The 144,179-nt window shown below is 46.1% G+C and overlaps 2 protein-coding genes across 2 annotated transcripts; both read right to left on the bottom strand.

Moving 5' to 3' along the window:
- Nucleotides 1-24,893: 24,893 nt before the first annotated feature.
- CD101 (CD101 molecule) lies at nt 24,894-50,702 on the bottom strand. The gene is made up of 9 exons (XM_065420906.1): nt 50,657-50,702; nt 48,205-48,582; nt 46,535-46,948; nt 43,659-44,042; nt 41,160-41,540; nt 38,675-39,091; nt 28,230-28,643; nt 27,234-27,626; nt 24,894-25,162 (listed from the first exon to the last, which is right to left on the bottom strand). The coding sequence occupies exons 1-9, from the start codon at nt 50,700-50,702 to the stop codon at nt 24,894-24,896; spliced, it is 3,096 nt and encodes a 1,031-aa protein (XP_065276978.1).
- An 18,720-nt stretch (nt 50,703-69,422) lies between these two features.
- On the bottom strand, nt 69,423-133,230 carry PTGFRN (prostaglandin F2 receptor inhibitor). The gene is made up of 9 exons (XM_065420600.1): nt 133,176-133,230; nt 127,965-128,330; nt 126,623-127,042; nt 119,645-120,028; nt 113,405-113,830; nt 95,985-96,404; nt 83,867-83,974; nt 75,472-75,777; nt 69,423-69,589 (listed from the first exon to the last, which is right to left on the bottom strand). Exons 1-9 carry the CDS (start codon nt 133,228-133,230, stop codon nt 69,423-69,425), a joined length of 2,652 nt encoding a protein of 883 aa, XP_065276672.1.
- Nucleotides 133,231-144,179: the final 10,949 nt, after the last annotated feature.

The following is a 144,179-nucleotide window of genomic DNA, read 5'->3' as shown; positions in this document are numbered from 1 at the left end:
CTGGCAGGGACAACACCATGGTTAGAAGCTAAGCCCCCTTTCCCATCCCTGGCTGTGGGGAGTCGGACCCCTGAGCCTTGTTTGAGGACTCCATCTTTATCACCCTCCTGTGGCTAGTTGGTGTCTGATCCTCTGAAACCTCCACCCCCTCTATCTGCTGGAAAAGAGAAGGTGCTTCAGTCTCTTCTCTCCCCTCCACAACCCACTGGCTGCTACAAGATGGATGGAGTCTCCTTTCCATTACTCTAGCCCTCCCCCTTGCCTCAATTTTCTGGGTTCTTCTCCGCAGTAGATAGATCCAGTGCCAGATGTTGCTCAGCTTCCTGAGTCTGCAGCCAAACAGCTCTAGTGCCTGACTTTGCTGGTGCTCAGAGTTTTCACAAAAAAAGTGCTGAAATTGACATCGTTTTTGGCGTTGTCCCAGCTGCCCACAAGGATCTAGGTAGTGGCTAGTGAAACTGACCAGGCTCTTGTTAATTTCAGGCTTCTGTGGTTGGAAAGGTAATAAGCAACTGGAAAGGCAGACCCTGGACTGGACTCAAGAAGATGACACTGTAAGGCTTGCTATGCACTCATAAGGGATACAGAATTGAGGGGGGGGAATTAAATGAAAGCTTAGATTTTGAGGAAATGGATGGTTTAGGATCACACACATTCTGTAGGGGAAACTTCTCAGATGCCACTGCCACTTGGACAAATAATATTTTCCACCCCAGTTCTAAACTTGAATAACACTGATGCATGCTAGTGAACCATTCCTATGTTTCCATCTAAAAGGTGGTTGCATTTCACAGAAGGGTGACGCAATTCTTGTTTATACTTGCATGTCAGATTCTCAGCTGCTGTAAACAAGCATAGTTCTGCTGCCTTCAACAGAGCTAGGTCAATTTACACAAGCTGAGGATCTGGCCTACAATCTGTAACATAATGTGCTTTGAGCGCCTTTAGGTTGAAAAGTGCAATATAAAATGCATATTTCAGTGGGCAGGGGTCTGCACCATCTCAGCACAGGCCTGTCACAACAGCTAGTGGCAACCCCGTGTCCTGTGCCACAAAAGTGAAACACCATTTTGTCACACACAGTGTTTCACACCAGGCACGCTTCTGCCAGTATTAAATATATGGGGGTCTGGATTTAAGATTCCTGAGCCCATTCCCCATAGCTGATGCACCCTGATACTGGAGGGAGAGCCCACAATGAGAGAATGACTCAGTGTGGACAAGAAACCACTTCGGCATGAAAGCAGTACAGTTCCACTGATTGTTACCCCAGAATTCAGGGTGGGTGGGAGCAACAGCACTGACAACAAGCTCCAGAAGTGGTAAGCCACAGCCAGGCCAATGTTGCAGCATGAGGCCTGGGGCTCAGTCTAATCAACAAGCCAGTTCCTCAGTGCTGGAGCCAGGGAGCCAGCTGCTGTCTGCTGTCCTGACCACAAGCTTATGATACTTCCCTAAAAGTTGAAGGAACTTTCCAGTAACGGTAGATTCACATATCTTGATTCCCCCCCCCCCCCCCACTCCCCAGTGTCTGGGTCAGCCAAGATTTTCCTGACCGATAGTGCGACTTACCTCATCCGCTGTCTGAGTACAGCTGTGCCTCTGATTCCCTTCCCTGGTCACTGGCTGATTTAGCGCTCCAGCCAAACCAAAAACTCCTTGTGTTCAGCAAACAGATGTCCAACTACACCTCAAGGGCTTTTCACAACGAAATTAATCACCCTCCTTGGGCTACAACCCACTAGTCATGGCCCCCGCATGACCTTTCTCTCAAACAGTTCCTTGCTGCGTGACCATTGCCCCTCCAAGTCCTTGCCCTTGGTTGTGGGGGTTTCCATGCCACCCGTCAGTGGTTCTATAGGGAAGCCCATTCCTTCCCTCTGCTACAGGCCCAGGGACCCAAAACAGCGAAGCAGCTGCCCAGCCCAAACTCTAAGCCACTTTGCTTCCCTTTTCCCCCAGGGCCACTTCTTCTGCCGTACAGCCAAGCCCCTGCCAGACTCCTTCCCCAGCCCCTAATCAGTAGGGAACGAGGGCGGCCTTGGTACAGACCCCTGGTCATAGCCATTGAGAAAGTGGCTTGGCTTTTATCCTGGTTCTCACTTCCCAACAGGCCTGGCTTTCAGCCTACCAAGGGGAAATCAGGCACAGGTGAGAGCTGGGGCCTGAGCTCATCTCAAAGGCCCAGTTCACGCTGCAACACTGACCCTTGTCACATGTGGGCAAAACTCCCTCTGTATGTTGTTATCGTCTATCAAAACCCCGTTCAACTGCCACATTTCTAAATCTCATGTCTCTCATCGTTCCTCATGGATGATCACCAAGATTACAGGTCTGTAGAGAGATGCTGTCTCCTTTAGAACTGTCCTTTGCCTGTCTGATCCATTCTGTGGGAGACAGATCAGAGACGGAAAAGATCTCTCAGGACAACTGGCTCATTGGCTCCATTCAAAAAGAAAATTTCATTTTTGTATGGTCCCTTTCCTGTTTCACAAGAGCTTTGCACACCATATGCACATCATCTCTGATGTGGAGGGTAGCACCTAGCTGGTGCACGCACGGCACAATGCGGAAAAAGAAATTTTGACCAAGGACACTGGATATTCTTCCAACAGGGGCTGGGGAACCTCAGGCTATGGTTACACTGTTCTGCAGTCCGCACTATGGGGGTGTTAACGGCAGAGTGCCCCAAAGTATTGTGCTGTCACTGCCCGATATGGGTGTTGCTGGCACGAAGTAAAAGGTAACTAGTTAAGATTAGTTACAAAGTAGCAGCCGTGTTAGTCTGTATCCGCAAAAAGAACAGGAGTACTTGTGGCACCTTAGAGACTAACAAATTTATTTCAGCATAAGCTTTCGTGGGCTACAGCTCACTTCTTCAGATGCATAGAGTGGAACACACAGACTGAAGATATTTATACATACAGAGAACATGAAAAGGTGGAAGTACGCATACCAATTGTAAGAGGCCAATCAACTGAGATGAGCTATCAGTAGCAGCAGAAGAAAAAACTTTGAAGTGATAATCGAGATGACCCATAGAAGGTGTGAGGAGAACTTAACATGAGGGGGAAAAAATTCAATTAGTGTAATGACCCAACCATTCCCAGTCTCTGTTTAGGCCTAAGTTAATTGTGTCTAATTTGCATATTAATTCGAGTTCAGCAGTCTCTCTTTCGAGTCTGTTTTTGAAGTTTTTTTGTTGCAAAACTGACACCTTCAAGTCTGTCACTGAGTGATTAGAGAGGTTGAAGTGTTCTCCTACTGGTTTTTGAATGTTATGATTCCTGATGTCAGATTTGTGTCCATTTATTCTTTTGCATAGAGACTGTCCAGTTTGGCCAATGTACATGGCAGAGGGGCATTGCTGGCACATGATGGCATATATCACGTTGGTAGATGTGCAGGTGAACGAGCCCCTGATGGTGTGGCTGACGTGGTTAGGTCCTATGATGGTGTCACTTGAATAGATATGTGGACAGAGCTGGCATCGGGCTTTGTTGCAAGGATAGGTTCCTGGGTTAGTGTTTTTGTTGTATGGTGTGCGGTTGCTGGTGAGTATTTGCTTAAGGTTGGGAGGCTGTCTGTAAGCGAGGACTGGTCTGTCTCCCAAGATCTGTGAGAGTGAGGGATCATCTTTCAGGATAGGTTGTAGATCTTTGATGATGCGCTGGAGAGGTTTCAGTTGGGGGCTGAAGGTGGCGGCTAGTGGCGTTCTGTTATTTTCTTTGTTGGGCCTGTCCTGTAGTAGGTGGCTTCTGGGTACTCTTCTGGCTCTGTCAATCTGTTTTTTCACTTCAGCAGGTGGGTATTGTAGTTTTAAGAATGCTTGATAGAGATCTTGTAAGTGTTTGTCTCTGTCTGAGGGATTGGAGCAAATTCGGTTGCTGTATCTTAAGGCTTGGCTGTAGACAATGGATCGTGTGGTGTGTCCTGGATGGAAGCTGGAGGCATGTAGGTAAGTATAGCGGTCAGTGGGTTTCCGGTATAGGGTGGTGTTTATGTGACCATCGCTTATTAGCAAGGTCGTGTCTAGGAAATGGACCGCTTGTGTGGATTGGTCTAGGCTGAGGTTGATGGTGGGATGGAAATTGTTAAAATCATGATGGAATTCATCGAGGGCTTCTTTTCCATGGGTCCAGATGATGAAGATATCATCAATGTAGCGCAAGTAGAGTAGGGGCGTTAGGGAATGAGAGCTAAGGAAGCGTTGTTCTAAGTCAGCCATAAAGATGTTGGCATACTGTGGGGCCATGCTGGTACCCATAGCAGTGCCACTGACTTGAAGGTATATATTGTCCCCAAATGTGAAATAGTTGTGGGTGAGGACAAAGTCACAAAGTTCAGTCACCAGGTTTGCCGTGATGCTATTCCTGATGGCTTGTAGTCCATCTTTGTGTGGAATGTTGGTGTAGAGGGATTCTACATCCATAGTGGCCAGGATGGTGTTTTCTGGAAGATCACCGATGGATTGTAGTTTCCTCAGGAAGTCAGTGGTGTCTCGAAGATAGCTGGGAGTGCTGGTAGCGTAGGGCCTGAGGAGAGAGTCCACATAGCCCGACAATCCTGCTGTTAAGGTGCCAATGCTTGAGATGATGGGGTATCCAGGATTTCCAGGTTTATGGTGTGACGGTGTACCCCATAAGGCTTTATGGGGAGGGGGTGCTTATAAATGTATGTATGACATAACTGGAATATGTTTTGTGCTGCCTGTGCCAGGTAACATATCTCCGTAAAGGTTATGGTCTACTATATCTATTCATCCTATTTGTACATATATATATCATTTTCTACTTGAGGTTAAGAATATGGGCTGTATGCCTGCTTGGTTTCTAAGTAAGCTTTGGAAGGAATTCGCCAGGTTAAGTACCTGATCAGGAAACACTTGGGGAACAATGCATCTTGGAATGCTCCAATCCACATAAGAAGTCTTCCTGGAGACATGCAAGATACCATGTGGACAATGGCGTCGGCCTGTAAAGACTGAGTCATGCAGGGGCATGTGACTTGCCCAGGTGTCTCCAAAACTCCATCTTGGAGCTGGACTTTGCATAGGAGGGAGGAGGGGGGTCTCCTCCCACAAGAGAGAGCCTATTTATACCTGGGGGAGACCCCTCCATTTGGGTCTTCAGCTGGCTAAAGAAGGAGCCTCTCCACCCCCCCAGGATACATGAACAGAGGCTACAGGGGTTGTGAGAGATTGCTGGACCCAGGCTAAAGGGAGAGTAGCCTGTAAAAGGGAGCATTCTGGAACTGGTGAGGAACTTATCTGTATTTAGTTTGATTAGGCATAGATTTGCGCATTTTATTTTATTTTGCTTGTGACTTACTTTGTTCTGTCTGTTACTACTTTGAACCACTTAAATCCTACTGTCTGTATTTAATAAAATCACTTTTTATTTAGTAATTTACTCAGAGTATGTATTAATACCTGGGGGAGCAAACAGCTGTGCATATCTCTCTATCAGTGTTATAGAGGGCGAACAATTTATGAGTTTGCCTTGCATAAGCTTTATGCAGGGTAAAACGGATTTATCTGGGTTTAGACCCCATTGGGAGTTGGGCATCTGAGTGCTAAAGACAAGCACACTACTGTACGCTGTTTTTGGGTAAACTTGCAGCTTTGGGACGGGTGATTCAGACCCTGAGTCTTTGTTAGAGCAGACTGGAGTGTCTGGCTCAGCAAAACAGGGTGCTGGAGTCCTGAGCTGGCAGGGAAAACAGGAGCAGGGGTAGTCTTTGCACATTAGGTGGCAGCTCCCAAGGGGGTTTCTGTGATCCAACCCGTCACATATGGATCTTGGGTGGCAAATAGAATACACCTGGTCGGGGTTCTAGGCATGTGTCTGTACAGATCTGTTCCTGTGCTTTCTCTGGGAGTTTCTTGAGCAGATGGTGTAGTTTCTTTTGGTAATCATCAGTGGGATCAGAGGATAATGGCTTGTAGAATGTGGAGTTAAGATTAGTGTAGACCTCTTTCGTTCAGGACTACATTATAGGAACTAGCTACCTTGTAGTTCGCACCAGCAACATCCACAGAGGGCAGTTGCAACACAACACTTTGGTGCGCTCTGCACGTCACACCCCCGTAGTCTGCAGTGCAGTATAGACACACCCCTAGTATCCACCCAGAGCAAACAAGAACTTGCCCTATAGTATAATAATCCCCAGTGATTCAGTGCAAATGTAAATGTCTCAACTGATGGGATTTGACATTTCCAGCCATGACAGCTGAAATTCCTGCTGCTCCCACTCACCAGCTCCATTATTAGTGTCCTGTGATCATGTATGACCCTCAAGCCCATGTGGCTTTGATGCCCACAAGAATGGCTGCATTTTGGCAGTGGGTACAGTGGTCATTCTGGTGGAGTTGAGGGTGGTCAGCACTTTCCAGGATTAAAAACATGAAATCCAGGCTCGATATTTCCATAGAGACCTGAGCTTTGGTAGCAGTCCAACAAATTAGAGGTGCTGCTTGCTCAATGAGCTCAAAATGCCTTGGAACTTCCCAGCAAAGTAGACATGCTGAGCTGTTGACCTCACAGAGCCCTGCCCTTTGACATCAGCCCAGCACCTAGATTTGCTCAATATTTGTTATCAGTTGTTGGTGGTAAAGCAGAGGGAGACCCATCCTCTCCTTGGCCCCTCTCCCAGAGCTCCCCCTCTACCTGCCTCTGTTGGCTGCAGAAGTCAGGGCCCATCACACAGGAGCAGCAGGAGATGGTACCTGGCTGGGGAATTTATGGCACTCCATTGTCTTCTCACAGGTCAGTGGAGCTGCACCAGCACCTGATGAGAGAAGAGTTATCCAAGCTCGGAGGCCCCCTTCTACTGTTTTTCCTTTGTGGGAAGATTTGCCCGCCTGCTGATTCGCCTCTTCTTCAGAGAGGGAAAGCAGAACCTGCCTCTTTCCCTCCCCAGAATGGCCCAGTCAGTTCCCTTTCTCCTCTTGGCACACCACTGAATGGGGAGGGTGTTTGGGAGCACAGAGGATATTCCCTTCCACAGCACCTCATTCTACATAGGCACATGCACTTACTTGTGCTTGGTTGGCTATGGGCCCGATTGTGGATCTGGACTCCTATGAGATACAGGGGACAGATTGGGAGGGAGGGAATGAATGTGCCATGTTGCATTGTCCTGCATGAAGGGATGTCCTATCACCACATGACTTCACTGACCATGACAGCATCCCACCGCTGGACTTGGTGTGCGCCCTGGCCTGTTTCAGCCTACATAAACCACTGCTGAACTACCCAGGGTGCAGGAGTAGACAATAAGTCATCCTCCACCCCAGCACAGCCAGTGCACAGAGGAAGTGGCAGCAAAACAGCCCCACCAGCCAGCATTAGCAAAGGTGCAGTAAACAGCCCCCATATAGCAAAAATAGAGGCTTAAGCAACCAGGGAACTCAGAACGTTTGGGGGTTAGTTCTGAAAAGTATCCGAAAGTTTAGGGCTGATCCAAACTGTCCCAATCTACAGGCCCTACAACCCTCCAGCAGGTCTGTGTGGCCCATGATTGGGCTTCACCAGGAAGTGATGCGCTGTGCAGCATTTTCTGGAGACAGGGCTGTCCTAAGCACATTTGGAAATAGCCTCCATCTGCTGTTTTGCATCCAACCCAAACCAGAGAGCACTTCAAGGACTCTCCAATCCAAACTCCCTGAAAATTCAAGGGGTTCAGATCTGAAGGTTTTTTCTTCCAGGGCCAAATCTCCCCTTAGTGTTTGTACAGGGACAAATCACACTGACAGCCCTCAGCAAATTATAACAATTGACATGGAGCTGGGAAGGTCTGATCCAGATCTCACTTGCCCCAACGGTTGGGGGAGTTTCAAAATCAGGTTTTTGGTGGAGATCCATCTCTAAATACTAACAAAAAAAGACCAGAGTGTCTTATCAGCTTGCTAGCAAGGCACAACGGAGATGCTATATGGATAAAATACGAATCCCCTTCATTGCCAGAAGTAAATTCAATTCTGGAAAGAAATGATGTATTTAATACTTAACATCCCATACTTGCTTGGTTACAGACTGCTGTTTTCCTCATTTCATAGGATTTTACCAGTGCTACCTACCTCATCAATATTTCACTCCATTTAAGCTGGGATTCCTAGACAATCCGTCCCACTTCCACATACGGTAAGTCATTTTATCACAAACAACTCTGCATTTTCCCTCATGCCCTCCAGCGCGAACAACACTTTTAATCTTATCCCATAATACCAATTATCAAAGCAACACTTTGCGGCAGGAATAGATGCCGCATTTCAAACAATTAGCGGGAAACAGAACTAATTACAGAAAAATGGCTAAAAATAAGAGATCTCAGACTGTTAAAAATAGTTTTCCCTTACAGTGACTTAAATTTCTTATGCAAATAATAGGCCCCGTAAATTCAGGATGGAAATCTACCTGGCTAGGAAACCATAAACGATATCTTGAGAATGTATAGCCTACATAAAATCTTACACACAATCTCTTGAATCATGCCTACTTAGAAAGGAGTCTGGCCCCCCAGAATTTCAGAGTACAGGTTGTTTCTTGCAGATGTGGCTAAGGCTCTAAATCTAGATTACAATGATGGGCACTAATCTCTGCCAGATATTTGGGGCCAGATTTTTATCCCCGTATTCGTACTGAGTAGCAGATTTGGAAATAGCCTCCATCTGCCATTTTGGATCCCACCCAAAACCACAGAGAGCACTTCTGCTCTGTGCCCTCCAATCTGAACACCCTGAAAATTCCAAATCTCATATCTTTTTTCATGTCGATTAGTGCTATATGAATAGTGCCCCTGATTTTAGTTGATCCACTTGTGGGGTAAAGGTGCTACTCTAACTCAGCATGAGTAAGGGGATGAGAAACTGGCCTTTGTCGAGTACTGTAATACCCGCTGATAGAACTCTAAGGATTTATTGGGACACTGCAAGTAACAACTCCAGCACACACCAGTAAGATTTAGACTTACTACAAAAAACCCTTCTCCGATCATACAACATACAAGACAACACCACTAAAATAAAGATATAGCACCACCTGTTGGTGGAGTTGCTGCCTACACTGATCATTACAACTTCCCCCCTCTAGTTAAATAAGAATTTAAAACAATAATGAAAGTTTTAATATTGTTGCAACTCCTAGGAATCGAGGTAATCTGCCGTCCACACAGGTTTCCATGTTGGTCTGCTTACTTGAGTCCTATATTCAGTCATGGAGCTATCATTCATAGTTGGATCTAGAGTATCAGTATATACAGGTTTCTTGTCCTCCAGGTTAGGCTTATCCAAATGTGGACAGACTTTCCTTTGAAGACTGCAGTGGGTTGAGGTGCCAACGACACCCCAGCAATTCTTCATCCACAACTGGTCTCCCACCATGAGCCAGAGGATTCTGCTGGGGTACCTCCAAATCCTCTTCTGCATCCCTCTGGGATGGCTGTTGAGCATGCTCAGTGATTGCCCTCACGTTTCTTTCAGTGGATCTGGGCACTAGTTCTCAATGCACCAGAAAGGGAGGAGCTCTTGCTTTTTATATCAGCAAGGATACATTGTTTGTTTTCTTAACTCTTTTGTAAGGTCCCCTCCAAAAAGGAGTAAGTTTGGGATTTATTTTTTTTTAACCAGGCTGCTTTTTCCAGTTACGTAGCCACATCTTATTTCCTTCCTGGATGGGCACATAATTCTTGTTTTTCCTGGCATCCTATGCCTGGCATACTTGCTTCCAGCTCACTCTTGCTCCACCCTTTGGAATGCTCTCCTCAGGTCACTGGTGTAAGACTCCACTGCATTACCCACCTATGTAGGTCCAGGAGGCCTAGTTGGTTCTTGCTTCCTGAAGATCAAGTCACAGGGAAGCATGGGTTTGCAGAGTCCAAAAATAATCTCACAGGGAAAGTAATGGAAGGCTGAGTGCCAGCTGGTGTATATGCAAAAATTACAACAAAAGATGTATTCATAGCTGTGACGTTCCCCTCTGGTGTTATCCGGACCGGTGATCTGCTAGGTCACTCCAATCCTTGACTCTGGGAGCCAGTCTTACCCTGCTCTGCTGTGAGAACCCCCATGCCCGGGCTGTTCACGCACAACCTCTAGCATGTAAGCTGCTCCCAGTTATTTGCAAGCGAATGACACTAGCCAATATCTCCAGTCCCAGACACAACCCTAGTAACCTCCGTCTTGCAGTGTCCAGTTATGCTGCAAGCTTATAGGAGTTCATCAATTTAACAAAGAAATTGATATGCACCAGGCTTTTTCTCCCAAGGGGAGCCTCTGACATGCTTCAAACCAAATGCACTGCTTCACATAGAATAAACAAACAAATGTATTAACTATAAAGATGGATTTTAAGTGATTATAAATCAAAGCATAACAAGTCAGAGTTAGTTACCAAAAGAAAAGAAAATATAAGCACGCAGTCTAAACTCTCAACTCTATTAGACTGGGCAGCAACTAGATTAAGCAGTTTTTCTCACCCCACTGGATATTGCAGTCCTTAATATACAGATTTGTTCCATAAATCTGGGCCAATCTCCTGTGTTGGAGTCTTGTTTTCTTCTCAGTGTCTTGGTTGCTTGCAGCATAGGTGGGGGCAGGAGAAGGTACCAGTATGTCTCCACTCTGCCTGTTTTATACTCTCAGTCCATGTGCTTGGGGAGCACAAGTCAGGCATGTCTGGAAGGCATTGCTGAGTCAAGGTTGAGCAATTCCCCTGGTGTGGCCTCATGCAGGTGAGTCATTGCATTGTAGCTCCCTTGCTGGACAATGGCTGTTGATGGATTGTTTGACACCCCACCCAGGCGTTGGTTACTTTCGTTGCTGTTGCCTCTGGGGAGCTAATATCTGGCTGATTCCCCAACTTACAGCATGCTTTAGTGACCACCATACAACACAATTCTCATAACTTCATATGCATTAATGATATACATATAGGATAGAGAAATCACTTTAAGCAGATCATAACCTTTCCCCTGATTCCTTACTAGGCCTGCTTTATATGTAAGATCACGATTATATGAAAACGAGGAATATGGGGGTTACAGTACGCTCCCCCAAGGGATAGAATGTCCCAATAGCACAGTTTTGTTGGCCTTTGCTGACTAAGGGCTTATCTACACTTGCAGCGCTCCACCAGTGCGGCTCCGCCACTGTAGCACTGACTTGTCTCCACTACACAGTTTTGTTGACAAAAGTCAGCTTTTGTCAACAGAAGAGTGGAGGTGTACACACTGCAATGCTCCTCCCGCCCATGCAACTCCCCTGCTACACTGACATCATAAAACCACCTCAACGAGAGACATAAGGCTTATGTCGGCGTAGTTAACGCCTTACATCGGCTGTTGGCTGTCATTCTTGTCAATTTCATGGCTCCAGTGAAGCTGGCTCCTGAGCTGGGCTGCTGCCCAGTCTCTGCTCCAGGCCGGGCTGCTGCCCAGGCTCCCTGCTGGGAGCCCTGCCCCCCTGCCCCCGGGGTCACGGCTCCCCACTTCCCACCGGGGGCACGGCAGCCAACCGGACTCTGGGCTCAGATCTCACCTCTGAAGGTGAGAAGCCCTGGGTGGCTGCCCCCTGCTGGGAGCGTGGAGGCAAGAAACCCCGGGGGGCAGTAGAGCTCCCAGTGGGGAGTTGCGTGGAGTTGAGAGCCCTGGCTCTCAGCCCCCATACTGCCCCTCTTCTTATTAAGTTTGCGGATGATACCAAACTGGGAGGGATTGCAACTGCTTTGGAGGACAGGGCCATAATTCAAAATGATCTGGACAAATTGGAGAAATGGTCTGAGTTAAACAGGATGAAGTTTAACAAAGACAAATGCAAAGTGCTCCACTTAGGAAGAAAAAATCAGTTTCACACATACAGAATGGGAAGAGACTGTCTAGGAAGGAGAACGGCAGAAAGGGATGTAGGGGTTATAGTGGACCACAAGCTAAATATGAGTCAACAGTGTGATGCTGTTGCAAAAAAAGCAAACATGATTCTGGGATGTATTAACAGGTGTGTTGTGAGCAAGACACGAGAAGTCATTCTTCTGCTCTACTCTGCTCTGGTTAGGCCTCAGCTGGAGTATTGTGTCCAGTTCTGGGCACCGCATTTCAAGAAAGATGTGGAGAAATTGGAAAGGGTCCAGAGAAGAGCAACAAGAATGATTAAAGGTCTTGAGAACATGACCTATGAAGGAAGGCTGAAAGAATTGGGTTTGTTTAGTTTGGAAAAGAGAAGACTGAGAGGGGACATGATAGCAGTTTTCAGGTATCTAAAAGGGTGTCATAAGGAGGAGGGAGAAAACTTGTTCACCTTAGCCTCTGAGGATAGAACAAGAAGCAATGGGCTTAAACTGCAGCAAGGGAGGTCTAGGTTGGACATTAGGAAAAAGTTCCTAACTGTCAGGGTGGTTAAACACTGGAATAAATTGCCTAGGGAGGTTGTGGAATCTCCATCTCTGGAGATATTTAAGAGTAGGTTAGATAAATGTCTATCAGGGATGGTCTAGACAGTATTTGGTCCTGCCATGCGGGCAGGGGACTGGACTCGATGACCTCTCGAGGTCCCTTCCAGTCCTAGAATCTATGAATCTATGAATTGGTGGAAGTGCTCCTGGTGAGTAGTGTGGACATCAGCCACCGCAGTAATTAATGTGGTGGCTGTAAGTCGACCTAACGTAGACATAGCCTGAGTGAAGACGCTACCTATGCCGATGGCTGTATGCTGATGTAAGTTAGGTTGACATAAATTTGTAGTGTAGACATGGTCTTGGACTCTAAACATGGAACCCCGGCCCTTTTAAAACCCTAGCTACCAATAACTGACACTATTTACATCTATTCATTCCAAAAGTGAGAGTCCAGGGGATGGGAGCGAGATGGTGCTGAAGTATTTTGAAGGCAGGAAAACAGGAATCTAGGGACTGCTGTAGAGCAGGATCTTTTATAAGCTTGGGTCCCGGAACACTGAAATCCTAACTAGGCCCACGCTGTACTACTGGTCATGGCTCTGTGGCTCCCGTGCCTGGTATGAGACTGCTACAATGGAGATCTGCAGAGGCAATTCAGGATGGAGAAGGAGTGTGCTAAGTGCCCGTCTGCAGGGTTGCTGAGCAGATGTGTCAGTTTATTAGGGTAAATTACTCTTATAAACCAAACAGCAAGTTAATAGCAATCTCATTTTAAAAGATGATACAGCTTAAGTGCACTGTTTTACTGTCCTGAGATTTAATACGGGCCTCTAGACAATGTCACAGTTTCTGTAAGCGTCATGCATAAAAAAGATGGTCTAGGAGACAAAGGAACTCAGAGGAAGGAAATCGCTGGGATCAGGTGTAGCTGGATCCTGCGTACATATAACCTTTTTCTACTCTTAGTATATCAAATGAAAATAAAACTCTGAGTCAGACCTTATTTGCCCTATTCATTCAGCTTGATATAAACCACAACAGAGGGAAAAAACAGGTCCAACTAGCTGAAACAAAACAATTATTTACAGGCACATAGTCATAATAAAAGCAATTAGCATGCAAGATATTAAGAACCTATCCCGTCTTAAAAAGTCTGTGGGCCATAAATAGAGATGCACGAAGGATAGATTAGGAGCAAATCTCAACCTCTTCTGCCATCAATTCTCAAGTTAATTATCTGATAATCACCACAGCTTACATTTGCAAAATAAACACCCCGTGTAAATTTAAATCTGCATGTAAATAGAGTAAGAGTTAATTAACGCAACGATCAAATACCCAGTGATGTGAGCACTCCAGTGACTCTACTCCCCATTAAAGGGGAGAGTCTATTAGAACTTTGTGCTCAACTCCCTGATTGAACTACTCAGGCCTGTAGGGTTAGCAGCAAAGCAGCAAGTAGCACCACAATGAACAGGGCAGCAAGTTGATCAGGATTCTCAAGCAATTTTAGGCCCGGATTCAGCAAAGCATTTAAAATCAGGCTTGGGTCTAGCCCTATTCAGCAAAGCACTTTACACATATAGAAGTCACATGCTTAAGTACTTTGTTGAATAGGTGTAGACATAAGCACGTGCTTAGGTATTTTGCAGAAATGGGGGCCATAGACTCCTGATTGTATATTAAAGCAATTAGTTACCAGGATAAGCCACTTCTTCCTAAATTCATTTTAGATGCAGCAGAGAGAGAGAGATTCCATTTGGTTCTCCCTGCTATGGCAAAGCTTTTCTTCCTGCATCTTTCTTTCAAGGTCTTCTGTAGAGAGGGGGAGGGATTCCTAGGTTCTTTGTCTAATTCTGCCACTGACTCATGGGTCTTTGGCAAGTCATGGTGTCTCAATTTCCCCATCTGAAAAATGGGGATAATATTCATCTGCCCCATCAGTGTACTGGGAAACTAAATAGCAGGTTGCAAAGCACCTTGAGATCCTTAAATGGAAGGTACTATAGAAAAGCGAAATATAATTCTCTCAGACCTTAATCTCGCCTAGTGACCCTAGACTAGGATTCCTTACTTTATGCAAATAGGATTCATATTCAAATGAAGCCTTTTAGAAAGGGAGACGGAGGGAGCTGATACACCATTGCCTTACACCGTGTGTAGTTATTTATTCCAGTACAAATCCAGTGCAAAGTAGATGTAAAACGCTACCCCGACCTTGCACAACAGCTCACAGGTCTATTCAAGACATTGTGTACTGCTGTAAAAAGGAACTGTAGCCTGGTTCTAGCTGAGCACCCCTAACAATGCAGAGTGTGATGTAAATACCTAGCTAGGCTGTCTAATACCCTACAGTTCTGTCTTCAAACAACTTGCACCTTTGCCTAAACAAACATCTCCAAAAGGTTTTACCAACCTACCCTCCGAAACTTATCATGCCCTCAGAGCCCTGCATTTAGGTCTCTGTCTGGCTAGACATGCCAAACCCAGTCTGATGCGGCAGCAAAAATGACCCAGTAGCCACTGAATACCCCCTGAAGCCTGGGTAATCTGCAGTAATGCACACAGGCTTCCAGCAACCAGACACAGCTGCTTTCACCTTGTTCACATTTGAGTCCTAAGCCCCCGTTACCCTGCAGAAGTCTAATGAAATGATCTAATTATAGTAAGACTGCACCAGCTGGCCTTTGCTGCCCTCCACCTAGACTTTGACATTTGGGATCTCCTAGTATTGGGACAATTTCAATCAAAATAGTATAAATTGAACAGAAGGCACAAGGCTGCTGCTTGGTGAATCCCCTACTGTTGAGGGCAAGGGACAAGGCAGCACCCAACCTGCCCACTTTCACCGCCACCGGAGCGTTACTCTGCACCTTTTTCTTAATCCGCTTAACAATTGAAGATCCATCCATTGGCAGAAGCTGACTCCACAGCATGTCCCTACTAATACTAGGAAAAACATCTTGAAGGTTTATGAAAAACCAATCCTACGTCCCAGGTGCCCAGTGTCCTTATCAGCTAGAAACAGAAGGTGAAAGTGTTCTTGGCGGGTGAACAACACATCCGGCAGGCATGGCATCTCAGTCTCAGGAGAGGCAGCGCTGAGTGCTCAGTGCCATAGGGCATGTGTCTTTGGGGAGAATCAGGGGCAGCCCTGAGTACCAGAACTATGGAGGCAGGGGCCTGGTTCACGAGGTGCCCGGCATCGCCTGCAATCCCCACGATTGTTCCCTGAAACAAGGGGAAAATCTTGTTCCTCAGCCAGGACTGAATCCCCAGCCAGTCCCCATGAGCTTTGTGTGCGACACAGCCCACGTTGATGCCAATGAGAGCTACGCTGCAGAGTTACCATCATTTCAGATCTTCAGTCGTTCCTCTCTGGATTTCCTGCCTCTCATAACGTTATCTGACTGAAGTGTACATCCCACTTCATAAGCCAGTGGCTGGATGGTATCTGACTGACAGCCGTTTGCAATTTAAAATGGGCATTTGCCTCAGATCAAAGCAGCAGAAGCGGGAACAGCAATTAGAATCTCTCAGTCTCGCTCGCTCCAGTTTCATTGCCACAGAGTGTCTCATTCATTGCCGGAGAAATGAGAAGTCTTACAGTTCAGCCTGGTGCGGCCTTTTATCCCGTGGCCACTGCGTGAGGCATTCTTGCCACGTTTCACACTGATTGGTCATGGCCCTTCTCTTTGAAATTCGACAGCATGCCTCTTGTTGGCATTACCACCACATAAGGAGGACACAAAGAGTTGGTGCCCCTGGTATCTTTCCATACCGCTCTTGGTATTCACGGATTCGTTCCCATGAGCTTTTAAAGAAATAATACGTTTCCCCCCCGCCTGTCAGTTTTCATGCTCTGTTGGCACCCGTGGAAACGGCAGTGCTCACTCTATCTGCGGAACTGGTACAGAAAAGACAGTGCTGGCCCCAGTCATCCACAGGACTCAATCCTGACCTGTGAATTCAGGCTACCTCGTCCATTCAGTCTCCCTGGGCCTGCGGAGAGAGTGTTGACAAGAGTTATAGATTAGCCTCAGATATGGTGCTGGTGTATTTTCTTCTTATAAGAAATTCTGCCCACTAAGAATTGCACCGAGCCCCACCAAATTCATTTCACAGGCCACTGAACAGCCATTAGATAATTACTTTTGGTCACTCACTACCACCCTGGGCCACATCCAAAACTCTGAATATTTGGCGTTCTCTTCTCCCCTCCAGGCCTGTGTACATTTGTGTTGAGCAAAATGGAAGCAGAGAAGCATTATTTTCCTTCATAGTTTACAATTGATATGGGATTGCTGTTTTCCTTTTGTATAATTCTGAACTGAATTTGGTGTTCATGAAATTGAGGGGCTAACAAAACTCTGGCTAGATCAGGGCCTCACACACACAGCTCCATCAATGCACCACAACACATGCTGCTAGAAGCTGGGAATGGGCCACAGTTGCTGATTGCCTGGTTCTGTTCATTCCTTCTGAAGCACCTGGACAGGATACTGGGCTAGATGGACCACTGGTCTGACCCAGTATGGCCACTCTTATGTTCTTATGCGATCCCAGGCCTTGGCCCTCACTCAGCTGTGCCAGTGCCTCTCAGTAACTCCCACTAATCCTGGCCTGAGAATAATCACCCAGCTTTGTCAAATGGACATCAGTCCAACCTCACAGTATTCTCTGCCGTTCGAGTTCTATCAAATTGTGCCAGCCAAAATACTGGGTTAGCTGGGCAATATTTGCAAATAAAGAGATTAGGGCACGAGCACTAAACTCACTTCATGTGAGCTGAGGTCTCCAAGGGTGAAAGGAGAATATATAAGGCCCTTTGTGCCAGGAGCCCCTCCCCAAAACACGTTTCCTTTCGGAGCGTCTCTGGCACAAAACCTGCTCCTGTCAAGTTACAGAAGTAACAAGCACATTGCCAATAATGAACAAACACTTGCATTATTTTCAATGAGATTGCAAATGGAGGTGAATGTTTTGTAATTGTTTGTACTGCTTGCCAGCACTCTCATTCCAGGGCTTTTGGGAAGAAGCTGGTTTTATCTGGAAAAGGACCTTTCCCTGCTGCAGTCATTTATAAATGTGTACATCTCCCTCGCAATGTAAATGACAAGGTGTAAAGCAACCATCTAAGTTGTGCAAAGTATAAATAGATGCTCGTCCTCAAACTTCTCATTTGTGGTTTTGAGTTCCCTGTTTGGATTGCAGAAGCTTGTGCTGCGTGGCCTCAGGGTGGCTTTCCTGTTTGCATTTCTAGCTGGGAACCTTGGGGAGACTGACCTACTTGTGACACCTGTGAAGTGGTGGATTTTAGAATGTATTCAGCTAGAGCAGGGGTGGGCAAACTTTTTGGCCTGAGGGCCACATCTGGCTATGGAAATTGCATGGCGGGCCATGAATTCTCACAAAGTTAAGGGATGTTACCGAGGTGAGGGGAGGGGGACTCATGGGGTGTGGCCCGGGGGGAGGGGAGCTCTATAGGGGTGGTACCGGGGACTCCTAGGGGCCCTGCTGGCAGTGACACCAAGGCAGCCGTACCATGCACCGCCACAGAAGGAGGCACCCTAGCTGGGACGCGTATGTCCCCTGGGCAGTTTCGAGAGTCTTGAGAGCCGTAGGAGACCTGGAGGGTCCAGGCCACGGTGATTGGCTGATGAGGAATGAGGTGAGTCTCTCGGAGGAGTGGTGCCTCAGGGATTGGTTGATGAAGCTCGCGGTTTCTAATTGGACTCGATTAGGGGTGGTATCCTGCGATGATGCTGCCTTGATCATTGGTTCGTTTGGGCGGAGGCTGGCTCTTCGGGGATTGGGCGCGGTGCCGGGTAGGGGCGGGGTTCCGATCCCGGAAACAGCGCGGTGAAGTCTTGGTAAGTGGTGTGGCTCTGCGTGTGGGAAGATGGTGCTCATCCAGGAAGTGTGAGTCGGGGGCTAGGGAGCACCGGGCAGGCGGTGCGGGGCAAGCCCCCAACCCCGCTTCCCGGCGGGAGTTTGAGGGCTGCATTAAAAAGTGTGATGGGCTGGATGCGCACCCCTGAGTTTGCCCACTCCTGAGTTAGAGGGCATAGTCTAGAGATGCGGGGAGGCGCCCTAGGGTAGAGCAGAGTGAGAGCTCCACCCCTTTCCAATGGCAGACATCTTCCCAACCACAACTAGTGGCAATGGCCCCTAACTTTGTCTACTTAAGAATCTGAACACTCCTCATGACAACTTTAAGTCATCTGCCCAGCCCAGCTGCTGCCGAACCAATGTCTGGTTGTTCAATAGGCCATGTCCTGATCTCACCAAGGCCAATGAGAGTTTTGCTACTGAATTCAGTGAGACCAGCTAATGCAGTGCCACCAGCTACCACAGGGAGAGAGGCAAACAGAAATGAAAACATTACTGCACAAGTGAGCTAAACCAGTGTTTCTCAACGGCCAGTCCATGAACCGGGGCCAGTCCCTGAGATCTCCCTGCCACAGTTTAGGAAAGCAGCAAGCCAGTCTCTGGTATCAAAAAGGTTGAGACCTATTGTGCTAACCCACTCACACTGCTGCTTGCTGGTACTCAGGATGGTGCAAGGCAGGACAAAGGTCATTGGAACACTGTCATTACCAAGCTGGCATGTAAGGAAAGATCAAATCATGTTCTCACCCTGGACGGACATGAATGTCAAACATCAGAAACACATCACTTCTTTGACTCTGCCAATGTGCTTGCCCTAATCTATTGGGAACATAGGAGACTAGCAGCTGATCAAAATGCACCCGGTTATTTGGGCATAGCGTGACCAGACAGCAAATGTGAAAAATCGGGACAGGGGGTGGGGGGTAATAGGAGCCTATATAAGAAAAAGACCCAAAAATCGGGACTGTCCCTATAAAATTGGGACATCTGGTCACCCTATTTGGGCACTTCCAAACCCTGTTTTTGCCACCGGTGAACCAGGAGAGCAACTAGTACCACCAGCAGCAGCATTTCCTGTTGGACCAATAGGAGCCGGTATACCTGCACCAGGGCTGCTTTCAGGGAGGGTCTGGAGAACTAGCAGCTGGAAAGGAGCCTAGGTCTTTGGTCAAGAGGGGGCACTCAGCAGCCTCAGAGGGGAAGCTAGGAGAGCTTGCTGTGGGGAGGGAGGATAAGGAGCTGTAGATTCATATTCTCAGGGCTGTAACAGAAAATCAACCGAAGGGGTAGGAAACAAAAATGCCCCTTTCCTTCAGTTTTCCAGAGACCAATGCCAAGATGTATTGAAGCATCACAACGCTCCCATCAGGATTTCTTTGCCATGTACACCTGCCTTTTAGTCAACACAGAGAGACAGGTTTGCAGGGAGTGATCCAGAGCTCTAGGTTACCAGCTTCCAGAAATAACTTCTCTCTGCTCAGGAGCACTTCTCAGCCCTCTCTGCTGAGGTGCAACACTATCACCACCTCAGCTGTTCGCAGGCATTTCTAGCCACTAGGAATAATGTGCCTGGGCTCCAGTTAGCCCCCTGTGCACTATGTGAGATTATTTATTGGAATAAGACACACTGCCAACAACATCACGGACGGCTTGGGAGCCTGAGCACAGCCACGAGGCAGTTATTTGCAGCTCACCTAGCCCTGTTAGGCTCTCACACTTGTGGCTGTGGCCTGTTCATTACTAGAAAGTGTTCCTTGAGCCCCACCGGCATGGTGTCCTGACCTCCATATTGTTGATGCTTCACCTGACCAGCAGCCTGAAAACCAGCAGCGGGAGGTGAGCCAGGAAATAATTGACAATGGATAGGTGGGTGGTGAGCTAGGACCTCCTGCGTGTTGTGCAAACACTAGGGTACTTTCCTGTCACTGCATCTTCTCCCCTCCTACCCTGTTTGTGTCCACCGGTTACATCTTGTCATAACCTAGATTGTGAGCTCGCAGGAGCAGGGACTGTCCTGTTACTGCATGTGCATAGAGTGCCCAGTGCAATGGTGCCCTGATCGGAGGAAAAACAAGAACATCAGCCGGGTTTGTAGGGGGAAGTGACAGAGAGTTGAAATACGTTCTTTCCAATTCTCCTCCAGCAGCAGGGAGGAAGGGATCAGCCCTTGCGAGGGGTTGAGGCACTTGCTTGGTGGCCGAGAAAGTGTTGGAGTCTCAGGAAAGAATCTACTTGCCTTGGTGCTCCAAGGTCTAATAAACGGAACGTCTCCCTGAACGAGAGACCAGCGGGGGCTGAGGAAACCAAGCCCAGGATGTTGAAAGTCTGAGTAAGACCAAAGCAGACTCCAAACCATGCCCTTGTTTGTGACACTTTATTGGCAGTTTAAAACATTTCATCACAGGAACGAAAACAAACCCTATTTCAAAATACCCGGAGAGCTGATGGGAAGGAACCAAGAGACCATACTTGGCCTAGGAGCTGAGACAGGCCCAGAGGGACACACTACAAGGTGGGCAATAGGAAAACCCCTGGGCCGTTTCTGAGAAGTACCTGAAGGTTCAGCAGCTTTTCCAACAGCCCTGGGTCTGGCACTATCATGGAAGCATGCTGGTGATGTTTTCACTGGTTCCTGAATATGGCAGCAGTTCTGGTGCTAGCCCATTGGGGGCCCTAAGCAGGAATATTTTGCCCCCCCCCCCATACTAAAACAGGGAAGTTCTTATAATAAAAAGTGAATGGGGGGTGAGCCTTGAGCTGCTGAGGGCCCTAAGCAATTGCTTAGAAATTATGCCTAGTGCCAGCTCTGTATGGCAGGGAAGCAAATACTGATCTATCAGCTCCAGGATGCACTACCTGCCGCTACCCACTCACCAACATGGCAAACTGCACCCAGCGCTGCCCCGCCGAGTGCAAGACCCTGCTCACCTACCGCCTCAGCTTTGCAGTCCAGGGCACCCAGTGCCCCACAGCTCCTTTCTAACCCTCCGTGATCATCTGCCCCACCCTGAGAAAGATCCATTGGGGTGGCAGCATGTAAAACTGATCTCCATTGTGGCATTTCTGCTTCTCTCCAAAGGCAGCTTGCCACTAACAACGGCAACAAGGGAACGCAGCTTGCAAATCGCTAGCTGAACTTCAGGGCTGACCGCTGAAGGGCTGGGTCTGTTTGTTTGATCCGAGCTGGCTCTCTCCTTCCCACTACCATTTCCACCTCGCTTCCTCGGACGTCCAAGCCTGATTCCCTCTTCCTCACACCCCACGAAAGAGAGCTTGGAAAACAGGGAATCGCTCACTGAAGAAAACCTTCCCTTGATTTCTTTCTTTTTGTACCGACAGGCAAGTCTAGAGACACAGGCTCACTTCCCATCTTGCTCTGATGAGCTTATTTCTATGGCAGCTTTCACGAACCTGACTAACAGCTGACTGATTTCTTTTGGCCGCACTCTCCATTGCCCTCTAACCTCCCCACCGTTATGCTGCTTTATGGTGTCAAAGGGCCATAAAGGCAGTAGATCGGCCCACCGTGTTACATCCCTAGCCCAGGGAATTCCCAAGGTGGGACAGAAAGCATGGAGGGGCAGAAGCACTGTTACACTCTCGGATTATTCTTAGTTGCTGCAACGCTCCCTATGGGGCAGGTGCAGCTAAACGTAAGGTAGAGAAGCCTGGAGGCTAGTCTAAGTTACACCAGGGGGATGCACAAAGTTGGCTCCTCCCCCATTTCCATTCCTGTGCTAAGTAGGGTTCTGGCAGCCCTCTGTCTCTTTCCTTCTCACACAGTGCTGGGCAAAATGGTCGCTTTAAAACCAGGAACGTTTTGGAGTTTTTTAGGAGCGATAAGTCAGTTCACTCGCGGAAGAAAATCAAATTTGTTAAAATAAAGTCAAAGGTTTGGCTGAAACTCAGCAAAGCCAGGAAATTCAAAACAACAAGGTGTTGTGCTTCTCTAGCCCCACCTATTCAAGGCTCTCAGAGCACTTTACAAGCTTTAATTAAGCCTCCCAACCCAGGGATGAAGGAAGTGCTGTAAGGGTTGGCCTGTAGCTAGTCAGGCAAAGTTGGGGTGGCAATAGGAAGGGAATAACCCCACACCCCCCTCTGGAATAAACACTGATATACCAGGTGCAATCGGTTTTATTTTAGCAGATTTCAAAACATTTTCAACAAACATCCGGATGACAGCAAAGAAGCCCACCCGGCCTGGCTGTGGAATTCTCCAGGAGGCTACTGTGCCAATGGGATGTTAGGATCTGCTATTTAAACACCAGTAAGAATGCAACAAGCCCAGCGGTCACTGGGCCTCTAACGCCCTCACGTCTCTCCCATCAGAAACTGGAGACTGGCACCTATTTGTCTATAAAAAAGGTATTAGCATGTGTAGCAGCAGGGCAAGCCGCCCCCAGTACAATCCCCTGCTAATGTGCCTCACCCACTGGGACTGTGGCCCAATGCCAACCAAAGTTACTGCAAATTGTGATGAGGGGTTTGGGAAGCGGACGCACTTCTCCACTAACGACTGGGCTGAAATCTCTCTCTCACACACACAATTCATAGCACAACTCAGATGGCAGAGACTTTCAATCGAGACCAGATGGATCTGGATTGGAGCCAGCAACCTAGAGAAAAAAGGCTCCATTAGTACCAGTCCCCTGAGCCAACCAATCCTTATTTGGTTTTAATGCTTATTTGAGTGTATGGTTTGAAAAATGCAATTGTAAGGCAGATATAATAAAACCCCTGTTTGTTTAGTTTTAATAAGAATTAACACTAACTGCGGGGAATCAGGGCACAGGTGATATTGCAGGAGAAGAGAAATCAGTGATCACATACACGTGGGTAGTGTTCCAAGACCGTAGTTCTGTCGGTCCATCTGTCCATTCAGTGTAAAGAGCAGACAGACATTCTCTATATTTAGGTTAGAACCTCTGGGATCTCTCTCTTTCTTGTGCTGCCGGGCTCTGAGGCATGCCTGACTGGCTCTGAATGCTGCTGTCCAAAGAACCAGTGTAGCCTGGTGGGAGTAGCCATGTGGTAGCAGAATCACAGTTGAAACTCTGCCAGACAGCTCCAGGATCTCCCGATTTCCCACTTATGTATTAGTTATGTGCTCAGCCCCTGCCCTAAGCAGCTTACAGGCTAGTCTGGACACATACAGTGCATTGCACTGAAAGAACTGGAGATTCATTTTGCCGAAGTCATTGCTGAAAGATGATGCATCATCCAGCCATCCTGCCAGCCATGGGGGGTGAGATGCAGCTTTCTCCAGAGTCAACCAATAAAAGGATGGAAATAGAAAGACTGGCACATCAAAGTGATTACATGAGTGACACTGAGCTAGCCTGGCAGCTGCTGTTTGTTTCTGTGATCCCCAGCTCCATATAACTCCCTTGCTGGGACAATAAGACCTTTTCTCGGACACCTTTCCAAGGTGCATGGTGTTTTCCATACGGACATCTTTTCGGTCTCAGCCAGCCCTCACCTAATATAGCTCTGTTCCAGGCCATAGCTGGTGCAACTGGGGTTTTAATTAGCAGATGGAGCAGGGCCCTCAGGTCGTTTTGCACTGAGCGGCTAGCAGAAAGAAGGGTATTCATAGCATGCATTGGACAGAGGTGTTCCACTACAGTTGAGGGTGGGATGGGCTGGGAAATAGAGGGGCTTTTTACATTTACGTTTTTGGAGTGAATTTAATGCTGGTGAAATACACTAGATGGACAGCGTTGGAGGGTGAAGGCCTCTATTTATGCACTTCAGAGGCCCAGAAATAGGAACTACTCTAGATTCCCCTCCCTCCCACCCCCACCGGTCTGCCACTGTGCCTCCCTCCTGACCTGGAGGGACCACTCTCTGAAAGGGGAGGGGAGTCCAGTCTCCAGGGCCCACTCAGATACAATTGCCAACAAGGAGGCCAACTGGTGCCGGCTGGAGTTGTGATTATTGATGTGAGGACTCCTTTCCCCTGAGAACTGGATTAAGATCCACCAATTCATCTCTCATAGACCATTCAAGAGGAAGTAGTTGGTAATGACTTTTAGCCACTAGCCACTGACCGCTGCACCAGAGCCAGCCGATGTAAGATGAAAGTTGGTCTGGTGGCTAAGGCACTGGACTAGGACTTGGGAGATGTGGGTTCAGGTCGCAGCTCTACCACAGCCCTCCTGTTGGACCTTGGTCAAGTCCCTTAGGCTGAGATTTTCAAAGTCACAGCTTGAATTTAGATGCCTTATTCCCATTAAAGTTAACAGGAATTAGATGTCCAAATCCCTTTGAAATCTCAGCCTTGATCTCTCAGTGTCTCAACGCTCCATCTGTAAAATGGGCATAGTACTTTCCTTTTTCACAGGGCTTTTGTAAGGATAAATTGATTAATATTATGAAGGCCTCGGAAACTACCGTTGTGGGAGGAGAGCCACATAGGCACCTGTGCAAGTAGAGAGGCAAGAAAGCTCCAGTCCCAATTACCTTAGCCATCCAATCTGTCTCCTATCACTTTCTTACTTTGCCGCATTAAGGTGACTGAAGGAAAATGCACATTTTCAAGGTTCAGAGCATATGATGCTGAACAGCAGCACATAGTGCTGTTCCCCCGCCCCCATGCCGCCCGAGCATTCAGTCCATCTTTTCCTCCTTCAGATTATTCATCTCTTCCTCCAGATTATTATGGTCAGAATAAGTGGGCTCAACATCTCCAGCCCCTTTCAAATCCACCCACAGCTCTTTTTCTTTCCTTTGATAGATCGATTCCTTGTGGGTTTGCCTGTTCTTGACATACAAGTAGAGGAGAGCAGCTATCAGGCCAAGGAACAGAATCAGGGGGTAGATTAGGATGAAGTGGAGCAGTGATGGAGACGAACAGATCCTGGAAGAAATTGTTGACTCTGCAAAAAACAGAAAACAATTGAACACCGCAGCTAATTGTACTTACTCCTCCTGCTGTTCAATATTCACAGCACTAATGGGGGATTATAGCTAATAGCCCAGTGGTTATGGCACTCACCTGGGATGCACAAGACATGGGAGAACTACATTCATGTCCCTGTTTTTCCTTGTTCAGAGCAGGGGTTTGAATGTAGGTCTCCCACATCCCAGCTCAACCAATCGGGTGAGTCTCTCTTTCCCTCTCACACCCTTCACAATAAACTTTCAGGTTTGGCAAATCAGCAGTTTCCAATGACCTGCATAACGCAGGCCACAGAAATGTCATCTCTGGCCTGCTTTAGCACAGATGATCAGAATGGTCCCTTTGGTGTATTCTAAGTATCTTTGTTTGTTGCCTTTAATTTTCCCCTTTATCCCATAAACACCCAGGCATGCTGCTATAGGGTTGTTCATGAGTTTGGGGCTGTATATGTTGGTTTTTTGATCTAGGATTGTTCAGAAAGTGACTAGTCTGGAAGCCCATGTGGTCTAGTGAGTTAGGCAGGACCTAGGAGTCAAGCAACCTGATGTCTAGTCTTGGTTCTGACACTGACTTTCCGTGTTTCACTGGGAAAGTCACTTCATCACTCTGAGGCTCAATTCTTCCATCTGTAAAATGGGAGGAATTTACCCCATCTCATAAAAGTAAAAGTACTATGTAAGAATTCTTCAGGCCAGGGAGTGTTAGCAGAGGGTCTAAAATTTAAGATATCCTGGCTCATTCCTCTCGATCACATGTCCTGTGGGATGCATCCTCACCAGGACACACACATTTTTCAAGTGAGTGGCACTTCCAAGTTTGTGTGCTTCGCAGTGAAAAATATCCAGCCTCTTGGAATTTTGTGGAAATTAAAACACTGAGGATGCAAAACTACTTGGCAAAAATACATATGCAAATTCCATGGCAATTTTTCAGCAATTACTATATTTCACTCAGCAACAACGAGGGTTAATAAATAATACACACAAAGGAACAGCTAGTGAAAGAAACATCCCGGTACCACAGAAAGCTAGCATCCAGTTACAAGGATGACTGAGATCCTAACCCCAGATGGGTGATGCATTTTACAAATCTTCAGCACCTCCCTAAACAAGTTTGAAATCTTTGGTTCTGTTTATTCAGTTTCATTGCTGCAGAATCCCTCTGCGTTTCTGAATTTTGTCCAGGCCTTGAACACACCCCAGTTTACTCCCCAAAGAAAGGTTGTTCACATAGTTGGCCCCACTGAAAACAGACAGGACTGGAGGCATCACCAAGAAAGCCTGTTCCCATGGGATTTCCAGGGGCTTTTTGCAATCTCTAGAGATTTGGATGACCACCCAAGAGTTTATCCAAACGGAATGAAAGCCCTGGTTTTTCTGAGTTTTTCCAAAAAAACGGAGCCTAATGAGAACACAGGTTCAAGCTCCAAGATTCAGGTTAGGACTGCGAGGGCTTGATCTCACAAGGCATTGAGCACTCGGTCCCAATCCAGCAAAGCACTTAAGCACAAGAATAGTCCCTTGGAAGTCAGTGGGGTTGTTCACATGCTTAAAGCTCAGCATGTGCTTAAGTGTTTTGCTGGATCGGAGTCAGTGCTCAGCACCTTGCTGGCCAAACCCCAAAACCCCCTCCCCGCCAGAGTTTGCGGTACCCAGCTATCACCACAAGGAGAGAGAAGAGAGGCTTCAGGGAACTGGGTGATTGCTGAACAAAAGCATCGTGAAGTATATTTTCTGCTGGCGGGCCCTCCTCCCTCCTTTTCTGTTCCCTATGTACCAGCCAGCAGTACTCCACGCACTTCTGAGCTACCTCCCCAACATAGCTCTGCCTCCCTTCCCTGCAGCAGGCTATTCCTGCAACCAACAGTGCAACTGAACCCTAACTTGCAGTCATCTCTGCTATTCCAGTTGTGCTCCCCTTTCCGGACCCTGCAGCAACCCTTGACCTTGGCTGCACGGGAACGTTGCAGAGACGCAGCAGAGGTTAGCTGGAGATGGGGAACGTCGTATGCAGGGGAACTGGAAATGTCCCGGGGGGGGGAGCGTTACCTGGAGGCAGCGCAGTGAGCCTCGTGTACCCTGACAGTTCTGACGCCCGTTGAACCCAAGCGCCACCGCTGTCCTGCTGCCACTCCTGCACCTGGCAGCAGTACACCCCAGCGTCGCCCGGCTCCACGCTCCGCAGCGTCAGGCTGAAGTCACCGAAGGATGGGCGACGAAGGTGCAGCCTCTCCACCATCTCCTCCTCAGCATAGTCCACCATGCCACTGGTGTGCACTTTCACCAGGGTTTTCATCCCAGAGTGCTCCATACCATGGAACCAGATGGCAGAGAAGAGAGAGGCTGGTTGGGAGGGGCCCTGCAGGAGGCAGCTCATGGTCACGTCCTCATTCTCAGTGGCTGTGATGCTGTGGTTTGTTTTTTCAACATGGAGCTTGTTTTCTGGTGTGGGAGGCAAGCGGAAAAGGCCTTCATTTAGGGACTGTGTTCCACAGCTCAAAGAGACACACTCAGGCTTGTTCGAGGCTGATCTGGGTCTCCATACAGTGTGTGTGTGTGTGGGGGGGGGGGGGGGGGTCAGTGTGGATGCCTGTTAAAGGGCCCCCGTTTAAGAACTGGAATCACATTCTTTTCAGGGTTGAATTGAAGTCATGTGACCTGCTCCTGTGTGAGGCGCTCGGGGCTCCTCCTACCGCAAGTCCTAACTCCCACCCTTAGTGCTCAGCCAGGGCTCCAGCCCCTGCCTCCATAGCCCCACCTGCTCACTTGGGCAGGTGACTCCTGCACCACAGTGTTCACAGGGTTCCTAATCGCTGGCTCAAGGCTCCAGCCTGCAGGACGCACCAGGCCAGGGAGAGGACATGATGGAGGTTGGAAGAAGCAATCCCTGCATAATTGATCAAGGAAGGCCTCCCACCGCAGCTGTATCAAGCGTGAGCTCAGTGCAGCTGGGGATCCAGCCTTTGCTTCTTCTGGCCATACATGCTGTGATAAAGGAAAGCTGAGCTCATGCTTCAGGGATCCCTTCTGGGACAGCATATTTACCTGAAACCTTGAACTCCAACATGGTCTTTCCCGATTCCTTCTTTCCAAGTGTGTACCAGCCACGGTCTGCTGACCACAGCCACTCCTCTACCAGGCAGTAATACCTGCCACGGTCACCATGATTCACAGACAGAATACGCAGCCAGAACAGGTCGCTGGAGACCCTCTCACTGTGGAATTTAGATTTCTGCATAGCAGAGCTGAACTCTGCCCCGTAGTCCAGGATGTTGCTGTAGTTGGTCCTCACGATTTGCAGTGGGGCTGCATCAGCTGGAGAAAGCGGTAGGAAGTACCAGGTAATGGCTAACTGAGAATCCCTCTGGGTCAGTGATGTGACACTGCATTCGATTTCTGTGTCTGCGCTACCAGAGATCTCCAGGGATCTATCTTCTGTGTTTACTCTTAGCTTGCTCTCTAAATCAAGAGGGGGAAAAAAAAGAAGTTACTATGGTAGCTACCAGGACTAGAACACCAGCAGGAAAGGGATCTATTTCCTGAAATGATGGCTTACGAAGCCAGCACTGGGGCCTTAGGAGAGAAGCTAGAGGGAACAAGTCTGAAATTACACATAAAAGGCTCTGTTCAGGTGTTAGAAATCCCACATTCTGAAAGACGCCCGGCCCCAATTCCAATCTCCTTTCTTTTAGAGTCCTTGCAATGTTTCGGTAATTTTTTTAAAAAAATCTTTGAACATGCTTTTTCTTTGCAAAGCCCCCATAAGCAACCTTACAATAACAAAGCTGTGTGTCCAACTCAGCCTTCACAAGCAACCCTACAAGAACAAGCCTGTGCACACACGTTCAAGCACTCAGGAGCAATCCTACAGCAAACCAATCTGCACAGACCTACCCATCCAACCACCAGGGATGAAGGAATGCACCAGTGAGAATCACAGAAGTCAGAGATAGAAGAGCTCCATGGTCACTGTCAAAGGGCTTGCCTGACTCACAGCACCTCCTGCTGGCCAAGTGTGGCTCTGTAGCACCCTGCCTCTGTTCTTTCAGACCAGATCAGTCAGTTACCCAGACCAGAGGAGTTCAAACATATACCACCTTTGTGGAGGCTAGTTTATTAACTCATTCTACAGGGGGTAACTTCTTTAGTCGCTTAAGTTCACACCCACTCTGGGCTCACGTAAGTGTCCTGGGGGCAGTTTTTTCCCTGCTCAGAAGGCCCTCGCCCCGGAGCAGGCTTGTACTTCAAACTCTCTCTCGCTCTCTCTCCTTAAGACAGGAGCTGGAGTTATAATTTAGGCCAGCTGCAGAGCCACAGCCAGCTTCTCCTCCAGCTGGCCCTATCCCCAGTCAGTCCCTTCACCCGCCGGCTAGGAGAGTTCATCAGGCACTCCCTTCTGCCCTTGGTAGAAACCGAACATACACAGTCCTCTTCCAAGAGCGCGTCCCAATTCACTGGGGAAGAGCAGAGCCCTGCCTCGCCCACTCTGTAAGGCTCCTGGTCCGAGGCCCTTAAAGAAACGACAACCTGGGTTTTCCCCAAGCCTTAACTATTGTCCCGGGATCATCTTCCTTCTCCCAACAGCTCGCTCTGTAGAGTGGATGAAGATCTAGGGAAGACAAAGTCCCAGAACGTAAGGGTCACACCACCGAAGAGGTGTTGACTGACCACTACAGTCCTTACTACCCTTAAAGGGACAGTCACCCTGTTACAGTCACCCAGCCATCTCCCTGCCCAGGCAGGATGGTTCCTTTCCAGGCATATTTCCCATATTTTAAGAACGCCAATTTTCTCAAGCGACTGGGCTTCCAGTCCTTCCCTTGAGAGACTGTTCTGCTATCTCACTGTCTGGAAATTTCCCCAGCCAGTCAATCCCATTACTTCTAGTCAGACCCCTGTGTACCATCCCAAACAATTCATCTGCCTTCTTGATATTTACAGTGGTAGGTGGGCCCTCCAGGCGGCATTGCTGGCATGGGACTGATGCCACGAGCCGATAATGGAGGGGAACAAACAGGGAATGAAGAGCCCACTAGTGCCCGTCCTCTTTGGTGGAGCAGTGGGGCAGGGAGGAGAAGATAAATTAACACAAAAGTGCAGCTTTGGAAACTGAACAATGAGGGCCTTTCATCTCAGACAAACTAAAGAGCCGGCATGGGTTTCACTAACACTTCCTGCCTCATCTGTCTGCCTTGGTTAATAACTAGAAATGTGGTAATATGTTTCTGAATGTCCCTAGTCATTATACCTGGTAATTGTTCAATTAAGTGCTGAATGGCTCGAATGCCAACAAAAGAAACATCCTAATCCCTCTTCAATTCTGCAACCGTCTCCCATTGGAATGATACTGAGGTGTATCCTGCTAATGCCGTCTCTGTTTATGGGGCTTAGTTCCGATTGCATCACCTGTTGCTAAATCAATTGGGAAAGCAATAAAATGCAGTCTCTCATGTAGTCCCCCCCATCCCCCATGCAACATACCCCACACACCCACACCCTGCTTTCTAAAGGACTGTTTATTTGAGATGGGGAGACTAGCCACAAAGCAGGGAGATCACGTCTTTGGGGACTTTTCTCCTTCCCTTCTTTCCCTTTTCAGGCTCTCATTCACCCTCGTAGACAGCGGGTGCTGAGCATATAGAGAAACTATCCCATCCCAGAAGCTGCAGGGCTGGATGGGTTGCACTGGGGAGTTGTTGCCTTACGGTTGGGATCTGATAGTCATTTTAGGGTGGGATAGAGGAGCTGGCAAGGGAGAATCTGTTGTCCATATAGATGGTTCCTGCATCCTGTCCTAGAGCCCCCCCCGCCCCCCCCCCAGATAGCAAGGATGAAAAATCAGGACAGGGGGTGGGGGGTAATTAGCACCTATATAAGACAAAGCCCCAAATATCGGGACTGTCCCTATAGAATTGGAACATCTGGTCACCCTACCCCCCCATACATTCAACTGGGACAGCTGTACTCTTTGCTGGCCACCATGGCAGAGAAAGCTGAATGGCATTGCCATATATTGAACATACAGAGGACTGGGGAGGATGGAAATCAGCTCTGTGATCTTTAATCCCAGCTATGATGGTCAGGGGAAGCTCAGGTAGGCAGAAGCATTTGCCTGTGAAGATGTAGATTCAACATCCTGCCACCCTGGGAACAGGACAATTTTACAAACACACATGCACGCACTTCAGTGTGAGTCAGGAATGGGTGCATCAAGGAACTATTAATTCATTGGGTAAGAATTATGGCTCTGATCATGTGAGGTACTGTGTGTCCTCAGCTCCCACTGATGTTATTGGGAGATGTGGGAGCTTGGCACCTTCCCCTATTCCTCAGGAGCAAGGCCTTTGGCCTCAAGGCCTGCTCCCGCATCCTCCCTTCCTTCCCCACTGCCCTGAAGGCTCCTCTAACATCCCTCTCTACATCTGGTGTCCCCCACAGCCTATCCTCTCCCAGAAGTCCCTCACTATTCAGAGCCCCCGCCATTTCCTCTTTCCTTTGGGGATCCCCTCAGCACCTCTATTCCTTCTCAGAACCTCAAGGACATTCCCTGTCTCCAGAGGTCCCCTCACATATGCCAGCACCTCATGTTTCCCCTCCTCCTCCCCTTCCCTCCCAGAGTTCCTCTGAATGACGCCAGTGCCCCAAAGAGCCTCCCATTCCCCCCAGCCCCACTGTGTGCCTCCCCCTTCTAAACCTAGGTGCTACAGCCCCTCAATTCTCCAGCCAAAGAGGAATGTCTCCCTTCAGAGCTCACTGTTGCCGCTCCTCGACTCAGATATCCTCCCTAACCCCTCTTGGGGCTTGGGTGGTGCCTCTGCCTCCCTCTCACATCTGCTAGCCAAGTCTCTCTCTCCTTTATCCCTGTCTTCCTTTCCCTATTCAATGCATCTACATCCCCCCTACCCCCCAACTCTATGTATTATTCCAGGGGTAGGCAACCTATGGCACGTGTGCAGAAGGCGGCATGCGAGCTGATTTTCAGTGGCACTCACACTGCCCGGGTCCTGGCCACCGGTCCGGGGGGCTCTGCATAAGAACAGCCATACTGGGTCAGACCAAAGGTCCATCTAGCCCAGTATCCTGTCTACCGACAGTGGCCAATGCCAGGTGCCCCAGAGAGAGTGAATCTAACAGGTAATGATCAAGTGATCTCTCTCCTGCCATCCATCTCCACCCTCTGACAAACAGAGGCTAGGGACACCATTCCTTACCCATCGTGGCTAATAACCATTAATGGACTTAACCTCCATGAATTTATCCAGTTCGCTTTTAAACGCTGTTATAGTCCTAGCCTTCACAACCTCCTCAGGTAAGGAGTTCCACAGGTTGACTGTGCGCTGTGTGAAGAAGAACTTCCTTTTATTTGTTTTAAACCTGCTGCCCATTAATTTCATTTGGTGACCCCTAGTTCTTGTATTTTAATTTAATTTTAAATGAAGCTTCATAAACATTTTAAAAACCTTGTTTACTTTACATACAGCAATAGTTTAGCTATATATTATAGACTTATAGAAAGAGACCTTCTAAAAATGTTACAATGTATTACTGGCACACAAAACCTTAAATTAGAGTGAATAAATGAAGACTCGGCACACCACTTCTGAAAGGTTGCCGACCCCTGTATTATTCTATATTTCTCACTCCCCCCGCCCTCCAATCTCAAATCCCACTGGAGACATTAGCACATGTCGCTCTCAAATTGAAAACGCAATACACCGGGATTGGCCTCATAAATGTTTCAGGCAGGTGGAAATGGCACGTTCCGCAGCCCGGCTCTTTGCAGGCTGCCACGTGAGAGTGAGAACAGCAGCGAGGATTTGGGTCCTACTGCGACAAGAGTCACGAAGGGGCGATAGAAAGAAGACAGCTGCTTTAAATGGGGTGGCAGGATGTTTTGCTGCTCTGTATTTCCCAGCAGATGACATCTGTGCTTTAAAGGTACTACGTGGGCTGTGAACGCAGGGACGGCTCTAGGGGCAGGCAAGCAGGGCAGCTGCTCTGGGGGTGCCAACTTCCAGGGGGGTGCCCTACCACTAGCCTTCCCCCCCATTTTTTGCTCCACTCCGACTGGCTGACCATTTTAACTCTGACTTTTTTGGCTTGACTGCTGGAGGGGGTAGGGGTTGGGGAAGGGGGAAGACAGATCGTTGCCAAAAAACATTTTCCACCCTGGCCAGCAAAATGGCTAGGGCTGCTCCTGTGTGAATGCATGGAATGGCTAGGCAGTGAAGAGGAGCAAGTGAATTTCTGTCCCAAGGGTCACCCGCTTCAGTCATCTGTTCTGCCGCCATGCACCCCTCTGACTGTTCCACATCAGATCCCATGGGCTAAGCAGAGCTGAGCATGGGCAGGACTTGGATTTGACTTCATTTCTTTATTTCTCCATCCTTAAAAATGCACCCATCAGAGTCAGCTCTGGGTATTAGCACAAATCTAATGCAACATAGATTAGCTCTTCATAACCTAAAACAGATTCAACCCCAGAACCTAACTGCTAAATATAACTGAAATGGCGCCTGCCTCCAGTCCAGATCCGGAAGTCTTATTCTGTGCCCTAAAGGCCAACACAGACTCTGCCTCAATCTGACTAAAAGTGGAAGGAAATTCCAGGGTTAAGAGGCATCCACTGAGAATACCTTGCCAGCAGGCTTTTAAATCTAGACTTGAGCACCAGCGGATCTCAGCTCTTATGGCAGAGCAGAGGGAAGGTGTTGCTTCTTCAGACAGCTAGGACCCAAACCATAGGGCTTTCAAAAGTATGCCAGCGTCAATGGCATGAGAACACCTGGATATCAGAGGAAGTGGTGTGATGGCTTAAAAGAGGGTGCTGTTCAATACTGAGCTAATCGCCTTAATCTCAGAGTAGTGAGCCATTTCTTAGATGAGACAAAGGCAAAGACCGTGATATCACTTGTGGTCATTAAAGATACTGGGCTTCCTTATTCGAATAGGGCTATGAATTCCAGACTCCTAGCCTAGTTATACAATCACATTCTGATTCCCTCCATTTCCACCTCCACTTTCAAAGGGTTACACTATTCGTCTTCATTTATTTTCCTGAAAGGCTGTGACTTTTGTATCCTGCTGGTCCATGTGTTGTGTCCCCTTCTGTGCCTGATCCACAGAAGATAGAGGCCCATTACCATTCTCAGCTCGAAAGGCAGGCTCTTTAGCTCAAACTATAACAACTCATGGTTAGCACTGAAGGTCCCTGGTTCAATCCCCTGTGATGGCCACCATAGCTGTGGTCTCATAAGAGTAGGCTCGTCATCTGAGATTCAAACTGTTAGTCTCTAAGGTGCCACAAGTACTCCTGTTCTTCCTCTAGATGGCAGCCTTGAGCATGGTAAAATAGCTGCTTGTCAGAGGGGGATGCTATTGCAGTAGTGGCAAATTGATTGTTGCATATAATTTGCAATGCACTCTGAGACTTTTGGAGACAAAGAGCGATAGCAAGGTCAATAATTTGAACTGAAAGAAAGGAAAAGGTGCATCACACTGTAACACAAATTCAGGCTAGCCTCATGGTGGCCTCATGGGATTCCAGATGAACTCATGAAAACTGGGACCTTTCCAAAAAAAAAAAAAAAAAAAAAGGTGAGGATGGGTTGTTAGTCCTAGCTAGCATTACAGCAACCGGGGGGGGAGGGGACCTCACTTTAATGTGTGTGGCATGGCAGTCTCCTCCCAGGAAATGTTCCAGAGAAACTGATGTGGGGTCAGCAGAGCTCACAAGGGGAATGTGCTCACATAGCCTGCTATTAACAAGGGACACTTGATTCCCATGAGAGGAATTTTTGTTGCAACTCCTCTAAAGATCATCCCCAAGAGGAAGCAGAGTGCTTGCTAAAGCCCCACCCCTTTTGCTTTAAGCTTCTGTCTCTCACCACCACATTGCTAAAGTTCAATTACTATAAAAAGCACACAGGCCGCTTCCCTCCATAGAAAGATGTGAAAGCAAAAACAGAACCAATTTCAATTTAATTAACTAAACAGAATCTCCCATTGACTGTCTCGCTTTGAACCCTGTCTGCTGACAATGCACTTTCTGCTCTGACAAGCTGGGGAACAGCTGGAGTATGCAAAAGAGCCTACCTGCTCTCTCTCTCTCTCTCTCACTCTCTCTCACACACACACACACACACACACACAGCAGCACCAGAAGGGCATCTCTCGGGGTTCTGGAAGAACCCATTTGGGCAAGTGCTAGAAAGGAGCTTTATCCTTCTCTCCAGTACAGTGTTAAGGTGCATTATGGGTAGATTTAAACTTCTTCTGAAGCAATGGGTATTGGCCACCCTAGGGAGGTAGGATGCTGAACAGTCAGGGCCTAAGTTAGATATAGAAGTGATCTGTTATCTTATAATCTAGCCTCCTCCTGCAAAGGAAGGATTGTTTCGTAGCCTACGTTTTCTAGGGGTTTTTGCCCAGTCTCCATTTAAAGGGTCCCAAACAATGGGGCTCCTATCTCCCACCTGACAATATTACTTAGCCTAGTAGTTTTCATTGTCAAAGTTTTTCCTGATTTGCAGCCTAATTTTTCTGTTACTCAATTTCATTCCGTTATTTCTAAGTTAATTTCCCTTCCCCAAACCCCTGTACCATCCTCTCTGGTACTTTTTTGTCCACCAGATAGAATCATAAGCCTATGACCTTCTTACCAAAACAGTACATAGCTACCTTTCCAATCAATCCCTCCATCCCCCTGATCATTTTTGTTGTTCTTCTCTCAACTTTAGTATCTTTCCAATACTGCAGTTTCCAGGAATGAATTCAACATCCTGGGGGCATACAGAGCAAGCCTAGCCTCTTCCTGCTCCATGACCAAGATACGTCTACATAAGTAACCTACAGCCTCCCACTGGTGTTTTTGGCTGCCATTTTAGATTAAAACTTTAAGTTTGCTGTTCACTATCACCCCTTGTTCCCCTTCAGTGTTACTGCTTCCCAGGGTCCTCGGGCTCACTGAAAGTCTGTATTCCAGATGCAAACCAGAGTGTCACAATGGCCAAATCCTCGGGGAAGGGAAAGGTGCAGCAATGATGGATGGCGTCCCTAGCCTCTGTTTGCCAGAAGCTGGGAATGGGCGACAGGGAATGGATCACTTGATGATTTCCTGTTGTGTTCATTCCCTCTGGGGCACCTGGTATTGGCCACTGTCGGAAGCAGAGCCGTCCCTTGGGTATGGCGAATCAGGGCAACCGCCCCATGCCCTGCACTTTAGGGGCCCCTGTGCTTTGGTAAAATCATGAGGAGGCAGGCGGGGAGGGGAGGCAAGGCAGGCGGGCAGGGTGAGGAGGCGAACAGGGAGGCGAGCGGCAGGCGGACAGGCAGGAGGGGGTGAGAAGGCAGGCAGATGGCAAGGAGAAGAGCGGCAGTCGGGTGGGGGGAAGGGCGAGGAGGCGAGCAGCGGCCACTGGCAGCCCCCCTACCAGAACCTCCCCATCCCCTCAGCGCCTCCTGCCCACTGTCGGGCCCTGCTGATCAGCACCTCCCCCTCCCTCTCAGCACCTACTGCCTGCCATGCATCAGATGTTTTGCAGCATCAGGAGGTGATGGGGGGGAGGGGAGAGAGGCAAGGGCGCAGTGCACTCGGGGGAGGGAGCGGAACTGGGCGGGAAAGAGGCGGGGCGAGAAGAAGCAGGGCGAGGGTGGGGCCTTGGGGAAAGGGGTGGAGTGGGGGCAGGGCCTGAGCGGAGCCGGGGGGGAGCACCCCCTGGCAGATTAGAAACTCAGCTCCTATGCCCTGGGCCCGGCACCCCCCTAGGAACGACCCTGGTCAGAAGACAGGATACTGAGCTAAATGGACCTTTGGTCTGACCCAGTATGGCTGTTCTTGTGTTCTAAGGAGTGATGGACCTATAGGGAGTCATGGGAGTGGGGCTGAACAGGAGAGGACATATTAAAATACACTACAGCAAGCCCATTACTTATGACAGCAGAAAGCTCAAGGTTTCAGTTTTTGGGACTGCATTCCCTATAAGCCAAAGGCCAGGTCTACACTAAAAAGTTGGGTTGACCCAGATATGTTGCTTAGGGGTGTGAAAAATCCACACCCCTGAGGGACGTAGTTAAGCTGACCCTACCCCCTGAGTAGACAGCGCTAGGTTGACCAAAGAAGTCTTCCATCGACCTAGCTACCGCCTCGCAGGGAGGTGGATTAACTATAGTGATGGGAGAATCCCTCCTATCCACACTGAAGCACTACAGCGGTGCAGCTGCAAAGTTGTAGCTGTGCTGCTGTAGCAGTTTAAGTGTAGACATAGGTTAGGTGGAAAAACTGGAAATATTTCATGCAAAAAAGACTGATTTTTCATGAACAGAACTGGTACTAGGAAATCCCCATGGCAACAGGGACACAGTCCTAGGCTCATGCTTCAATGGCCTAGTGGATCAGGCCTGGACAGTCACCATGTATTCTCAAGGGGCCAGATAATTAGCTGCTGTAAATTCATGTAGCTCTATCCATTTTGATGGAGTTAAACTGACCAGCTGAGGAATTAAATTTACTAACAACATTCTATGGTCCCATATGGGGAATTTCAGTCTGTGACTCCCTACAAGATACTGGGAGACTCCCGAGAGATACGACACAGATTACAGATCCCTATCAAAGTCCTGGTTACTGACAGAGAATCAGATATACAGATGCTGTTTAATCTAGGATGTACCATGCCTCAGAGGGATCCTTCCCAGCCACCGGAGTCAGAGAGTACCAGAAACAAACCCCCAAACCCACTCAGCTTCTTTTTCACAAGCCATGACACCTCCCAAGTAGGCTATATTGGCCTCTAGTGTGTATAGGCTTGTAAGAAGAGAAGAACGTGTTGTGGATACATTGCACAAGCGGACACTGGAAGGCTCAAGGGATTGGTAGTAGGGAATGGAGCTTTTTCCATCCAAGTCACTGGTTCCTGTCCAACCCAGGGCAGTAGTGACCATATGGTAGCCATTCGGGGGCCTAGTATAGATATGTAGCCTGGAAGGAACCTCAATAGGTCATCTAGTCCAGTCCCCTGCACTGAGGCAGGACTAAGTATTTTCTAGTGAAATAAGGTGGTGTTCATGTCTCAGACGCTCCTCCACTGGCCCCGTTTTGTGACAGTGTGAGCAGAGAGGCCAAAGACTGAATAGGCCACGGAATGAACTCCCACTTTGCCCCAGAGGTTAGGGTTAAAGCCCACCGGCAAGCCTGGGTGGTGGTGGGGGGATATCTTCAACAGCCATTCCCCATGTTGTACCCATTCAATGGATAACCAGAGGCCTGCACTCACCAGCACTAAGTTCACTTTAAAAACATGCGTAACAGCCACGCTAGATGAGGTAGAATTAATACAAGCAGCACCTGCTGCTGTGGCCTTGGTGCATGATCCAGCCCGGAGGGGTTCTAGCAGTTTTAGGATCGTGGAGACAAAGTAACTGCTAGTTACATTCTTTTTGGATTTATGCAAGTCACACAGCTCCTGAGAAAAGCATTTGCTGCAGCTTACCTGGTGGATTGACCTTTATCTCCACAACGTTAGACATCACAGCAGCAGCTGCTGCCATAGCTGGGTGTCGTGCTTGCTGGGAGCTTCTCCTCCAGACCTCCACCTCACACCTGTACCTGCCTGCATCCTGCTCTGTGGCACTGTGGATTAGAAGTTGGGAGGAAGATGCAGCTTGTGTGACTCTGGTCTTCCTCTGAAAGTGAGGTTGGGCAGCCCCCCACTCGATGGTGCCACTGGGCATGATTTTGATCAGCTGTTGATAGCCACTAATCCCTAGGATGGGCTGGAATTGCCAAGTTACCGATACTGGCACTGGGGTGATGAGATAGGGGGCAGAGACCTGGCAGAACAGTTCAAAATCCTGAGTAAATTTGACATTTGCTGTTCGGCTTATCAGTGTGGCTCTCAAATCCAAACCTGTTAAGAAGGAAGCACATCATTGGTACTGGGTTTGTAAGGTTATAACAGAGATTGTACAATCATTCTCCCTGCTTTTATCCCTTCACATGCAGCACTATCCTCCCCTGCCGGGAGCTGTTCCCACACTGATTGGGTGATTCGGGGTTTAGCTGTTTATTTTACAAGTGAACTTTAGGCTCATGATATTAGGGAACTAATAGCACTGTCCTGATCATTATGCAGGAAGCGTTGACCCAGCTTCCCTGCCATTCCACAGCTCTGATAACACACCTTGCTCCTTCCTTACCCTTCAATGCTATTTCAATCAGGGCTGCCCTGCTCTGTCAGTGTGCCTCCATCATGACACGGAGCCCCCAGGCTATTCTGGATCATACAAACATTGCCAATAAAATTCAGTCCTGATTAAAGTCATCCATCCCCTGCTCTCCCATTCCTGTACCCCTCAGTTCTGCGAATGCATCTCGCTCCTGACGTGTACCCTGCTATTCCACTCCTGATTCCATGCTCAGCTCTGGCATTGTGCCTAAATCCTGAGCTGCAGCATCTCCTGCTATTCCAGACTCAGGTCTGAGCTACACTTTTATACTGGCATAGCTATGTGGATCAGGATGTGAAAAACCACACTCCTTAGTGACAGAGCTACACGGACAAACCCCCAGAGTAGACACAGCTATGTCAACAGAGGAAGGCTCCTGTCAGCACAACTACCATAATAGGGAGATGGCATTCCTGCACCGGTAGAAAAACTGTCAGCGTACACTGCGTCTACACTAGAGGGTTCTGCCAGCACAGGCTCTGCAATGCAGACAAAGCCTTGGGTCCCCCATACAGCTCTGCCAACACCATACCTCAGTCCTGCCCTGCAGCACAGTCTGGAATTCCACCACAGCTCTAACAATGGAAGGGTCTGGTTTGGATTAACGACTGGTGCTTCATTTTGCCAAGCAGGCTTTCCCCACTGATCATCTGCAATATTTATCTACGTATTTATTTCACTGTTTAAAATACAGTGGCCCATCCAGTGCTACAGGCGCCTATCCCATAAACTAAAAGTCACAGCGTGGACAGAAAGAAAGGTGCCTAAATATATCCACTTCAACCCACACCCTCCTCAACAGCCAAACGGGGAAAAAGAAAAGGGCCTTGCCTGGAAAAGTTAACCAAGCTAGGCTCTGGTGGGCAAAGAGTGTTCCAAAATCAAGGACCCCTCACTGAGGACTCTTGTAGTACAACTCAGCAAGACCTTTTGTTCAGTTTCATTTCCATAAACAATTGTGGCAATAGATTAATCACTTCATGTTTCAAGAAGCTGAGGATCCAAAAGGGTTCCTGCTAAGTAGTAATTGGTATTTACACAGTGCCTGGCATTCAGGGACCTCAGAGCCACGGCCGGTGCAAGGAAGTTTCACGCCCTAGGCGAAACTTCCACCTTGCCCCCCCCCCAAGCCCTGCGGCAGCTCCCCGCCCCCCCCCCTCCGCGGCAGTTCCCCCCCCCGCCCTGAGGCACCCCCTCCATGGCAGCTCCCCCCCCCAGCCGTGCAGCAGCTCCCCACCCCAGCTCACCTCTGCTCTGCCTCCTCCCCGAGCACGCCACCCCCACTCTAATTCTCCTCCCCTCCCAGGCTTGCGGCGCCAAACAGCTGTTTGGCGGAAGCCTGGGAGGCGGGAGAAGTGGAGCGGCTGCGCTGGGAGAGGGAATCTGAGCCGCACGTGTCAGCACGCCGTGGGCACCCCAGCCCAGGAACGCTGTAAAAAAAAATTGGGGGCACCACTTTTTGGCGCCCCCAAATCTTGGCGCCCTAGGCAACCGCCTAGTTTGCCTTAATGGTAGCAAAGGCCCTGCTCAGAGCACTTTACCAGTTTTCATTGATAACTTCTCAAAACAGACTGCATGGCAGTCAGGTTGTATTCCCCCCATTTTACACTTGGGGAAACTGAGGCACACAGCTGTTAAGTGATTTCTCTAAGGTCACATAGTAAGTCAACGGCAGAGCTTGGAGTAGAACCCAGATCTCTTCCTTCTCAGGCCCAAGCATAATGTAAGGAAGGGATTCTATCAACTTACTGAGAGGGTTAATGGCTACTGATGTTTCCTGTGCCTGTTTCCAGCTCCTGTCCATGGACCACTCTGTCACTTCACATTTGTAAGACCCTCCATCATTGGTGGCTGAAGTGTTGTAGATCGCCAGGGTGAACGTGGTAGAATTAATCTTCTCTAGTCGGAGGTCCCTATTAGCGCTGCGTTCCTGGTAGGAGGGGCCCGGCCTCAGCATGCCATCCCGTTCCATCCCAACTATGTGCTCCGGTTGATCTCCACTCTTTTGCAGATGCCACCAATTCACCGAGAATGGGCTTGTTGCTCCACTCACCTCACAGTGAAGGATCAAGGTGTCTCCTTCCACTATCTGCCTTTCGCTGCTGAGCACAGACACTTGCATGTGGCTTTCTGTGAAAAACAACAACAGCAATTACCTTTCCAAGCTAGTCAGAAGTATTCTTATGTTACACAACGTGACAAGGTAAATCTCAACATAAAGGGTAGGGGGAATTGTCCTGAAATTTGGAGCCATCTTTTCAGTACCCTAAAGTGCATTTCTTTCTGCCAGTGGCATTCCTGGAGCCGTCGCATTAGGGAATGTTTCATGAACACACTCAACTGGCAGACTCTGACTTTCCCTCTGCCTGCTGCATTGAGACAGGCGAATTCCGGGCTCCAGTGTGGACACATCTCTTGTCAGCTCTTCATAGCTGAGCCAGATGCATTTAACTTTCATTTTAAAAGGGTTTTTTTTTTAAGTCACAAGAAGAGTTATGACAAATATATTAAAGAAAACAAATTATTCTCTTCAGGTTCTTGTACTGTGCCGATCACCCTGGCATTTGAGCACCTATGGGTATTAAATAGAATGTATGAGCTGTCATGGCTACAAGAGGCCTGCAGTAAAACACCTAATCCACACGCCAGCTTTTACCTACATGTCACAGTGCGTGTTGCACCCTCTGAGGAAAGAGCAATTGCCTCTGTTTAAAAAGAGCATGGGTGAACTGGAACAGAAAGTGAGGTGTCCTTTGGAGAGGGAGCTGAGCTAATAGGGAAGGACAAGTCGTGCCGAGCCATGATGAGGGAAAACTAGTCAATACTTGCAGAGACACCAAAGGATGAGAAGGAGTAAAGGGTACATCCCAAGCACGACTGGATGATCAAAGCAAAAGTCAGTCAGTCAGATACCTATTTTCACCTAGCACAGTTGCAAAATTCACACAGCATCATTGCATGAACAAAGCCAAGTAAATACAGAAACAGTAAGAACTCTTCCAGCTTGGATATTTTTCTAGAGTGGACTCTTGACTTATATGTGCATGACCTTCATTATTATTTGTGTTCCAGTAGTACTAGAAGCCTCAACTAAAACAGGGGCTTCATTGTGCTAGGCACTGTGTGTACGAACACACACACACACACACACACACACACACACACAAAGCATAAGAGACAGCCCCTGCCCCAAAGAGCTTCCAATCTAAACAGGCAGACGCAGGATGGGAGGAGAGTAGTATTATTGTCCCCATTTCACAGAGAGATTAAGTGATTTGCTTAAAGTCACTGTGGCAGAGCTGGGAATTGAATCCAGATCTCCTGAGCCCCAGTCCAATGTTGTAACCACCCCTGACAGTTTATTCACAGGTACACCATGGTGATGGTTGTCTGCCTTTGCAATGTTGGGTAGAACAGCATGCCATGGTAGGAGAAGTCATTGGGAGTGTCAGTATAGCTCATTTAGCCATCCTGGCCTTAAAACAAATAATACTGCAGTATTCTACAATAATAGCCCCAAACACAGCAGTATTAATACTGGAAGCTGTCAGACTTTGGACCATTACCACATAGGCTATTGTAGCCAAATGCTTAAAGTGGTCTGAAAAAAGTTTGTGTGTGGGGTGGGGGGAATGGGGTGGCTCATAATCTGGGAGCAGCATCTTTGGTAAGACAGTTCTTAAAAGTACATCTCTCAACAATCCGGCTTGACTTGAACTTTTTTTGGGGGGGTGGGGGAATCTGCCCCTCCCTCCCCCTGCATCTCCCCACATTTTAAGCACTGATTGTACCATGCATAAGCATCGGCAATAAAAAAGGTAATAAGTAGAGAGCCCTGATGAAATTGAGAATGATCCTATCAAACGTAGGATCTCAGTCACCCGGTGTGCACAGGCAGCTGCCTCAGAAGAGGTGGTGGAAACCGCAAAAGGGATTGTAGGTGAGAGGCAAAAGACTCTTATGCCTACTGGAGAGAGGATGCAGGTCATCAGGACACACTGTGGGGGTGACCCGGTGAATTGGTGCAGACAGTGAATTAGAGCGCACACTTCCCTTGCTGCAGTAGAAGTGTTATGTGTGCCAGCATGAATACTTTTGTTTCTATCACTGTACCAACCACTACAGCCCACCTGCCCCTTTGGGGGACAGCTTCCTTGTGCCAAGGCAGGAAGCCAAATAGCAATGGAACCCAGACCAGGGACCTTTTTCAGATTTCATTTAGAAGAAAGGGCATTTAATTTCACTGACCTATTGGCTTCACGTTGACATCAATGCCTGACGACATCTTGGACTGGATGGTGGAAAAACCTGTGGAAGTCTTCTCCATCTCTGAAACCTCACAGCTGTATGTGCCTTTGTCTTTCAGCCCCACCTGGTATACTTTGAGGATATACATCTCATTGCTTTTCTTCACCATTTGGAGCTGTCCCAAGGCAGCTCTCTCTTCATACTCCTTCAAGGCCAGTACCCCATGTGGGTCAATCCTGGCTACTTCTACTCCTTTGAAGAGCCAAACCACTTGGAACCATCGGTTCTGGCTATTCTGGGCTTTCACACAGCAATTTACCTGCAAGGGCTTCCCTTCTGCAAGGAAACTTTCAACAGCAGCAATATTAGCTTGGAAATCTCTGTCTGTGGAAAAACAAAAGCAAGGTAAGTGTATGTCAAGAGGCCCTGGTTCAATTATCCCTTCCTATTACTAGCTTCATTAGAGTCAGGAGGGATCTCTATCAAATGGGTCTGTTAGTCCATTTCCTTTGGATAAGATTCTCCCTTCTTGGAGGGAGAAGTATTTTTAGGTCTAATACAACATAGACTAACTTCCACCCTTACTGAGGCATTTGCCAGGAATTCTTAGATTTGAAACAAAGCCCAAAAGGCGATTCAGGACAAGATTTTAATAGAAACTGGTCACTGCTGAGTGAGCAGGGAATATGGTCCCCTACCAAACTCCCATGCATGGAACTCATGAAATCAATGAGAATTCTGCGCAAAAATCAAACGCAGAACATATCTCTGTCTGTACACAGGTCGCATTTTTACATGACCATTGGGTTGACTATTTAGATTAATACTACACAGACATGCCTAGCTCCAAGGGAAATACCATACATTATTGTCCAAAGGTAAAAATACAGTAACTCCTGAGATTTACAGCTGCTTTAAGTATTTATTGCAAATAAGTTATGCTATGGTTTTAAATGTTTGGCTCATAAACAATTCAAGAAGAAATGTCCTGATTCCTGCACATATGCTTGGTATTCCCAAATATTGGCTGAATTGTTTACAGGAATAATGAGATCTAGAGGCCTCCAAGTTCAAACAATGTGTAAATTGTTCAGATACCTTGATGATGAGTGTAATATACTAATCTAAGTAGAATAGAATTCTCAGCCTATAGGGAGTTTCCAAACTCTTTACTTGGGCTAATCCCTATTCATGAATCATAGCATGTGATTGGTAACTGAAGTTACATGGTATTTCTGCTTCCTGATTGGATGATGAAACTTTAAACAGGAGAATAATAAAAAGCAAATATTCTTGTCTGCTATGAACGTTCATATGAACTGCAGTTGTTCTCCAAACAATGGTGCACACAAAAACCTCTCCTATGAATGGGAACAAGAGGTACAAACTTTGTCAAACCTGCCAGCCATTCCTAATTAAAATCTACGGTCATTAAGAGAGTTTTTGCAGTGTTTGACTGGTGCACATCATGGCATCTTGCCCATAGCTCAGTGAACTGTTTGAACCATTTAGCTCAGTGGGTTTCAACTTGTAGTCCACAGACCTTTGGGGGTCCTCAGACTGTGTCTAAGGGGTCCGCAAAAGTTTGTTGTTACCATATAACAGTGGTTTTCAACCTGCGGTCCGCAGACCCCTGGTAATGGGTCCACACCTCCATTAGAAATTTTTTAGGTGTCTGCAAATGAAAAAAGGTTGAAAAACACTGATCTAGCTATTTGCTTCTTTGGTTTCCTGTGGTATATCAGGGTCTTTACTAGACACCAGCTTCCTTTACCACACACACTAAAACCTGATCTTTCCTCTCCACCCAGGCCATTAACTTTGGCCCAAACCATGATCATTTCTCACCTCAACACCCTCCATTTCTCACCCTCAACACCATCAACACCCTCCTTTCCTCTGGCTGCCTTACATCTCAAATCAGCCCCCCTTTTCCAAAATATTTCTGTGCACCGTTCCCACCACATCACTTCCCTAGTCAGACCTCTTCACTGCATTCCCCAGCAAGCTCCAGCTCCTCGTCCTCACTTTCAAGAGCCCGTATCCTCCATTAAGCTCCTTTCTCTCTCACTGCTTTAGCTTCCCCACCTCACCCCAGGCCTGACCTTCTGCCTTTGCTCCCTTCCCACCTTCCTCCATGCTACCTCTGTGCTTGCCATAATCCCCTTTGTCTTGGGCAACAATGCCTCAATGCTGTACCCACTGCAGTCAATGGGAGCATTGCCTTCACTTGTATCTGGGAAGCTGTTGGTGTTGCCAACTCTCACAATTTTATGAAAAGTCTCACACTATTGGGTGTTTTTAGTGGAGTCAGGTGATTATATGAGAATCTCAGCTTTCAATTTAAAAAAAAAAAAAAAAAAAAGTGTTTCTAGCCCTCATGGTTTCAGATAAAGGTTTGAAAACTTGAACCCTAAAGGCTCAGATGCCCAAAGGCAAATAAGAACCCAAAGTTTGTTTTAAAAGATCATGATTTTTAAGCTGATTTTAAAATTTGTCAGGGATTAACTCATGATGTGTGAGTTGGGGTAGGCAATATTGAGTCATCCCTCCCCCTCCCTCAAGCACTTCTGATCATCACACACAGGATTTTTGTACATCCGAAGCCATTCTGTCTTCTGCCTAGAGCCCCTGTCAATCAAATGTGACAGGACCTAGAACTTCAGAATTTTCATTCACGTTAATGCTGTTGTGTAAAGTGACATTTTGTGCAGTGGCTTTAGAGACACACAACAGGCCTGACTCTCATTTACACAAAAGGCACCTTTGTAGAAAGGGTAAGCACATGAGTTAGGATCCCTCTGCAGCCCCTCAGATGGGAGCTGTGGTATTTTATAACGACAGTGCGTCTCACCGATGGGCTGTGGGCATCTTACCTCGGCTTCTGACAGTCAGCAATGTCTTTTCCGTTTGTTTCTGAGTTATATCTTTCCAAGGCCCACCAGGATCCTGAATCCACTCAACCGCCTCACAGTACACTTGGCCCTGGTCAGAGGGCTGCACTTTGCCAATAGACAGCTTGTATGTGGTGTCCCCAACCTTGTCCAGCCGGACATCTGACAAAAACCTCTGCGTGTAGGAGGAGCCCGGAGTCAAGACGAAATCCTTGGACAGGGAAAGGATCACCATGGCCTGAGCATCTCCTGATCCCTGGAGATGGTACCAGGCAACAGAAAGGTGGGTGTGTTGAGTTGTGGATTTTGACACCTCACAGGTGAGCTCTAGCGGATCTCCTTCCACTAGGGTGAGGGCCTGCGGTATCATGGTGGCGGAGAGAGTGTCGGGGATCACTAAACACAACAAAAACACAGCCATGCTGGTCACAAGTGGAACAACTCTCTGTCTAGATATAGTTACCCTGCTTATCAGCCACACCCTTCTCCTGGTGCACGGATTTCCACTCTGTGGTGTTAGCAGCTTTCTCTGCTGATTGCCACCGATACATAAAGGGGCTCAGCACCTGGGTGGGCAGAGCTTGTCTCCTTTGCTGCAACGCTCTCTTGCGCCCTCTTCAGTCAACCCGGGCCAGTGTTAACTGCCTCCAAAGAGAATCAGGTGTAGGCGAAAGAGTATGGGCTGGTACACCACAAAGATAAAGGGAAAACATGGGGGAGGTACCCCAGAGGCCCCATGAAAGTTACCACAGAGCCTCTCTCTCCAGGGAATGCTGCACTGTCATTTACACAGGAGAGTGCAGAATAAGGCATTTTCCTTTGCCTCTCCCATCCAGTCATGCTTCCCCCTCCTCCCCCATTCCCAAAGATGTCCCTTAGGATGGTCACCCTTTCCGGAATGTCAATGGGCATCCCACATGTGTCAGAGTGACCCTGTGTCCTATAGGCCTGGTCTAAAGGATGCTGAGGGTTCAGTTTTGAGGGCCTTTGTACCCATGGAGATATTTTGATGTGATCTGCTAGAGCTCTGTCATGACTAGGGGTCCAAGAAATGAGGTGTGGAGAACACAGCTCCCCTTCCTCAATGAAGAGCAGAGCAGCAGCTTCCCTTCCTTTCTCCTTTTCTGGCTCGGGGGAGGGGAGCTCAGCTCCTCCTCCCTAGTGGAAGTGAAGATTCACCAGGAAAGGAACATGAAGTGGGAGCCGCTGGAGGGGTTTGTGACTGGCTGAGGCCCCCCCAGCCTTCCCACCACTGGGTGGAGCAGCAGCAAAAGCCCCAGATGCAGAAGAAGGGAAGGCCCAGCTAAGAGGCCCTATTCACCTCCTCTCCCACTACCACACCATCTGCCCCTTCCCTCCAAGAGAGAAGACACCTGTCCCCACCATCTCCCTCCCTACGGGGGGAGCAGCCATCTGATGTCCCTGTGCTTTTTAGACACTGCACTTCACTGGCCTCTCCCTTCACTAAACGGGATGCTGACATACAGGGTTTCACTGCCAACATGGACCACCACAGCTGGACAGCGTCAACAGCAAAAGAAAAGCAAAACCTGAACCGTCCTATCTGGCCACCCTCACCCAGTGCCTCAGAGCAGCCGATGGAAGGTGGCTGAATGGCAAGTATGAGGCTAGCAACCTTCTCTAGCTCTTACCTGAGAGGTTCATCTTGGCGCTGTAACTCCCCAAGTACCCCTCGTCAGTGGTGGGTGTGTGGCACTCGTACTCGCCGGCGTCCTGGTCCTGGAGCCCCGTGATGTGCAGCAGGGCAGAGTCCCCCTGTACCCGCTCTACGTAGATCTCCCCACTCCGCACACGCTGGGTGTAGATGGCGTAAGGGAAGGAGGGATCCATGGTGCTGATAATCTGCACTTCCCGCTCTGGGGCAGATGGCAGGTAAATGGACCACTGGAAATTCTGCTGCGAGGGCCCCTGGTAGCCACTGACATTGCACCAGATGGTGATGTTATAACCTCTAGCCCGGTAAAGACGTCCTTCCTGAACCAGCACTACTCTCTGGCCAACGCAGAGGCCTGCTTATAAATGAAACAGCAGTAGTGTTATGTGGCAATGCAAGTTCTTCTAGAGGCACATCCCAAAAGAGGGGATTTGGGTTTTAAAAATACCTGGAATCTAAGTTGCAGAAGTGGGGTGCTTGCAGTCACAGGCTTACTTCACTTGTGCATTTACCACAATTGTGAGAGCAAATCAGGTATCAGCACAACTGTCATTTATATGTGCACATACAGCTGCAGTAACTGCATGTTCAAACTGAGAGCCTCACATTTTAAGGATCAGTGTCCTTTTAATGATTATTCTGCCCTCCTTGGTGCTGCTTAGACCTCTGTTTGGAGGGGAAGAGCAGAGCGACATGGCGTTGAGATGGATGCCCCACAGTTCTAACGAGACAAAGTGGGGCCAGTTCAGAGGAGAGCACCAAAGAGGATAACAGGTTTCAGTGGGGTTCTATGAAGAGGTTAAGAGAACTGGGCATGATTAGCCTGTAGATAACACAGCTGGGGTGAGTGGATATCAGAATTGCCTATCAGTATGATAAGGGATGTTAGAAAGAGGGCAGAGAAAACTGATCTCACTAGCCAGCATGGACAGCTGATGGGCTGCAAGTGCAGTGGGGGATAAGGCTGGTTTGCCATTAGAAAAACAGCTATAGGAACATGTCAGGTGAAGAGATGTGCCAAAGGAGGCCTCATCAGAGCAGGCAGATAAGGACATCCCCGCAGAGGTGAATAGCCTGCAAGGCCAGTTCACCCCTTAGCCATATGGCCCATCCCCCTTCTGTCTGCATGCGGCTGAATGGAGTGGGAAAGGGAAGCAACAGGGTCGTCTACTCAGCTGGTAGTTTTTCTCCCCTCATTACAAGTGGAGTTCTCAGAGCAAGTTGTTTTACTCTTTGAGAGTCCCAAAAAGGGCTTGTCTACACAGGGACATTGACCAGAATGGCCATTCCAGAGTAGCTCCCTGTGTGGACATTATGCTAGAAGAAGAGGGCCTTCTTCTGATTGGACTTTGGCAGTAGATTACACTAACCCAGAGCAAGGCATTTGTATTCTGGAACACAGTGTCCACCTGGGGAGTTACATCAGTATAACTCCAGCCCTTATAGTCCCACCCTGCGCTATACTGGAATAGCTTCCCTTGGAGATAAGCCCTTAGTCTCCTGAGTAGAGTACAAACAACAACATAAGCAAAAGGACCAATAACAGCAGGTGCAGCTCCCTAGGGAGGCTGTGGGATGGAATTTATGGGGCAACATGCAGGTCCAGTGTAAGCTCATGATAAATGGGGGTATGCAGCAAGGTTATGTAACGTGTGCCAGTCGGGCATTCAGCGGTTGTACAAAATGGGCCAAATCCTGCCCCACTGAAACAGACAGGAGTTTTGCCATTTACTTTGGAGAGATTAGCATCATATTAATCAAGGGCCAACCAGGAACAAGCCCCATTGAGCTAGGCACTGCACAGAGAGTAGTAGGGGGTCCTGCCCTGGAGCGCTTCCAGTCCAAATAGCCAAGACAGGGCAGGGGAAGGGCTGTCACGCACAAGCAGCGTGAATGATGGGATGGCAGCAAATGTCACGTTAGCGCCACAAGTTTTTGTTTTTGCTCTTTCAGTCAGGAGGGGGCCACGTAAATGGACAGAAAAGGGAAGGGGGCGGGAACATCGAAGGGGGAGATCAGGAGTAGCTCAGCCAGGGGAGCATAGCAAGAGGAAGCAACTAAAAGGAGAGTGACAGAAAGCAGGCCCACCTGTCCATGCTCACGCACCTCCGCAGTGCTCTCAGCACCCCTGTGGGCCATGCTAAGCCACGGAGAGGGGGAATCTCTGTCCATTACTGAGCCCTAGCGCACCTCATTGCCAGCTGCAGTGGCCAGTGCGACAGAGAACCCCAGACACACCCAGAACCCCAGGGGCCGAGTCCCCTCCCTGAGAGGAGCCAAAGGAGTGAGTGGCTTTGACAAAAATCAGCAAAGGGGGCTGGATGGCTTGCACGTCTAAGCCCTCCCTTTGGCCTTTACCTACACCCCCTCTCACCTCCCCCCGCAAGTGCTGAACAGAGAGGAAAACCAACAAGCTCCATGACACTCACCGAGGACGAAGAGAAGCAAAGCGGCTGAGCGCTGGATGGACCCCATTACAAACAGGGGCAGACAGGTCCTTCCCCTGCAGGTGGCAGGAAGTTCTCCTCAGACAGCTGCAGCCGCCAGGCCCTGCAAGAGCCACCGGATGGAAGGCGGCCGGCTCACGCTATGGTTTCCCTTTTTTCAAGGAGGGGGGGGCAGAAAGAGGCTGGCAAAGTGACTTATTTCAGAGCCACAAAGGCAGGGTCCCAGTGCACAAAACTAAGATGTTACGTGCCAGATGCCCCCATTGCCTCGCCCTGCTTTGGTTGCATCTCACCTGGTGCTGAGGTGCAGCCTGCTTAGACTGTAAGTCTCTCAGTGCAGGGAATGTGGTTTCTCTGCTGTCTGTACAGCACCTAGTGTGCAGTGCGTGCTCTGCAACGGATGATAGAGATCACCCCCCTCCTTTGTCATGTGGCCACCATTAAAATGCCCACCATACAGCCCCATGTGCCCGACACTGGGGTTCGCACCGCTGTGTTTGATTTTGTTATTAAATAAAAACAAAACCTAAAAAGAGACCCCAACCAAACAAACCAAAACAGACCCCTCCACACACACCCACCACCCAGCAGAGGGAGAAGGGCCAGCGATTCCATAGAAGACCACTTCGGGATTTGGATACTGCCCCTCTATTGTGCATGGAAGGTGCTGAGGAGCAATACAAAACCCTTACTTAGATCCACTGGGATTCACATGACCACGTGTGGCCAAGAGCGTGACCTCACATCTCACACAACAGGCAGCGTGGCACCTCCATTATAGTGTTGGGGCCCGGACTCCACGCTGGCTCCGTTTGATTGAGTCACCAACGCCATTCTTGGCCACCTCATTTTCCCGTGGGAGAAGGGAATCTCTCTCATATCCAGATGCTGAGTAGGCCCAACCTGTGCGGCTTATTAGCACTCACAGGATCACAGCCCCCTTAGTGGGACAGCTGAAGGCCTGCCCGCTGATGTACTAATCTCCACCGTCAACCCCACTCTGCTTTAAATCTCAACACAGATGTCGTTTCATGGCTTCCGGGGCCTCATTGATGAGGGATTTCTTGAAAGCCTCCCCTCCACTTATCTGCCTTGCAGCTAGGAAACAGCTGCCCCCCCACAGCTCCCTTTAACACTATGAGGCGGGTTAACGGGAGAGTGGAGCACCTGCCCCACGGTTCTCTATGACCTCATTAGAGGCTGCGTGCCAAAAGCGGGCGTTTGCTTCAATTAACTTTTATGGTCAGGCGTTGGAAATCCCTGAACAGGCCTCCTGCTTCCAAAGCTTCTGGGACCCCTTTCTCCAGTTGCTGAGGAAATGGTGGCCACAGAGTAAAACGAGACACCCCCCCACACACACACTCAGCAGTCTGCACACACCCATGAAATGTGCCTGAGCAAAGCAAGGCTGGTGGAAAGGCAGCCATGTGCAAGAGGCTCAGCAAAACCCATGGCATCGGCAAACATTTGAAGAGACCCAGAGAGCGCTGAGGGGGATGGGGGACTACAATGGAAATTGAGACTCCTGGTTTTTGGAGCCGTGGCAGCAGGGTCCGACATACAGTTACAGAGGGGAGCACTGCTGCTTCTCTTTCCTTCTGTGAGAGAGAGGCAAAGCGTTGCGTCCTGGCCAGTGCTGCTTTCCCATTCATTTCGACGGGACGGTTTGGAACACCATGACCTCTCTGGCTTTCAGCTTCAAGCTGCCCCCTACAGGGCATCCTGGGGTCTGTCCACACCATCTCTATGCACACCCGGAATGTGCAGGAGAGCAACACAGCCTGATGCATGGCCCAGCCCAGGGGAAATCCAGCCCCCCCCCCCCCCCCCCCAGGCATCTGGCTAACCCACAGAAAATGGTTTGAATTAGAGGGACTTTCTGAAAGGAGTTTTCCGTAGGAAGGCTGTTGACACAACATGGTTAGTCGAGAGTTGTGTAGCTCCCCGCAGCACTGCTGGGGTAGCGGCTGCAATAGAACATTGGTTTAGGGACATGCCGTTGGAATGCAGATTGTAAAACAAACGCTGTTAGCGTGATCCCACCAGACTGGGAGAGGAAGCAAGGTTCATTTAAAGAACAAAACCAAACATAAGATCTCTATTTTCTCCTTTTAATAAACTGATTCATATGACAGAGCCTGCAGGTCTGGACGATAAAGACAGAGACTGCTTGCTGCAAGATTCGGTACGTTATTAGCTCCTACTCAGGCTGCTTGTTAGCCTGCTTGAATGATTTCAGTACAGACAAGCAGCCTCAGCTACAGAGATCAGCCTCGGTCCTTGGTGACACACCCATCATACAGAGCTCCCTGCCAGGATATTGCCTGCCTCCTATGTGCAACCATATAAAAGCAGCATGTGCTTTCAGGGATCTGGTGGAGTAAGGCTCCAATTCTGCCCGCTGTTTCCACAAATGGCAGGAAGTAGAAAGTGGCTGATCATGACAAGCAGCGGCGTCTCTCTCTATAGGTATATGTATATAGGGGGAGGGGGTAAGCTCTGTGGGATATTCCCCAATTGTCCTCTCCCACAAACCTGCAAAAGCCCCTCCATTGAGACAAAGCATCATGGGAGATGACTGGCAAGGTGTGGGGGTCAAGCAAATGGCTGAAGCCCATGACATTGTTCCTGGACTAGGTCAGTGCTCACCACACCTGCTTTAGCTTACCTTAGTTCTTCCACCCCAGCATGAAACCCCCTTGGGCAGGGGTTAAGGAGCATTCCGGGAGCGCTTTACTGCCATGGCTCCCTGTGGATGACCCTGGCCTGCCTCTCCTACTTGAAGATCCAAGGTCAATCCCCCTACCAGGTCAGTGGAAGAGCAAACTGCCATTGCTACCCCAACAGAGCAATGGAAAAGAAATGCAGAAGTCAGACTCACTGAGTTTCCTTCAGTCAGGGTGGAAATAATACACACAGGGGGACAATTTGGCTTTGAGTCTAGAAGTCAAATGATGTGTTAACTAACCTTTGCATTTGCAAAAGAAAAACAGGATACACTTGCTTTACCCAGCCCCATAGGTGTGTGTATAAAGCTCTCTAAACAAAGAGAAACAACAGCTCCCAGCCTGGAGGAATTTGCAGTCTTTAAAAACACAAAAAGAACAGGAGTACTTGTGGCACCTTAGAGACTAACAAATTTATTAGAGCATAAGCTTTCGTGGGCTACAACCCACTTCTTCGGATGCATATAGAGTGAAACATATATTGAGGAGATATATATACACACATACAGAGAGCATGAACAGGTGGGAGTTGTCTTACCAAGTCTGAGAGGCCAATTAAGTAAGAGAGGAGAAAAAAAAAAAAAAAAAAACTTTTGAAGTGATAATCAAGATAGCCCAGTACAGACAGTTTGATAAGAAGCAAGTGTGAGAATACTTACAAGGGGAGATAGATTCAATGTTTGTAATGGCTCAGCCATTCCCAGTCTTTATTTAATCCTGAGTTGATTGTGTCTAGTTTGCATATCAATTCCAGCTCAGCAGTCTCTCGTTGGAGTCTGTTTTTGAAGTTTTTCTGTTTTAAGATAGCCACCCGCAGGTCTGTCAAAGAATGGCCAGACAGGTTAAAACAAACATAGGGGAGGGCTAGCAAAGGCACAAAGCAGAAAGAAGGGAAAGGATCAGAGTCCTTTACAAAGCTGTTTAAAAGTTGCCAATTCTGTTAAAAACCATTTCAGTGAAGCCAGATCAGTGGATAGAGATTTAGCAATTCTATCTTCCAAGTACCTGGACAAAAAAGGAGGGATGGGGAGAGGAGGAGAGAGAGAGAAAGAGGAAAATGAAATAAACTCAAACAAGACCAGGATAATATATAGACCAGCTATGCACTAGCTCCCTGGGAATTGATTAGATATGAAATTAGAGCTGGAAAAAAAAAATGAGGGCACAAGTAGATACTTACTTGTACCTTGAATGATGCGTTACAAGTGTTACTCTAGCACCCTCTGGGGGCAGATGTTACCTCTCACCGTTTTCTCAGGGGAAGCCGGATCAATGTAAGAATTGGAATAGTGGAGGCTTTTTTATCTATAAATACCCGTGTAACACACACAATATGTTAAAAGAACATTAAGGTTTCATATTCTACCTTGAGTGCTTGACTTTGCCACAATAAAAGCTGCCGCTACAATCTTCATTCAGCCCCCTTGTGCACGTGCATTATAATACAGTCTTTAATCACATGAGCACATACTTTTCCCCCCTCCTCTAGGCCCCCTCCAATGCCTCTTCCTTATTCTCCTTCTTGGAAATGGCTGAACCATTTTGGTTGAAATTTTCCACAAAAAATTTGCCCGAGAGAAAGTTCAACCTGAACAGTTAAAGCTTGGTAAAGCAACTGAAAGCAGGGTCTGATAATGAGACGCATCAGGGCCACCTTAATATGTGGTGCTACCAGCTGTGCCTATAAATGTTAAACTTTCCAACAGAGGACAACTCATATAAAAGCCCTTTGGGACATTCATCCAAGCTGATGCCTTAATTGGCCTGTACCTTATGAGAGAGCAGGGGCCTCACGTGTGTGGTGCCAAGGGTGGCCAGGCAAGGTGAGCCCATCCCACCATGACTGCACCGGGCGAGGTGGTGTTTGCGAGATAGGAAAAGCAGGGCTAAAGCTTTCAAAGGGTGAAAAAGAAACCACTCAAGCCGAGGCAAGAGGATCTGTGTTCGGTCACTGTTTTAAGGGAACGGATTGATTTTTTAAAGTTGAGCCATTGATTTCCACCCCCTTGCCTGGTATAGGCTCCCGGTTACATTAGAGAAGCCCTTGGCCAGGTGAGTATCTGTGATTGAAAGCACCTGCCTATTCAGAGTACTGCCATTCTTCCTTGCCAACAGCTGACAGAGGTTTGCTGGGGTGGCCCCCCACTCCTCAAACATCTAGCACAGCCCGTTCCTCCCAGCTTTTAAAAACCATGGGCAAATCCAACTTTTCCCAAGAAGTGTTTTCAGCTTAAGTTCAGGTGACTCCCTATGTAGGACTCGCCCCTTTAAAAATTACGCTTCTAACCCTCTTGCCTTATATGCAGTGTGTCAAATGACCTTGCTCCATGGCTGCATAGTACATGGATTGATTATGCTGGGCACTGTAGCTGCTATAGCAGCGAACCCTTAATCCTGACCTGCAGCACCTTTCTCCTTCCAGTCCTGGTCCTTCCCACAGCTCCCCCAGTGCACCGCCATCCTGTTCAGATGCCCTCCTTGCTGTTCTGCACCCAGGCGGAGCGAAGAATGCGGATGCCTTGAAGTTGGAGTCTCCAGCGTGAAGAGGGAACACTTGCCGCAGCAGCTCGGAGAGGAGCGAGGGACGTGCCCCACCCCCACTTGGTTTCTTGGACGGCAGCAAACCCCATCTAATGTGTTTTTGTTAGTCAAGATGGTCCGGGAAGTAGGTCCCATCTCCTGCATCTTAGGGCTTGGTGCAGTTTGGGCTGAAAGGGGCAGCGAAGGCTTTTCGGTTGACAGCATTATCCCTTTTAGCAGCTCTTAGAGGTGTTTAATAATTGGCTGCAGCAGTGGCTGTTTAATTCTCTCTACCATTTCAAATGTAACCATTTAATTTAAAAAACCCTCGGCCGCTGGAAATCCTGTAATCGAATCCAAGCCTCTGTCAATCTAATTAGTTTTGAAATACTGTATCTCCAGCACTTGGAGACCTAAATAAGCAGCTTAACATTAAAACCCAGCTTCTTTCCCAAACACTTACTGCTTATTTTTTTTAAATTCCCAAACAGAAGTTCTCATTAAACAATAGTCAGCTGAAATTTTTATTCCATTCCCCTCTTGGGTCGCCCCCAACTCCCGGCATTTGCCTTAAGAGCATGTGTCAGGAAGCTGGAAGGCAGGTGAGGAGCTACGTGCATCGCCTCTGCCATTCTGTCCATCAGGCATTTTGAACCGTGCTTCACTGTTGCTAAAAAGAGGCTCATGTGTCTTCAAATCCCAGTGCAGACAAGGTTTAACCAGGTTATGTAACAGTTTATAATGCCCTGCTGTAGCCTAGCTCGGCAGGACTAGCAACCAATAAGACCGAGGCTATCACCTGCTTTTGTCAACTGTTTGGTAACATGATTAGGCCCTGTCTATGCTGGAATAGGGGTAACATCGCTGTTTAAAAGAAAATCGGCTGCATCGTCCTGGGTGAGGCTGCTCTTCCTGTGGGGCATGACCTGGAACTGAATTGTGAAGGGCCATCTGCAGGATTGCACCCTATTGGTTGAGACGGCAGAACAGTCCCCATGCTCCATGGGGTCCAGCAGCAGTCCAGGCAGGGAAGAGAAGCAGGAGCTTTCTTTCTGCCCTCCCTGCTGCTGCTTTTGCTCCTCCCTTCTCTGCCCATCCAGGGCAGCAGAAGTGTGCTTCAAAGGGCCATGGGGTTGGATTCATGGTTCCCTGGAGCAGAGAAGTCCCAGAGCTGAAGGATGTGCAGGCAGTAAGGGGAGAGGAAAGGGAGAAGGCCCCCACACCACTAGGCCATGCTCCACAAGTCCCTCAACCCACAGTATGTCCAAAAATAACTGTGATCCAAATCCCGTAGTCCTTTAGGATACGTAGAGTAATGGGGCAGGTCCCCCTGCCCCCCAGACCCCAGCCATTTCATCAGTGGCCGATAAAAAGGTTGAGAGCCTTGGTTAGTGGGACCGGGCACAGGGGTAGGAGACATGGGCTCTATTTTTGCCTCAGCCACATACAGTGTGGCCTTAGGCATGTCACTTAATCTCCCCATGCTTCTGTTTGCCCATATGTAAAACTGGCATAATGATACTTAACCTCCTTTCTGAAACAGTTTCTGATCCAGAGGTCAATAACGTAGGTGCCTGATGGTGCCATTATTCATCATGGGTCCAATCTGATTTGAACAGTGATTGACCTGATGCAAACTATTCCCTAAATAACTTACTCAAGGAATAACAGCAAAACTGTGAACGCATGATTCATTGACTAACATCGGAGTAGCTCTATTTATTCCCGCTATCACAGCTTGCAGTCTAGGTCCAAGGAGGTGACAGCATTCCCCTCCCCCCCCCCCCCCCCCCCATGCACTCCCCAGACAACTTTAATTTTAAAGTTTAAAAACCATGAGTTTTTAAGCTTGGGAATCAATAGCCTCCTTGCTGCACAAACCTACCTCTCGCACATGCCTCTCTGCTTTCAAAGCTACCCAGGGTGGTTCATCACTACACCTCCCTTAACTGAACCCTTCCTCTTATCCGAAACCAGGTCACAGCCCAGGGGGGCATTAGACAAGTGAGGCTCAGATAATAGTGGCTGCACTCAGAGCTCCCTAGGCAGCTGCTTCCTGCAGGAGGAATGGCAGTTTCATTTCCTTTGCTTGGTTCTCCCCCCCAAGTCAGGGCCAGCTGGCTTCCCTAAGGCTGGCTGGCTCAGTGGCATTTGCTGCACAAGCCTTTATCCACTGAAATCTGACTTGACTCCATTAAAACGGCAGGCAAGAGCTTAAGTGACTACAGGCCAGCCGCTCCATTGAAGTTAATGGGGAGTTTGGGCCACGCAAGGACTGGAGGAATCAGATATTTGTGCTCCAGCGTGAGCTTTCAGCACATGAATACATGCACGTGGGAGTGTAGCTGATCTGGCTGGCCTTAGGGCAGTCAGCCAGTCAGCTCACTCTCTGTAATTAGGGGAACTAACCGGCAGGCTTTGAAGTCTGCGATCAGGGCTGAGAAAACCTGACAGCAGACTTCAAAGTCTGCTGCGCCAGCTCGCCTGATTATCTGAAGGCTGCTGGTGTCCCCCAAGACACGGAGATAATCGTGGTAGCGCTGCACTTTCCCCCTCTCCACGTTGCTAGGACTTGAACTCAGGATTACTTTTCCTCTGCTCCCCTAGGTGTGTGAGCGCTGATTCCTCCCCGAGGAAACGTGGGTTCTGCTGAAACATTTCAGTGAAGGCCCAAAGGAGCTGGAACTCTTGGCGTGATTTTTGCTGCAGGTGCTGAAAGCCAGACAGGCCGATTGCAATCGGAGCGTGGAGCACTGGGCCTTATTGTGCTGTGACTGACTGATCTGACGCCAGCTACTGGGATAAATGTTGACTCAAACCACAAATTTTCAAACCTGGCTGCCTAAAATTGGGGTCCTGCTCTCTACTGCCAGCCGTGTCACCCGAAACCCCGAGCTTTGTCGTCCAGAGAACTGGGCTTGTAACCACAGAAGGGGGCTTGTTAGCAGGCTCTGGCTGAGCAGCTCTGACACTGGGTGAGGAGCAGTTGCACTGCAGGGCTAAGCAACCAGGCTGCCGGGAGACAGCTGCTGGGCAATTGTATGTGTACAGCACCCTGGCTCCATGGAGGGATTGGGGTGCTGTACAGACACGCTGACATGGACTGTAATGAAAATACCCTGCTAGGAACCAAGGGTTCAGCACTGGACTATCAGGGGATCGCACGTCCACACCGAGGGGTACTGGCAGAGCTCTGCAGAGCTCACAGCTCCTGAATCCCTGGCTGTGTCTGACTCTACCCAGTCCTAAAGGGCCTCACTCCCGGGGGGAGGGATAGCTCAGTGGTTTGAGCATTGGCCTATTAAACCCAGGGTTGTGAGTTCAATCCTTGAGGGGGCCACTTAGGGAACTGGGGTAAAAATCTGTCTGGGGATTGGTCCTGCTTTGAGCAGGGGGTTGGACTAGATGACCTCCTGAGGTCCCTTTCAAACCTGATATTCTATGATTCTCATCACTGTAACAGGTACAATATACCCATGAGCAATGTCTTTGTGCATGGCCAGTGACACTCCATTCTAAACAGAAACCGATTCTCTCCCCCTCCCCTTGAAACCGCGTGTGTCAGACAGGCAGCATCCGCAGAAGCTGCTCAGATTTCACAAGGTCCATTAGCAGAGTCAAAGTGGGTCCAGCTGAAAGCCTGGAGCTGCAAACTCTGGCTTACTGCAGGCTCCTAAAGCCTCCAACCTGCTTCATGGTGATTTATAGCTCCTCTGAAATGAATATAATCTGCTAACTCAGGATCATGCAGAGCTAGGGGAGGGGGCAGAACCTTTCACTTCCAGTTTAAATACAGCACTGTTTGGCAGTATCTGAAGAGATACCAAGTGATGGCTATTCCACGGCCAGGGTGCAGTGAGCTAGTGGTCTCTGCTCACTTGCTAGCAGACAGCTATTCATATCAGTACAATTGCTGCCCTCCCACCCCTTTGTCGTCAGTCTCAGCAAAACACCCACAGACTGAACAGGTTACATAGGCTGACCGGCTCTCCCTGCAGAGGTGGTCCCTGGAGGTCAGATTGCAGGACAGTGTAGGTAACACCTGTACTGCTGCCGCCAATGCTCTGCCATTTGTATGGAGAGAGGCTGCTCCAGCACCTTTCACCATTACTACATTTACATGAACAGAAACCCTCATTATGCCAAGTCAAACTTTGTTTCTTAAAAGCAGGTGAGGCTTTTTTTGTGACAGATACATTTGTGCAGGTGCTGGATAAACCATTTCTACCTTACCTCTCCTGTCACACAGTGTGTCTGTCCCACCTTTGTCAGTCCCAGGGGTGCAAATGGTTCTAGAATGAGGAGTGATTTGAAAAGTACCTAGATAAATGATCCATCAGGACCAGCACTACAACATGGCGAGACCAATCTGACATTGACATAGCACCTTTCATCCAAAGGACTCCAAGCCCTACGCCTATTGTACATACCCAAGGGAAACGCCTTCCACTAAGGAAATGCAGCTACCATTCGAGTGGGAAGTGGTGACAGTTTAACAGCACATGGCAGCACTACTCAACAGGACAGAGAGTGAATGCCATGGTCAGTGGAAGCAGCAGTGGTATTACAGAGGTAACCACATCCCCTTTCACATTGAAATTTGGCGAGAAAACCAGTTTAACAACAGACATCACACAACACCACACAGATCCTGAGCATGTGTGTGTTATGTCCTGTGCAATATGGCACTAGTGACAGCACAGTACCTCCGACGCCCATTCTGGGGCACTGGCTTATTGGTTATTTAAGAGTCACAAGCTGAGCCTTAGTTCTTATCTGTTAAATGGGGCCAGTAATACTTCCTTTCCCCTACTCTTTGGCTGTTTAGACTTAGGCTCTTCAGGAAAGGAACCATCTTAGTAGAGGTATTATATATAGTGTCTAGCACAACAAGGCCACAGTTTCAGTTGGGGCATGTAATACCAGTCAATCAGAGCACTGCCTGTTGAGTAACCAGCCATAGCCGTAATTAGCCCAGAGGCTATTTCTTTAGCGGATGAAGTTGGCCCCTTCTGCTTTGGCTCTGTGCTACATGTTGGTTTGGAGCCGTTTCCTATCATTGGTGCTTAGTTTTACAACATGTTCTCTTTGGTCCTTGAGAACAGAAGGCCATAATATGTTATTAGGGTGAGTGGCAGGATCCAGCCCGGCAAGGGGCAGGGTGGGACAACTGTACCCCCGTTTGGTTTCAAATCTGTGCCAAATTCTGGGGCTTGGCTCTAGCCACGTTTGTAAACACTTCCGAGTGCTGTACAGAGCCTTGCCCAAGCCTTGTTTACACTGGCCTTCTGGGGAGATCTCCCACCATTGCACTACACGGAGCCCAGCTCTAGCAAGAGTAGCACCAACGGCATCTAAAGCTGCCCAGAGCAGAGTTAGATGATACCCAGTGGTTAAAGACCCCCAGGCCTTGCCTATCGTAGTGCTCCTGCTGTTACTACCACTGGCAGAGCTCCACCAATGCTAATGCAAGTGTGGGAGATTTCCCAGAGGCTAGCGCTGACTGCCTCTCAGCAAGCTATTTGAGGACAGGTAATGTTGCACTCACGGGCAGATGGACATACTATATGTGCTTTGGAGGGAGGGAGGTGGGGGGGGAAAAGAAAATTAGCAAGCGGGAGAACTGTAGACACAGGGCAGGAAGGTTAAGAGAAGCTAGGGGAAGAGAGATGGGGACGGAGCCCAGGATACAGGCGGGAGAGGTGGCGGGGAAGGGGAAGTAGGACGTGAAAGGTAAGGTAAGAGGTAAGCAAAGAGAGGAGAGCACGTAGGAAGCATTTGGAGATAACAGATGGAAAGAAAAATGGAAAAAATGTAGCTACACAAAATATTGTTAGTAGAATTTCATTTGCACTGCTATCCCCCATTTGGCTTGTTTGGCTGCAGTTCAAATACCATTTCCACTGATGGGGGGAAAAAAGAGTTAGGTATTTAGTATAGGTCTAGTAGAAGCGGCTATGCAGTGGGTCTGATGCCACGCTCCCAAGCAAACGTGGAAAAAAGTGAAACCCAAGCACAGAGCAAAGAAAGAAAAATAGGAAGAAACTACTTTGAGTGAAGTCCCATTGGGAGTTTTACAATGCTTTTTAATCCAGTAAATCACTGCACCATGTTTGTGATCCAGTCTAAGACATGGTACAATTTAAAGCACACAAAATCCACCGTGAACAAAATAAAGCACAGTATTCGTTTGTTTTTGCAAAGTTTGCTTTGGAAGAGCCATGATGTGCTTCTTTTCTAGTCCTTGGACAGGGTGGGAGAAACACGTGAGCATTTATATTTCCAGCAATGCAAGGGGAGCTGCCTAAATCACAGGGGGAAATACTTCATTTCTATACCCCCAAAGGGAATTAGGTGCCCAAATTCCATTGAATTCCAATGGGATTTGGACATCTAACACCCATAATCAACTGACTATACCCTAATCCAGTCCTCCATAAACGACAGAGCTACAACACTGCCTTCTCCCAGCTATAGGGTTGCCCAAAGCACAACCCAAGCACTACAATGTTCTGTGTATTTACCTTTTAAGCCATGGCTTGAGTATCAATTTCATCTTCAGATTAAAAGATGCCGCTCAACTCCAGTGTCACTGATGGCTCTTGCCAGAGTACTAGTTGTACTATGGCAGGTTACCTGAGACACTGTGGGCTCAACCCCACAGCTCACATGAAGGAAGTAAACGCTCTTTAAGTCAATGGGAGCCGCCTCCACAAAATAATTGCAAGGTCAGGCCTCAATGCACAATGAATCAAAGCTAGAAATAGAGGTGAAATCACTGAATCCATCTCTCCCATTCCCTTGCTTCAGCTAGATCAGGACCTATTCCATACTGTGCATCATTCATCAGTGCGATAAATTATGCTTACAGCTGGTCTAGGGTATGGAATTTCACCTTGTCTGAACACAGCTGCCAACAATGGAGTGAGAGAACAATGCTGAGCATGTTTTAATGGTCAGCATAGACCAAGACAAACAGTGTCTAGCATCATGTCAGCTACCCGCGATTGAACCTTGTGGTGTAGCGAAAGCAGCTTCCTGCTCTGCTACGATGATAGTGATTTGGGTGTTTTAAGTCTGAGGTTGCAGAAGCAGCTCTGCATTCAGGTGTTGTCAAGAAAATGTCTTTGAGGTTGCTTGTGTCACACTAGGCAGCTTAATGCCTATACAGAAACTACCTGGAGGGTCTCTTCAGTTAGTAGATATTTTGGTCTACACTAAGTTTGTTCAGCATCCTGACAACCAACACTATTCACAACCATGTTCAGACAGGACAATGGTGTAGTGGAGAACTGGTTTTAAAGAGCAGGAGAATGGATAACAATACTAGCACTTCTCTCCTGGTTCTACAAGTGGCAGCAATCTCATGAAGTAATGCTGGTGCAAGACAACCTCCCGGGGAAAACACAAGCCTAGCAGGCACACTGCCAGCACAGCAGCGGCACAGGACAAAAGCTGCTGGGCCACCATCCTAGTCCCAGGGATCTTACTTATTTGTATTATGGTAGCACCTACGGATCCCAATCAGGCATAGCGGCCTCATTGCACTCGGACACTACCAACACTTATTTGTAGAGTCCCTGCCCCAAAGATCTCATAACTTGGAATCTGGGAAATCATGAAAACTCCATACTGATTGTCATGATCTTTTCTTTCAGTCATGGCTGCCAGACCTGAGCTGGGGAGGGAAAGAAACCAAGGCATACACTGCGGTGGGAGTTGCCACGCAAGCCACCACTCAGCAGCGCTACGTGCCACCGTGAGGTGGCTTTGGTATTGCTATCAAGCAGGATAGCGTGAGTGACCTGAAAGACTGACCTTGCCAAAGAATGAGTAAAGGCGTTCCCAGCGGCTTCTGCACCAGCAGACTTAAATACCTACAGAAGAACAAATTACCACCCTTACTGTAGCAGAGCAGGGAGGTGCATTCTTTACACTACTGTAGGAGCTGGTGATGTTACCAGCTGTGACAAGAGAAAAAAAATCCCAGACTGGGGGCACATCTTCACTGGCAGTGCTTTAATGTGGCTTGTGTAGTCACAACACAGCGTTGGGAGAGAGCATTCCCAGCACTGTAAAAAAAAAAAAACCCACCTCCACGAGGGGCACGGCTCCCAGCGCTGGTGCATTGTCTACACTGGCACGTTACAGCGTTGAAAATTGCAGAGCTTAGGGGAGTGTTTTTTCACACCCCTGAGTGTTGTGAGAGCCAGCCAATAGGCCTGAGGCGCTGGTTTTAGAGGATACCATAGGCATTAACTCATGGCCTTGCGCAACCAACAGTCTGGTTCAGGGTGGAAAGGAGGAGAAAGTTGCTGCTCTCAAGAGGGCCTGTTTTATAGTGGGCAGAGCACGGAACCAAAGTTGAGACCTAGCTCGGACGATAATACACCATATAACCTTAGGCCAGTCATTTAAACTGTCCATAAAACGGGGAGAATACCTACTAAATTGGGGATGGGGGGAGAGGGAGGAGAAAAGAGGGCTGCGAGGCTCAAATCTGATGTCTGTTTGAGGGGAGCTGTGAGTGCAAAGTAGATGGGAAGAGCTGCCTGCAGTGTGAACATTCTGACCACAGAACGGTTACCAAAAGACTCGCTCTTTATTTTGAACATAAAAAGAAACAATACAGAGCATCATTAGAACCGTTCAATTCCGGCATTCCAGAATTGTGCCAAACACCTTATTCCGTACCTTCCACCAATTCCTGTCTATTTCATTAAGTGATTTTCAAGCAATGCCTGGTTCAGAGTACAAGTAGAGAGGAATTTCCCACCTGTAACTGAGTAGGAAACATGTGGCAAAGTGAACAGAGTAAGATCGACAGGAGCCCTTAGCATACTTGGCTATTGGTTTCAATCCCAGGAGTTGCAGCTTAGATGGTACTGAACCCTTGCATTGCACCTCATGCGGCTTAATCCTTAATCTCCTCTGATACCAACGACTCCTAACACACACAAGTGGTCACAGGGAGTAAAAAAAAAAAAAAAATCATGGGAAAGAAAGTGACTAATACACACAGTTTTTCTAGTTAGAGACGAGATTCCCATTGTATAAAAAGAGAGGATAATACAAAATTGGCACACTTGGAAGACCTGCTGGGGAACTACTGCCCCAAGGATTTCAGCCTTCAAAAATACAGCAACGACAGGGAGTAAGGGGGATGGAGCACCACCTGTGCGATCTAGTGGCCAACTCCTTTCACTTGGAACGGGAAGGAGATGTGTTATGCTCTGACGGAAGAAGAGGTTACTCACCCTATGCAGTAACTGTGGTTCTTCGAGATTTGTGCCCTTATGGGTGCTCCACCTAGGTTCGCGTGTGCCCTAGAGACCCTTAGAGATTTTCAGGAGCAGTGTCCGTTCAGCCCTTGCATGCACCGTGGTTATCCTTGTGCCCTGCGCCGAAGCTGTAGCAGGCTACATTGGTGAACTGCCCCCTCAGTACCTTCTGCACCACTGAGTCTCAGAGGAAACAAACAGAGGGGAAGGAGGCTGGGTAGTGGAGCGTCCACAGGGACACACATCTTGAAGACCCACACAGTTACTACACAGGGTGAGTAACCTCTTCTTCTTCGAGTAGTGTCTGTATGGGCACTCCACTCTTGGTGACTCCGGAGCAGTATCCCCCCCGGGAGGAGGGAGCTTAGGATTGGAGACCATCACAGAAGAGAGAACTGCATTGCCAACAGCCACATCTGTGCCTAGAAAAGCTATGTATCGAAGACCATGTGACAGCTCTGCAGATTTCTGGAAAGGGAACATTGTTAAGGAGAGCCATAGATGTAGATTGTGATCTAGTTGAGCGCACCACAACGCTGATGGTGGTGGAACGTCAAAAGCCTGGTAGTAAGCTATAAAACACCCGGAAATCCATTTAGAGCAGGTCTCTGGGTAGAAATGGCAGAACTCTGTTTCAGTTGCAGACAGGTCAAAAACGGTCTATTGGATTTACAAAATGGCTTAGTTCTGTCCAGATGAAATGATAATGCCCTCCTGACATCTAGAGCATGGAGAGCAGTCCCGAGGTTGGAAGTATGTGGCTTCGGAAAGAAAACTGGTAGGTATATGCTCTGATTCAGGTGAAATTCATGTTACTTTAGGAGAAACCTGAGACGTGGCTGTAAGGGCACCTTATCCTTGTGGAATGTTGTGAAAGGAGGGTCAGCTATTAAGGCCCCGATCTCTCTGACTCTGCAGGCCGAGGTAATAGTAGCTACTAGGAAGGCTGTTTTCCTCAATAAAGTCAATAAGGAGCAGGTTACCATTGGTTCAAAAGGGAGTTTTGTGAGGCTTTTGGGAACTAGGTTCGGGTCCTACACAAGACCTGTGGGAAGGTCTTTGCCTGTGGGAAGAGGGTCCCTCCAGGCCTTTCATGAATCTTGTGGGTGTGGGGTGAGCAAACAGAAAAGTCTTTGATCTAAGACTGGACTCCACCCTCAATAATAATTTTTTTTTAAATTTTAAACAAATACTAATCTAACTACTACTAACAAACTAAACTAGCTAACTAGAGAGAAACTCCGTAACTGCCGAGGTAGGCAAGAGGTGGACATGCTAACTCCATTGTGCCGACACAACTGAGAAGTAACTGAGGGGGCAGTTTGCCTGCGTAGCCTGATATAAGCCTCAGCGCAGGGCATAGGGATACCAATGGCGCAAGTGCGGGTTAAAGAGACATTGCTAATGAAAGTCTCTGATCAAGGGCATGTGGGGCGCACACTCACCCAGAGTGGAGCACCCAGAGGGACACTAATCGAAAAATAAAGTTGACGTTAGCTAAGGACATGGGGACCCTTCACTAATGGACAAGGAGCCCCCCCCAGCCAAAATAACCCCGAGTTTCTTTCTGCAGGGAGAAAATGCCAGCATGAAGTGTGCGCTTAGGAGGAGCTGCCATTCCCTGCTTGTTCGTTCCATATTACTGCATTACAAGCCTGATTCCGTTTCCCCCAAATGTAACTGACAGCAACAGAGATGAGGGTTAAACCTGCAAGGAGAGTGAGTTACTTCTGCTTTGGATAACTAATCCCCCCTTCTCCCCATGCTAGGAACATTTTAAAAAGAACGGCAATGATGTGAGGAAAGCAAATATTAAAGCAGGAAAGGTAAGAGTTGTTTAGTTGTGTGTGGGAAAGAGGACATCAATGCAAACTCAGTGCCCCACAAGACCAGCAAGTGAATGCCTCAGTGGTAAGGCAGCGTAGGAGAGGACAACAAACATTCTGTGCTGGTTCTGGAAGAGGAGGACATCCTGCTCTAGCAAATCACCTCCTGTGCTTTCCTCTTTTGGAGAATATAGATGCAAGTTCTTACACTAACATGGGGAACTCATTTGTGCCATGATGGCTATGTGTTCCTCCCCCGCCAGCTTCTTGCTATGTCTGCCTGCAGATTCAGGAAGGGCACTGAAATATGAGGCTCGGCTGCAGGAAAAGCTAGCAATAGGGAAGGCTGCTGAGAAGATTCAGGTCAAGATTTTCCAGCTGTGACTAGTGATTTTGGGTGCCTCCATTTCTGGATGACCACATGAGACACCTTAAAGGGGCTAAATTACAAAAGATTGTGCTGAGCACTCATTCGGAAAAGTCAGGCTGCTTTTGAAATGCACGCATCCAAAATAGACACGTGAAAAATCTTAGCCTAAGTCCCTTTTAGGGAAAAAGTCTTGTGCCAGTACTGGAAAAAATCAGGACAAAAGTAACTGAACATGAGCATCTCAAATAAATGGAGTTTGCAGTGGTTACAATACAACGGAGTTAAAAACTTCACTAGCTCAGTTGTGAAATGAAGTCATGTTAATAACAAGGAGGTTAGAGCCTGCAGGACCCCTGGAGGGTACGCGCGAATGGACTACTAGTCATAGAGAAGACCTAGAATATAATGAAAGCCTAGATGGTTAACAATACAGCGGGGCCTCTAGCTTTTGCAGATGGTCTCATCAATCACTGGTTCTTTATTCCTAAAGCATAATGGAGAAGGATGGAGCATTGATGGTAACTCAATTTTCCATCTTTGTTGATTTTAGCCAAACCCTGGATGCGATATCAGTGTACTTCTTTTGTACACAACGTCTGACTTTTATTGCTTAAAAACACCAGCTGTGCTAGAAGACAGAGCTGCCCGGATAACTGAGAGCAGCTCCTTAGGAGCTATGCCAGGGGAGTGTGAAAGGCCAGAGCTGGGTTTTCATACTATAGCACCTATGAATATGCCTCAACCCCCCTGGAGAGATCTGCCCATGTAGTGCCCAGCAATGGAGAGGACCCATTGAAAAGACAGGGATCACTGCAGGTATAAAGAGACGGAGACCTGTTTAATACCTGCCCCCCCCTCCCCTTAGATGGCCTGATTTTGCACCCACACAGAGTCACAATGTGGCTGCTGTCGATCATGGACATTGCTAACGGACACTCTAATCTGCTGCCAAATTAGAGATTGCAGAGATTTGTGTTCGGTGACTGCAAGGAAACAAAATGGAAATGAGCCTACTCTGAGTATAGGTAACAGCTGGTTCCCACATCATTTCCAGCCAATGGCCGGTTGACCATATACCTGAAAAGATCTGGTGGTCTCCATCCTCTTCCTAAAAGGACAGGTGTTCCTCTGATGAACACATCACCACCGCCATGACCGGTAAGTGGTGCCTTGCTGGCGGTCTCAGCAGAGAGGCCAGGGAGACTGAACTCTCCACTCAGGGAGAGCAGTGCTCCCTGTGGGTCAGGGTAGAGGCACGGTGGGAAGGAAGGCCTGCACTATGAAGTACTTGGTCTGAGCATTCAGCCTCTAGGGTTGCCAAGCTAGCACTTGTCACCAGAACAAAGACCAACTTTTAAAAAAATATTTAAGAAAATGGTTTAAAAAAATTGTCTCAAACAGACACGTCCATACACGCTGTATTCTGGAGTGAACTGCAAACCCCTGAAAATAGGGGAAGAGAGGGCACCCTGACAAGCATAAACCCACCCTTGACCATTGCATCTTCACCAAACAAGTACCAAACTAGAGCACCCCGTACGGCTGTTTCCTTCCCAGCACTGGAGACAGGAACGAAACCCTGGGCGGGGGGGGGGGGGGGGGGGGAGAGGGAGGGGGGAGGGAGGAGAAGAGAGAGAACAGGTCAGCTAATTTGATAAAAGGCAAAATATTTCTCCCAAGACCCGCCCACCACAATAACCCCCCCTCCCAACAATGTTAACACACAAAGAGAGTTCCTAAAAAACAAGACAAAAGGATTTAACAGTGAATCTTGTCTGAAGGCTGCTGAACAGTTTGCGTGTCAGAAGAAAATATCCCCACAGTAAGTGTCCCTGGAAGAAGAGCTCTGTGCTGGTACACATGGCCTGTGCTCTCAGTACTTAGCATGTGGAGAGGAGAAGCTCTAGGTCCTGGCTTAGATCAGAGAGAAAGATACTGTCCATTGGGCATTTGTGTGTCACACACCTCAGTCTCAGGCCAACTGCCCAAATCTCTCCCAAAACGTGCAGAGTCTCATTCTCACACTCAGTCCATCTCCATAGACATTAGCCGGCGTCGCTCCCGTCTGGTTTCTTGTACTTCCTTCTTGCAACACCAGCGGGAACTGCAGTAGCCAATGAGGCAGGATAAGAGTCCGATGATGGTGGCTAGACCAATGCCTATCAACAGTGGATATTTCAAAGCGTTCAGCACTAGGAAGGGTGGAGGGAAAAAAAAAAAAGGCAAAAGAAAAGTTAATACAGTGTAAGGAGAAATGCCAAACACATGCGCTCTGTCTAAGAAAGGGAAAATACACATCAGCCAGGGACAGATGAAACCGTTTGGAAAGAAATTCTAGTTCCCCCTTCCCATTTTGAAGGTTCTGAAAAAATTCAGCTCTCACCCCCCAGCCCACGCCCCTGTTTTGCTTCCATAATTCTCAAGCCCATATAGAAACAAGGAGGACAGGATGCAAAATCTCGTAAGAGAATGTCTCATTGTGAGATTCCCAGCTCCAATCTGACAGACTCCAAAGGTTAAGCTAGTCCTGAGGAACATCCGTATTTTGGGTGCTTAACCAAACCAGATTCATCCACCAACAATTTAAACAAAGCCGGATGGAAACCCATTCTTTTTACAACACAGCTTCCAAGTGACGCGTCAAGGGTTCTGACTTTTTGAAGGACAGTATAAGTAGATTTAGAGCTCGTTCGGAAGCAAATTCATTCTAGCCACCTAGCAGTTTCCAGTCAAGTACATATTTAGGTGCCCAAAGAAGTTGCCTGCTTTTCAGAAGTGCTGAGCACCCTGCATTTAAGTGAAATGGAGGGTCTGGAATGAGGACCCGTTCAGGGGATTAGGTAAATCAACCCAAGAGGCACACTGCTCCAGGAGGCTCATGCAGAGTCTGACTCAACTGCAGCGCTCTCTATGGCTGGTATTGACAAGCAATATTAATTGTTGGATTAGCTCCACCAGGGACAGGAGTGGAGCATTAGAAAAGGACATTTTGTCCCCGAGGTAACTCACTATCTGCACAGAGAGCAGAACAAAGACTTCGGCTTCATTTCATCTTCTTTGGGGCTCTCAGTGAGGCCATTCCTTGAATTTCTGGGAAGTACTTTGGTAAGTGCTTTGCCTGAAATGCCTCCTAGATTATCACTAATCACAGTTTAACTATCTGCTGGATGTATGCACCTAATGTTAAGTACATGCAGCAGTTAACAAAATTAGTTTCTCATACACACAACCCTTGAATCTCCTAAAGTAACTTACAGAAAGGGCTGAAACGTAGGTCAAAAACCATGAGCACAGGGAGCAGTGTATCTTGTGTTGACAACTGGGGATTAGGAGTCAGACTCCTGGGTTCTGTTATTTATTTTCATACTAATTGCATGACAATTCACCGTGCCTCAGGTCCCCTACCTGAGAAATGCAGCTAAGGCCTGGTCTACACTACAAAGTTAAGGCGACTTACATCAACCTTTGTTGACAGAGATGCCACCTCTCCTAATGGCGTTGCACCATGGTCTACATACTGTGGTCAGTGCGAGCGCAGACACTATGTGACCTGTATCAACCCTAACAATCCTCCAGTAGCTGTCCCACAATGCCAGACAGTGACTGCTCTGGTCACAATTGTGAACTCCACTGCCCAGACGCTGGAAGCCACCCACTTCCCTTTAAAACCCACACATACTTTTGGAATGCCTTTTCCTGATTGTTTAGCTTGACAAGTACACCCAGCAGCTCTCCACTGTTGTGTGCAACTGCCCAACCAACCATGCCAGCTATGCGCTATAGACATGCTCCTGCCTGGAGGAGACAGGAGGTATTGGATCTCCTGGGCCTCTGGGGAGAAGAGGCTGTACAGACACAGCTATGGACCAGTCATAGAAACATGGACATATATGAAAAGATTGCACAGGGGATGCAGGCGAAGGGGTATGACAGGGATCAGCAGCAGTGCCGCATGAAAGCGAAGGAACTGTGGTAGGCATATCCTGAGGCCAGGGAGGCCAACCGTCTATCTAGTGCTGAGCCGCAGACCTGCCACTTTTACAATGAGCTGCAGGCCATACTTGGACCCTGCAGATCACCATGGATGCCCAAACAGAGACCCTTGCCTAGAACAATGAGGAGGGAGATGCAGCAGGAGGTCCAGCTATGCCACGAGCCGGGAACTTGGAGACTCCACCACCATCTAGCCAGTCCCGCCAGCGAAGCACAAATGAGCCCGATCCAGTAGAAGAAATCTCAGGGTAAATGTGGGCATGCATTCTCCCTTCACATGTTTAGATGTGGAGATGGCACCTGGCTCAATCAGAAGTTAGCAGGACTCAGGTATCTACGCTTCACTGTTTTACTCAACAAGAAGAGGTAAAGGTACCACACACAGAGGTAGTGTTCTCTGCTTTTCAGTCTCCTGTAGAGTTAGACAGTGGGGGGCATGCATGACATGGAGCACTTTGTTTATGTACACAGGGATGTCCCTTGTATCCTCCTGGGAGATCTCGATGAAACTTCCATGGAGGTACTCTTCAATCCTCTCCCGAAGGTTTTTAGGGATCGCTGCCTTATTTCTGCCTCCATGGTAGGACACTTTCCCCACGTCACTCCATGGCGACTTTGGCAGGCACCATTGCAGTAAACAGGCTAATGGCATATGGGCCCAGATGGCTTCAGGATGCCAGTATCCGCAGTGTTCTCTGGGCCTTTGTGACCCTCAAGAGCAAGATATCAGCTAAAATCATTGCTGCCCGTGGTAAATAGTGCCAGAACTCAGTGCCATTGCCCTGTACTCATGCCCATGGAAATAAGTGCTGAAATTTTATTGTTTTACACAACCAAACAATTCCCTCCTGATTCACCACCTTTCCCCTAATGGCCATAGTGACTGTGGCTGCTGTTGGAGAGTGGTGCTGTGCAGAGGCACTCCAGAAGGTCAATAAGCAGGTCTTGTTTAAAACCTGTAGGGGAATAAGGGAAGGGAATTCTGAGATCTTCTGCTTTCTGTTGTGACTGTAAGTATGAAACATCTGTCTGTTTTATCTGCAGCTGCTGCCACTGCGGCCTTGAGGGGTGCCCCCTCTACACCCATTCCCGGATGAGGAAGAGAAAGAAGAGGACTAAGGAGGACATGTTCACCGAGATAATGAAAGTCAGTGGTGCATCAGACGGTGAACAGAGAGCCAGGAGGGTGAGCACAGCAGACAGCCTGGAGAAGGAAGGAACGGGCAGGAAAAAGACACAGGAGTACCAGCAGGAAAAGGAGAGGAAGATGCACCAGGACATAATGAAGTTTCTCAGGCAGCAAACACAAATGCTGCAGACTCTTGTTGACCTACAGCTCCAACAGTCACGGGCTCACCGCCCCTTACAGTCAATGGAGACTTCCACTTCAGCAGCTCCCTACATTCCATCTTGCATCAGGGGCCGCATCCCTATCCCCCCACACCAAGGGACAGTAAGGAAAACCACAGCTTAACATACACTGACCTGTGAGAGCCAGCGTTGGTGCATGTTTGGCAGAAATGGACTGGCATGGACATGAATGTTTTCCACAATTCTAATTTTAAAGTTCTGTTCTGTTAATTTACAATTACAATTTTGCACTATCTTGGTTTTTCTTTGCACATTAATATTTGGCACTGGTTTGGGTATGCAATACATTTTTATTTTTTGGACATAAATTTATCATTATTACTACATTCTGCAGTATGTCTGTGCTTTGAGTGCCACTAGATTACTCATAAGAGATCAGAGCCACAGCATTCATAGGTTGAGTGAAAAACCCAGTGTAATAATTATACATGTACAGTGAGCACCACACAATTAATTGGCTTGTTAAAAGATGAACATAAATGTCCACCAAGCACTACACAATTCAGGTAGAGCACAGCCTACTACACCACACTGCTGTGGCTGATGGTTAAAATGCTCTTTCAAGGCATCCCTCAGCTGCACAGCTCCACACTGAGCTCTTCTAATGGTGCTTGTGTCTGCCTGTTCAACGTCAGCCAACAGCTGCTCCACCTCCATCCTACATCCCAGCAGCAACTTTTCCTTCTTTGCCTCGTAGATATTATGCGGGACACAGCAGGAAGCTATAACCATTGAGATGTTTTTCTCACAGAGATCTAATCTAGTGAGTAAACACTGCCGACATCCCTTCCATCTGCCAAAAGCACATTCAGCTGTCATTCTGCACCTGCTGAGCTGGTAATTGAATCTTTCCTTGGAGCTATCAAAGTGGACAGTGTATGGCTTCATAAGCCAGGGGAGCACAGGATAGGCGGGGTCCCCCAAGATCACTATTGGCATTTCAGCATTGCCAAATAGTAATCCACCTGTCTGGAAAAAGTGTCCCTGCTGCAGATTTCTGAACACCCCTGTGTTCTTAAAGATGGAAGCACCGTGTATGTTCCCTGACCAGCCCACACTGATCTCAGGGAAGCATTTCCGGTGATCCACCAATGCTTGCATAACCATAGAAAAGTAGCCAAGAAGGGCTGGGGCCAAAATAGGGATATGCGTACCACAGTTCTGGAAACCCACAGCTGAAAATCCATCCATGTTGTCCTGCACATTTCCCAGAGTCACAGTCCTGTGTACCAGGATACAGTTAATGGTCCTACACACTTGCCTGAAAGCAGCCCCCCACTGCGGATTTTCCAATTCCAAAATTATTTCCCACTAACTGGCAGCAACCTGGCATTGCAAGTTTCCACAGTGCTATCACCACTCTCTTCTCAACCGTCAATGCAGCTCTCATTCTGGTGTCCCTGCATTGGATTGCAGGTCCAAGCTCGGAACGTAGCGTTTCCCACCCGAAAGTTCTGCAGCCATCACTCATCATCCCAAACTTTTGTTACAATGTGATCCCACTAGTCAGTGCTCGGCTTTCAGGCCCAGAAGTGGCACTCCACTGTCTGCGGCTGCTCTGTGAATGCCACCAACAACCTTGAATTTTTATTTATTTATTTTTTTTGCTGTGTTCCCTAGTAATCTGTCCTTGAAGAAATCATCATGTCCCCCGTTGTTGTGGTACTTCCTGCAGCTCTGCAAATACTGGAGCATCATTCTCCTTGAGTTTGTAACGTTCATGACAATAGTACACAGCTGTGCAGGCTCCATACTTCTGCCGGAGATGGTGGACACTGACAAGTGTGGGTTTGTAGGGGTTTTTTTTGAAAAGGCACAAAAATGTTACAGGATAGAGATGGCATTATGGGATGAGAAAGTTGCCTGATGGGAACTTGACCCCTTGCTCCCCCTTCCCTGCGACTCATGTGTGCACACTACAGCGCGTTGCAAAAATTTCCCAACGGGTATTGCGCCAGAGGGCAGCGCATGGCGCACTGGGATACCTACCCATGGTGCACCGCATTTTACATTGACACAAGCTCTCCTGGTGTGTACATGCAGCACCAACACAAGCAGTCATGTATGCACAAGCAATGTACTAACTGCGGTGGCTTTACACTGATAGAACTTGCATTTATCAAAGTTTGTAATATAGATATGGCTTAATACTTCCCTTGTGTGGTCAGCATCAGGGTTAGTTTACAACGTAAATCATGTTGAGAGTCTTGATTAAAAGATGCTATAGATGTGCAAAGTATCAGGCCACTCAATGGGTTGGGAAAGGGGAAAGCTTTGCTTCTGTAAGCACGATACATTGCTGGGCACATTGTATGATCAGGAATTAAAAGTTTAACATGCAATGGCAAATGCAAAGTTTAACTGCAGATAGAACTAGCACTTTTCATAGTTAGAGGCAGCTGCAGAGTACTTAAAAAGCTTTTCTAGTTCTACGTCAATACACACTAGGCCCATAGCATTACATGTGTTTTTATCGCCAATATGGGGTAAAGTGTCATTACAGCTATTCCTGAGCCCCAGTGTCCCCACTGGCAGAATACAGCAGGGCTATGAAGTACTCTGTGCAGTCAAAGGAGGAGGCTACAATGCAGGGGCCTCCAACATGGGAGGGTGGGGGTAGAATGGGGAATAGTTGGTACCTGAGGGCTCCAACAGGCATGTGGCAAGTACATTCCCCCGTCTCAACAAGGAAAGTCTCTAAAACCCTTACCATCCATTTTCACAGATACGAATATGGGCTTGGATTTGATCTCCGGTTGCCGCTGCCAGACACCTGTGGCTGATCGCACCCAAGGGGTTACTGTGCAGTAATGGTTGCCGAAATCCTGGTCCTCCGAGCCATGCACCCGCAGCCGGAACTCCATGGGGCTGATCCTCTCCAGGCTGACGTCGCTGCTCCAGTTCCTCCTGGCCTGTGTCACGATCCCTTTCCGATCCAAGGAAGCTAGCAAGACAGGGGTTCTGTCCAGTGCAAAGGAATGCACAGCAAGCCAGGACACATCGAAGGACAGATCATCTGAATTGAAAGACAAACAGAATTTGGCAAGGACAGTGAGCTCTGAAGGATATTTACAGTGTCACTTAGTCAGCAAATGGGCACAGTCTGGTGTCTCTGAACATAAAGGAGCATTATAACCAAATGACTGAAAATACAGCATAGATTTTTTTTCTAGTACATCCTGCTCTTTGACGACTCAGCTTTCCAGCACAAACAGGGTAAATCACATAAGGACTACAATGCAGGTGGTATCATGAACGTATGAACTCTTAGGCAGTTAACCTCATTTCTGAATTGACCAGACACACAAGGAAGATTATGATTGCAGGAAACTAAGTAGGCTGGGATCAATATTTGGCACTAATCCTCGTAATTCTATCTAATTATGACAGAGTTTATGGGAGTCGTGGGCACTTGCTAAAGCAGAGGTAGCAGAAAGGGAAGAGTCAGGGCTAGGACACTTAGTGGGGTGGTTGGGGCTTTTTTTCAGGGATGGTAGCAAGGGATTTTTAGCACCTCGGAAGGGCTGTCAGCGGGACCATAGGAAGAGTAGTGAGAGGGTTACTGCAGGGGAACAGAACAGTCAGGCAGATGGAAAAGTCACACTGGGGTGCTCTAACAGAGGGCAGCACATGAGTGTTTAGCAGCTGAAGAGGAATGGGATTAAGATGTTGTCAAAACACAAGTTTAGCAACTAGGGGAGAGTGGGTAAATCGTGCAGGTACTTGTGGGGAGGGTAAGTGTGCCATGAAGTTGGGCTGGGGTACAACGGTAGGAAGGCTATGGATAGTTGGGCGAGGGACAGGGTTACTTGCTGGGGGCAGCAGCCGATCTTCTATTTTTGTCTTTTTCCTGCTATTTTAGACTGAAATCTCAAATTTAATTTCATAGGTGAGTCTTTGCTAAGCAAGCCTAGAAGCTGGGTAAGACATTTGTAACTCCCACATGGTTAAACTAAAGCACAAGGGCTGAGGAGCAGAATGCTAGAAGTTTGCTAGTGGGTAATAGTTTCCAAACAACATCCTTGACCTTGTCTAGTCCCTCGTGCTTGCAGAGACGTCTCTCCTCTAAAAAGACAAGCTCCCAGCTGTAGTTAGTGTGCTCAACATAAAAAGGCAGGCCCCTGGGTACTACAGCGATGAGCATGCTAGAATTGCTCATAAAATAACCCACACAATGATATCACTAAATATTTGCCTTCACATCCTGCCCATGAAACAGCCCACCTTTCTGCCAAAGTTTTACTTTAGTTATGTCTCAGAAGGGACTATGCCTTGCACACATTGCACTTGAAAGGAGATAATCTACCAAGTGTCTTTGTAGTGACTGCCACCTCTAACACCGGTTGACAGGTAGTCAGAGTCCATCAGTACAACCGTCCCTTTCCGTGCTCATACAAGATCATATTGATCCATTTAGCAGATCTGCACTTTTAACCCTATTAGGCTGGCAGCTGAGGATGCAGTTTAATCACTGCAACATCCTCTATGTTAATGCCCCAGTGCACCGCACAGCAGGTTAGAAAACCAGCATGGATGCTATTACATATGAGTAATAAACAGAAAGCTGCTAAAGAAAGAGAGCGTAAAAAACTATGACTTAACATAAATTTGTCTAAAGCTCCTGCTAAAGATGGATCCCATCTGACAGCAATAATGAGATAGTCTCATAATCAGTGTGTCGGGATGATAGGGGTGGGATGGACCATTCTCTACCTGACCTATCCACAATGTCAGGAAGATAAGCAGGAGGGGCCTAACACTATTTCCTTGATCACCAGAGTCAGGGACTTTATCCTGAGGTGTGCCAGCCTGGCCACATTGTAGTCAATGGGCTCTAGATAATACACAGCACACATATAATACTGTTTTTAACTAAATAATCAGTAGCCCACACTGTGTTGAGCTCTTCTTACCACACAAGTGCCTCAGATGTAGTAGTAGCTAGCATGGCTTTCAGTGTAATGAGGATGCAGCCTTAGACACAATTCTGCTGCTTCTATACATTATCTGCATCTCTTATTCCCCTACACATAAAGCACAGAGATGGGTCAAAATTGAAGCTCACGTCCTTATGAATTTTGGATACAGATCGGTGTTGGGCGGCGGAAGAGGGAGATACTGAATATGAATTAGTTGAATTCCCATATCCAAGTCAGCCTCTACAATTTTGGATCCACGTCAGATCTAAAACTGAAAAGAGTCCATGTTTTCCAGTTCTGAATAAGGTCCAACCAAAATATCACTAACATTTTGCAGGATATCAGCACCATCAGTCCTGATTTGAGCTTCAATCTCAATACCTAGCCTTACCCTGCATTTGCAGGGGGTATCTCCTCGGCTCATCTGTAGTTAGCAGGTGCCACATCTAGGTATGCACACAGAGTTGTAGCCATGATGGTTCCAGGAGATTAGAAAGACAAGGTGGGTGAGGTAATATCTTTTATTGGACCAAATTCTGCTGGTGAGAGAGACAAGCGATCAAGCTTACACAGAGCTCTTCTTCATGTTTCAGGAGGAACCTGAAGAAAAGCTCTGTGTAAAATAAAAGATATTACCTCACCTACCTTGTCTTTCTAATAGCTACATATTGCATTTCAAATCCTGTTACTTATTCCCATACTGGAGGGGATAATTCTGTTTGTAATATGATTAATTGACCTGGAAGTACCCATAAGCAGGACTGAAATATGTAGCAGGAGCAGATACACACTATGGAATAAAATGTCCTCTTTTCATGTACAATGTCTTCTGTAATGAAAAGAGGGAAAGACAGCAGATAGGGGCACACTATATAGCAACAGAGACACTGGCATCCCCAAATAGTCCATTCACCCAGTAAGTTCACTATCCTGACTGAAACAATGGCCAATACCAGAAGATACCACAGAACCCCCATAAAAGTACCTAGTGTATTTTGCAGTTCTGGAGAAGGGAAACATTACCCAACCCCACCTGGGGATCAGTTAATGCCTTGAAGCACATTTGTTGACAGACAGTCCTTGTAGATCACCCCTACTTCCTGTAACTGCAGAGGCTACTTTTAGTTACTCAGGGTGACATCCTGGCCCACCTGAAATCAAGAGGAAAAAATCTCCTTTGTTTCAATAGGGCCAGGATTTCACCCTCTGTCTTGCCTGCTCCCTTCACCACCAGTGTCCCTCACTCTGCACCTGGACCGACCACTTCTAGGGGAAGAGTTCCATCTCCATAGCCCAGTCAGTTCTTGACTTCTGCGGAGACTGCTTAAAAGGGGGCCTGTTAGTGCCGAATGTGGTAGCGGGCACCAGTCCACAAGAAGCCAGATTGAGAACCACGCACTCATTTAAAAAATCATTAAGACAGCCATTAGCTTTTTTGTCTCCACCAAGCTGGCTTGAGTTTGAAACTGTGACCCGAGGTAACAGGTCCACACATCCTGGCTACACCCAATCTCTGAAGATATACATTACCCATAAATTCCTCTTACTTCAATATACTGTACATCAGACAAGCTCGATCCAGTTATAGTAAGAACACTTAGACATTCTCCAGGATACATGACATCAAAGATGACACAGCTGTGACCCATTGTCTCCCCCAAGTCCCCAGGCACACACGGTTACACTTGCAGAATAAAATTTTAACAAACAAGTCCTTTTAACGTCTCAGGCAAATTCATACCTTTGAAGAATTGTTTTCTGTTTAAAATTATACTGTTAATTTGAGGTTCTCTTTTTCCTTCATACAGAGATAATGAGTTGAAAGTTACAAGATCTTGCTGTCATTTTGAGAATGCCAGATCTATCTTTTGTAATTACACCATGGCATAATAGTATTATGCCAACATATCTTATTAATCAGTATACACAGTGCGCAATTAGTGACTCAGTACCGACACACACAGAGAATCAGGGGGAGAGTTTGTCTGCCTGAAAGATTTCCTCGTTACTATATCCCTTGAAGGGGCCGTGTGCCAAAATCATTTGCTTTATTCCTGAGTTTTGTGTGATTTTTCACATTACAAAATATTGGGAAATTTAGCAACAGCAGGACATGAATTCGGTGCTCTCTAAAGATTAGTAGCAAATATGTCCAGCTGCTCCCAGGATCTGATCAATTAAACAGCGTATTTAAATATTTGGTTATACACTGGCATCCCCAAAAGAAAGAAAATCTTTCCTCCATCCCCATGTCAGTTGTTCATACTAAGTATCAATTTTAACCGGGGAACAAAAAAAGTCTCAATTTTTGGATCACTGGAACAGATCACTGTCACCACAAATTCACTGCCATTCTTCCCTGCCCCTACCATACAGTCTTATATTGGTCGATATCAGGCACCGGGAAAAGAGAGGCTAAATGCACCCTGGGATATTATGAGGGAGAAAAATTATATCCCAGTGACAAATCCAGGGGGCTGCTGATCCCTTTGGGTGATGAAACTCTCAGGTCCTCTCTACAGGCAGACTAATGTGGTGGTGTCCTGCTTTCTCCCTCCAGGCTGGCTAGAATCATCAACATGTAAGGCACATCGTTATGCATATTCCAATTTGACACACAGGACTAAGCTGTCTGGGTTTTAGCTACTTTCCTGGCCACTCAGTCCTCAGAATAGTGAATCCTATTCCCAGCCCAGCTACTATACACTTCCACTCGACAGAATGGAGCTCTTTTAGCATCTTGTGATTGTGCTGAATCACAATTTTGAAACCCCTCTTTGTTTACTAAATTTATATGAGGTTGAATAGGGCCTCCTAGAGAGCGGAGAGTACCACTTCAAGATAGGTAAAGAAGCTGGCTTTGTTAATTTTCCAGGGCACGCACTGGGTCTGTCTGGAGCACATAAAACTACTTTTTCAGAGAGACACCCCGTAATACTCTCAAGTACCTGAGAATACAGGCCTATGAAGGGGTCATTTGGGAGACATTGTTATCTGTTAGAATAAGAATTTTTACAGAACTAATAGAAGAGACTCTGCCCTTGAGGCACCAGAGGCACTACCTTACTCAAAAAAGTAAAATAATTTTTTTTTTCCATTCAAATTCAGCGCACCAATCACAGCTGTTAAACTAACAAACTGGCTCTCCCAGATGAAGAATCTAGAAGGGACAGATGTTCCAGTGTCCCAACCCTCCATAATGCACACTCCATGAGGGGGCTCAAAGCAGCAGCAGCACTTCTTTGAATAGTGTTGCAGCCAGAGCAGAGCACTGAGGGACACATCCAAAAGTGCCTTCAATGATGGATAAATGTTCAGCTAGCTAAGACAAGTTACATTGCCCGACCTAAGTCTGACCTAGAACCAGTAGTATTGTAAGTACTCTAATTGATCCTGGGTGTAACAAAAGGAGGATAGGCTGACAGATAAAGAGAAGGATTATTGTCTTCTCTCAAGCACAGCAAATATTTCAAAATCTTCCTATAAGTACTTTGCACAGATGGCAATGAAAATTAAGGTGTGTGTAAATAGATCACCCCAGAAGTTTCCCTTCCTTACTCCATGAAATATAAACATCTATTAGAATTGCACACTTGTGAAGGAGAGCTGCAAAGCTTAGATGAAAATAGTTCAGCATAAATCTGGGCGTAATACCCTCAACAACATGTCTGCTGCCTGAAAAAAAAAAAGATCCTCTCAAATCCACTGGCTCTTCTATGTTCATGAGATAACCTAGAATGAACAATTCTGGAACGTCAGAGACCAAAACAGCAAGTATTTAATATGGAGACTTGACTTCTATGATTTCCAGAAGATGCAGGCTGGGCCAGGGGTGGTGCTACCTCTCTGTGCAAGTTAAGCAGACAGTTGGCTGAGCAGTGATGTCTGCTCTGCCTTCACTTAACTTCCCACACCCTGGGGGCAGAGGGAGACCTGTAATACATTGTTCCAGTTATCTCAAGAGACTCAGAAGTCCTTCCCGCCCCAGTCAACCCAGAAAGTACATCAACTCTTCTGTATGTATTCAGTTGGTGCAAGCTTTCCCCAGCATTGTGTGTCAGTTCCAACTTGGGGGGAGTTTCCATGGTCTGTTCATTTCCTTGACATCTCTGCTAAGATTGGGTTATTAATTCCAGTTGTGAATTAAATTTTGCGATATGGAGAGATGTCTCACTAAAAATAGGCCAGGCCACCAACAGGCCAAAAATATATCAGACTCCCATTCACAGGTGCAGCAGAGGGCTGGAGAGGTGCCAGTTTCTCAAGCACGCCTGAAGGGCCCAGATGTGGCTTCTCCAGGAGGACACAGATGGGACTGGTTTGAATCCCAAATCTTGTTAAACAAGGTTTGCACAGACCACTGACTAAGTTACTTGGACACCTGTCACAATTCCACACTTAGTCATTCCCTGCTGTGCACGTCCACTGTACAAGCTGAATACGGGTCTGTTTGCCAAGCTGTTACAGACCTACGGAACTGCAGAAACAGATCTGCCAAGCACAATGAGACAATTCCCAGAAGCAGAATCGATTACAAAGATCTTCAGTGCTATGATAATGGAAACTCTGCACTGACTGCTCCGGGTGACAGGGACATTTCTAATTCTCAGCACTATCAATGCTTTCAATAATCATCTCAACCCCAATGAGACTGCACTATTCACACCTTGGCCATAGGGATTGGCAGTTCCCTGGAGAGGTCACCTTTACAGTGTAAAACTCTGTTCTCTATCATCCTTCCACCCCTTGTCCAGATACCTCCAATCTCTTGTTCTCCACATACCCCCAGAACAAACCTCACTACAATGTACACTGAGTGGTCTCCTTGTTGGAAATCTCAGAGGCATCAAGAACTGAAAATGAGCCATGTAGACAAAACTGTCTGCTGATTCCTAAAGGGATCTTCTGCAAAGCACACTGAGGACAGATTGGGGCACAAAAAGAAGACAATTATATTGCTGCAGACCGCGCCCATTCTCCAGGGTTATGAATCTTGTCGACACTAAAGTTTACTCAACTTTCTCCCCACCGACCAATTGAAATAAGACACTCAAACCAGGTTTCCACCATTCCCACGACAGTCTTCACTCATATTTTCATAGGCAGCACAGAGCAGTAACTTAGACTACTTCCGCACTGCATTTGCCTCTATATTCATATATACCTGGCTAGCCTGGAACTTTATAAGATGGTGAGTCTTGACTATCTCTTGATATGTCATGTTCTAAGCTTCTATACTAAAAAGAGATTTATTTATTCTTTTTTGGAGAAGCATCATGCTTACAGAGGTCATAAGTATCACATGTATTAATTTACATAACAAATAGGGACAAATTGAAGAGAATATAAACCAAGCTAAACCTTCATCCAAAACTCTCATCAAGCCTAGGTTTTTTGTTTGTTTTTGAGCTTTTTGATCTCTCAAAGCACAAATATATCATTTAAAGCTATTTCACGGTATTTTTACCCCAAATCGGGATCAGCCACGCTAGTGTCAAGCAGGCATCTGAACTTTTGGTGCTTCTCTGAACCTCACGGCCTTTTAAGGTTTGCATTCAGTGTGCATCCTGCCATGTTAGCAACGAACAGAGTGCAACATTTCTTCTTGATATTTCATACAAAAGCTCCTGAATCTAGAAGCAGGCTCATTACTAAAGAGATCAGCAATGAGAAAGGATTGTTAGCATCTTGGCTAAATTTTTTAAATAGTAAAAACAAGATATAAAGTAAGTTTAGTGTTGGGCAAACAGTGCTAAGCTGACACATGGAGATGTAATGACTATCCACAGAAGATGCACAGCTTTTCCCACACTGCCCTGACAATGAATCTCATTCCTAACTAAGGGTGACTGGGCCCACAGCGCATTCAATCTTTGACTCTTTGCTGAGATTGCCAGCAATGGGGACTGTTAGCGTGAACAGTAATGGAGATTTGTGATGAGGACCCCTCTTCACTAGGATATGAAATGAGAACCTACCAGTTTGTTTTATATATACACACATATAACCTTTTGGCCTGTATCTTCTATATCCTCCATTGCTTTGACTAGTACTATGGGGCTTTGTGGTGGTTCTTGATTTTTAGACCTATTCGAATGGTGTCCCAGTTGCCAGTGTTGTACAGTACAGCGAAGGTAACTGAGTTATTTCCAAAAAACAAAAATGAAATAAAGTTCAGTGGGGTACCTGGCTCAAGTGCCACTCCGTCGATGGTGACAATGCAGAGCAGATCTGCCAGCTCGCCCTGGTAAACCGTTGGGTTGTCCGAATGCACCGAGACATTAAACACAGGACCTAAAAGATAGCAATTTAATCCCATTATTCATTCACGGTTCCTTCTTTGTGTTACCCAAAAGCTTTTAACCAGTACTTAAAACAATCTAGGTTAGTTTGTGAAGCACTTTGATGTCAGATGACTAATATATTGCCTCTGCTTTCAGAGTGAAGATTTATGGAACACTTACATATTCTTTAGGACACTGAATTTCATGCCGGTGGAAAGTACCAATCACCAGCTCTGAAGTTCTCTACTGATTCATAGAACAGGCACAGTCTGGCAGCAGGAGTTTACCCCGCACTGTCCTCTGCCAATGTGCCTCCCACTTGCCCTAGAGGAGGCCCCTGTGGGTGTCTTTCACCTGTTCAGTCTTGGACGACCCCCTTTCCCCCCGCTTTGATTGCAGAGCCACTGATGTGTGTGATGTGGACATATCTATTAGGAGCTGAACAAAGCCCAATTCACCTCTTAAAACATGTAACCTTTATTATATGGCCACAATTCCATATTTTTTTAATGTGGGTTCTGGCTTTACCATATACAACTTCTTCTATGATCCTAGGCAAGTCAAAACATCTGTGTCTGAACTCCTCCAGCTGTACAATGGTGATATGGATATACCCTCACAGGGGTGTGGTGAGGTGCTCAGATACTATGGTGATGTGCACCACAGAAAAGCCTTTAGATCAAGATACCCACTTTTGACCAGTACCAAATCCGTGGTGCAAAATTAATGACCGAGTGATGGTACTTCACATAGGTTTACATGCCTAGTACTCTGCCTACAAAAGAGGTACAAGACTGAAGGACAGATATCTGAATATCCCATAATATGAGTCATCCACTAAAATAAGGGTTCACCTACCACAGAGGTGAGAAACTAGACAGCACCGTCTATGGCGGTCTCCATCATTCTGTGGTCTAGGCCCTACTTTAAATCCAATAATCTTCATAATTCTTGCAGAGTCCCGTCAGGCTTCTGATGGGAAACCTCCTAGGAAAATCCAGGTTTCTGTAGGAAGCTGTACTAGCGACTGAGTAGATTGTACTCTTTCTTCACGTCACTACTGAACCAATGCTCTGGAATGGAATAAGGGCATTGTGCCACTGGAAGTGTAACCTTTTGGTTGAGATATTGAAGACCACAGAGGGCTGACTATTTGTGGTCCACAGAGATTACAGAGCACTTTTTACAAGAGCCAAAATTCCAATTAAGAGGAAGCAATTACTTTGTGGCTTCCTAAATTTGCCCTATGATTTCAAATGGGCATAATTTTCTTTACTTTCTGTTAAACTGTAGTGCAACACTCTTGTGTGCAGTTAAATCTCCCATTCCTCCCACCCCCACGAAATGGCTGCATTTTGGCAGTGATGAAGCAACGTCTACCTATGCAAGTTTATAAAACCGCTGTCACATGAAAGGCATTATATAAAAGTGTAAGATGTCCCTGAAAACATGGAGATAAATGAATAACAAAGAAGCCTTAGAAGTTTTATGAACTATTGCTTGAGACTTGAAGAGTCTGCTAGAACATATTTATGGAAATAAGAGACCCAGAATATTATGAAGTTCAGATGCTATGGTGATGGGTACCTTATAAGTGCATTATAATACACACATTTAAAAAGTTAACATGTTGAGCCCCGCCCCCCACAAGGAAAGGGGAAGGAATATTAGCACGACCACTTCCTCAGACTCTGTCCAAGATCTTCCTATGAAAATTCAAATTGTTTCCAAAGATAGCCAGCAATCTCACTGCCATTAGAGGTGTTATAACGTTCATCCTTCAAATAAAACAAATTAAGCTCTTTCCTGTTAGTCTTCAGTGAGCTGTGCAGCTAGAAATTAAAGATGCTAACACACTTGTTACAAAGTCAGTGTTAACCATCACATTCAGGCCAGCATCCCTTCATTTGATTTTATTTAGATTTATAAAACATCAAAGTCTCAATGCATGAGATTGCCATGTTTGCTTGCAGTACCACTGCCCTCCCAGAGTCTAATGTGCTGCAGTGTAGACTGAATTTGAATGGCACCATAATCACTGTATCCTGTTTTATATGCACTCCATTTTACAGTAAGCAACTGCAGCGGTTCAGCATCAGTGAGTGAACTCTGACTTCAGGTCAGGAGAGAACCACTGCATTCCCACAGATCCTGCCACTATATTGGTAGGGAGAAGAGAATCAAGCTTGCGTTCCTGTACATACTTCCTTAGAGACCATGGACAGACAGAGTGAGAGAAGAATTGTCTGATCCTTGTCAATGTCACTTTCCCCTGCTGACTGTTTCAGAAGCATAACCTTGATAGTCTGTGTGTCTGTGTAGGCGGAGGGGAGAGTTATCAACACAGAACATCGCACATTGTGACCTGTAGTTTCTGCAGGTCACATCTCTATATTAAAGATGAGGTCATCTGCGATCTACTCCATTTTATAGACATTGATTGCAGCCATCAAGGCCCCAGCAAGTTGCCAGTGCAGCTTCTCAGCTGGGCAGAATCTGAGCACCCTTTACCATAAAAGAACTTAAAAGCAGAAGTCAAAGTGCTTAGGTCATTATCAGATCAAATTTTTTCATCTCTTATAAAAGAGAATTTCTGCTTTCAGACCATCAGCTGCATCTCCCTGCTTGTCACCAGCATGCCCAAGTTTCTAGGGCAATACTGATGCAACAAATAGAGCAGCTGCTTCCCTATGTCCATCATTTAATGATCACACTTCCCCTGGGTAAACCACAGTAACCAGCGGGAAATCATTAGTTCCCTTCCAGAGCACACAACTCCTGCAAATCATCTCCACGCTGGGGAAACTTGTCCCTGAAGCACAAAGAAAGTTAGGAGGAGGGAAGAATGCCATCATCCTACGTCAGAAGTGCTGGTCTTCAACAGAAAGCCCTGAAACATTTCAGGGGTCACCATTCTCTCTCTTCATCCAACAGACTAAAAATCTTGGGCTTCCTCTTTTAAACAATGTTTTAAGCAAGCTTTGTTATAGTAAAAGCTGTTAGGATGACAATCTGGGAAACTCTATCCACACAATTATGGCTTCGATGGGAGCACTTTCCCAGTGAGGCACCATCCCACTTCTCACACCAATGTGCCTGACCACTGGCCTGAAGAGACCACCTTCAGAGATAAGCTCATGGCTCATTCAATTCTTTGTCCCTCTGCAGAAGTTGCAAGTACCCGAGGACAATCAATGCTCATGTTTATGATTGTTTGTGATGTGGGCACTTAACCAGGAATTGGACTGAGATGACCAACTCTATTTCACACAGGCCACTGAAACACCATCAGAAAGTAACAAGTTTTGGTCACTACCCACTTGGGCAGGATTTGTACTAGTGACCTAGCTGTGAAGTGCTCCATAACTCACTAAAAGTCCCCTGCAGCCACCAACTCCCCATTCCTAAAAAAAAAAAAAAAAAAAAAAAGGCAGCTGAAAGTAATCTTTATTTTCATTCAGAGTGCTATTGCCTTGATTTATGTTTCCCTGTTTAAACCAGTTGCCCTGACTTCAGTTAAAGCTAATAGGAAGAGATGAGCAGGAATGAGCAGTGAACCACTCCCACAGAAAAACAAAGTTGTGATCTGTCAGCTAAAGCATACATAGCAAAAAACCCGCTAGCTGGGCATTTTCTTTCTGAGGGCTCTAAGAAAAGCATCTTGGCAAGCACTGGCATCAATGCAACAGCATGCAGCTTTCAGGCATGCCTCTTAGCACAGGGCACCCAAGTTTAATGAGCAACAGTAAAGACTTCTGGGACATTGGTGCAAATCAGGTTGGTTTTACCTCATGCTCCTAGCTCCATCTTAACCCTGTTGCCTGTACTTAATACTTTAAAATATGGACAGTCACTATTATAAACTACAAACAGAAATTTCAGTTACAATACAGACAAATCACATGACTCGTTTTATAGATCTCATTGAGACCTAAATCAAGCCAAGTTTGAAAATATTATTCGGTAGGTTTAAAGTCTGGAACATTTAAAGCTGAATGACCTCAAGTTTGGAAAAATCAAGGTCTAAGCCAATTTAGCTTTGACTCAAGCTAAGAAATCCAATGAAAAATTTTGAACATAAACTTTACAGACAAGCATTCTTAGAGGAAAACTGGTTCCCTAGTTTTGAAATTAAGTTGACATTTTGTAAATCTCATTGAAACTTAAAAATCAAACCAAGATCAAACTCAGACAGTAAACTGTGGTACGTACTCAGGTAATAAGAAATACCTGTTTTTATTCTACTATATTATGGTTGTAAAGGTTAAAAAGTTGTTATACTAAAAAGCTATAAACATAATAATGACAAAGTTAAAATAGATCTTTCAACCACAGCTCTTCATTTCTGAAAGACTGATTACTCAAGTCCAACATTACACCACCTTGATTTTGCGGGGAGGGGGGAGGGGGAGGGGGTTAGGGAGAAATGAGGGTAATCATAATTTAAAAAACAACCAAGAGTAAAAGTTGCTAAATGGGAATTTGTAAATTCCAGGACCAGGATTTATTTGGTTTAATTCCTTTTGAATGCCACTGCTGGTTAACTCTCCTGGCCAAAATTCTGGGCCAGAGAGTTTAGTTCAATCCAAAAAATAGAGTACATCTCAGTGCCTAGCAGTTTGAAGTGACTTAGCTTTAGATTTTTTTAAAAAGTTACAGCAATTTCTTCTGTGGATACACTGAAAAAAGCTAATGGTTCAAACGACATCAAGCTTGGTTTATTCCTTAGAGCTCAAAGACATCTACACAAGAAGCCAGGCTTGAACAAAATTGGCTTAGTTGATTGAGTTATACTTGCACAAAACCTCCGAGTTTAAGGATTGTTTTCCTTTTATTTTTAAAGACTCATACACAGAATTTAAAACAAAAACAGCTGAATTGATAGCAATCAATCTTTCTAGATCGCTGGATCAAGACCAAGTAAAGCACAGAAAATAAATGTTTCAGAAAGTTAGAAGTAATGGGAAAAAGGATTTATAATGGAAGATGGCAACCTTAACTTCTGGCCTTCTATACTGTGTTCTCAAAGCACTATACAAAAATCAAATTTAGCTTCATGTAGACAAGTATTATCCCTATTTTATAGATGGGAAAAGTGGGGGATGGAGAAGTTAAGTAACTTGCCCAAGGTAACTGGGACTCAGAATCAGAAGTACAAACAAGGAATTCTGTCACATACTCTCTTCCCCAACAGCCAGACAGCAATCATTGTAGTGTGCCTTTTCTACTTGAAATCAGGCAGTGCCATAAACCATGTGAGGAAAAATTGATGCAATCTGCAAATTCTCTCTATTCAAAAATATTACTCATAACTGCCCTGGCATTAAGCCATCCACTATTGCACTGAAGAGACCATAATCTGCTCTTCTCCAAGTAATAACCTCCCCCACTGCCTTTATTCTTTCTATATAGATTTCCCTAACCAGCACCATCCCAAATTTCATAATAGTTATTACTGGAAAGAACCCTCTGTACTTTAATCTGTGGTTTACAGTCCCAACTACAAATTGATGAGGGGAAAAAACTATGATGACTAAACAGATTTCTACCCACTAATAAAGGGTAGAAAATACAGAGATTTCTTGCCAGGGAGTTTCTGCTGTATTGCTCTTCATTCACTTCCCTGATTAAGACAAATATATTTGATCAAGTGAGTGATGCAGAAAGAGAAGGAAAGGGAGAAGTTAGATCTCCGGGTTAGCAGAGGGCAGAGTTTTATTTTGATCACAAGTTTAACAACAAATACGCAGCTCACATTTCAACAGTTCTTGGTTTATCTTTGCTCCTTCCAAAACAAGTGATAAAACATTGCTGTGTAATGAGCTCATTCACAGATGTAATCCAGAGCTGAAGATTACACCAAGAAGCGTCTTAAATTCCCTTTTGTTTCTGACTCTCACCAGCTTTCACCCTTTGCTGGGGTTTCTCTGGAGGCAGCCATAAGAGTGAAGCCAAGCTCGATTCTTATCTCTCTCACATCTTATTTTACAGAAGCACATTACAACTCCCCCCCCCCGCTCCCACACACACAACCAAATCACTTCTATGGAACAGAAATACTGTATTGGATCTCTGTGTAACCATGCTGTGGGAGAAGCCATTCTAAATAGTATCTGGGGGGATTATGGAAAAGAATTTAACTCTATGGGATAAGCCACCTGAATTGCAGAGTGACTGGGGTGCCTCTGGGTACACGAGTAGGAAGCTTTTCACGTCAAGGTCACTGGCTCAACTGTGGCCCAGCTAGGAAGAAGAATGAATCCATTACTATCTTATGACTGTACAATGACCTGTGTGAAATGAATGTTTTCATCCCAGTCTGAGGCCTAACAGATAGGGGTCCACGTCACAAAAACCACACATGCAGTTAAGTGCTAATTAGACCTTTGTTACCCAGCTCAGCAAGGGGATGGAAAGGGCTATGGGAAAGTGAACACTCCTCTCTTTTAGTGGTGATCCCCTGTGAGTGCAGTGAAAAAGACCTATCGTGGAATAAGAAGTTAGCACTGCTCAGAGTCTTAGTAGTTGCCAGTCTCCAGGGTTGTTGATTTAGCACCTTTCAGTTGCCAAATAGATCTTTGCCTTCAAAGGACTCGAAGAATTTCTCCAAGTGGGCTAACAACAAATCCTTTAGATTAGAGAGAATTGGGGCACTGGTCTAGCAAGGGTGTTTCACTGTATCAAGGAGCAGCTCTAACATCACCTAGCATGCACGGTTTATACCCTGAGGTGGAAAGTATTCAACATGTTACAAGTAGTTCTAATTATTAAGAAGCCTGGTCCGAAGGAGGGCTAGGAAGGATCATGAGCTTTGGGTTGGAGGAGTGTGCACTATGAAAGGGACCACCTTGTGAGGTATTTAAATAACTAAACAGATACACGGTTTGGCCAGATTAAGAGAGGACACGTGTACACATATCTGAAGAGTGCCGGCACTAAGGAGGGAGAAGAACTGCTTAGGGTTGTGCCAGGAAATGTCACTAGGAGTGATGGCATGAAATTAAGAGAAGGAGATTTCAGGCTGGATATCAAGAAACATTTGCCACCAGTGAGAACTATTAGACTGCAGAATAATCTCCCAAAGGAAATGACAGTTCTTCCATTTCAGGATACTTTTCAAAGTAGACTAAAAAAAAGAGCATTGGAGAATCACTGGAAATCTTTAAATCAAGACTGGATGTTTTTCTAGAAGATATGCTTTAATTCAATCACAGCTATTGGACTTGCAGCAGGAATTAAAACAAGTCCTTTGGCAGGTTATGCAGGAGGTTAAACTAGATGATCACAATGGTCTTTTCTGGCCATAAAAATCTATGAAGCTATCAACTAGGGAACAATCTCCAATCGACTCAGTACATTGGGGAGTACATAGAATATACCTAGTAGTTCCCCTCTGCTTCTCCCCCACATACTTCTAATTTATGTGATTCTGAAATATAGATTTATCACATCTTTCAATTAATGAAATTGCAAGTAGGTTTTTCCTTTAAGTTTCAGACCATGAATTTACTGCAGTAAATTCATCTTTATTCAGCACTGAGCAAAGAAACAAGGTGGCCTCTGCCTGGAGCCAGCAAGTTGTGCCACCACTGGAAAAAACCTGGAGGGCAGGGCCGGCTCCAGGCACCAGGCACTCAATCACATGCTTGGGGTGGCACCTGGTAAGGGGCGGCCAATCTTGGGGTGGCGGGGGGCAGCGCGGCGCGGCATTCCGCGGGGGGGGGGGCTCCGGCGGCGCGGCGCTCGGCGGGGGGGGGTTCTGGCAGCGCGGCGCTTGGCGGGGGGGGCGGCGCTGGGGGGGGGGGTTCTGGCAGCGCGGCGCTCGGCGGGGGGGGGCGGGCTCCAGCGGCGCGGCGCTTGGCGGGGGGGCGGCGCGGGGCGCGGTGCTCGGCGGGGGCGGTTCCAGCGCCGCGGCGCTCGGGGGGGAGCTCGGGGGGCGGCGCTTTTTTTTGCTGCTTGGGGCAGCAAAAAAGTTAGAGCCGGCCCTGCTGGAGGGAGACATTTTCCCACAAATATTCATGGGAAAACTTTTCATAACAATGCCACATTTCAAGATTATTATTGGTGGGAAATACTGGAGTTTGCGTGTGCAGTCTCCAGCTTGTATATAAAAATCTTACAGGCCTCCTGCCGTTCAAACAGGTCACGTTTCACAAGGTGCATGTGCAATAAAAAAAGCTTTCCTTGAAACACAGCCAGGCTCGGACAAAACAGATCTGGGAGGAAGCCAGGTTAGAGGAAAGCACTTCCAATCCAACAAGTCCCCCAGCTCCAGACAGAAATCAATAAAGACACAGAAGGATATTCCTACAACCACTAAAAGCTTTCACGTAACACTCATTAAGGACTTCCTTTGCTGAGAGAGTTTCTCTATTTTCTTATTTATTCCCCACCCCTGCACCTTACCCCCAAAATGTGGACTCAGGATACTGTCATAGTTTGAGCTTGTCAAATTGGAGAAGATTGGAACACTACAGTTGTTAATTGTTTAGATAAATAACCTGATTGTAAACCAGCAGCAGCAGTTAAAATGCCTTGCTGGTCAGCAGTGACCCTTCTAAATGGTCAGGAATTCCAGAGGGTGAGGCAGCGCTATTACCGAGCAGAAGATGGAAGCATCGTTTGGAGCAAGTCAGAGTTCACCCCCATCAGGCCTCCACTCAGTTCAGGATTTACTGCAAAGTGGCACTTTCTAGCTTTTTCAATCCTTCATGGACTTGTTCCAGCCTAAGTCAAGGACCTCATCTCACTACTCCCCACCCATTGGCTTTTGTTCCCTTCACACAGTCTTCATGAGTGCCTTCCCCTCTGCAGAGTCTGCCATGTAGAATAGCCTACCTTACCTTTCCGCCTCTCGACTTGGACCTCAATCAAGTCAAACTCTGTGCGTAGGTGCTGGAACTAGGGGTGCTGCCGCACCCCCTGGCATGAAATGGTTTCCATTAGATACAGGGTTTATGGTTTGGTTTAATGGCTCTCAGCACCCCCACTATACAAATTGTTCCAGCACCCCGACACTGTACCTATTTTCTCATAGTAAAACAGGGATACCACCTCCTGTCTGACATGAAAGAGATATACGGGTAAATTAATTTGCATAAGCACCTTTACTGTTATTGGGCACCTTCTGTCTGAGGCTGGTGAGTTATCTTCAAATCTTAGTCGAAACATTTCTCCTCAAACTATGCTTTTTAATTTCTCCCTACCTTTGCTATTCATCTTTGTAACTATTACTTCAATCCATACTGTATCCTGAATTTAAGTTGTATTTTGACCCATCTTCCACGTAAGCCCAACCATAGATGTTCATTCCCCCTAGAAAGCTAGGTGTGTTGTATCTGCCTGTAATCATTCCTCTAAATTTCACTTGCCTGTCTGAATCCAGGAACAGAACAAAAAGGCACAGGGGATAGGAAGGGAGGTGTGGTATGCACTCTCATGTGTGCCCCTGTTCCTAACGATAAGCAGGAAGTCATTTTTTGGTTTGGCATGTTTGCCAACGTCCCTTCTAACTGAGCTCGACGAGTTCCTTTTTCTCCAGAGATGCTTCAGTCTGGCAGCACCAGCATTTCCCATCCAGACTGTATTAAGACAGTTCAGACAAATAGGATTTTAAAATGTCAGCTAATCACTCAGTCAAAGTGAGGCAGCAGGTCGAGCTACAAGAGAGCTTTTAGAAAAGCTACTACTCGGGGGGACTGGGAAGGCCAGTGCAGATGATATTACAATCAGAACCGGATGAGACTGTGAAATCTGTTCATGTGCCATGAAACTTGAATTGCGAATGTGAAAATTTTAAATCAGCCTTTGCTATTTGCCAGATTTATTTTGGGAAACAGCCTTTTTTTCCTCTTGGAAGGACTGAAAAGGGAAATAAGATTCTCTTTTGAAGGGGGGTGGAAGGCTGGCTAGGAAAGATGGCAATGCAACAAACAGATCCATCCCTTACATAGCTCACAGGTTTTCCTCCATACTGCAGATATTAATGGAGTGCCTTGTTCTTAAACTGTTTAGCATGAATACAAAGTGACACCATATGAATACATTCAAGAGAGTTGTTTTAGTGACCCCCTTCTCGGGGGGAGGGGGAAAAGGCTCACCTTTTCAGGCTTCTCATATTACTCTTTGTACACTGGCAACACAAACATTCAGGTAACACGCATGCTGTTGAAACGATAAGCCACTAGCCGTGGTACTCTGAATGGGACCAGAGCGTGGGTAATGTCTGCTTTATGATTATAAGCAAAAAGGAAGGGGGGAGTGATAATAAGGCCTAGTAGTGAAACTCATCTGGAAGTTCAGTCCTCAACATTGTCCAGGCTCTTTAAGGTCAGGTGCACTTTCAGTAGGGCTAGTTTCTGACAGCGTCAGAGCCCTGCACAGTTGCAATGGAGGACCTCACTTTATAATGACTGCTTAAGGCTTAGCCCGTGGCCCTTGCCACAAGACGTTTCAGTTTTAGATACTGGCTGGTTGAGGATCATTTCATTACTATTTGGGCAACTGGAAATTAACAGATCCTAGTTTGTGCAAACCTCTGTCCTCTCAAACCCAGAATTCCTCTTCCCCCAAAGCTTCAGATACATAATGTGACTCTGGGCTGTGCGTGGGGCCACAGAGAAGGAGTGAGACGGTGCAAGGGGAAGGAACACGTGGGGAATGGGAATAGAGATAAAAATGAAGTTGCTAACTGCATTGATACATTAAAAAAAAAAAAAAAAAAACTGGTCAATTTGCCCATGGAGCCGTTAACTTTGATGGAAATGCTCTTGGGGAATTTGAAATATGTAATCACTAAAAATCCAAGAAATCGCCAGTTAAGCCAACATCAACATCCAGAGCAGCCTCAGCTCTTGTATAACCACTCTAAACCGTCCCAGACGGTTCAGCACCATAAAAAAAAAGTCACTGAATGCAACATATAACAAATCAGAAATGCACCTACCTGATGCCTCAGTCACACACACAAGTACACACAGACATCACACCTATGTACAGACAACATCCGTCTATTGGACATAGCTTAATCTAGGGGCTGGTCTACACTGGGGGGGAGTGGGGGGATCGATCTAAGGTACGCAACTTCAGCTACGCGAATAGTGTAGCTGAAATCGAAGTATCTTAGATCGAATTACCTCGGGGTCCACACAGCGCGGGATCGACGGCCGCGGCTCCCCCGTCGACTGCGCTACCGCCGCTCGCTCTGGTGGAGTTCCGGAGTCGACAGTGAGCGCGTTCGGGGATCGATATATCGCGTCTTAACGAGACGCGATATATCGATCCCGGATAAATCGATTGCTACCCGCCGATACGGCGGGTAGTGAAGACGTACCCTAGTTGATATTGCAGCTAAGGCTGAGAGTTTGAGTGCAATTCTGAAGAACAGATGTATGCACTGCAGTTGTGTATTTGCTGAAATTCAAAATACCATGTCACACTTTGGAGTCCAAGTATGATTGGGTTTTTAAGATGTTTGGGTAGTGGGGCATGCAAGCAGAGGCTGCTGCAATGTTAAAGTTGGCTTAACTGGCAATTTCCTAGATTTTTTGCAATTATATTGATAGGAAATGCACTTGGGCAATTTTACTCCAAACTAATTAAGTTTGCTTTAGAACAGAAATAGGATTCTCCATGGCTTTTTAGCATTAAAGCTCTCCCAAAGCAATCGTTATATACCAGTAATATAGTGTCTGAGTTGTCAAGCGTAGTAGCCATTCTTCACTCAGAGATAGGTCATGCCATGAGAGACTTTCAAGCCTGTATTAGCGAAGGAAGGAATGTGGGCCAGGACTCCAAGGTCAGACCCAGTTCATTTAAAGTATTCCAAGATATAACCAGACACAATGAACAGCAGAGAAGTGCCTGGGGAGTGGAGATACGCAACATTCTAGCAACCAGGCCCATCTCAGCATGAGCTAAGGAATAGCAGCAATGACCCCAGAGGTTAGTGACACTGGCACAAGCACCGTGCAGCACTCAGCTCCCTCCCAAAGCACATACACATTGAATTCTCTACTGACCTGAGGTTTGGAAATCTATCTGGATGGGATTGGATAAGCCATTCACTGCCTCTCGCCACATGCCCCCGCCGCCTGGGGACCAGGCAGTTACCACGCAGCGATACAGACCAGCGTCAGACATCTGCGTCTGGTACATCCTATAGCGGAACTCGTTCTCCTGAACCTTCTCCAGGACCACACCATCCACTCGGGTCTGGTCTGTCCAGTCTTCCAGTCGTACCACCGAATCCTGGTTCAAGGAGATTATGCGAGTGGTTCCATGAGGGTTTGACTGGTCCATCAGTGGCTTTTCTGCTGTAATGAGAACAGAGTAACGCGGGGTCTTGATGTTTTGGGAAGACACCTTGCATGTCATCTCAAAGGTGTGGCCTGCCACGAAGAACGGCTTCAGTTTCACCGCCTCCACTGTTAGTGTATAATCTGAAAGAGGGAAGGAAATCAGAAGCAATAAATAGCTGTCTGCATTTATATAGCACCTTTCAACCCAGCAGATTTTCAAAATGCTTCACAAACGAGTAGACACAGTCCTAGAACACTTTACCTATTGCTGGTGTAGTGTGCAGGCTGCTATTTAACAGCCCACACTGTTACATAAACAGCTTAGGATAGGACGTGAAGAACATTATTCCTGATAGACACGGCAGAGAAACTGTGACAGGTGGAACTTAATTACCCAAGACAGATGTGGCTAGGACATCAAGGATAGTACCCCTACGTTTGAATAAATCCCTAAAGGGATCAGGGCCTCAGTTTTATGTTGCTATAGGAAGTGCCATTTCAGATCAAAGTGCTGGGGCATTGGTTCAGCACCAGCGACAAAATGAAAATTGCAGCCTTTTGGATCAACACCAATTCCTGCAGCACTATGGGTTTGCCTTGAAGATCCATTTAAGTAGTGTCCTACCCTGATTTGGCTTAGCTTGCAAGATCAGCTGAGATCAGAGCATAAGGAGGTTTGGTTACAAGAACAAAAAAATCCCCCACACGCTTTCTACATGTAGGAAAAAAATCCAGGATACATCTTCCTCCACCTCTGGACTTCTCACCTGTACTCTACTTATTTGTCTAAATCAGTCATAACTAATATTGGAATGTTAGAAGTTGCATATTTGACATAATTAATTACAATAAATAAAGAGCAGAGGACTTGCCTTACATTTCCCCGCTCCTTCCCAAGTCTGTGGGAGCCTGAATCCTAAATATCCCTTAATGACAGGATTTTGGAAAGTTCTGCATCTATGAGGGGAGCAGAGTCCCCAGACATGGAAAATTTGAGCTCAAGAGCAAAGAATCAAAAAAGTTATAGGCAAAAACAAAAACCAACAAAAAAACAAAAAACAGAGGTAGATAAAGGTAAGTGAGTTGCAAACTTAAGTATGTTGTTCACTACTGGGAAAGATCACACACTTGAGAACAGTCCTACTTATTGAGGCACTTAAAACACCCAACACCATAATATCTGTGTCCTGGTCTGCACACAGAAGTTGCACTGGTTTCACTGAAGTCAGTTTAAAAACCAGTCAGATAAATAGCTGTACAGAAGCATCAATTTACAACTCTCAGTTTAGCTTCCATCAGTACATTTTACAAACAATTTAGTTAAAGTGCTGAAATTTCCACGTTTAGATAAGAACTTTGTATTAGCTACATTTCAAAGAACAAAAGGAGTTACATGAAGGCCTTGTGGCCAATCCACGAGACAAAGAGCAATTAGGGCTCCAATTCACATCCCTTCCATGAGGAATTCAGGGTTCTTTTAACTTACAACAGTGTCCTAGGTTGGCTGAAGTGGGTGGAAAAGGATGACCCCAATAATATCTTTCCAGCTCTGATTGCTGGGATTGATCCTCCATCTATCTCATGAGCTATGGTTCCTTCCAGTGGAGAGGGTACAACACCCCCCCCCCCCCCCACACACACACACACACTATAAGTTGAAAAAGCCTCCAGATTGGCATTGCCCATCCCCTCTAAACAAAGCAAGATTGATCCCTAAAGCGTAACCCCTTGAGCTGTTTGGGAGACCATATTAACCTGGTCTGCACGATCATGCTTTCTGTCTAACCTTTGCCTGTGCCACACAACACCAGTATATTTGTCAGTCAGCCCACATGAATCAAGGTATCTGTTGGTTATTATGGCAAGAAAACACAGAAGTGCAAATAGCAGTCAGCTCAGTGTTCAGTACTGTTTTTGCTATAGTGAATTTTCTTCCAGTAATGAAAATGACTTCATATTAAACACAAACCCAGTCACGCTGTGCAAGGCAAAACTTTACAGGGCAACAGGGAAATAAGCTAGAGTAAGGCTGCAACACGTACCCCCCAAATTGAAATAAATACTTCTGCCTTCCCCAGGAGAGCAACAAGATACTAGTCATGATTACATTTTGGAGTGTTTTGCCTGTAAGCAGCAGTTTTCCCAATGAGTAAACAGTGCACGAAATGAGAAACTGTGTATGACAACTTTAAAATCAGCACTGTACAAAGTAGATCACTATGCAATGCTACATAAAGCATCAGCAGGAACAGAAAAGGAATATGGTGTTAGCAATGGTCTGGGTGAGCATGGAATTAGATATTCCATACAACAAAATTTGAGAATATTAGGATTGCAGTTAGGTGCTCAAAAGTCAGGAGATGCCAAAATTGTGGTTGCATGCACAGCCAAGTCTCTGCCCCCTTATGCATGCACATTAAAATACAGTCTAATTATACAATCACATTCTATTTTTCCATACCATCATTTCTACAGACTTTGATACGCTATATTATTTATATTGTTGTAGTACCTAGCAGCCTTGAGTATGCCGTTGTGCTAGGCATTGAACAAACATAGTAAAAGACAGTCCCCGCCCCAAAGAGTTTATAAGCTAAAGACAATATATAACTGCATAACTGAATTTGACTTCTTTATACTTACATTAACTTGGTTGTCATAATGGTCCAATACAACTGAGCATCCTCAGCTCCCACTGGAGTCAATATGTTTAAGCCTACTTGTATAGAAGTCAACAGGAGTTTGGTCACTGACTTCAATGGGCGCAGGATGAAGCCCAGTGAGGTTTGAAAGCACTTGGACCCCTTGCAAGAAGTGTTCAGCAACGTACACGATCATTAGTATCTCAAAGGAACACATGCAGAGTTGCAGTAAGTGCCTTTTATTATAATGGTTTTTTGTAGTGTCATTTAAGTAGAAATGCATCTACTTTGTAGTTTTCATGGGACCTGTCAAGCTATTTTAATCTTAATAAACTTAAAAAACTACTGTTTTCTCCAAATATAGGATGTGCTGTGAAACAATTAATTTCCAATGCTTTTATTTATATGTCATTGATTTGAACTTTGATATTCCTAATTAGAAGAGTACAAGTTTGAAAGCTGAATGTTTCCATAAACTGGCATTTTAACTTGTCATCGTTTCTAAGTGTAAAGTATGTGATCACATTAAGCAGTAACAGTTTGTTAACAGTAAGAGGGAATACAATGAAATCCCATGGACAGTAATGTAGTTATTAAAATAGTTACCGGTGCAATTGGATTCTGAATGCCTATTCTAGGCAGCAGTGGGCATACCACAGTTTAAGTTGGAACTGAGTTTCCATTGTAAGAAAACCTATTTTGGCAGGTTAGGTCGGAAATGGGTAGAATTATTCTATCAAATTTAAGTAAATCAGACAAGGGGTTGATACATTAGGAGTAGAGGATGAATTAGAATCATCTAACTATTTCGCCCCTCTGTAGCCAGAAAATGGAAAGAAGAGAAAACCTAGTTTGCTGGACTTGCCTAGCTGAGATCTAGTGCCCAGGACCTGGTTAAATAACAAGTAATAATGGTAGATGGCACATCAACTCGGGTGTGCTAGGGCTCAGCAGAAGTTCAACAGAAAGCAGCAAGAGTCAGGCTGGGGTGGGACGAGAGGGATAGGGGTTTGCCCACTTCCTGGCTCTTCTGCAAGTAAGAAGGTAAGCAAGATTGGGGATGGGGACCCCCCTTAGGTAGGCTGTCCCCCAGGCACTCTGTGCTTGCCCAGTCCCCTCCTATAAGGCAGTGATACTCACACTGTGGCTCGCAAGCCACAAGTGGCTCTTTAATGTGTCTCATGGCGCTCTTTGCAGCATATGATGTTAAAACAATGTGAGATTTAATTAATAACCAACCTAAGTTATTAACCAATCAGGATGCTTTTACCACTGACGTCTGAGTATCACTACTATAAGGTCTACTGAGGGGGCTTTGGGAGATCTGAGGAGGAAGGGGAAGCAGCACAGAAGGGGACTATCACTTCCCTGCCACTTCCTGGGCCTCAGGCAGGGAGCCTGAATGATCTCTTTCCTTACCTCCCTTTCTGCCCCAGCCCTCACCTTGTCCTCTTGGTCACAGTTCTGCTTCCCCCACCCTTGCATGGGGTCCAGAGAACAGAGAGGGGGCAGCAGGGAAGAGGTTCTTCATTCCCTGGCACCACAATCTCCACCCTAAAAACCCTTACTGAGCCCATCCAATGAGCCTACTTAGGCTCCTCAACCACCACGTGTCAGGTGGCTGAAGAGCAAGACTCAGGGGGAGTAAAGGGGAGGGGAGAATCACAGAGAAATGGGAGACAGCCCACCAACTCTGTGGAGGATTAGAAGGTAGCAAGGAGGGTGAGGAAGAAGTTCTTCACATGACCTGCTCCAGAGAAACCAGACAACTGCAAGAGGCAAGGTAGGGGGAAGTTCTTCCACTGGATTTTGATCACCTTCAAGTCTCCTGCAAACCCCATACATCTCCCTTTCCTGCAGATCTTAGGACAGCCCCAGGCCAGTGGCTCTTAGGAAGTTGACAGGGATGTGGCTCCACTCCTAGGCTCTTTAGGAGAGGGGCCCCTGAGTCATAGGGCCTACAGGGGATTCATATAAGTGGGACTCCTTTTGGCAGGCCATAGGTTTATAGCATCAGGACTCCTTTCCAAAGGATGGTGCATAGGAACTGTGGTTAGCAGATGATTTATGACCAGTTACTGATGGTTTCACATATGCCTGCAATGACCTCCTTTTAAGGACTGCTTGATCAGGGCTCCTCTCCTGGCTTTCGAAACAGGAAACAGTTCATTTCCAGAAATTATGCATTTTTAAATTAAGAAGTCAGCTAAGAGTGCTGGTGACAACACTTAGCTTGATTTATGGACCAACTGTCCAACTCTTGCTCACAAACATCTTGCCTGGAAGGTTATTTTTAAGTAGTTTTCAGTCGATAAATACAAGCACAATAAAGTCTGCAGTCCATGTATGTAACAAACAGAGAAATAGCACCTTCGTCTATTTCCATCTTGACGTATGGCTTTACCCAAGCATTTATGTACTCAAACCACATGCTTTGAAAATGGCTTGAATAATGTAAGGTATCTTTAGATACGTTATATAAAGTGTACGTAATTTAATTAAGTATATGCCATACGTCCCCATTTGAACTCCTAACTCTTAAAAGAGGAACAGAGCACAACTTTGAATTTACAATGCTTTTCACTACATAGTGAACAGAGTCATAATTGATAAACCTAGTAATTTCAATGTCTACAATGCAGAGCACTTTGAAATAACCCAGTTTCTACTGCAGCATTACAGCTAACTTATTAGCACCTCCTGAGGACTGGTTACAGTAATGAAATGTTCTGTTCATTTGAGGTTTTTACATCATTACCATAGTACCTGAATGCTTCCACCCCTCCCCCCAACCTCCCCAGTCGGAGTTTGGCATTTGTTAGCTCAAATGGGACAGAATTAAGATTGTGATTGATGTTTTAAGTGGCTGTGGTTAACTGTAGAATTATATCTTTAACTCTGAATTTCCTATTTGTTTAACACTAACATTCTTGAAAGTTTATACATATTTGAAATATTTTTGCCTTCCACCTTACCTATTGGGGGGGGGGGAGGGAGGGAAGGACTTGGCTGGAAATTTTTGCTATTTTATATTTACTCTGTAATAGGAGTGGTGTATTGCTTCTTGTTCCCAATTTTCATGGCCAACCTGGCATAGCTGGCATACACCAAAGAGAACAGAATATTGCAAGATGGCCCATACGGGTCTGTAATGTTTATAGAAAAAAGTGGTTTCATGTTTTATATTTCATTTGAGAAATACTATCACTTGTAATCATGTAATTAGGGGACTGTCATGATTTATACACACACGCGGTCGAGTTACTGTTGCATGTGGATACCACTCAGCTCCGTATCTCCTTTTCATGCCCCCAAATGGTGCTCTCTCTACTTTCCCAATGCCTGTCTGAGACCAGGGCCTGAATCAGAGCTAACTGACTGTGGCTCAGGCCTGGTCTACACTACGAGTTTAGGTCGAATTTAGCAGCGTTAAATCGAATTAAGCCTGGACACGTTCACACGACGAAGCCCTTTCTTTCGACTTAAAGGGCCCTTTAAACCGGTTTCTTTACTCCACCTACGACGAGGGGATTAGCGATAAAATCGGCCTTACCGGGTCAGAACTGGGGTAGTGTGAACAGAATTCGCCGTTATTGGCCTCCGGGAGCTATCCCACAGTGCTTCATTGTGACCGCTCTGGACAGCACTCTCAACTCAGATGCACTGACCAGGTAGACAGGAAAAGCCCTGCGAACGTTTGAATTTCATTTCCTGTTTGCCCAGCATGGAGAGCACAGGTGACCACGCAGAGCTCATCAGCACAGGTAACCGTGATGGAGTCCCAGGATTGCAAAAGAGCTCCATCATGGACCGAACGGGAGGTACAGGATCTGCTCGCCATATGGGGAGATGAATCAGTGCTAGCTGAACTCCGTAGCAGTAAACAAAATGGCAAAATATTAGAAAAGGTCTCCAAGGCCATGAAGGACAGAGCCATAACAGGGACGCACAGCAGTGCCGCGTGAAAATTAAGGAGCTAAGGCAAGCATACCACAAAGCCAGAGAGGCAAATGGAAGGTCCGGGGCAGAGCCTCAAACATGCCGCTTCTACGCGGAGCTGCATGCGATGCTAGGGGGTGCAGCCACCACTACCCCAACCGTGTGCTTTGACTCCATCAATGGAGAATCACGCAACAGGGAAGCGAGTTCGGGGTACGAGGAAGATGAGGATGAAGACAATGAAGGGACCTCTGGTGAGTGTACCTTTGTAAATATTACACATGGTTTAAAAGCAAGCGTGTTTAATGATTAATTTGCCCTGCCAATCGCGGCCAGTACAGCTACTGGAAAAGTCTGTTAACATGTATGGGGATGGAGCGGAAATCCTCCAGGGACATCTCCAGAAAGCTCTCCTTCATGTACTCCCAAAGCCTTTGCAAAGGTTTCTGGGGAGGGCTGCCTTATCCAGTCCGCCATGGTAGGACACTTTACCACGCCAGGCCAGTAGCACGTAGTCTGGAATCATTGCATAACAAAGCATGGCAGCGTATGGTCCCAGTGTTTGCTGGCATGCAGACAACATCCATTCCTTATCGCTCTTTGTTATCCTCAGGAGAGTGATATCATTTACGGTCACCTGGTTGAAATGGGGCAATTTTATTAAGGGGACATTCAGAGGTGCCCCGTTCCTGCTCTGCTGAACAGAAATGTTCCCCGCTGTTAGCCACGCGGTGGGGGGGAGGGGTGAAGTGATCATCCCCGAGAATTGGGTGTGTGTGTGTGTAGGGGGGGTTAGTTGGGTTTGTGCTGCATGTTAACCCGGAAACCGCAGCCCCTCCTTTTACATTGCAAACCCATTTTAAATGGCCAACCCAATGGGTGCTTGGTATGGGAAATGAGGGCGCTACTGTTTGAAACCATTCCCACATGTTAAGAAGGTTAAAAAAGCCAAAAGACTGTGGCTTACCATGGCTGCCTGCAAGCAGAAATCTGTTGCCTGGCACTGCGTGAGTGATCTCTCACACCAAACCGGCAGGCCCTCAATATAAGAGGAAAAATGCGACCTTGTAACGAAAGCACATGTGCTGTGTAATGTGAACAGCAAAATTTAACGTGAAAGAGTGTACCCATTGTTCTCTAAAATGTGTCTTTTCTTAACCACCTCTCCCTTCTCCTCCACCAGCTGCAAATGTTTCTCCTTCGCAGAGGCTAGCGAAGATTAGAAGGAGAAAACGGCGGACTCGGGATGATATGTTCTCGGAGCTCCAGATGTCCTCCCACGCTGAAAGAGCACAGCAGAATGCGTGGAGGCAGTCAATGACTGACTACAGAAAAGCACAATATGAATGAGAGGAGAGGTGGCGGGCTGAATCGCGGGCTGAAAATGATAGGTGGCGTCAGCTTGTAGACAGAAGGCAAGAGTCGATGCTCCGGCTGCTGGAGCATCAAACTGATATGCTCCAGCGTATGGTTGAGCTGCAGGAAAGGCAGCAGGAGCAGAGACCGCCGCTACAGCCCCTGTGTAACCAACAGCCCTCCTCCCCAAGTCCCATTGCCTCCTCACCCAGACGCCCAAGAACACGATGGGGGGGCCTCCGGCCACCAGTCACTCCACCCCAGATGATTGCCCGAGCATGGGAAGGCTGGCCTTCAATAAGTGCTAAAGTTTTCAAGTTTTAAACTGCAGTGTGTCCTTTTCCTTCCCTCCTCCCCCACCCCTCCCGGGCTACCTTGGCAATTATCCCCCTAGTTGTGTGATGAATTAATAAAGATTACATGAATGAGAAGTAACAATGACTTTATTGCCTCTGCAAGCGGTGCTCGAAGGGGGGAGGGGAGGGTGGGGTGGTTGGTTTACAGGGAAGTTGAGTGAACCGGGTGGGGGGGGGGCGGAGGGTTCATCAAGGAGAAACAAAAAGAAGTTTCACACCGTAGCCTGGCCAGTCAAAAAACTCGTTTTCAAAGCTTCTTTGATGCGCACCGCACCCTGCTGCACTCTTCTAACCGCCCTGGTGTCTGGCTGCGCGTAATCAGCGGCCAGGCGATTTGCCTCAACCTCCCACCCCACCATAAATGTCTCCCCCTTACTCTCACAGATATTGTGGAGCGCACAGCAAGCAGCAATAACAATGGGGATATTCTTTTCGCTGAGGTCTGAGCGAGTCAGTAAGCTGCGCCAGCGCGCTTTTAAACGTCCAAATGCACATTCCACCACCATTCGGCACTTGCTCAGCCTATAGTTGAACAGGTCCTGACTACTGTCCAGGCTGCCTGTGTACGGCTTCATGAGCCATGGCATTAAGGGGTAGGCTGGATCCCCAAGGATCACGATAGGCATTTCAACATCCCCAACGGTTATTTTCTGGTCCGGGAAGAAAGTCCCTTCCTCCAGCTTTCAAAACAGACCAGAGTGCCTGAATACGCGAGCATCATGTATCTTTCCCGGCCATCCCACGTTGATGTTGGTGAAACGTCCCTTGTGATCCACCAGAGCTTGCAGCAGCATTGAAAAGTACCCCTTGCGGTTTATGTACTCGGTGGCTTGGTGCTCCGGTGACAAGATAGGGATATGGGTTCCGTCTATCGCCCCACCACAGTTTGGGAATCCCATTGCAGCAAAGCCATCCACTATGGCCTGCACGTTTCCCAGAGTCACTACCCTTGATATCACCAGGTCTTTGATTGCCCTGGCAACTTGGATCACAGCAGCCCCCACAGTAGATTTGCCCACTCCAAATTGATTCCCGACTGACCGGTAGCTGTCTGGCGTTGCAAGCTTCCACAGGGCTATCGCCACTCGCTTCTCAACTGTGAGGGCTGCTCTCATCCTGGTATTCTGGCGCTTCAGGGCAGGGGAAAGCAAGTCACAAAGTTCCATGAAAGTGCCCTTACGCATGCGAAAGTTTCGCAGCCACTGGGAATCATCCCACACCTGCAGCACGATGCGGTCCCACCAGTCTGTGCTGGTTTCCCGGGCCCAGAATCGGCGTTCCACGGCATGAACCTGCCCCAGTAACACCATGATTTGCACATTGCTGGGGCCTGTACTTTGTGAGAGGTTTATGTCCATGTCAATTTCCTCATCAATCTCGTCGCCGCGCTGCAATCGCCTCCTCGGCTGGTCCTGGTTTTGCTTTGGCATGTCCTGGCTCTGCATATACTCCAGGACAATGCGCGTGGTGTTCATAGTGCTCATAATTGCCGCGGTGATCTGAGCGGGCTCCATGATCCCAGTGCTATGGCATCTGGTCTGAAAAAAGGTGCAAAACTAGTATCTGACGGAGGGAGCGAGGGGCGAGTGACGACATGGCGTAAAGGTACAGGGAATTAAAATCAACAAAGGTGGCTGTGCATCAGGGAGAAACACAAACAACTGTCACACAGAATGGCCCCCCCAAAGATTGAACTCAAAACCCTGGGTTTAGCAGGCCGTTGATTTCACGAAGAGAGGGGGAAGCAAATGAATACATCTATTTTTTACATCTTAAGCTGGCAGCAGACGGTGCAGCATGACTGATAGCCCTCGGCATCTTCTGGGTGCTTGGCAGAAGATACTGTACTACGACTGCTAGCCATCATCGTCAAGACGGTTCAATAGGACTGCCGGCAGGACTGAGTCTCCAGGAGACAAAGCATGTCTGCCCAGGTGCCTCTGATTGAACTGGAGTACGACGACGACGGATACCAGTCGTAATACACCATCTACTGCCAAAAGGCAATTAGCTGCTGCTGTGTAGCAATGCAGTACCACGTCTGCCGGCACCCAGATGACATATGGTGACGGTGAGCTGAGCTGAGCTGAGCGGGCTCCATGCTTGCCGTGGTATGTTGTCTGCACAGGTAACCCAGGTAAAAAGGCACGAATCGATTGTCTGCCGTTGCTCTGACAGAGGGGGAGGGGCCTGACGGCACGTACCCAGAACCCCCCGCGACACTGTTTTGCATCATCAGGCATTGGGATCTCAACCCAGAATTCCAATGGGCGGCGGAGACTGCGGGAACTGTGGGATAGCTACCCACAGTGCAACGCTCCGGAAGTCGACGCTAGCCTCGGTACTGTGGACGCGGTCTGCCGGCTTTATGCACTTAGAGCATTTTATGTGGGGACACACACAATCAACTGTATAAAACCGATATCTATAAAACCGGCTTCTATAAATTCGACCTAATTTCGTAGTGTAGACATACCCTCAGTCCAGATAAGACAGGAGTGATGCTGACTGGATAAGGGAAGCAGTCAAATGGCAGAGGCAATATTGGTTCTCATGAGAGAAGGGATACATCTGCTTTTTATTAAGGGTCACAGCCTGCTGATCCTACTGAACCTTGAGTTACTTCTGGAATTCCAGGAAACAGTAGTATCTGAGCATGCTCTTATCCATCTGCACTTTATAAGCACATTGCTACAGCTATCCACACCTTTCTCACCTTCATATTACATTACTGCAGTGAGCTATTCTTGGGGCTACTCTACTTAGTGTTTCATGCATGGAGCATATTACACTTGTACTTCATAAACTGTGCTAGCTTTCGGCTAGTTTTTGGGTACAATTCAAGATTTTAGGTTTAAACTATAAAGCCTAGTATGTTTTGGGTCCTAGCTGTTTTATAAATGCTTCATGCTGGGAACTGAAATCAGCTGGAAGACTCAAGTTGACAATCTACAGTTTATGTCTTGAGGGCTTACTGTGGAAAAGCATTTTCAGCAAAAGGCCTTTCTCAGATTCACTTCTCCGACTCATCTAATAGAGCTGGAGTTGGCTGACAGTCAGGACATGCTGCAAATCCCACATCTTCAATCAGGCTATTGCACACACGGGATACAGTGGGAGGAACTGATTTTCAAAGATGGGTGGGAAGCTTTTTGTTTTGCTTTTGGAGAGTCTGACGTGTCAATTCTAGAACCTAATACACAGAGGGATTTTTTTTATAAACATGCCTAAGGTGCCAGTAGGTACAATATACATTTGCAATATAAATCAGAGGGCCATGGTGATTTAATATGGAACCCCCCTTTGTCTATGAACAATCCCCTTCATGAGAACATCTGAGCCTCCTAGAACAAGACCACTGTAAAACCAGTTCTTACAATGATGCTCTGATCCCAGAAGTGCCAAGGAAAGGGTAAAGAACAACCTCTCCAATTGGAGTGACTCAGTCATCCCCAGGACTCCAAGAGAGTCATTTCCCTTCCCAGGAAATGTCCTATTTAGATTTCACATTAAGGTAGCACTGTTCTGCTTTATAGGGCACTCCGGCCTGCCTTTATCTACATCCCACTTCATAGCCTTTGGTACCTTGCTGCCATAGGCGGGGACATGAAGCCAGTATTCTCAATCTAGCCAAGTTTATCCACGTTCTGATTCATCCAAGCCGAAGGATCAAAAGGGGACTACTTCAGAAGAAAGAGGAAAAGAAAGCACAGCAGGGATCACCAGGAAACATACATGTGCTTAGACCAGTGGTGGGCAATCTGTGGCCCATCAGGGTAATCCGTTGGCGGGCCGCGAGACAGTGTTTACATTGACCATCCGCAGGCACAGCCGCCCGCAGCTCCAAGTGGCAGCAGTTCACCGTTCCTGGCCAATAGGAGCTGTGGGAAGTGGCGGCCAGCACGTCCCTGGGGCCCACGCTGCTTCCCGCAGCTCTCATTGGCCGGGAACGGCGAACCATGGCCACTGGGAGCTGGGGGCGGCCCTGCCTGCGGACGGTCAATGTAAACACTGTCTCGCGGCCCGCCAGCAGATTACTCTGACGGGCCGTAGGTTGCCCACCACTGGCTTAGACAGTTATTGCTGAACAGGAGCAAGGAAAGGTCACATAAGGGAAAAGAGTGAGCATTTCTGCATCCCTAATACAAGACATCAATATTTTTGACACGAATGTATGCAACTAACTGTACCCCACTCACTGCCATAGCTGGGATCATCAATGTAGCCAGGTATGGATTTAGGCTAAAATAGGGCTCAGATTGCCCTATTCTAACTGCCAGAAGCTGGATCACAGAAAAACTGCCCTGTTCTGTTCTTTCCCTCTGAAGCATCTGGCGGCCCGGGCCACTGTCAGAAGACAGGATACTGGGCTGGATGGACCATTGGTTTGACCCAGTATGGCCGTTCGTATGTCTTTCGTGATCAAAACAGAAAGCTCTCCCCAAAACCACTCCCCATCAGTTGCTACTGGGGGAAGAATAGGGGCTCCTATTAATGTGATCTATGAAATATTGCTTTTCTCTCTCATTGCACACAGCACACAAGCTACAGAGCAGCACCACCATCAACATTTCCCTCTGGACAGGCCAGCCAGTGGTAGCTGTGCAGGTTACAGAAAAATCAAAGATTATTTGGTACTTAGAAAGAGAATGCTTCAGAAGTTGAGTAAAGAATGAAATGGGGAAAAACATTTCTTCACATTTCCTAATACTAAGCAATAGTGCAACTTATTAACCTTTAAAGAAAGACTGGCCGGAAAGGTTAAAAAAAAAAAAAAAAAAAAAGAGGAGCTTTCCTCAAGCAATGTAACCTGAATCCTTCTAGGGTACGCATCTCCTCCGATCTGCAGTAGTCCCACAAACTCATCTTCGAAGTTAGACTCCTGGAACCTCCAATTAATTAAAAGGGTCAAAAGTGCAACAGAAATCCACCTAATACCTACATATACAAAAGGGCACAATTGGGCACAGCTTATGTTGGCAGCAGAAAAAAACACTAATAGATAAGATCCCGAAAAGAAACCACAAGAATACAGCCCCAATTTACGGTCAGTCTGGGTGTTACTCCAAATAGACCAAGGCCAAAGGCAAAAAAAATCCTAGCCAAATTATTCCCTTCGGTCTTGCAGTACTTCCTGACTTGTGTGACTGGCTGTTTCAATTCTATAAAAGTTACAGTATTCCTTTGTTGCTCCTACTATTTAATGTACACTTTTTCAAGGCCTTAGCAAACAGTGCAGAATATACTTCTGGGTATTGACTGAAGACAAGTTTTCAAAGAGAATTATCAATTCAAAATGTGGCCATAATGACAATCACTGAAAAGACAGATGGTTATAAGGGAGGGAGAGTTTAGAAACAAAGAGGAAAAAATGCACTTTTCCACCAATCCCCACCCTGACAAAAACAGAAAAAAGGGAGATTGTGGCTAGAACAGATGTTCTGACAGGATTGGCATTTAATGCAGTTACCTTTAAAGTCTTTTCAGTTGCCTTAAGTAACACTACCTCAATATTTGCACTGTCCCCCTCTAGGTAGTGCTGCAAACACCAAGGAACTGTTATCTAAGGCAAATTGGAAGGTTAAAAGTAAGGGTAATCACTATACAAGCATCTCCCATGCACAGTCTACAAGTGAAGAGTATCAACTCTTAATTCTCATGAATCTGTCCTACACTAGCAAGTATCAAGAAGAGCTGTGAAAGGGTCACAATTTCTTTTCACTTCTATTTTCAGTTATTTCTGAAGCACAAGAATCATGCAGCTTCTGCTCACAATGTAAACCAGGGTGATCGCTGCATGGGACTTCAGGCCAAGAAAAATCAACTAATTTTAGGCCAAATATTTAGATTTTGTATAAGAAATGGAGGGTTTTACAAAGCCCGCTAGTGTTTGTAGAATGTGTGGATGTCTAAAGAACAATATAATTGAAAGGAGAAGTTCTCTCTCATTCAAACATTCCCATCCATGCTGCAAACCCAAATTCAACAGCAGGCCTGAGATCCAAACCAGCCTGGAATCTCCATGCAAGCAGACAACTTTGTTTTATATGCAAGCATCTGTGATGAAAGCAGTATATCTCACTGTCAGATTTCTTTGGTATTAAATAACCTCAGGTACAATTAGTAGCACTTTTGTTTGTTTGTTTACATAAAAGTTATGTTCAGTGTTGAAATAAAAAAATAAACAAAAGTGAAGTGAAGTTAGATCTAGCCAAGATGCCTTCAAAACAAAGAGAAGAACTTTACACAGACTGCGTCAGAAACCAGTCATGACGTATCTTAATGACTGGCTCTATTTGCAAAGCTGAGCAAGCAGAAAAGCCTTTAAGCTATATTGGTCTCCTGAGAATGAACAAGGTAGATTAACAATTGCACATTAATGGACAAACAAGACAGTTACTGCACAAGACAAGCCAGAAGAAGAGTCCTCAATCTCTACATGTGGCTTTTACGTTTCAGCAAGGAACTGAACACCTATGTATCCCAATGGATCAATGAATGCAGTACAAAGTCTTCCCTCCTTGCTGTAAAGCATGGACGGACACTGGTCTTTCCCAAACTGCGGTGTCTCTCAAATTCTCTCAGTGTTGTACTAGCACCAGTGTAGCATTGCTAACCATGAGAGAATCTCAGAAAAACCTCAGTGGGAGGCACAAGCTGTATTTAGAACAGGCCAACTTTTGGCTTCCAAGGGGACATGCAAAAGGTTCTCTCCTTAGGCAAGCACACGGGAGGCAGGCTGCTCTCTTGTTATTAGGCTTGGGAGCAGTCAGGAACTCAAAATCACCAAAGATTCTTGTTAAACCAATTAGCACAAGGAACAGAAAAGCATGCGGCAGCTTAACTCTTTCGTGGCTGCTGGCTACAATGTTGGTGACCATCAGGTCCTGGAGCTTTGGGGTAGGGAGGAGGGAAGAACCTTGCTGCTTGCAGAACTGACTGGGTGGTTGAGAAGGATAAGAAGGTTTTAGCCAAATTGCTGAAAAGTAAGTGTGGATGGAGTAAGTCAGTCCTAATATGTTCACACCAGATTTCTCATTTTCTCACTACATAGGTTGTGTGTGTGTGCGCGCACATATGTAGAGAGAGAGTTGTCTTTCATGTCAGCAAGTGCCCCACTCCTTTCCAGTAAATATCTTTTTTAGAAAACCTTCTGGCACTTGGGCTACAATAGTTACACTTGCATATCAGTTAATATTGTGAAACTAGCAGAAATTTTGGAAGAGTACCAGAACAGGAATATTTACACCTGCCACAATTTTTTCCACAGAAATTAACACGGGCAAAGACATCTCATAGCTCCAGGTTGCCCCAGCTGAACAGAAGACTGTTATACACAGCACACATACACGCTGCATGTTGTGGCATACAGTTTAGTTTCCTGGGGGCAACATCCCTTGTACCACAAAAGCAGGTTCTCTTCATCAGATGTTTCTATTAGCATGGTGCTTGGTATTTCTGTTTGCACCTACTAGTGATCAGACTGAGTGCCTGCCATATTAATGATTGGACTAACTGCCATTTGAGGTCTTTCCTATGAATGAGATCACATCACTGCTGGAGAAGCAAGCTTCAGAGAAACATGATAACTTGTCTGATCTTGCAGGGATTACACCTCTCCATTCCCAGGCCAAGTTACAAATCGTGCTTTGAACGTTATGCATGATTCTTACAGATCTTCTCTTTGCTGGAACTGAATCACTGTAGGGATTCCCTTTGGTCCCTCTCTAGTCTGAGGCTGAGACCTGAGCCGTTTTAAACTGGTTCAAGCTAGCTGGGTTTTAGACATGGCTTTGGCAATCAAGGGTGGAGGGGATCAGACTGTTTAAGCAAATATATTTTGGAAGATGCACACATTAAACAAAGAGAAAGTTTATAAAAGCCTTTTGCCTAAATGCTATGTTCTAGTCTAATCCCCCACTCAGTGACCCTACATCTAAATTGGAACACTGTTGTTAAACTCTGTTTTAAACATATTTTGGACCAACCCAAAAGTATCCAGCTAGACAGAGTCAGTCTGAACCCATTTTAAACTGGTTTTTAGAATTGGTTGAGGTAATTTTTTTTAGCCCCTGTGTAGATGGAGCCTCAGTGATGAACGGTCGAAGTCTTGCCCATCCATAGTTACCCTCCTTCCAGCAAACCAGCTCTAAATGGGATTCCAACACTGTATGGCTCTCACACTTAGCCATTATTTTTCAAAAGCCAGTTCCTTGCATGCCTGCAAGTTTCTCTGTGGTGCCTTCTTAAAGCCAGCACCTACAGGTAAAGGATGGGAGGGAGAAGACTACAGCTTCCAGGCTGTAAGCTTGTCAAGGCATGGACGGTCTTCATTTTGGGCCTTACAAAGTACCAAGCACAGGTTACCGGCTTAACAATAAAGGCATTACAGAGGCAAAGAGAATGTCCCAGTTGTTGGCAACGAGATGCATCCTGGAAAAAATCTTTATGTGGGAGATAAAGATCGTGACCGCTTGAGCTTTGTGTACCATGACATTTTTCTTAATAGAAGGCACAATAACCTCAGTGCCCTGGCCTGATTCCAGTTCTGAAAGTTACATTCTGCCTTCCTAAATTCCCACTGCAGTTTGATGGATACAGTGTTATTCTTCACTTCCTTTCCAAAACATTCCATGATACTGTTAGTACCATTAAGTAGTTGCTCCCTTTCACTCCAGAAGGGGCTACAATTCTGTAGTGGATGAAACAAATCCTAAATGTATATATACACGTAGCTTCCAAAGCCCACTGGAATACTTCTGGATGACAGGTGCTATATAAGAGAAAGCTAAGAAATCAGCAGCTACCAGCAGCAAGAGATTTAAACCAGTAAGTGTGAAGTACTTACCTTGGGTAGCCCAGAAAACACTGACTGGCATGGAAGTCACATCCTTGCTCTTTACCCAACTGTTGTTGTGGTGCCAGCTCCAGGCAGAGACGACACAGTAATAATCCCCTCTGTCTGCTTCAGAAGTCCACTGGATTCGTAAACTGAAAGTATCCACGGCCTGTTTAGAGAAAATTATTTCCCCATTCTGGGTCCTCTCTCTGCTCTTATCCCCAACCTGCAACGTCCAGTCTGCATCCATAGTGGCAAGAAGTTCATCCGTCACAACAGCGTCACTGCGCAGGCGCATTCTGTAGTACCAGGAGACCGTCAAACGTAGGTTTGCTTCTGTGTTCTGTGCATTCATGATCCTGCACTCCAGTTCTGTGGGGTCGTCTGAAAATTTAGGTGTTTTAGAAGCATTCAGAACTATCTGGTAGTCCAGCTCTGCAAGGGAATTGGGAAAGTGGGAAGAAAGCCAAGAGAACATGTTAAAAGTAGCAAGTAAAAAGGAAACACCAAGGTAACAGTGAAAACCAAGTGCAGTCCTGATATCTGGAGCTATCAAACATGACACATAAAAAGCATGTGGGCTAAATATAGAAGATTTGTAAAATCAGAGGATTGGGAACCTAGACTCTGGCTCTGCCATAGATTTGTGTGACCATCAGCAAGTCCCAGAGACCAACATTTTCATAAGTGGCCTTTTATTTTAGACATCCAACTCACTCACTGAGCTTGAGTCTCAGCTCTCATGGACTTTAGCTGGAGTTACCGGAGTCCAGCACTTCAGAAAATCAGGTCCAAAGCCTCTCAAGGTGACGCGGCATCTGAGAAATAACGTTTCCTTCCCTGGCCTGTTCTCCAACATCCAAGTGTGCAGGTTTCAGTCTCAGATTTTAAATCACCTTCTGTGTTTCCCAAGAGAGCTCAGGATGAGTGTACAACTTGGGACTCTTCATTCTCAAGTTGAAAAGTGATCGGTTGAGACTCCAGTGACACCCCATCTCCTCTACCTGTCCAGGATAAAACGGCCATCCCCAGACACCACCCCTTCCCACTTACTGTCCCACGCCCCACAGATCCCCAGTACCAACTCCTGCCTTGGCCCTGGACAACGCCAACACCTTGTCAAGGTTAACTCCAACAAGCATCCTAGAATGTTTAGCTGGTTAACATGACAACCAAGGATGAATGTACCAAAAGCAATTTTGAGTTTGAACTGTGAAGTGGTACAACCTGTATGGAGCTGGAATCTCTCAAAGTTCATAGTTTAAGAGCTGAGTGGCTGAATCTAAGGTTGGAAAAGATGATTGTCCTGACCCAGGAAATGATGAGACAAGGTTGCATGACTTTGTTCTCTACTAGATTACAGAGACAGCAGACCACAGGCTTGTGAACTGAGATACTATGGTAAGAATCTCAGCACTGAATTTTAGTTATGGAAATAAGTGCTTTTCTACCAATAAGAAAAGACTTATTTTTCCTGTATTACTTTTTTTAATGTTACTTGAAAAACAACACCAAACTTCCTACTATTTTCTGACTAAATATCCCAACATTTTGTTTTTGTTTTCAACAAATTTATTCTTTATTCCTTTATCTTGTGGTTGATGTATTAATCTCAGAAACAGTAATTGTCTATAATTGGGGCAGAGAAGAAAATGCAAGTCTAAAATGTAGCCACCTCTGAAACATGGCACTAGAACATGTTAGTGGAAACGCTAGGAGATAAGCCCTAGCGCCTTTTCTCTCCGGGTGCGCTAATAGTCTCTGGGAACATTTGATAGTACAATTCCACTTAATCTGGCTACATCTGCACTGGAAATCTTAAGGGAATCTCCTGTAGTTGCTATTACTAGTGCAGCTTCATCAGTGCTAGCAACCATGGGAACACTAGTGTAGACTAGACATCAGTTGTTTTAATCATTGGTTTTTACAGGATTAGATGACAAGGGTAAAAATGCAAGAAACTAGTTTACACTACTGCTTCCATGGTTGCTAGCACCAGTAACAGTGGGAAATTTTCCTAAAATTCCCAGTATAAACAAGGCCTAAAAAAAAACAATGCACAGAATTCTGGTTCCACTGTCAAATAACAGGTCTGTGTAGGAGGCCATGAGACCCAGCACCGCAATCCTTGAGAGAACTAAATCCCCACACATCCTAGACAGCTAGACCACTCCTCACATCTTATTTACACACAGCAATAGTCTTCAAGACTTGAAACTGAAAGACAAGTTACTCAAACCATACTGCAGTAATCTGACCCCTCCAAAGCCAGAGGGGTTACAATTCAAGAGTGGTAGCTACAGAAGGTGGTATCCTGTGACTGCTTTAGCAGCTTGGTACAAAGATGGGAGAGTTTGAAGGCTGAAGTTCTTCTCAGGCCGGGAACAGGATGAGAAAAGAGCTGAAAGAAACAGTTTTCAGCTAATCACTTTGGTATTAGTATTAATTATTAATATTATTGAGGAGGAGGAAGGATTGCTAGGGAGAGTTTTGGCTTTGACAGCACCACTCCGGCTAGGCACGTCACACTGACAGACACTCTCAGACAGAGGATTTAAAAGGAATAAAAGGCTCCCTGGATAAGCCTCATTCCTCCACTCTGTCAGCTGTCAACGAACAGCCTCACTGACAGTTCAGTGACTTAATACCACGTTAGCACTGAACTTCAATCAAGGAGGAGGGGGTTAGTGGTGAGTTTAGGATGCAGTTTAGAACCTCACATGCTGAGAACTCTTCTCCCACCCCCTCACAGCCCTAGGCAGCAGTATCGTCTGAGGAGTAGCTTTTATACACTCCTGCACCTCAGCTAGGCAGTGAGAGAAAGGACAGGAAATTTCCGCCAGCCTAAGCGATGCTTCAGACCAGAGACAAAGTGACCTTCTGCAGCCAGGTTTTGAAGCCCAGAAATGTAAGCCACAACTGAGTGCACTGGCAGAACTGGGGGGAGTGGGGTAACTTGCACACCAGCCTGGGCACTAACTGGCACTAGGCTCAGTTAACTCAAAGATAATCAGTACTTTCTGGATTTTAGCATAGAGAGTGGGTAGAAATGTCCCCCCCTCCCCCTCCGGGTTTGAAATGCTGTCAAAAGTAATTTAGATCCTAAATGCAAAAGTCAAATAAAGAAATTGTTTTAATCATTCGTTGAGAGATAGTGACATGTCATGGCAAACTGAACAATACAGCTCTTTAGAAATTCTGCTTAGGTTTGGTTTTCTGGATCACTCCAGCGTGACTGTTCGCTTCTCAGGATATTTGCATAAAAACAGGATCTTTGTAGCTTAAGAGTTCAGCCAGGGTAATGCAGAGCAAAAGCTGGTTAACTCACCATCTCTGGTGTAGGCAAGACACAATGGAATATCAATCTAAGAACACATTCACCTCTGAGCGTGGGGAGAATACGATCCTGCTCTTGCAGCTGAGGTGGGCTAGATGAGCCTACCACGTCCTTTTCCATCTCCAGCTTCTATAATTCTACATCATAATCCTGTCCACAAGAGTTAACTGATATCACATATAATGAGGAGTCCTTGTGGCACCTTAGAGACTAACAAATTTATTTGGGCGTAAGCTTTCGTGGGCTAGAACCCACTTCATCAGATGCATGGAGTGAAAAATACAGGAGCAGATATAAATACATGAAAGGATGGGGGTTGCTTTACCAAGTGTGAGGTCAGTCTAACAAGATAAATCAATTAACAGTAGGATACCAAGGGAGGAAAAATAACTTCTGAAGTGGTAAGAGAGTGGCCCATTACAGACAGTTGACAAGAAGGTGTGAGTAACAGTAGGGAGAAATTAGTATTGGGGAAATTAAGTTTAGGTTTTGTAATCAAGCCTTCTTAAAACTGCAATACCCACCTGGTGAAGTGAAGAAACAGATTGACAGAGCGAGAAAGGTACCGAGAAGTCACCTACTACAAGACAGGCCCAACAAAGAAAGTAACAGAACGCCACTAGCCGTCACCTACAGCCCCCAAATAAAACCTCTCCAGCACATCATCAAGGATCTACAACCTATCCTGAAGGACGATCCCTCACTCTCACAGACCTTGGGAGACAGGCCAGTCCTCGCCTACAGACAGCCCCCCAACCTGAAGCAAATACTCACCAGCAACTACACACCATACAACAAAAACACCAACCCAGGAACCAAACCCTGCTACAAACCCCGGTGCCAACTCTGTCCACATATCTATTCAAGGGACACCATCATAGGACCTAATCACATCAGCCACACCATCCAGGGCTCGTTCACCTGCACATCTACCAATGTGATATATGCCATCATGTGCCAGCAGTGCCCCTCTGCCATGTACATTGGCCAAACCGGACAGTGTCTACACAAAAGAATAAATGGACACAAATCTGACATCAGAAATCATAACATTCAAAAACCAGTAGGAGACCACTTCAATCTCTCTGGTCACTCAATAACAGACCTAAAAGTGGCAATTCTTCAACAACAAAACTTCAAAAACAGATTCCAACGTGAAGCTGCAGAACTGGAATTAATTTGCAAACTGGATACCATCAGATTAGGCCTGAATAAAGACTGGGAGTGGTTGGGTCATTACAAAACCTAAACCTATTTTCCCCAATACTAATTTCTCCCTACTGTTACTCACACCTTCTTGTCAACAGTCTGTAATGGGCCACTCTCTTACCACTTCAAAAGTTATTTTTCCTCCCTTGGTATCCTGCTGTTAATTGATTTATCTCGTTAGACTGACCTCACACTTGGTAAAGCAACCCCCATCCTTTCATGTATTTATACCTGCTCCTGTATTTTTCACTTCATGCATCTGATGAAGTGGGTTCTAGCCCACGAAAGCTTATGTCCAAATAAATTTGTTCGTCTCTAAGGTGCCACAAGGACTCCTCATTGTTTTTGCTGATACAGACTAACACGGCTACCACTCTGAAACCTGATATCACAGATGTAATTCAAGGATTTTTAACATACCATCTGAACTGGAAGACATGACATACTCCTAAGTGACACATGGTCTGACCTTTGACTTGTAAAACAAGTCCCTTGATGTCATATGGCAGGGGTGGCCAACCTGAACCTGAGAAGGAGCCAGAATTTACCAATGTACATTGCCAAAGAGCCACAGTAATATGTCAGCAGCCCCCCATAATTTCCCCCCACCCCTGACCACCTCCCACCCATCGGCAGCCCCGCTGATCAGCGCCTTCCTCTCGCTCTACTACCTCCCGATCAGCTGTTTCGTGGCATGCAGGAGGCTCAGCGGGGTGGGAGGGAGAGGAGTGAGAGCACGGTAAACTCAGGGAAGGGGTGGAATGGGGGCAGGGTCTGTGGCAGAGCCAGGGGTTGAGCTGGGAGCACCCCCCGGCACATTGGAAAGTTGGCGCCTGTAGCTCAAGCCCCGGAGTCGGTGCCTATACAAGGAGCAGCATACTAACTTCTGAAGAGCCGCATGTGGCTCCGGAGCCACAGGTCGGCCACCCGTCATATGGTATCAAGGGTCTCTATAATAAAGTAATATAGGGGAGGCCACTAAAAAATAAATATAAGGTCAGTAACCACAAGTGTCTAATCCAGTCGTAAATTTAGTGAGTGAGCCACGAGAAGTTACTGTACGAAGATTGCCTGGCTTGGTAGTCCTGTGTACAGCCAAAGAGACAATTCTTTGTATATTTGTAAGTTTAAATTAGAAAAATTCACTCATTTCTAAAATCTTAAAACTTATTTACAGTGAATAGAAAATTCTGCTAGTCCAGGTAAACTTACTTTAATGGACACCTGCAAACAAATACCATCCGTCTGAATATTGAGGCATTCAGTGAGTGCAGTATAAAAACCTTTACCGAACAGATTACTATGTCACACTTATGGAACAACCGGTCATAAAAGAATAAATATAACCGTCCCCATAGGGACTGTTATCAGGCTACCAAAGGTGTGGAAGCTCCAAAGTTCACCAGTTTATGTAGGTTGTAGTACAAGGCCTTTAGGCTCCTGGCAAATCTCCAGCATGCCTCTCTTTCCTAAAATATATGACAACAGAGGCCAGAAGAGTGGGTGTGAATGGATCTGTATCGCAAGGGACATGGATAAAAAGACCCTGGCACAGGAACATTTTTCCATATCTGTGGTCAGTAGGATAGTGGGGTGCCCAGAACAGACCCTGTAATGTCTTTGCCCTGCATACTCTATAGTGGAATTGAACACAGGAAAAGAATGGCTCATTATCTGTTGAGCCTCAGGATGGAGCCACTCACCTAATGCTGTCACCACCACGCTGACTGGTGAAGATGTCTTCTCCACCACTTTGTGCCAGCTCCCATTGTGCTGTGGCACCCAGACAGCTGCTTGGCAGAAATAGTAGCCAGAGTCTTCCACACCCACATCACGCATCAGCAGGTGATAGGAATTTCTATCCACGTGACTCAGGCTGATGAGGGGAGAGTCGCTGACCACAGAATCACGGTCCACACTCAACAAAACTTGGGCATCCGACAAGGTATCATCACGTGACTCACTGAAGTACCACGTCACCTGAGCTTGGAAGATGCCACTTCTGTCTGTTGTGATGTTGCAGGTTAGGTCCAGGGAGTCCCTTTCAGTCACAGACATGTTGCTTGTGGCAATAAGCACATCCAGAACTTGAATATTAAAAAACAAGAAAAGACAAGTGTTATTTTCAAGAGTTTGTCTCAAACTATTTAGTACCTAATGCTCTGGTACTGCAAGTTCTCAAGTAACTTCAGCTCTCTGCTTTCAGTGCTTAGTGACTTGACTACAGGTTTGTACCTATCTAAAAAAGCTGCAAACTATCAGTGTGTATAGGAGTTAGGACATGGGAGGGAGAAATCAAGACTTGAGTTTTTATTCCCAGCTTTGCCACATACTTCCTGTGTGTGTTTAGGCAAGGAACAACCTCTGCACTTGCTTCCCCATGAGAAAAATGGGAATAATATTTCCTTATCTTACAGTGGTGCTGAGACACATGGGGCCTAATTCACAGAAGGCAGAACTCCTATTGAAGTGCACCCATTTATATCAGAGCTGAATTTAGCCTCCATCTAAACAATTCTTAGCTCCTATGACCAAAAAAAAATAAAAATAAAAAGAGGGGAAAAAAAGAAGCAGCAGCAGCTACAGAAAGTTAAGTGTGACTTAATGTAAGCAGCCATGGCCAAATCTTGAACTCCTGACTCACCTTAAGGGGCTTGCTGAGACCAGAAATGAAAGTGCACAGAAGACAATGGTAGTTCCATAGACTGCTGCTTCTTCACATACTACAGTGTCCAACATACACTATAGATTTTACAGCAATGCAAATAGCTACTCAGTGTTGTTGTCGCCATGTCAGTCCCAGGATATTAGAGAGAGAAGGTGGGTGAGCTATTATCATTTATTGGACCAACTTCTGCTGGTGAGAGAGACAAGCTTTCAAGCTACACTGAGCTCTTCTTCAGCCCTGGGAAACTTACCCAAAGCATTTAACAGGTTCCTCTCCTGGCCAGTGGTTGTACTCAGTCCACAGAACTCATGGTCACAGCCAGCATTCAGAGAGGACCTTTGTGATCAGTAGGCTGCAAAGCTGATGACAGCATCAATTTAGTTTAGTTTAAATTAGGGCTGTTGATAATCACGTGAGTTAACTGAGAGTAAACAAAAAAAATTTAATTGCGATTAATCGCCATTTTAATCGCACTGTTAAACAATAGAATACCAATTGAAATTTATTAAATATTTTGGATGTTTTTCTACATTTTCAAATTTATTGATTTCAATTACAACACAGAATACAAAGTGTACAGTATTCACTTTATTATTTTTATTATAAATATTTGCACAGTAAAAATGATAAACAAAGAAATAGTATTTTTCAATTCATCTCATACAAGTACCATAGTGCACTCTCTTTATCGTGAAAGCGCAACTTACAAATGTAGATTTTTTTTTGTTACACAACTGCACTCAAAAACAAAACAATGTAAAACTTTAGAGCCTACAAGTCCGCTCAGTCCCACTTCTTGTTCAGCCAAACGCTCAGACAAACAAGTTTGTTTACATTTACAGGAGATAATGCTGCCCGCTTCTTATTTACAATGTCACCAGAAAGTGAGAACAGGCGTTCAGAAGGCACTTTTGTAGCCGGCCTTGCAAGGTATTTACATGCCAGATATGCTAAACATTTGTATGCCCCTTCATGCTTTGGCCACCATTCCAGAGGACATGCTTCCATGCTGATGATGCTCGTTAAAAAAATACTGTGTTACTTACATTTCTGACTGAACTCCTTGGGGGAGAATTGTAGGTCTCCTACTCTGTGTTTTACCCGCATTCTGCCATGTATTTCATGTTATAACAGTCTCAGATGATGATCCAGCATGTTAGACATATCCTATAGAACTGGAAGGGACCTTGAAAAGTCATCGAGTCCAGCCCCCTGCCTTCACTAGCAGGACCAAGTACTGATTTTGCCCCAGATCCCTAAGTGGCCCCCTCAAGGATTGAACTCACAACCCTGGGTTTAGCAGGCCAATGCTTTAAGAACATTTTCATTGCAGATTTGACAAGACGGAAAGAAGGTACCAATGAGAGATTTCTAAAGATAGCTACAGCACTCGACCCAAGGTTTAAGAATCTGAAGCGCTTTCCAAAATCTGAGAGGAACGAGGTGTGGAACATGCTTTCAGAAGTCTTAAAAGAGCAACACACCAATGCGGAAACTACAGAACTCGAACAACCAAAAAAAGAAAATCAACTTTCTGCTGGTGGCACCTGACTCAGATAATGAAAATGAACATCCATTGGTCTGCACTGCTTTGGATCGTTATCGAGCAGAACCCATCATTAGCATGGAAGCAGGTCCTATGGAATGGTGGTTGAAGCATGAAGGGACATAAGAATCTTTACCGCATCTGGCACATAAATATCTTGCGACACCAGCTACAACAATGCCATGTAAACGCTTGTTCTCACTTTCAGGTGATATTGTGAACAAGAAGCGGGCAGCATTATCTCCTGCAAATGTAAACAAACTTGTTTGTCTGAGCGATTGGCTGAACAAGAAGTAGGACTGTGTGGACTTGTAGGCTCTAAAGTTTTACATTGTTTTATTTTTGAATGCAGTTATTGTTTTAACATAATTCTACATTTGTAAGTTCAACTTTCACGATAAAGAGATTGCACCAAAGTACTTGTATTAAGTGAATTGAAAAATACTATTTTTTATTTTTACAGTGCAAATATTTATAATAAAAAATATAAAGTGAGCATTGTACACTTTGTATTCGGTGTTGTAATTGAAATTAATATATTTGAAAATGTGGAAAACATCCAAAAATATTTATATAAATAGTATTCTATTATTGTTTAACTGCGCGATTAATCCCATGATTAATTGCTATTAATTTTAATTGCATGATTAATCACAATTAATTTTTTTAATCGCTTGACGGCCCTAGTTTAAATAATGAAAAGCGTGTATTAGGAGGGACTTCCACACTTTTCATCTCCTATGCTTTGTTAACAAGTGCTATTATTTACCTCCTGCTGCAAGACTTGTCAGGTGTCTGTTACCTTGTTCCCTCTCCTTCATTTGTCTATTTATTTATCCACATGTCCAAGGACTGTTTGAGCTATTGTTTGTACACTGTCTGGTTGAACTGACTCTAATCCCTGATTGGCGTCCTAAGGGACCTGAGGATCCCAAGGACCCCAGTCAAGGATTAGAGCCCAATTCTACTAGATCCTGTACAAGCAGAGTTGCTACATGTTCCTTAACTGTGGCCATGTGCCCATCTCAGAAGGTGGCTGGGCATTTCTATGGTGGGTGAAGTGATTTCTATCTATATGCTCATTCCTGTACATAATGTCTATCAGTTTGTAAAGCACTTAGGGGTTCTTGGGAATGGTACTATATAAATGCAAGAACCTGTGGTTTTTTTCAAATCATCAAAGCCCTTGTCTTTAAAACCAAGAATTACTCCTCTCCCAGTTTACCGCTGCATCTGACAGCACAGAAAAGTCAGAAGGCTCAATCTGACACCACAGTATACCAGACTTGCAGAGTTGCAGTCACCTACATGCCCCAAGTACCTCCTCACAGCTGACTGAGGTGTCATTAGTTTTTCCTGCTATGATCATCGTGATATGAGTAGAGAGGGCTAGTAAAACCTCCACAGTAATTCTGCAGGGTTGTAATAGACTAATATTACAACTCCACTGTAAGCTGAAGGGATCTTCCAAGAAACGTAAGTATCTTCACACAAGCCATGGGAACTCAAACACTGGATTTATAAACCAAGAGATACTTTTGTAAGAGTCTCACCCCTCCCCACATTCCTGAGCTTCCTTTGTTCTATTATCACTGAAGTGCCCGAATGCCCCATTCAGGATTACAGTCCCATCATGCTAGGTGGTGCACTTAACCATAGAAAGAAGAGGAAGTCCCTGTGCCCGAGATCTTAGAATCAAATTTAAAACAAGGCAAGCAAATGTGACAAACAATAGAAGGGAAGGTGGTAATAGGACAAGGTTAGCAGTAACGAGTTCATGAAGTTACATAGCTAGTCATGCGCACAAATTAACGGTACCAGATCAGTTTTGCAGGTTCAAACCTCCTTATTTACAGAAGAGACTGTAGTGTCCAGGACGGCCAAAATAGCCTGGAATACGTTGCGTCTACCTTTGTCTTTAATATGGAGGTACAGTCTACAGAGACTACAGGACCCAGCATATAATGCTCTCCAAAGCCAAGCCCTCAGGCCACGTTGAATGATGATGGTATATACGGCATGTACAGGGGACACTGGGCCACCCTCCATTTTGTATACAAGGAGGAGGATGTGATCTACTCAACTTTATGCAATTTAGGACTGGCCTCATGCTCCTGACAAATTGCTAGTGCTGCCATTGACCAGGCTGAATTTAAAAGCCTATAACAAAATAAAAATCATCATCAAAAATGCATTCCCTGCTGTTGCTGATCCCTAGTGCCCCCCCTTCATTCAACCACTGATTAAACCCCACCTACATAAGCCAACTTCTCAAAAATTTATGAACTTGACAAGACAATGCCAGAATTAGAGCCCTTACTCAGCATTGTACCCCAGGACTCTGGAGAGAGCATTTGAGAGCTTTCCTGTCTAGCAGACATACCCCAAGAGAAGAGGGAGCAGATTGATCCAGCAGAGCTCACAACTAAGCCCCACCAACCAGAATTAGCTATCTAACCCTAAGTTCTGGGTTTTCTCTATGACAAAGGATTTCACATGGCAGATTCCTCTACTGCCTGAACACACTGTCACAGTTCAGGAGAACTGCACCTATATTTCCCCTCAGCAATCCAGCAAGGACACCCCCTCTCAGGCTTCCAGCTCCCCAGCTGTTGCCTTTCTTGGGTGGAGACAAACACCTCACTTCCTTCTGACCGGGGAATTTCCAGGTTGCCAAGCTCCCTGCCTACACTGTGTTATTCCCAACACAAGCAGGCTGCCCAACCTCACCTATTTGCTTTCTTTTCAGAGACTGATAACAGAGGTATAAATGACCACACCTATTTTATTCTTAAAATAAAAAGCACTACAGAGAAAACACTAAAGAATCTACACGCATTGTGGTAAGCTCACCAGATAATCGCCCAAGCCTAACGCAGCCTCTAGCAGCATAATACTTCCACACCCCATCCAGTTTTTATGGTCACAAGTTCATCACAGCTTCAGCTCACAATCAGCACCCTCATAACATCTTTTATATACAGTTCAGGCGTCTTAGAGCTGGAGTTTCCAGGAGCAGGTAGATAGTGGACAATTGATTTTCCTCCCCTGGTTGTAGCTTCAAAAGGGAGGATTCAAAGTGGATAATTTGCATTCTCCTCACACCGCCACCCCCCCACCCCATATATTCTAGGAAATCTACTTTACACGCATTGTCCAAAAAAGTCTTTTGAAGTTCCTAACATTTACATTAGTCAAGTCCCTAGAAAAGTTACATACAATTCTACAGTAACACAAACAATTGCATTTTGGACCCCAAAGGTACCAAACCCAACTAAATAAATTTAACTTAATTCAATAGTTTGTCTTAATTCCATAAAGTTTATTCAGGACATTGTCAGTCTGTCACACACACTTCCTAAACTACTATCACTCTCGTATTTCTGAGGGGACATCATGCCTATTCTTCCACCAACTACTACATGATAAGATGCATCACTGTTACAACTCCCACAACCCCACACTTTGGCAGGGCTAGCACAATTATGTGGTCGGTGTATCTGTTCATGAAGTCTGTGGGCAAGAGATATTTGGATACTCACAACCCAGCACCAGGAGTCTTTTTGTTTCCTAAACACATGTAATTTACAGTGTCTTACTCTGGTGTGCCACAGTGCTCAGAAATACTCCTTGCTAAACAGTTGCCAACATTACAGAGCAAGCCGTCCAATGGGCTGGGAGCAGCAAAATGAACACAAGCAGAGCTAAACAGTCATACTTTGAAATGATATTGGTCTTTACCCTGAAAAGCTATATACAGCAAACACTACACACTTGCCACTGAAGCACAGACACCTCTGGGGAGAAGTGAGGCTGCTGTTGAACACCATAGGACAGAAAATAGAGTAAAAGGCGAGAGGAATTTGGAGAGAAGTAGAAATGTCACCAAGACACAGTAACAACCCCGCTCTTGGGAGGTCCGACAGGAAATTAAATGACCATAAGGGTACGTCTCCAACGGAATAAAAGACCCGCGGCACAGCCACGAATGGCTCGAATCAGGCTCACAGGGCTCAGCATGCAGGGTTAAAAATTGCTGTGTAAATGTTTGAGCCCGAGGTCTGGGACCCCAAGTGGGGGAGGGTCCCAGAGCCCAGGTTCCAGCCTAAGCCCAAATGTCCACACAGCAATTTTACAGCCCAGTGAGCCCAAGTCACCTGACCCAGACCAGATGCGAGTGTTTAATCGCTGTGTAGACATACTGTAAGTGATTGGAATCTGGATGTTATACCTCATTTAGAAGACAGAGCCCTCAACAGCACATCTCCCCCAGCACTATGCTGAGGCCCTGTCTCAGCACTGACTCAAAAAGTAAAGAGCCACCAGTATCACCTCCTGCAGCAATCTAGGTTCTCCCAGAAGTACTGACCCAGGCTTTCCCTCCTTCATTTCTGCTCTCACAAGTTGCCATGGCTTAGGTGTGGCATGGCTATAAGTCATAAGGAGACCTGTGCACCTGAAACTCACCAGTCTGTTGGATTATCACGCTTGCTACTTCCACATTCTTCTCCTGAATCTTCTGCCAGGAACTATCTGCATCTTTCACCCACTCGCTCACAAGACACCTGTAGAGGCCCTCATCCATTGGCAGCGCCTGGGATACAGAGAGTCGGTAAATGTCATTTGCCACTGTGTCCAAGCGCACATCTCCACTAAGGTAGCGCTCTTCATACTCCGGGCTGGGCTGGAACTTGCCCTCGTGTGTCAGAGAGAGGATTTCCTGCCAGGCTGGGCCATTCTTCAGCTCCCAAGTAACTTGCAGGTGAGTGTGTTCTGAGGAGGTGGTGGAAGCTGAGCAGCGTAATTCAAATGAGTCTCCCTCAGACAGTTTGCGAGGTTTCGAGGACCGGGCTTTAGATCCACTCACAGTTAAGCCATCGGCAATCACTATTCAAAGAAGAAAACATTATAAAACACACAGAGTAATATATGAGAGTTTACGGAAATGGTAAAGAGAGGGGATGGGAAATGCTGTTGGCTGACTGACCCAACTGTGCAATTATACTCAATTCCCACAGCAGCTCTTGGACAAATCACTCTCATCTCCCCCACAACCTTCCTGTCCCCTCAAAAAACAAAGTCACATTAAACCCCAGGTATTTTATCAGAGCAAGCCACCCACTTCAGGAATCAAGTCTTTAATTTTATCATCACCTCTTTCCCTCTAGTTCTGCTCTCTAGGGCAAGACCATGGCAAGACCATTCCAACCTATTATACATCCCCAGGGACAGGCCTAGCTGTTTTTGTGGTATTCGGAGAAGAAACACCAAGGGGAAAAAAACTCCTTTTCTATCATCAAAGGAGATAAGCCAGGATGCTGCTGCTGAAGGAACACAGCATGTTGTCTAGAAAAAAGGAAACTATTCCTACCTCACTGGGAAACTCCTAGATGACATTACCTCAGCTACAAAACATCCTCCACCACCCCTCTTTTATTTCCTTTCTCCCCCTCCTAAGTTATCCTCCCTGCCACAACAACAACCAATATTTTATCAAGGGTTGTGGTGGATTCTCCACCACTGACAATTTTAAAATCAGGATTGGATGTTGTTCTAAAAGCTCTGCTCTAGGAATTGTTTTAGAGAAGTTCTAGGTTTTATACAGGAAGTTTTATCAATCTACGAATCTGGAAAGACTGTAAATTTGCAGCATCCTGGACTCTAAGAACAAACCATTTTTAGTTTGTTGTTGGTTTTTGGCAGTTGGTAATATTCTCAGGACTGTATAGATGCACAACATGATGAGAACACCCAGCGGTACGTATTTGTCTGGTACGGATTACAAACACCCCTCACCCTGTGGAAATACCTTTCACTTGGACTGTAGCATCGTAATTTCCCTGAACAGTAGCATCTGTGCTGGGAGTGGTGCACTTGTATTCTCCTTGGTCGACTGGCTGGACACTTCTGATCAGAAGTTCCACAGCATTATTGCTGCTCCGCCTCAGCACGATTTCCCCGCTGCCAACCCTCTTCTGGTATTGCTGGGAGGTGAATAAGGAGTCCCAGGTACTCATTATCCGCACAAAGTCAGTTCCCTGGGAAAATTCCCAGTCAAAGTTCTGCTCACTGGGTCCATCGTAGTCAGTAACATTGCAAGGGATCACCGTCTCTGTACCTTCGACTCGAATGAGTGGGCTTTTGGGCACCCTCACAATTCGCCCTTTGCAGAAAGCTAGGTGGGAGAAGAGAAAACAGACAATTAGCACAGGAATTATCATGTTGGGTCAGATGTGATGTCCGGCTAGTCCAGCATTTGGCTTCTGACTGTGCCAAGTATCAGATGCTTCAAGGGAGGTGTGAAAAGCCCAAATAAGGATAATTATGGAATAACCTGACAAGTTTTTCCTTCTAACACTGGTCAGACTCAGCACACCACTTCTGAAAGGATGCCGACCCCTGCTCTAACCCATTCTGTATTCATTCTATCATTGTTTGCTTAGTGACACACTGTCAATTGAGGGAGTTTCCACCTTCCTCTAGAGTGCCAACTGAGATTCACTCATTAAGATCAGATGAGGGTATCCCAAAAAAATCAATTTCCTTCAGACTTAGATCTTCACCATTCCCCTCTTCCATGTTGCTAGAGTAGACACACCAGTGGCTTTACATAGTACAACTAAGAACTGAACCAATAATTAGACCCTTCTACTTTACCACCCAATTTCATTGCCATAATGCTTCTGCCTCCAGAGAATTTCAACTAAGACACAGCCCTTTGTATGTAGAAGGTGGGGTGACTACACAAGAGAAGCAACTAATTGGCCCAGCCGTCCCAAAGTGAAAGTCTGCAGCTAATACAGGATTTGAAGCCTGGATATACTGGGCTCCCTTCCCCTTTAGGCTAGTTGCCATGTGACATAATGATCAAAGACCAAAACACTCATGGGCTCCCCCAAAGCCTCTAGAGCAGATGTGTCAAACAAGACCCAGAGGCAGGATCTAGGTATATGATTTATTTATGCAGTATGTTCAGAATTTGCAGAACTTAAGTTTTCATTCTTTTTAAAAGTGAATTTTAGCCCTTCTGGTGGCAAAGAACCTAAAACCTAACCCCATTAACTGTAAGCATTCACTCTTTCATTGTTTAAGTTAGTGTTAGAATATGCAGAGAGAAGAAAGGAGAAGAGAGAAAACAGGAAGGAGGATGAGAAGGAAGAGAAACCCAGGGTGGAAATAGCAGTGGGCCTAAAGGATAGCAGATTTTCCAACTAAGTAATGCTGAATGCAACAATAAGGTACTAAACAAATAGTTAACAGTTTCGTTTCTACACAAAGGACATTCTAACCTGATCTCTCTGAAAATCTCCGTAAGGTCTTACATTTTTACTCTGCCTTGACAACCAAAATTAAAAATGGTATTTAGCCTTCTCCACAGAATAGAGTTCAGTACCTCTGCTCGAAAGGCTAGTGGCTCTAAACACTTCTGTAATCCTCTGCATTCCCTCTCCTCACAGTCTACTCCCACAATAAAATTAATGTAAAACAAACTTTTCATTTACTTAAAAGATTCCCAATTTCTCCCACTTCTGGGGCACACTTTGAGACCACTTGTTGACTGCACTCTCAATCCTCCTCTAAAATCTTCTGATAGAAACCCTGATATGCCAGGGTTTCTATCCATGATAGGTAACAAACACTGTAATTGTGGTAAAATGTCACTAATGCAATATGAAAAGTGTGCATCTTGCCACTGGCAAATCTTTTGTGCACATTCAGTTTCTGTACCCGATCTGTAGAAAATCAGGTCTGGTCATCATTTGCTGGCTAAGGGACTATTAGCCAAGGAGTCACACATATTTAAGGTTCCAAAGGGCAAGGTCCTTTCTCCCCTTGCACACCACATTTCAAAAAGTCGCCTGGGCTCTCCCCCTTTTCTACCACAGAGCAGTTCAGTAAAGAATGTTGTCTTTCCTTTCCACATCAGAAGAAAGAGCCTGATCAAGATTAAACTATCCAGCCTGAATTGCTGACAAACAAATTGCAAAACAAATAAAAAGGAAGTCTACAGTTCAGGAGAAACTGCAGCTTAAAATACAAGCACAAAACTCAAAACAGAGAGGAAAGGCAAACAGTCCCCACCAAGCACCCCAAAACCTCAATGAAGACCATGGCACAAATGCTTAGGGTTGGTAGATCATGATTCCTGTACCACCAGATGGTGATGTACCAAAAGACTGGATAATATTGCAAATACTTATTGGAAAACCAGCAGTGCTCAGAGCTGTACAGAAGAGTGAGAAAGACATGGTCCCAGATAGTATTCCTTAAATCATACGACCATGCAGGCACAAAGGCACGTGATAATTCTCTGCAGAAGACTGGAGAAGCAATACATTATGCTAGGGCCAAATGCAAACCACTTAATTTAGCCAGATGACCTGGCAAAGAAACAGTAGTGAGATTTTTCCGGTGGGTTTGGCTCTGTAGCCAGAGAATAATCTCTGCAGCTGCAGGCTGGCTTTGGCAGGTTAGCTCACTTCCCCAAGAGAGAACGAGAGCTGCCTTGATTCACAACCCCAGCCTTTCCATGAAAGGAAAACACTTTTTCAGCAAAAGACGCAAACCTTTCCGATTCAGTCTCTCAACAAAATCACTTACACAAACCTGTAATCCTGCTCCATCACCCATCACCCCTAGCTACACATCCATTGCAAGACATATTGGTATAGTGTTTGGGAGTGCCGAGGGGCAGCCAAGACGCTGAAAGGATCTGTCCTCCTGAGACTACCCCGGCTTGTAGGACCATAAAGCAAGGTCAAGTGGATCTAATATACAGAGTCCTCTGGAGAGCACTTACATGAACTCCGAGCACAGACTTAAAAAAATAAAGTTTGACAACTTTTAACCACTTCACTTCACCATCCATACTGGGGAAGCCACCCATTATAGACATGGAAGAACAACATATTTGCCTGAGAAAAGGTCCATTAAACTCAACGATATCCCTGTTTGCAGATCAATGACATGCATAGGATACAGAGGGACTAATGCGAGATTCTGGCCACATCCAAATTTAGCTATAGGATTTCCAACAAAACCATCCCCTTGGTTAAAATCATGCTGTTGTCATATGAATTTGAGCCCAGTCTGAACGCCAGGATTGATCAATAGGAGCCTCTCTCTCTTAGGGAGGGGCTCCACGTCACTGCCCACAGGGCGTGCCCTGCCCATCCACACTTCTTTCCCATAACCTGCACCAGTCGGACGTATAAGTACTTACTTCAGTGCAACATTAATTATAACAATTAAAACCCGCACAACAATTTTAACATAGTTTTGTGCCCAAACATTTAAAATAAATTATCTGGTATGATTATTTATCTTCTGATCACGGGCAGCATGATCTCTAGCAATTTAACTAACAGATGAATGAAGCATTGATAGGTGGTCTTCATCACCCCTGCTCTTAACTCCTAAAATGCATTTTCCCACAGAATCACAGCCCACACTCAACCCTTCATTTTATAGTACATTCATTTCTACTGGGCATATGCATGATATGGCAAAGTGAACATTGTGGTAAGCCCTAGCTAATTTCCTGACTTTCATGCTATTAAGTTCCAGCCTTAGTGCTCCATTAAATGTAGGTTTTTACTTTTAACATCTTTAAGAAAAAGAAAGCACTATAATAAACCAAATGAAATAACAGCAGGAAGACATATAATTACATGATAGATCAAGTCACTTAGTTGTTAGTTACTAGTAAGGAAACTGGACTGCACCACCCAGCTATGTTTCTACCACTTTCTCCAATTCAGTTTTAATGAAGGAGCCCACCCAGCGAGAGGCAGAGTTTACTGTCTGCAGTGTAAGGAAGGAGATAAATATAAGCATGAAGATGTGCTCCTACAGGTTGCTGAAGACAGAAGCTAGAGGGACTAGTTTACTGGTTTATAGCGTGTTTATCTCCTCTCTCTACACACATGAACACCACAAATTAAGTTAAGTTAGTACTACAAACTGACCCAGTGTTAAAGGACTCAAGCCCATTTAAACCCCAGTAAGGCTCAACTCATATCCCTCCCTAACCTTCCGCTCTTTCCTGAAGGGTGAGAGTCATAAGCAAAGGATGAGCCTTGCCATGTGCCCTGTAGGTCAAAACAGCCTTCGACAGACCAGCGAGGGGAGTGAATTCCAGAGTCCAGGATACTTCACCTACAACACTCTGCCAGGAGCCCCCAGACATTAGAATCTGGAGGCTACTGATCACAGCTGTTGAGAAATAACATGAGGAAAAGCAATATCGAAGGCCTTGGCTACACTAGAAAAGCTGCCCGGGTTTAACTAAATTGATTTAGTTAAGGTAATGCAAGCTCCCTAACACAGGATGAACTTAAAAAGAAGTTTTCACCCTTGCTTAAACTGGTTCATCTTATATCAGTAAATTACTGAAAGGCTAACTCTACATGGTTATACATGGTAATCCACTGGTCAGGAAAGAAGGTGTGAGTGCAGCTTCCTGAACAGTCCTGTGTTCTTAAAGGTGCAAGTGTCATGCACCTTCCCTGACCAGCTCCATGTTGATATCCATGAAGTGTCCCCAGTGATCCACCAACACTTGCATAACTGTAGATTTCTGTGGATGTACTCTGTGGCAAGGTGGGGTGGTGCCAAAATAGGGATGTACATGTCATCTATCACCCACCACAGTTTGGGAATCTCATTGCTACAAAGCCATCTACTATGCCCTGCGCATTGCCAAGGATCAAAGTCCTGCATAACAGGAGACAATTAATGGCCCTGCACACCTGCATGACAACGTCCCCCCGCGCCCCCTCCCCTCCGGGAAATTTCCAACTTCAACAGGATTTTCCACTGGTAGCAATGCAATTTTACAAGTTTCCAGAGTATGATCACCACTCGCTTCTCCAGTGTCACTGCAGCTCTCATTCTGGTGTCCCTGAGCTGAAGGGCTGGGGCGAGCTCAGGACACAGATCCAAGACTGTGACTTTTTGCATCTGAAAGTTCTGCAGCCACTGCTCATCATCCCAAATCTGTATTACAATATGATCCCACCGATCTGCTCATTCTTGGAACCAGAGCAGTGCTCTGCCTCCCGCAGCTGCTCCATGAGTACCACCACCAACCTTGAATTGTTTTTCCTCTCTGTCCCTCAGCAAACTGTCCTTGAAGAAATCATGTCCTCAGTTGTTGCAGTACTTCCTGCAGGTCTGTAAATTCAGGATAATCGTGCGCCCTGTGTTTGCAGCCTTCATGAAAATAGTACAGAGCTCTTTGGACTCTGTCTGCAATCTCTGATAGAAGCACGAAGTGCCACATGGGTTTGTGGGATTATTATTTTTAAAGGCATGAAAATTATGGGATATGGATGGCATTATGGGATGAAGAAAGTTGCCTGCTGGGAATTTAACCTCTGGCTCTCAGCAATACCTGGGCAAGTCATTACTATCCCACAGAATATTAATGAAGTGTCCCAAAAGGCACTGCCCCAGACAGCAGCACTTGTCACACAGGGATACCTACCCATAGTGCACTGCGCTTTGCATCCACACAAGCTCTCCTGATGAGAACGCACAGCGAACACGCAAGAAGATAAGTATGCACATGCCGGAGCAATATACAAACTTTGGTGGCTGTATGCCACCATAACTTGCATGCATCAAAGTTTGTAATGTCGACGTGGCCTAAATAAGGTGGTAACCATGTTTCCTCTAGTCTTCAGGTGTAGCCCCACATACAGTGTACTGCAGTAACCCAATCTAGCCATGCCTTTGTCACCTCTAATGTGGGGAGGTCTACACATTTGCACTGTGATTAACAGAGTCAGCTGAGCACCTCATTCTTTCAAGGTCACTACAGATCCCACTGACGTAAACTGAAGGCGTGGGCATTTAGCACCTCTGAAAACCAGGTCTACGGGCTCTGTGGTGAATTTGCTGGGCATGCATCCCAAACACCCCTACTGGTAAAGCACAGACTAACCCGCTCCTTAGGGCACAGCTTTGGCAACAGGGGATTGTTCCATTCTTATGTTGGGGGTTTGGGGTGGAAGAGAACTGGAGGAAAGACATTTTATTTTCTGAAAACACTATTTGCAGCTGCTAATATAAACTGGGTCTCTCTCAGTCCTGAGATTTTACCTCATTCTCTGATCAGCCAACACACAAGAGCACAGCTTCACCTCATAGGGCATTTGATGTGGCTCAAGTTGCCCAAGATACCCATTACTGGGTGACTCCTGTGACAGATCACATTCCATGATGTTACAGGTGACCTCGAAGGCTGGATATCAACCAACCCCTGGAATTTGGGGTTCTGCTTTTATTCCTGCTGCAGTCAATGCCATCGTTATCCCTAAAAACGAAGTACAGTGCTTCGTTCTCTACTGAGGTCAGTGATGCACATGGCTTCTGCTACAGTTATGAACTCTGGTCTTGGCAGAAGGACAACTCCCATTTGCATTAGCAGATACATGGAGACAATTTATTAATATTTGGTTTTAAAATGCATTGTTTAAAACCCATATTTTCCCCATCCCTCAGAGCAGCCAGAGTTCAGCTTTTGTGATATACAAAAGGTTTCCAAACTGTTGGTTTATTGGGAGCATTTATCTCCCAAGACATCCAATACATTTCAGTGTTAATACAGGGTGGCATGCTCGTAATGAATTCACTTGAATCCCGTTTAACTGTAGAAACAGATGGGGGAGAAGACAAGACACTCTATATGTTAGTGACAGAAAAGCAAGAAGGATACTCAAAGTTTAATATTTTATACTATTACAGAGACCACCAACAATGTTTATTTAGCTTGGACTTAAAGACAACTGTCTTCATATAACAAACTAGAATTAAGACACTGAACCTGGTTGAACAGAAACCCTGCATAAATGCTAAGCTCCTTTAAAGACTTACCAGGCCACCAGCTGAAGAACTGGAGTTACTTTACAAAACAAAAACAAAAGGATCTCTGTAGTGAGGCCAACATTATACAATAGACAAGTGAACATTCCTCAGCCTTGTGATACAAATGACAGGACCAGGTAACTTAGGCTACATCTACACTACAGGGGGGGGTCGATTTAAGATACACAAATTCAGCTACGCGAATAGCGTAGCTGAATTCGACGTATCAGATCCGACTTACCCTGTTGTGAGGACGGCGGCAAAATCGACTGCCGCGGCTCCCAGTCGACGGCGCTTACTCCCACCTCCGCTGGTGGAGTAGGCGCGTCGATTCGGGGATCGACTGTCGCGTCCTGACGAGACGCGATAAGTCGATCCCCAAGAGATCGATTTCTACCCGCCGATTCAGGCGGGTAGTGTAGACCTAGCCTTAGTGTCTGCACTCTAGGGGGATTAAGCAAGAACCACCAGAATGTAGGTAAACCAAAGAGCCATGCTAATCATTTATCAGAAACATTTAAATGGAGCACATTTCAGTTGCTCACACCTTTTAATATACCCAGCATACAAATGCTTCATCTTGATCAGAGTGGCAAGCAGCTTGCATCAAGATGGAATGTTGCATACTGGGACCTGTAGTCTCCATAAGCCTCATTGCTGTATTTAAGCTGAGGTCAGCTTGGAGGCACTCTGTAGTGGAGGTCACACTTCGGCCACCCCTGGACTAGTGTCTATTTCCCCTCTAATCAACAGTTGTGCAGGTCCCATTATTGCCTTCTCCACTGTACCTGCTATACAGTACACATTCACCTGCCCCCTTGGCTTCTCTCTCAATCACCTGTATGCACTGTTTATGTGTTATCCAATGATTAAATACATGCCAGAGTGGAGATAGGGGGCTGGGAGGGTTAGAGGTGGAGAGGAGAGGAAAGAGATTGATTGGACAGGCTGAAGTTAACCAGACTATCTGCAGAGCAGCTCATGGTTTTAGGATGGTGAGGGACAGATGCAGAGAAGTTTAAAAAGTATCTCACCTCTAAGTTTTGTACAAATGTATTCTCAATGACAAGGAAATTCCCAACCCAATTATCCCCTCCATCGATACCAGTTTGCAGCTCTTACCTCAATCAATATGAGAATCCTGCTGACAGGAAGTGACGAGCACCCGATACCAAAATATTTTAGATGCTTCTTTACTACTCAGGTTTTACATATAGGAGAAGAAAGCAGAGAATCTGTAGAGTCACGTACAAGGCACAGAAACCTGGTATTCTGTAAGTAGCCCTTTTTCTTATGACACAGGCAGAGTGAATTTATTGCTAGAGCACAATAGACCTGGAGACTACATTGGGAGAGCACTGTGGCTTGCTAGCACCATAGGATTGCACACTAATGTTAGTTTCCAGATTAGTATGAAGCTGCTGTAATGTGTCGTATTACTCTGGAGGTGAAAATGTGTGTACTAAAGGTAATAAGGGAATCTTTTTATCTTCCTTACCACCCTAGCTAGTCCGTTCATGTCTCACTGCTGGGACTTGCTAAGCATGCCCCCCATAGAGTCACAACAGAACAGGCCGCTGTTTTGGAGACCATTCTCTTGTAAGAAGTTCCTTCTGTGGCCTAGACACATCCACCTAATAAAAGGAGAACATGGTTTCAACAGGCAGGAGGGAGAAGGTCAACTCTCCATGTCAGCTGCTCAAAGGTAAGTGTGATGTGATAAGCAGTGGGATGCCAATTAAAAAGCCATTCAATAGCAAAAAGTAGAGCTGAAAGATGAGCAAACTGGCTGAGAATAAGCATCGTATGTCTATGCTCCAGACAGGCAATGAGAGTTGAAACATCCAGGTGGATTCTTTCAACCAAGGCAACCATATGAAATGATATATGTCTGAAATCCTTCAGGGATGAACACACTAAAGTGCTTTTCAGGCAGATATACAATGGATGCTTGATTTGCCAATGAAATGCAGGCATGTCTGGGGTGGAACAAAGCATCTTTTTAACAGTGTACAACAATTTATGACAGGAAGAACACGGCAGCCAACTTTGAAAATAAATAGAGGTATTTAGGAAGGGAGAATCATTAGCACAGTTGCAATCTGGGCTTTGATTCAGTGCAGTGTTATGTCAAAGGAAAGACATCAGCGTATCATCAGCTGCAAACATCCAGGAACTGTGTCCACCAGCAGCTAGCTGACATGTCTCCTATTTCTAGCGAAGTGCCAGGTTTCCCACTTCCATCCTACACCTGAAAATGCACTAAACTTGTGATGCGCATGATACTTCTACAGAGTAGTAACAAGCCCTGTTCCTTACACCCCTTTTGCACTGCCAAGGAAACACCCTTGCAAGTGCATCAGAGCAGCCTTCTTTCCAGAGGAAGACCGGTCAGACCACTGTCAGAAACCATTCACCTGCCTGTCATCTGTGGAAGGAACAGCGACTGAAGAGACAGGAGGGCTACCATTCCTCTATTAGCTCTCCTCAGCAGCACTACAGTTCTCCTTCCCCAGGGAGTGAAAGACAATTTGGTCCTCATCTCTGATCCTTCCATACCGGATTGCCATTAGACAGCTCCAACCAAGAAACAAATGCAGTAAGTGACAGAACCACCACTGGGAAGGGAAGGGGGAAATGAATGCACCCATACTTTGTGTCAAAACCCTCTGATATTATTGCTGTTACATACATTTTATTTTATAATATAACCTCCCTAAAAATGACATGTTTACACCAACACCGTAGTTAAAAAAAATATCCATCCAATTATAACCTTTATCTCATACTGCGCTTTGCAGTCTGGCAAGAAGTAGGTTAGGCAGATTGAAAGGAATTTCTCCGGGTGTCAGAAATTCAGCTAGCTACTTTAAATAAATTACTTTACTCATCTTAAATCTAATTAAGGGAAATCTCTTTCATTCTCCCTCCATACCCCCACTCACCCCAACACCATACCGCTCTCCCTAATGCAGACCCACACAAAGGGATGGGGTGTTGGGGGTTTATACTAAATGAAATGGTAGGCTCTCAGCACTCCTTCCAAGCAACAGCATTCAGAGCACCTGGCATCTCATAATCAGAGACTACAGAGAGAGCACTGGGGGCTCCATTAAGAGAGGCCAAATTTGAGTCTTTATGGCCAAGCTGTAATCGTCCTACAAGCACTGGAGTGTCTGAAGCATGCAGAGCTCTGCACCCTGTCTCCTGACAGCGCTGTTATACCTCCCTTATTGCGGCACCATCTAGATAAAGCACGACTTTGTAGATTGTTATGGCTCGACAGATCTGCAGCATTATCATCCCAAGACATCAGTAAGGAGTGAATGGGAGAGTGCATGAGAGAGACATTTACATTGTTCTTTCCCAGTCAGTTGGGGTTCTTTTTTTAGATAATGCAGAGTGCTTATCTAAAGGAATTAAGCCTGGGTGTAATTGCTTAAAACCCATTATCTCCATCAGGCTGAAGAAACGCATATTGCATCTTAAGTGAAGCCTCAAACATGTGATCAGAGACTAATTCCGTTAGATTTTTTAGTAACTCAGATGTCACTGAGATCAGAACAGAGACCTGCAGGTCCCTGCTGCTCAGCCCATGCAGAATACCTCCTGGATCCCACTCCACAGCATGCTCCATCCACAAGCTCTGACGTGCTGCTCCACATACAAAGCAATCAAGGTTAAAACCCCACATTTCTTTCTATACAATATTGGCTTGTTATCTCATCCATCTCCCCTTCCCAGGAATGGAGTTTCAAGTCACCTGAGCAACCTGTAACCCAGCTCTTCTTAAGTGAGCAACAGGAGACCTGAGGTCCTGAGAAAAAATTCAGATTGGGAGGGCTAATTGGGCCCAATATTAATACCTGGAGAAAGGGGTCGACCTTTCCACAGGAAACAGTGTTCCACACTTCCCAGTTAAGATGGGGTCCCAGAAAGGCTAAACTCCCAAGCCAGAGGATTTTGATACATTGCAAAAGTTGCTCTAAGGCAGAGGAGCTCTGCTGGAAGGGCAGAAGCCTAGACAGCCTCAACACGATGGGTCAGATGAAAATTCAGCTAACTTCAGATCCGTCTCCCCACCTGTCTCATACAAGTGCCTGTATGCTGCCACCACCTGAGATATATATGGTGGATGGGCAAGATCAGGACCTGTAGGAACAGCAATAGGAAGTCCCAATGACTGTCAGGGGTGACCAAAGTGGAGACATGAGAAAATCTGTGTGCTCACAAGCCAGTAACTTCACAGTGCAAGACTAAAAATAGTTGCTTATCACACATTTGATCACTGGCCACAAGTCTGCCTTGGAGTAGTTCCTCCTACCTGCCAACGAGGAAGGAAGGATGCCTCAGACTCCTCCTTCCCAGGGCAATCATCACTCAGTTACCCTGATTCTTTTCTCGGCTGAAGAGTTATGGGACAGGAGTTCCAGCCTACCAAGCCACCAATTCCTGGTAGAGAAAAGGTAACCCCTGCCCCTTGCACTTCCATCTTTTAAATGACCCACCTATACAAATAGTTCCTCATGTCCTAAAAAGCTTGACAGTCTATTTCTTCTGGCTGTCAGGATGAACCCTGCACCACCCAAGATGCAGAGACTGGTAAGTGAAGTGGCAGTTTGTGGAGAAGCAGTGACTGGTTGACGATGTGCCAAAATGGAACACTAAATATGGCTATAGTATTTTGTATCACAGCCTGCTTGAGAGCACAGGTCCCAAAGTGCACTGCTGCATCTTGATCACTGCACAAAGCAAATCAGATGAAGATAGTACACCTGGTATTAAAGATGAATTCACAAGGGAGAAGACAACTGTAGCTTGCTGCAAACTGCTAACACAGCCCTTGTTCTAAATAGATCACTGATTGCTAGATGTTTACGACACTAAAGGTTGTGTTTTTAGCTTTCTCATAACATCAAATGCAACTCTATTAAGTGTTGGCTCTGTAGTTCCTTTCACTGCCACTGATAGTTAAAGGCAATAATAGTCTGCAGAAAGTAGTGAAGAAATCTGTAAAATCCAAAAAGAAACAACTCTGCTTTTCATGGTCCTATCTGAAAGACCCTCACATAGCAATCTGCATGGAACTCAGTTTACCTACCTCCAAAGGATAATGGGCTGAGTTGCCCATACAGGTTTAGAGACTCTGCTTCCAGGAAGTTAAGTTATTCCAAAATTGATACTTAGACCTCTAAGCAAGGGGGGAAATTATCTGCTGTTCTGCCTCAGGAACTGAATTCCAAGAGGAGAGTCTGAATACATTAAATTTTAAGGAAGAATAAGCTGAAAAGTTGATATAGCCGCTCCAACAAAAGAACAAGTTTAAAGTGGAAAAGCTGGCATGGTTGGAAGCAAAGCTGAAAATGTTTGTGGAAATATTAGTTCCAATTGTCACTCCTAATTTTGGGGAAATACAAATGTCAAACCAAACTGTAAATATTTGTATATCAATTTTCTGACATTAAGATGTCTGCCAACTAGAATTTACAGGATTAAAATCAGAGCTGTTCAAACTGGTCTACAATTTTTGAGAAGTCGTCTGCTTCAGAGATAAAATGTGCTATTTATTATGTATTTTGATGTGCTGAATTCAAATATGACAATTAAAACAACTGATTGGCTACTGTTTCTAAGATATTTAAGTTTTTACATTTTATGTCTATGTATATTGTGTAGATAGTAGAGTTTTAAATATAAATTGTAAACCTAGGTCTTTTCATGTGTTTATGGTTGCTTTACATAATATTTCACCTGTCCTGTTTATGTAACACTTTAAAAATCAGCAAAAGGGTTCTATAAATAAAATTTATTATGAAACAAAAGGCAAAAAACTATTATGTACATAGTTTAGTCCTATTCAGTGTCTACTCGGCGCTTCTTGGCTTGTCTCTTGTATTCATTAAATAGAGCATCTCTTGTCACTGTCCAGCAATAGTCTGCAAGCATTGATGGGCTCCATTTGCCCTGATAGCGTTTCTCCATTGTTGCAATGTCCTGGTGAAATCGCTCGCCGTGCTCGTCGCTCACTGCTCCGCAGTTCGGTGGAAAAAAATCTAGATGAGAGTGCAAAAAATGTATCTTTAGTGACATGTTGCAACCAAGGCTTTTGTATGCCTTGAGGAGGTTTTCCACCAACAACCTGTAGTTGTCTGCCTCGTTGTTTCCGAGAAAATTTATTGCCACTAACTGGAAGGCTTTCCATGCCATCTTTTCCTTGCCACGCAGTGCACGGTCAAATGCATCATCTCGAAGAAGTTCACGAATCTGAGGACCAACAAAGACACCTTCCTTTATCTTAGCTTCACTTAACCTTGGAAATTTTCCACGGAGGTACTTGAAAGCTGCTTGTGTTTTGTCAATGGCCTTGACAAAGGTCTTCATCAGACCCAGCTTGATGTGTAAGGGTGGTAACAAAATCTTCCTTGATTCAACAAGTGGTGGATGCTGAACACTTTTCCTCCCAGGCTCCAATGACTGTCGGAGTGGCCAATCTTTCTTGATGTAGTGGGAATCTCTTGCAGGACTATCCCATTCGCAGAGAAAACAGCAGTACTTTGTGTATCCAGTCTGCAGACCAAGCAAGAGAGCAACAACCTTCAAATCGCCACAAAGCTGCCACTGATGTTGGTCATAGTTTATGCACCTCAAAAGTTGTTTCATGTTGTCATAGGTTTCCTTCATATGGACTGCATGACCAACTGGAATTGATGGCAAAACATTGCCATTATGCAGTAAAACCGCTTTAAGACTCGTCTTCGATGAATCAATGAACAGTCTCCACTCATCTGGATCGTGAACGATGTTGAGGGCTGCCATCACACCATCGATGTTGTTGCAGGCTACAAGATCACCTTCCATGAAGAAGAATGGGACAAGATCCTTTTGACGGTCACGGAACATGGAAACCCTAACATCACCTACCAGGAGATTCCACTGCTGTAGTCTGGAGCCCAACAGCTCTGCCTTACTCTTGGGTAGTTCCAAATCCCTGACAAGGTCATTCAGTTCACCTTGTGTTATGAGGTGTGGTTCAGAGGAGGAGGATGGGAGAAAAATGTGGGTCCTGTGACATTGATGGTTCAGGACCAGAAGTTTCATCCTCTTCCTCGTCTGACTCAAGTGAGAATGATTCTGGTGCATCAGGAACCGGCAGTCCTTCTCCGTGGGGTACTGTGCGTATAGCTGATGGAATGTTTGGATAATGCACAGTCCACTTTTTTCTTCTTTGACACACCTTTCCCAACTGGAGGCACCATGCAGAAGTAACAATTGCTGGTATGATCTGTTGGCTCTCTCCAAATCATTGGCACTGCAAAAGGCATAGATTTCCTTTTCCTGTTCAACCACTGGCGAAGATTTGTTGCACAAGTGTTGCAGCATATGTGTGGGGCCCACCTCTTGTCCTGATCTCCAATTTTGCAGCCAAAATAAAGGTGATAGGCTTTCTTAACCATAGTGGTTATACTGCGCTTTTGTGATGCAAAAGTCACTTCACCACAAACATAGCAGAAGTTATCTGCACTGTTCACACAAGTACGAGGCATCTCTGCTCACTTTGGCTAAACAGAAATGTGTCCCTTTGCAAAATCAAACACTGACAAATAAGAGAGCACGACACTGTATGATTTCTAGAGCTGATCTAGGGCAATTTGTTCAGCAGAGTGATGTAAGCTTCGTTATGATTGCATCATCCATGACTTCTAGGAATAACATGATGCAATTCATATCATGTATGACGCAATACCAGCTTCAGATTGCATCATTCATTGTTTTGCCTAAAAAGCAAGTACTGTCCAAACCCAGTCATAGATTTATTCATAGATCCAGTCAAAGATGTATTTTAGTCATTTCTGGTTTAAATTGAGATCCCTTCCCTTTATAACTCACTTATCCTCCGCCATTCCCAAGTCAAGGGTCGTATATACTGACCCAATAGCATATCTTGAAAACTAGAGCCAATCAACAATTTTAAGCATCATTTTAGTTCTCAGTGACCCAGAATTAGTAAAGTTTGACTACATTTATTTCAGAAGCATTTTGGCTGTAGAGCAGTGTAATAGCTAGTTTGTTATATTTATTATCCCAGTTCTTTCCTAAGCTGTTGTGTAACTGAGGCTATGTCTACACTAGCACTTTTGTTGGTAAAACTTTTTGTCGGTCAGGGGTGTGTTTTTTCACAACCCTGACCAACATATGTTTCATGAACAAAAGCGCCAGTGTGGACAGCGCTATGTCAGCGGGAGACGCTTTCCTGCCGACATAGCTACTGCCACTCTTTGGGGGCGGTTTAATTATGCTGGCAGGAGAGCTTTCTCCCGATGGCACAGAACAGCTACACAGGTGGCCTTACAGTGGCCCAGCTTTGCCACTGTAAAGTCTGTATGTAGACATAGCCTAAAAGGAGCAGTCCCAATGCATTTTGACATGTGTGTGTCTACATTTTGGAAGCAAGTGACTATTTTTGTGGATTGTACAGCACAGAGCTTTGGCACTAAATCTAAGCCATCGTCCTTAAAGGACAATTTTGAGATTGGAAAAGACCATCTGGGCCAGTGTATACACCGTAGTTAGGTTTTATCTGTGCGTGTGTACATAAAGAAATGGTCATTATTGAAGACATTGACTCATATATTTTAACCAACATGATTTTACAAAGGACTTTACACCTAGCATAGACAGGGAAAGTCACTTTTAGAAACACGACACCTGTCAACCCTTGGCTCCCCCATCACCCAATCTATACTAGGTGGAAGGTCTCATACAGTAGAGCCTCAGAGTTGTGAACTGACCCGTCAACCACACACCTCATTTGGAACGGAAAGTATGCAATCAGGCAGCAGCAGAGACAAAAAAAGCAAATACAGTACTGTGTTAAATGTAAACTACTAAAAAAAAATAAAAGGAAAGCAGCATTTTTCTTCTGCACAGTAAAGTTTCAAAGCTGAATTAAGTCAATGTTCAGTTGTAAACTTTTGAAAGACCAACCATAATGTTTTGTTCAGAGTTATGAACATTTCAGAGTTATGAACAACCTCCATCCCCAAGGTGTTCGTAATTCTGAGGTTCTACTGTAAAGTCATGTTAACTAAAATGTGTCAGCTAACATGTTGGGGGGGGGGGGAAATACTACCATTTTTCCTGGTCTAGACATGCC

The sequence above is a fragment of the Emys orbicularis genome, chromosome 1, assembly GCF_028017835.1.
Source record: "Emys orbicularis isolate rEmyOrb1 chromosome 1, rEmyOrb1.hap1, whole genome shotgun sequence".
NCBI classification, from domain to species: Eukaryota; Metazoa; Chordata; order Testudines; family Emydidae; genus Emys; species Emys orbicularis.
The sequence above is the reverse complement of the archived record's forward strand: the minus strand, read 5'-3'. Positions and strand labels throughout refer to the sequence as shown.

Coding starts and splice junctions, on each gene's coding strand:
- CD101 (XM_065420906.1), bottom strand. CDS start 50,702: ATGGGGTCCATCCAGCGCTCAGCCGCTTTGCTTCTCTTCGTCCTCG. Junction 46,949..48,204: donor CGCCAAGATGAACCTCTCAG/GTAAGAGCTAGA, acceptor TGTTGTGTTTAG/TGATCCCCGACACTCTCTCC. Junction 41,541..43,658: donor TGTCAACGTGAAGCCAATAG/GTCAGTGAAATT, acceptor TGTTTTTCACAG/AAAGCCACATGCAAGTGTCT.
- PTGFRN (XM_065420600.1), bottom strand. CDS start 133,230: ATGGAGCAGCTGCGGGAGGCAGAGCACTGCTCTGGTTCCAAGAATGAG. Junction 113,831..119,644: donor CGTGGTGGTGACAGCATTAG/GTGAGTGGCTCC, acceptor ATTCCCTTGCAG/AGCTGGACTACCAGATAGTT. Junction 96,405..113,404: donor TGTTTTCTGGGCTACCCAAG/GTAAGTACTTCA, acceptor TCCCTCTTTCAG/ATTATACACTAACAGTGGAG.